The 144179-nt window shown below is 37.1% G+C and overlaps 1 protein-coding gene across 3 annotated transcripts; it reads right to left on the reverse strand.

Moving 5' to 3' along the window:
* Nucleotides 1-15812: 15812 nt before the first annotated feature.
* Nucleotides 15813-106662, reverse strand: MAP3K2 (mitogen-activated protein kinase kinase kinase 2). 3 transcript variants are annotated; one of them, XM_043997533.1, is made up of 17 exons: nucleotides 106520-106662; nucleotides 74891-74956; nucleotides 54659-54777; nucleotides 53432-53472; nucleotides 51880-51979; nucleotides 49079-49192; nucleotides 47217-47307; nucleotides 44602-44732; nucleotides 43975-44054; nucleotides 39950-40017; nucleotides 39360-39452; nucleotides 38487-38690; nucleotides 35496-35644; nucleotides 34937-35068; nucleotides 30773-30902; nucleotides 21351-21528; nucleotides 15813-20292 (listed from the first exon to the last, which is right to left on the reverse strand). In XM_043997533.1, exons 2-17 carry the CDS (start codon nucleotides 74892-74894, stop codon nucleotides 20067-20069), a joined length of 1860 nt encoding a protein of 619 aa, XP_043853468.1. In that variant the 5' UTR covers nucleotides 74895-74956; nucleotides 106520-106662; the 3' UTR covers nucleotides 15813-20066. The 3 variants fall into 3 exon arrangements, with proteins under 3 accessions (XP_043853468.1, XP_043853469.1, XP_043853470.1); XM_043997534.1 differs by lacking the exon at nucleotides 74891-74956; XM_043997535.1 differs by lacking the exons at nucleotides 53432-53472; nucleotides 74891-74956; nucleotides 106520-106662 and having other exon boundaries at nucleotides 54659-54770.
* Nucleotides 106663-144179: the final 37517 nt, after the last annotated feature.

Below are 144179 nucleotides of genomic sequence, written 5' to 3' on the forward strand. Positions count from 1 at the left end.
CTTTCAATTTTATTAATCTTTAATTTTTAGGGTTTCTACTTTATTGCTTACTTGGGGATTTTTGATATGTTGTTCAAGTTTTTTTTAGTTGTGTGACCAATTCAGTAATTTGTTCTTTCTTTCATCTGTTAATGAAAGATTTTAGAGATATACACTTTCTCCTAAGGACTGTTTTAGCTACCTCTCATAAATTTTATGGTGTTGCCTCATTATTGTTATTTTCTGTGGTGACATTTTCTATTGTTTCTGTAATTTGTTCTTTGCCCCACTATTATTCTAGATTTATATTATTTATTTTCTAATTATGTTTAAATTTTTCTTCAAAGACCCATTATTGGATATAATTTTATTGAATTATGATGAATGAATTATGTTAAGTATTTCTGCTTTCCTACATATTTGGTCTGGTCTTTATGTCCAAGTACATGGTAAATTTTTGTATACATGCTGTGTACAGCTTATAAATATATAAATTCCTTTCCATTCCCATTCTGTAATTTTGAGAGAGGTATCATTAAATTTTTGTAGAGTTCTGTTTAGGTCCTTCCTTTCTTGTTTGTCTAACCAAAAGGTTAGATTGAAAGGGGATACATTAAGGTCTCCTACTATCATAGTTTTACTGTGTTTTTCTCTTTCCAATGAATTAACTTTGCTTTACCCTCTATTTATTCAAGCAATCTCATTCTATCCTGTCTTCTCCAATGTCTTGTCTCCTCTGTCATTCATACGCCTTCACTTATTTTCACCCTTTCCTGGATACTGGATAATTTTCTACTGCCTACAAACATGCCAGTGTCTCTCCCATCCTGTAAAAACTCTCACTTGGTCCTTCTGTCCCCGCTATAATATTATATATCTTTTGCCCTTTTTAGCTAAATTCCTTAAAAGGCTGTCTACACTAGATGACTCCACTTTTTCTCCTCTCATTCTCTTTTTAACCCCTTACAATTCAGCTTTGACCTTAGCATTTCAAAAACTGCTCTCTTCAAAGTTGTTAATGGTCTCCAATGGTCATTTTCCTTAATCTCTCTGCAGTCTCTGACACTGTCAATCATTCTCTCTTCAATCCTTTCTTTTCTCTACATTTAAAATTTTTTTAATTTAATATTTTATTTTTCCCCCAATTACATGTAAAAACAATTTTTAACATTCATTTTTTAAAATTTTGTTTGTTGTTTTTTTGTTTGTTTTTGGTGAGGCAATTGGGGTTAAGTCACTTGCCCAGGGTCACACAGCTAGTAAGGGTCAAGTGTCTGAGGCTGGATTTGAACTCAGGTCCTCCGGAATCCAGGGTCGGTGTGTGTGCCACCTAGCTGCCCCCAACATTCATTTTTAAAAATTTTTTTGAGTTCTAAATTCTCTCCCTGTCTTCTCCTCCTCCCTTGTTGAGAAGGAAAGCAATTTGATATAGGTTATACATGTGTAGTCATACATAACATATTTCCATATTAGTCATGTTGTAAAAGAAAACAGACCAAAAAAAAAGAAAAGAAAAGAAAGAAAGTTTAAAAAAAAGTATGCTTCTTCCCCAATTGAGAAATGGTCAAAGGATATGAGAAGGCAGTTTTCAGATGAAGAAAACAAAGCTATCTATTGCCATATGAAAAAATGCTCTAAATCACTATTGATTAGAGAAATGCAAATTGAAACAACTCTGAGGTACCACCTCACACCTATCAGATTGGCTAATATACCAAAAAAGGAAAATTATAAATGTTGGAGAAGCTGTGGAAAAATGGGAATACTGATGCAACCATTCTGGAAAGCAGTTTGGAACTATGCCCAAAGGGCTATGGGACTGTGCATACCCTTTGACCCAGTAATACCACTAATAGGTTTGTATCCCAAAGAGATCATAGAAAAGGGAAAAGGACTCCCTTGTACAAAAATATTAATAGCAGCTCTCTTTGTGGTGACAAATAATTAGAAATTGAGGGAATGCCCATGAACTGGAGAATGGCTGAACAAGTTGTGGTATATGAATGTAATGGAATATTATTTTGCTGTAAGAAATGATGAACAGGCAGATTTCAGAAAAACCTGGAAAGACTTAAGTGGACTGATGCTAAGTGAAGTGAGCAGAACCAAGAGAACATTGTACACAGTAACAGCAACATTGTGTGACGATCAACTGTAATAGACTTGGCTCTTCTCAGTAGTGCAATGATCCAAGACAATTCCAAAGAACTTATTATGGAAAATGTTCTCCATATCCAGAAAAAAGAACTGTGGATTCTGGATTCAGATTGAACCATACTGTTTCTACTTTTTGGCTGTTTTTTTTTTCTTTTTTGAGATTTTTTTCCCTTGTGTTCTGATTCTTCTTTCACAATATGACTAATGCAGAAATATGTTTAATGTAATTGTACATATATAACCTATATCAGATTACTTTCTGTATTGGGGAGGGGGGAGGGAAGGAAGGAGGGAGAAAATTTTGGAACTAAAAACCTTATGAAAACAAATGTTGAAAACTATCTTTACATGTAACTGGAAAATAATAAAATACTTTTATGATAAAAAATTAAAAAGTATGCTTCAATCTGCATTCAGATTCCATTAGTTCTTTCTCTGGAGATGGATAGCATTTTTCATCACATGTCTTTCAGAGTTGTTTTTTGATCATTATATTACTAAGAATAGCTAAGTGATTCACAGTAGATTATCATATAGTATTGCTGTTATTGTGTACAGTGTTCTCTTGGTTCTGCTCATTTCACTTTGCATCAATTCATGTAAGTCTTACCAGGTTTTTCTAAGAGCATTTTATTCATCACTTCTTGTAGTACAACTGTATTCCATCACAATCATATACCATAATTTGTTCAGCCATTCCCCAATTGATAGTCATCCCCCTGATTTTCAATTCTTTGCCATCACAAAAAGAGCTGCTATGAATATCTTTGTATATATTGGTCCTTTTCCTTTTTGTTTCTTTGTCTTTATAGGATACAGACCTAGTAGTGGTATTTCTGGGTCAATTGGTATTTTTGGTTTTATAGGTCTTCTGTCCTGACTAGAAAAACTGAATGTCTTGCTGTCCTAGATTGATTCTTTTGGGAAGTCAAAGTAGGCCATCTTTTGCCTCAATTCTTACCTAGCCTTTAATCACTGAATGGGTGCTGCCTCAGATAAACTGAGATCTAGGAAAGACCTTAGTTTAAAAAGGCTAGGGTCTCCCACTGCATCTGGGGCCATTGCCAGTTTTCCTCACCTATGTCTTGCCACTGGACTCTGATGACTCTGGAGGAGAGAGTGAAGCTGATGACTACATAGTTCTGCCTCACTCTAATCCAATTCATTTGCAAGTCAAGACATCACCTTCCTGGTGTCATAGCTCTATGGAATGGTTGAATCAGTTCACAACTCCACCGATGGTGCATTAATCTCTCAATTTTCCCACATCCCTCCAACATTTATCATTTTCCTTTTCTGTCATATTAGCCAGTCTGACAGTGTGGGGTGTTACCAGTCTTCTCTCTAGGTTTTCAGGACATCACTCTTTCCTGCTTCTCCTCCTACCCATCAAACCACTCCTCTGTCTCCTTTGCTGGATCTTCATCCAGATTACATCATACGTGTCCCTCAGGGTTCTGTCCTGGGCCCTCTTCTCTTCTCCCTCTATGTTATTACACTTGGTGACCTCATCAGCTTCCATGGATTTAATGATCATCTCTATGCTGCAGTCTCAAATCTATCTTTCCTGCCCCACTCTTTCTGCTGACTTCCAATTTTGCATCTCCTACTGCCTTTCAGACATCTCTGACTAGATATCCAGTAGACATCTTATACTGTATGTCCCAAACAAAACTCATTATCTTTTCCCCTAAACACTAACCCACTTGAAACCTTCTCTGTTACTGTAGAGGGCACCTCAAGCACACAACATAGGAGTCATCCTGGATTTCTCACTACCTCTCCCCCCTTCCTTCCCCCCCATATCCAAGCTGTTGCCAAGGCCTGTTAATTTCACCTATAAGCTATCTCTCATTGTACTCTTTCTCTCTGACACTGCTTCCACGCTGGTGCAGGCCCTCGTGACTATATGCCATGATTATTGTGATAGGCTGCTGGTGAGTCAGCCTGCCTCAAGTGGCTTCCCACTCTAATCCATCCTCCATGCAGCCTCCTAAAGTACAGGTCTAATCCTGTCGATCAATAAACTCAATAATAATAATACTCAATAAACTTCAGTAGCTTCTTATTGCTTCCAGGATCAAATACAAAATGTTCTCTTTGGCATTCAAAGACCTTCACAACCTGGCCCCCTCCTAACTTTCCCAAACATCCTCTTCAATCAAGTGACAATGGCTTCCTGGAACTTTCATGAACAAGACATTCTTTCTTGGCTCTGGGAATTTTCTCTGGCTGTCCCCCATGCCTGGAATACATCCCTTTCTCTGTTCCGATGGTGACCTCCTTTCCAACCATTGACTTCCTTTGCTTTCTTTAAGCCCATCTAAAATCCCACCTTCTATTTTTTCTTTTTCTTTTTTCGGGGCAATGAGGGTTAAGTGACTTGCCCCAGGGTCACACAGCTGGTAAGTGTCAAGTGTCTGAGGTCAGATATGAACTCCTGAATCCAGGGCCGGTGCTTTATCCTCTGTGCCACCTAGCTGCCCCTAAAATTCCACCTTCTACAGGAAGCCTTTCCTCACCCCTCTTAATTTCAGTGCCTTCCCTCCATTAATTATTTCCTATTTAGCCTATATGTAGCTTGTTTTGTATATATGTGTTGGCATGTTATCTCCCCCATTAGATTATAAGTTGCTTAAGTATCCTCAAATGCTTACTGCAGTGCTTGGCACATAGTAGACTCTTTTTTTTTTTTTTTCTCGAGCAGTTTGACTTTATTAGCCAAAGGCAGGTCTAACCCCGTAAGTGCTCTTGGGTGGAAGGGTTTGCTTCTTTTTTTTTTTTTTTAAAGTGAGGCAATTGGGGTTAAGTGACTTGCCCAGGGTCACACAGCCAGTAAGTGTTAAGTGTCTGAGGCCGAATTTGAACTCAGGTACTCCTGACTCCAGGGCCGGTGCTCTATCCACTGCGCCATCTAGCTGCCCCAGGGTTTGCTTCTTCTTCACCACCACTGGCTTCTGGCTCCGCAGGATGGCACTGGCCCGGCGCAGAGCGGCCATTTGGAGATCTTTCTGGTATTTGTTCTTGCGGATGATGTGCCGGACACTGTTGAGCGTGGCCCGGGCATTTTTGTTGATGGTGGTCCTCACATAGGAAGTGGCAGGCTTCCTCTGACCTGCCCGGCGCTTCAGCACCACCACGATGCCCTTGTCGTCGGCGGCCGGCTTGATGCCCACCATCTTCCAGTGGATCAGCCCGTTGTAGCGGAAGGAGTTTCGGGCCTTGAGGTTGTTGGGCTCGGTGCTATACGTCTGCTTGTTGCGCTTGATGAGGAAGCTGGCACAGTTCCGGAGGACCATCCACTGCAGATGGGCCGGCATGGCAGCGGCGGGGGCTGCTCTTGTGGCGACTCCCGGAGACGGAAAGGGCCTGTAGACTCTTAATAAATATTGATTAATTTAAGTATTTAGATGGTAAGCTATTTGGAATATGTGTATATGTAGATATATATAGTACTGATATTGATTCATCGTTTGTGGTGCCTTTAGGCATAATGTAATTTCCCTGATTTTCTTTTTATCATATCTATATTTATTGTAGCTTTATTTGAAATCATGATTTTTTTCATATTTATCTAAAGCAGAAGAAATTTTGCTCTAGCGCCTCATTTGAACTCAGTTGAATTTTTGTGTTTTGAGTGTTGGTTCTGTTTTCTAATCAATTCTGCTATCCTCTTCAGTTTTATGAGTGAGTTTATCCTGTGAACATTTAGGATTTAAAAAAAATTTTCTTTCCTTTCCTTCCTTCCTTCCTTCCTTCCTTCCTTCCTTCCTTCCTTCCTTCCTTCCTTCCTTCCTTCCTTCCTTCCTTCCTTCCTTCCTTCCTTCCTTCCTTCCTTCCTTCCTTCCTTCCTTCCTTTCTTTGTTGTGAGGCAATGAGGGTTAAGTGACTTGCCCAGTTCACACAGCTAGTAAGTTTCAAGTGTCTAAGGCGGAATTTGAACTCAGGTTCTCCTGAATCCAGGGCTGACATTTTATCCACTGAGCCCCCTAGCAGCCCCCAAATTTTATTTTCAAACGAAGATCTTCCTCTCCCTCTTTTTCTTATCCCTGTATGATATGATTATGGATTTGAGTCAGATTAAACTCTGAGGATGGGGTCTGGAAGGTACCCAGACCTGCCCCAGTATAGTTTGTTAGAAGTTTATTGCTTGTCAAAATTCTCACTGTCTCCTTTAAGTTTTATTGCCAATTAACAGTATTTTTAATTCTGCTCAGTCTCCCCACTTGTCAGCTACATATTAATTTTGTTTGCAATCCATCATGTGTCAGAACCCCAGTCAGTGGGTCAGGGAGTTTGCCCACCAATTCAATACTCGGGACTCAAGAAGAAAGGACGGGACTAGGCACAGAATGCAGCCATTGAGTTGAGACCAGATGTTAAGTAACATTGTCTCTTTTTCTCAGAGCAGAATCCCCTTGGCCCTGGGGTCCCAACAATGGATTATTCTTTTCTTCCCAACATAGCCGAAGATAAATTTTAACCTTGTCATCCTTATCTTTAGAGACAGGGGCCTGGAGAGGGGAGTCAGTGGGAACTGTGAGATGTGAAACATCTGACTCTCACTCCCCTGTTTCCTTATCCTTTGGTTTGACCTTGTTCCCCCTCCCCTTTTCCCCCTTGCTCCTGGAACACGTATGCATGTCTCCATACGCACCCTGGGTGAGACAGGATTGGATGTTAGATTGTGAGCTCATCCACCCTAGGTGTACGTGGGGACAGTCCTTTTCAAGATTACTATAAAAACCTAGAGGATTGGGCATATCTTTGCAAGACTTCAATGTGTAATTGGGTTTTGCCCGTCCTCATGAGGATGTAATAAATCTGTCTCTGCTTGACTTTGTGGTCTCCTCGAGTTATTTGGGTAAACTGAGGCAGTTTGCTCCATACATCCCCTTTCCTCATAGAAAAAGAAAAATAGAACCATTATCACAAACATGTATTGTCATGCAAAACAAATTCCTGTATTGGGCCATGTCTAAATGGGAAAAAAGTCTGACTATACTCTGAGACTATCACCTCTCTCTCTCTCTCTCTCTCTCTCTCTTTTGTTTTTTGGATGAGGCAATTGGGGTTAAGTAACTTGCCCAGGGTCACATGGCTAGTGTCAAGTGTCTGAGGTCGGATTTGAACTCAGGTCCTCCTGACTCCAGGGCTGATGCTCCATCCACTGCACCACCTAGCTGCCCCCACCTCTCTTTTAAAAAAAAAAAATTGTATTTTTTTTTCAATCAGCAAAAATCCCCCCCCCCTTCTCTCTCATTCTCTCTCACTGCTTCCCTTGTCATTGAAAACAAAAGAAAAGCAAAACCCCTGTTACAAACATGTATATTCAGGCAAAAAAAGCTTCTGTATTAATCATGTCTGTATAACAACATGTCTCTGAGTAGGGGCAGCTAGATGGTGCAGTGGATAGAGCACCGGCCCTGGAGTCAGGAGTACCTGAGTTCAAATCCGGCCTCAGACACTTAACACTTAACTAGCTGTGTGACCCTAGGCAAGTCACTTAACCCCAATTGCCTCACTAAAAAAAAACAAACAAAAAACCCAATATGTCTCTGAGAGACCAAGAGACAGAGGCATTAAGACAGAGCTGATTGAGGGTGTGTACAGTTCCCAGGGGATGGGAAGAGATGGGATCAAGGATATGTTTAGGAGGGTTAGCCTTGGCCAAGAAAAGGGCTATCACTTTAGAAAATGGAGTAGCAATGCTCAAAGGACTATAAAACTGTGCATACCCTTTGACCCAGCAATACAACTACCAGGTCTGTATCCCAAAGACATCATAAAAAAGGGGAAAAGACCCACATGTACAAAAATATTTATAGTGATTCTTTTTGTGGTGACAAAGAATTGGAAACTGAGGAGATGCCCATCAATTGGAGAATGGCTGAACAAGTTGTGGTATATGAATGTAATGGAATACTATTGTACTATAAGAAATGATGAGCAGGCAAATTTCAGAAAAATCTGGACTTACATGAATTGATGCTGAGTGAAATGAACAGAACCAGAACATTGCACACAGTAACAACATTGTATGATGATCAACTGTGAAAGACTTAGCTCTTTTCAGCAATACAATGATCCAAGGCAATTCCAAAAGACTCATGATGGAAAATGCTCTCCACATCCAGAACAAGTATATTATTTTCACCTTATTTGTTGTTGGTTTTTCTTTCTTGTGGTTTTTCCCTTTTGTTCTGATTCTTCTTTCACAACATGACTAATATGGAAATATGTTTAACATGATTGCACATATATAGCCTAAATCAGATTGCTTTCCATCTTGGGGAGGGAAGAGGGGAGAAAAATCTGCAACTCAAAATCTTACAAAAATGAATGTTGAAAACTATCTTGCATGTAATTGGAAAAAAATACTATTATGGGAAAAAAGACTAAAGAAAAAATGGGAGATATCAATGGTTTAAAACAGGGCTTCTTAAACTTTTTGCACTCATGAGCCCTTTTTGCCAGAGTAATTTTTACATGACCCAGATATATAGGTACGTAAAATAGGTATACAAATATTTACTGCCAAATTATTCATGACTCCCCCCCCCCCCATTCAGTTACATGACCCCATATTGGGTGGCAAACCATAGCTTAAGAAGCTTTGGTTTGATAAAGTTTATTTTTTTCTACATTGCCTAGATTTCTCCCGTATACCTCCACCTTTTCTACTCTCAGAGAAGCATCCTTTTTGACAAAGCTTTTATTAAAAAAAAATTGTTAAATCAACATATACATTGAAAAACTTATATGAAGTTTCACATGGACCCCCACTTGCCTCTGCAACTCTCATCTCCCCTTGTCCTTGAAACTATTTTCTTAGTAGAGTATGAGGCAAGATCCTCAGAGGAGAAGAGTGAATGGGATTTGGTAGGATGTGGGATAAAAAATAAATTAGGAGGGAGCAAAAAGCATTGCCTTACCATACAAAGGGCCTGGTTGTTAGATAATGTAATTTTTTAAAGTGACCCAGTTGGCTTGATTGTGCAACTTCCTTCAGTTGCTTTCAGCAGCAGTTAAAAGAGTGGGAGTAATCCAGGGTTGGGGTTTGGCTAGGAATGAGTTATGCTTGGGACAAAGGGACAAAAGATTAAAGAGTATAGATAGAATAGTTGAACTGGTTAACCACATAGTTGAGATTTGGAAGGAAGGACAAACCAGAGGAAGGATGATTGATAATCTGAGAGAATATTGAGGATGAAAGGACTGGAACTCATAGTGAGGACAATAGGTTAGGAGGGGCAAGGCATAGGTCAAACAATACGATTTCAGTGTTCTTGATCATATAAGTGAAATACTTGTGATAGAAATCAAGGGTGTATACATCCCTTGTGTGGCTGAGATGGAACGAATTGGGAGAACTGAGAAGGAAAGAACTCAAGGGAATTAAGACTAAAGAACTGAGATTAGGGTGTGCGAAGGAATGTTAATATATATGTTGAAGTCCCCTTTAATGTGTTAAAGACCTGAATTGTGTCTGAGTATGTATGCAATAGGTTTTAAAAGTTTAATCAATTGAGTCAAACACAAATTGGAAATAAATATTTGTTTTTATTAAACACTCAAAGTGCCATTTATATTCATTCCATAGTCCAGAAGGTTACTTTTAGTAAGCCTTTGTACCATAACCTTTCAAGAAATGAATTACCTTGGAAGAAAAAGCAATTTTCATTGTGCTAATTCTTTCAGGTCCTCATGCATGATAAACCTAAACAAAGATGTGTACCAGCAATATACAAATTTTCATATAAACAAAGTCATTGGTCACTAACAAAATAAACATGGTTTCTTTTACAATAGATACAAAAAATAAAAAATAATAAAAGCCATTTACCAGCAAGAAAATAAAACAAATACATAGAAATTAAAAATCAAAAGTATTTTTATACATTTTTACAAGCACCATTTTGAATGTGTTAAAATCAAAATGTGCATGAAATGTGGAACAAACCACACTGTACCAGACCTTTGGTAGGTACTTCACCTATTAAGAGTATACCGGCTCCTTTTTAAAACTACAGATTTAGTGACATTCAACAGTGCACTTTTATACCTAGGCATGATAAATTTTACTTGGTACCGCATATTAAAAACATAGATTTTCTTTAATCACATAAATGTTATCAGATTGGAAATTCAATTTCCGATTCTTATTCTGCCAGTTTCTCAAAACACACAGTACAGAATAAAGCCACATCAAAGCATGATAGGACATTTCTAAACCAATTTGTAGTAATTCAAATACAAAGGACCACGATATATCAATATATCACTTCATAGACCCATTCTGACCTTGCCCAATGTGAAGAAAAACTTGAAATGGGGATGTCCATTTTTGGCAGAAAAAAAAGGAAACATTCAAAAGCAACAATGGACAGGCTAGCAGATACAAACATCTGAATATCTTTTCAGGATGGATTTCATTTTCTAAATTTTTCATAGCTCTGAGACTTCAAAGGCTGCTTTTAGCTTTTAGTGGAGACAGTGTATTTTCTTTATTGAAGCATTTTGTTAATTTAAACTTCACAAAATCCTTAGAAGAGAATTCACTGTTTTTCCTTGCAAGAGTGTTTTAACAGAGTTCTAAGTACAATTTGTGTCCAATTTTGGAAATACAAATACATTTTGAATGGTTAAAAACAAAATTAAAAAAATATTTTCTGAACATCAGCCAGCTGAAAATATATTTATCTAGTAAATTATCTCTCAGAAAGCTTTTATATATTTATTCTAACTAAACATAGTACCCTTAAAAAACAATTTCATAAAAATGTATAAATGAAACTGAAATAAGAAATTACTGGGATATATATATACACATATATTCATACACACATATACACACATCTCTGATGCATACAGAGTTACACATATACTCTTGGAAATGGTTTTTAGAATATATCATGGAATTAGAAAGTAATGCTGAACTCCTGAGTTCTTCAACCAAGATAGGACCATACACAAATTACACTTTTTTTAAAAGCAAAAAATCCCACTGAAATCAGCAAGAGCAGTGCAGTTACTGATAGCTACACCTCAAAAGAATTTTAAACATACAGACAGACAGTAGTACAATGCACTCATACATGGTTCTCATACACTCTTATACAATTATTGGTCAGAGTAGTAAATCAGTGTACAAATTAAACATTTCCAAAATGTGCAAAAAAGTCAACATTGATAGAAAAAAACATCTTTGTACATACATTACAAACTGTGCCCAGCATTCAACTGAGATTAGAAACATTTACAGAGCGAAACATAGATACATAGAAGCTAATGGTTACATTAAAAAATGTACATTAGATCAAAGCGTAAATTTACAAGCGTGTTCATATTTTTGTGACAATTATAAGTCTACTTTCAAACTTATCTGAGTTTACTTTTACTTTTATTTACAATGATATCTGAACAAAAATCATATGAAAAATAAGATGTCAGACATTAGAAGTGTTTTTTGGTATTAACTGTTTTATATGTAAGAATACAGGACATAAAATTTAAAAACCAAGGTGAATGGAAATGTAAACCTCTCACATACTTTTAAAACACTTTATTGAAGATAACTATATGAAAATGAACAATCCCTAACTTTTTAGTTGCTGTACTTGTATCTGAACAAGATATTGCAAGGCTTTGGACCACTCTGTCTTATCCTAATATCTTTCCCCTCAAAAGTTGACTTTTTTCCTTTTGCTTTCTTCTCGGGTTAGGGGAAGGGGTAGGAATCTTTAGAAAAATAAGAACATACCAAGAACTAGTCAAAATCATCTTATAGAGCCTAGTTTTCTAAGAGAGTTTGATATATAATTTTGCTAACATATGTTCCTCCTACCCTCCTATTATGAATAGCAGTACCATCAATTATTGTTTGTACTTTTTAAAAAGAGTATCTTATAATTATAAATAAAATAAAAATGTTTTTTGTTACACTTACTGGCTGGAGTTGTTGCTCTAGAATTCTAGTATGGGGATGAATTCTGTACATGGACTCAAGAGCAGAATCAGTTTTTAAGTTATGTAAAAAAGGGATTACTTCTCCATAAATTCCAAAATATACTTATTTATGGCACAAGGTCAGTCCATGAACTTTTTTTTCTTCACAGCTTGCCTGAAATGCCTCTCAAATGAAATGCAAGTTCACAAATTTTAAGACACTAGAGAGCATTCCATGAAGTTGAAGCATAATATATTTGAATCATATCAATGCAGTTTTACTTCAGGTGAGCTAATGTTCATCCAAGTATGTAAAGTTCCTTAAAACCTGGAGAGAATCTGCAACATCAGAAGTACAAAGACTGAACATGAAACATTATCCACTAAAAGGATGGACTGAGAAGTTCCACTAGTACATACTTGTTCTGTCCCACATACAAAAACTTATTGGTTGGCCTTACAGGTGTGCTAATCATTTATGAAACAACTTGTATGGCTCTGTCTACAGAGGTTATAAAAGCTTTGGTTTAAAGTGATTTTGACAATGCACATCATGAATATAAACCAAGTTACTAGCCATCAGGGACATTACTGGTTTTAATAACTGTTTTTCCTAACAAAAATACCATATGGATTTAGATTTAAATGCACAAATATGGAAAATGTGAACAAACTTGTAAGAAAATTTTAAAACATTAATAAATGAGATAAATTTTTGAGCTCTACTGAAGATAAAAGTTCCTTTAAATATTTTAAGTTAAAGCATGACAATTCAACTAGTTATGAACAGGGTTTCATTATGTCATTTCCCTAACTTGCTGAAAACAAGGAAATTTCCTTATGAACTCCAATGAATAAGCTATAATAAACTCGTTTTGGTTGCTTGTTGATGTTTCATTCCAAAGAATCCACTAATGATGTGTAACCTAATCTTTAATGAAAAGCAAAGACTATTATTAAAGCCATAGGGGAGCTTATCAATCATCTGGTCCAACCCCTTCATTTTTACAGATGAGCAAACTGAAGTCCAGAGAGATGAACTGACTTACAAAGTAAACAGTGAGTTAGTGTCAGAGTTGGAATAAAAAAACACTACTTACTTAATTCCCTACTTGGTGTGAGAATTCCATCATACCATGATGTCTTATAGTTTTTCTACCAGATGTGTTATTTTATTGGTGTAAGGTACTTTCAATGAAGATATTCCTTCTACCAACACTGATCAACATCTGCTCAGTAACTTAGTGAGAGAGTTGCCTTGGGACACTGAGAGGCTTAGTAACTTGCTCAGGGTCACACAATAGTACATGTCTAAGTAGCCCTGGCCCAAAATCATCCACTTTGGCAGTTTTCAATACCTTTAGGTCATGTTTTTTTTTTTTCCAACTAGTACTTTTACAATTATTTGTAGAAATAAATTGATTTCCCTACGTGAAGACAATTTTACTCATACACCATTAGTATGATATATTCTTTTATGTATTTTTCTAATAGTGAGAACGGGTGGTACTGAGTAATTCAGTCTAAAATGTTTTATCATGGAGCTTGACATTTAGATCTCTATCTCCTAATCCCAATTCCCCTTGCTCTATAGACATGTAAACTGTGTAATTAGTGGCACATGCACAATTATCAAAGAATATGGAATATAAGCTCTCCTTGAGAATAGGACATTTTTCATTCTTTGTACTTGTATCTCTGACACCTAGTACAGTAAGTGCCTGGCACATAAAAGGTACTTAATAAATACTTGGTGATTGATAGGGATCTACTATTCTGAATTTGTATCCCTTTTCTTAATTCTCTAAGTCATACAGTTAAAAAAATTAGCAGATACTTAATTTCTTAGGTAAAAGTATTACTTTAGCTCAGCTATGGAAATAAAGTGACCTACGATCTACCTAAGACCCACAAGGTTCAAACATAATTGAAAAGTAGGGCAGCTAGATGGCACAGTGGATAAAGCACTGGCCCTGGATTCAGGAGGGCCTGAGTTCAAATCCATCCTCAGACACTTGACACTTACTAGCTGTGTGACCTTGGGCAAGTCACTTAACCCTCACTGCCCCACCAAAAAAAAAAAAAAGCAATAGTCCTGAAACAATTTATATTTTATCTTATATCTTGATCTTTTTGGTATGCTTTTCTAAGTCTACTGAGGAATACAGATCATGTCTGTTACAAAGAATATTGTTCCCTGCTTAGCAATTCAGTAAAAAGGGAGGATATAGAAATGTGGGAAAGGAGGCATTAGGAAACATGAACAGGGGGCAGCCAGGTGGCGCAGTGGATAGAGCACCGGCCCTGGAGTCAGGAGGACCTGAGTTCAAATCCGGCCTCAGACACTTAACACTTACTAGCTGTGTGACCCTGGGCAAGTCGCTTAACCCCAATTGCCTCACTTTAAAAAAAAAAAAAAGGAAACACGAACAAAGGCCAGTTCATATTTTGTGGCCAAATAAACTGCTGTGGCCTTATAATTCTGGAAAACTATTTTCATGTCTGATTTATGATTTCAATGGTTAATGACATAAAAGAAAATTAGGACATACAAAAGTACTAACAAAAAGCTAACGATTAAATTTTTTTAATGTTTGCCTGAAATCAAAACTTTAAACTAAATGTGAATATTAGTTCTAGTAAGCTGTCCAAACTTTTAAATTTTATGGTGACGAAAATAGAACTTAAGCACAGGCTGGATGAACAATTGCCATTCGGGCATACTGTAGAAGAGTCTTTTCTATTTAACAAACATTTATTGTACCTATTAGGTGGAAGGCCTTCTGCTAGGTACTGAGGGGTGTAACGATTGGAATGACGCCACCTGCTGGAGACTTACTGTAGAAGAGTTCCGCCCATGAAGCGAAGGTCTTTGAGGGCAAGACCAGGAGTCTTTTCTTTGGCATCAGGAAGTGACATTGGGTAATGGGAGGAAGAAGGAAGAAACTAGTGCTCAGTCTCACTCTTTCCTTTGGACTCTGGTGGAGAGTGGAGCTAGAAAATGTGCTCTCCCTTTAATAGATAGGAATCTAGGCCTTTTTCTCTCTCTTTACCAAATTCTTATTCTCCTTAATAAATGCTTAAAAGTCTAACTCTTGCTAAAGCTTATAATTTATTGGCGATCACTCATTAGATATTTTAGATAGTTTAGCTAGAATTTTAGCCCTCAACAGGGGAAATACACAGATCAGAAAGATATGGTCCTTGCCCTAAAGGAAATTGTACTAACAGTAAATTTGGACTGGCTGATCTTTAGGATCAGTCTGTGCTTTGAAATTCTACCACTCTAGTTCCTGACACTTAATAATCTCATTTTCCAGCAACTGTGCCCAGACTAATTTTTAAGACTGGATAACTACTGTAACGATTGGAATAACGCCACCTGCTGGAGACTTACTGTAGAAGAGTTCCGCCCATAAAGCGAAGGTCTTTGAGGGCAAGACCAGGAGTCTTTTCTTTGGCGTCAGGAAGTGACTCGGGCTAGTGGGAGGAGGAAGGAAGAGACTGGCACTCAGTCTCACTCTCTTTCCTCTGGACTCTGGTGGAGAGCGGAGCTAGAAATGTGCTCTCCCTTTAATAGATAGGAATCTAGGCCTTTCTCTCTCTTTACCAAATTCTTATTCTCCTTAATAAATGCTTAAAAGTCTAACTCTTGCTAAAGCTTATAATTTATTGGCGACCACTCATTAGATAATTTAGACAGTTTAGCTAGAATTTTAGCCCTTAACACTACCCACAATTTAAATGTGTTTGGGGAAAAAAAGCAATCCTGCTAATTAATATATTAAAATTAAATGATCACAACACAGGATAGTTCCATGCTTTTAAAAATATGGCTAAAAGAATAAAAACTGAACCTTCCAAGACAAGAAGTGACAGTTAAATATCCTTAATGACAACTAATTTAATGAATTTACAGCAATAAGCTCCAAGGCCAAAATTAAGTCAATTAATTCTAGTAGAACACTAAGGAACAATGTCTACCATTTGTCTAATGAATCCTGATTTTATCTGTCTATAATTATGGTCTGGCTATTTGATTTGCATTGGCATTTATTATAGAAATTCCTTCAAACCCCATAACTATGATCCTATAAAAAGCATTTGATCACATCAGCATGATTGAGTAGTATGAATATTGAAGACTCATCTTCCTGAGTTCAAATTTGGCCTCAGACACTTACTAGGTATGTGACCCTAAGCAAGTCACTTAACCCTGTTTGCCTCAGTTCTCTCATCTGTAAAATGAGCTGGAGAAGGAAACTGAAAGCTACTCCAGTATCTTTGCCAAGAAAATCCCAAATGGGGTCACAAGGAGTTGGGCATGACTGAAAAATAACTCAACTAACCATGACTTAAGACATAATGTGTAAGATTTTGAGGGTATTTTCAAAGTACTGAGAGAGGATCTGGCTATATACTGTTTAGACTGTTCAAGAAAATTCCATTGACTACTTGCAAATTTGGTGGTGAAGAGCCAGTAGAGGAAAAAAAAAATTTTAATTATCTTCCTTTTTATAGGATTTGTCATGAAGATGTTAATGAGAGTATCTCAGTTGCCCAATTCAATTATGAAATGTCTTTTTTTCTAATTCTCCATTTGCATTAATATTTTATAATTTAACTTATAAATGAAAAGGTTTTAAAAATGCCTTATGTAGTAGTCTCTGTTTAAAACAAAAATTCAGTAATTGAAAGCTTTACTGAAATTTTGTGAGAGGTCATACTGAAATTGTGAGACCTAAATATGCTGCCTTTTAAATACGTTAAAAATATCAGGGTATTATATAGTAATTAATAGTAACTAATACAGCCCACATAATTTCCCCTTATTTTGCAATTCTTATTCAGCACATTATACCTGCAGTATAGTAGTCCTGAATTTAGCCCAGGGCAAAGTCATAACATCAGTATTCTCACAGCCTAATTTTATTTATATCATATGTGTGTGCGCATACACATGCATACACACAGATATATATATATATACACACACACATACACACACAAACATATATGTGATATAAATAGGAAGAGCTAGATATTCTGGAAAGCATATGAAAGACTGCAAGTGAACCTTCTCCAGCACCAAACATGTCTGCCATTGCCAAGACAGAATGCATTTTTTAAAGGCACAAAAGCAGCAGTCTAAGTAATTTTTGTTTTCCAGCTGCAGCAAAGAAATATTATAGTATAGAAAAAAGTTGTGCATTTAAAAATAGGATAAAATCAGAGACTAGTTTCTGAAAAAAATCCAACCTTCAGAGAGTGCAATTTAATTTGCCGCCCCACATCATAATCTAACGGGAAGAAATAATATTAAATTTTGGAGTGCTGTAGTTACACCTGATATAAGGTCTTCCTTTCAAATTCTTTTTTGGTTTTCTCTCTCTTTTAATATTACAGCTACCACTGGGCATTTTTTTTTTTAAAACCAATGGCTTCATATTTGCTCATTTTCATCTTGGTTTTTGGTTCCTACAAACCTATCTAAAAATCAATAAATTCAGATACATGTTTTATAGGATACCTATGTAAACTATGTCTATTTTTAAAACAATCTTTACATAAAGCATATTCCCTTCCCTCCCCCACCTATATCCAGCTCTAATAAAAAATTTTTTTTTGCTTATAAAGCAAAGGTCCTCTGCAGCAGTAGGAAAGAAGGGCTTTTTTTTTCCTCCCCAGATGCTTCATTTTTATAGCTTTTAGCCCAGGACAAGGAGACAGAGAACACAGGGATCACATTTTGCTTTTTTTTGTTGTTGTTACACAGTCTCCCAGGATTTCAATGTAAAAGCCATTTGTCCCATACTTTGCACTGCTGGTTACCCTGACAGACCAAAAATGAAACAAAGGGAAATCACAATAAAAGGAGACAAAAGAAAAGTTCACTGGTCCATATGCTAAGATAGTGCTTGAGTAGAAAAGATTGAACTACTCACCAAAGATAAATAGAATATAATAGATCCACGCACTTGGGGTTTATGTTTCTGGCACATAGTGTACTAAGCCAACGCTCTCTACTCCCTCCCCTCCCCTCCAATTATGAATTCTCAGAATAATTATCCACATCGTCTGAATATTTTTCATTTTCTTTAGCTTCTGCCGATTCTCTGAACGCTAAAGAAACTTTGGCAATTTATCTGTGCTTTTTTTTTTTTTCTGAGACTATCAACTTCAAATAATGCTGCTCAGTATGCTACATAGGAGTCTTGCATTCCTTGTACCTACACCTATTAAACTGGTTTCAGAAACACATTATTTTAAAAGAATCATTAAAAATACATACCTCATTAGCAGGAATACTACTACTACTACATGGGTCCCATGTGAATAATCAAATTCAAAACCTTGAGGTGGGAAATACTTTTTCCTTTTCATACACAGTAATGAAACATGAGTAGTGCCAAGTTACTGAAATCTTCCTTATTTTTCATTTCCAATGTAATATACCATGGAGCCTAAAAAAGTTCATTTCATTTCGTGTTCTTAGGGAGAAACTTCACATCTTCCATCATTACAAAGACACATATGGCCTGGAATTTCTTGGTCCTTCATGATAAATGGAAAACATTAAATTTTATTTTCTTCACATCTGAGGTTGGAAGACAGAATACAAGTTTCTACCAATTCCACTTAAGTTCTGTAACTGAATGATTCTGATGCAGTGTATAGCTGGAAAAAAGGAATTTCTATTTTCTTAGACAGTTATCCATTGTTCTGAAGTAGTGGTAATTGTTATTAAACAATCCTTGTGCTGAATTTGTGGCTATTTCTTGAAGTTCAGATATTCTCTTTTCGCAGGTAATCTTTTTCAGTTCTTTTTAGGTACATAACTGTAAATCTCTTGAGATTGTATGCTTTTTCCCCCCTCAAGTGCCTTATTTGCTCTTTATATGACTGTAAAGGCATGATTTTCATTTTCTGCCAAGATGAGCAACACCTTTAAAGCATGGGTCCCCCTAGATTCAATGGTATTTAATGCATATATAAGGACGTGGTAGCTAAAGAAAGGAAGAAGGTATGCATGTTTTTGATTGTTTTCAGTTTGTCTCTATTTTCAATTAAGTGGGAACCTTTTCCCCCTTCAGAGTACAATAGAAAATACTGAACAGTTTTTTCCTGTTACTATTCCTCTTTAACTATTCATTGGATGTCTCCTACAATTTGGTTTGTTTACTTCATTTAAGAAAAACATTTTCCTTTTACATTTCACTTTTTAACAGAATTTCTTACTGACTTTCCATATATGTTAAAAAATATAGCAGTGACTTCATTTTTCATTAGAGGGCTATCCCTGAAGCTTTGTCTTCTCCAGAAATATGGATCTATTATAGTGTATTTACCTATAATTCTGGCTCTCTGAGAGTTAAGTATGATAAGTAAACACACCTCTTAGAAATTTATATTTTACTTCAAGATGTCTTTTCAGCAAAAGGAGTGGCAGGCAGAAGCTAGGATATGGCAGGGCATACACACTCATGATGAAGTCTATATTATTTAAATCTATCAGTAATCTAATCTATTCTGGAGTTTAACCCCAGGCGTGCGGATCTATTTTAACTATTATCACTAAATGATGGAAATTAGAAGTAATTTTATTTATCATTTTTCCATCTCCCCCTCACCAAAAATGTGTCAGGAGTATGAGAAAAGGCTAGCTAATCCTTAAGATTTTTATAGTCTCTTTTTGTTGCTTTTTTTTTTTTTAAATAATGATGAATATGTACTAAAGTGCTTTATCTCTGAGAATCACATCAGTACATTATTAAAAAAAAAAGTTTCAAGTCCTGATAGGGGGAAAGTATTCTAAATATTAAAAAATGTGAGATTATTTTTAGACAAATTAATGAAACCAGGAATCAAGAGAAATACTTTCCCTCTATTTTTCTCTCTTTATAAAAAGAAAAAAGTGCAGTCAGAGAGAAGGTAAATGCAGTAGATCTGAGCTGGGGAGAGGCACTGACTAGCATTGAGTGCTAGTGGTAATGCGCAAACATGTGCCTTAAGAGTTCATCGGCTGATGGTCTCAATTTGGCCTCTACAAAAATCCGCTTGAGGAAATCTCGACTATGATCTGAAGCATGAGGTGGCAGCTTTGGATTGGTTGGCTGAGTAGCAATTTTAAATATGGCAGCCATTGCTTCAAACTCAGCCCATGGTGGTTTCTCAGTTAGCATTTCTACCACAGTACAGCCCACACTCCTAAAAATGAGAGCAAAAATTGATTATTTAGACAGATTGCATAGCCTGACAGAACTATAGTATGTTTAAAGTTAAAAACAATAACAACAATAAACCTGCATGTTAAAACCAATTACAACTTGATTTGCATTCGGAATATTTTCCCTAAGGCAGTAATGTGGGAATGCATGTGGGTATTAATATATATAAAATGATTAACTGTACTATTTAACCTAAATGCTATTCATGTTTAATTTAATAAACATATATTGAATGTCCACTATATACTATGCTAGGTGCTAAGAAAGATATAAAGCTAAATAAGACATACTCTCCTCTGTTAAGGAGCTGACAGATACATTAGTAAATTGGTATAATAAAAGGGTATAAATTGCATGCAAGAGATAAAGATGAGATCAAATAGGTAAGAGAGCTAGGAGAGAGCAGTCACAAAAAAACAAAGAGGAGAATATCAAGGAGAAGAGGGTGATTGATAGCATCAAAGACTAGTCAACAAGGATGAAGATGGAGAAAAAGTCCATTTGATTTGGAAATTAAGGGATCAGTAGTAACTTTGGAGAATCTATGACTAGAGAGAACAACAGTTAATATAGATTAGCTGATCTGGCATTTAAAAAATAAAACTTCTAAATGAGAACATAATTTTCTCCACCAGTTGAAATCCTGTCTATCCTTCTGGGCCCTGCTCACATCTTAACTCTTCCAGGTAGCCTTCCCAGATCCTCCCTCTACCAAAGGTTGTCCCTTCTTCTTATAGTACTTTGTATCCTACCAAGGACAAAATATTTTTTCTTTTTCTTTTTTTTTTTGTGGGGGGGGAATTGGTGGTAGTAATCAGAGTAAAGTGATTTGCCCAAAGTCACACAGATAGTAAGTGTCTACAGACACACTTGAACTCTTGTTTTCCTGACTCTAGGGCTGGTGTTCTATCCACTGCACCATCTAGCTCTGCTCTAGCACAAAAGAATTTAAACCTGGTTTTACTAATTTTGGTTTATTGGCAGAAAGATGGAAATGGAGGTAACAGCTCATTTCAAATTAAGCTTATAAAAACCTACCAGATATCTGCTTTTCGGCCATAACCTTCCCCGCTGATGACTTCAGGACTCATCCAGTATGGTGTGCCTGTGACAGACTTCATTCCTGTACCAGAAAGGCAGATTGTCTGAAGTCGTTTACTGGCACCGAAATCCCCCAGCTTCACGTTTCCTGCTGAATCTCGAAGAATATTTGCTCCTGTAAAGAATAAATCCTTTCAATTAATTAATTTTTACAGGTAGGCCTCTAGTAAACTTACAAGGAACAATATCAATGAGTCCTTTTATTTTCTGAAGTTTTACTGTTGCCTCAAAATTTTTCACTTTAATCATTTCTCCTTAATTACTGAACCCTTCTTTGTTAGCTATAAATATTAACTATTGCTATTTCTTATTTCCTTGTAATGACCCACAACCTCCATAATAACATTTAATCAAAGCCAATTTATACAGAAACTGTATCTTTTGGTATATACCTAATTCCATACTGGTGATCTCTACCTCTTTTTAGAGAAGAGGAAGTTGTGTTTCCTTATTATTTTTCTAGGTCCAACATTTCATGATGATGAGATTGGATCTTTCTGTCTTGCCCAGGATGGATGCGCACCATTCATGGACATGATCCACAACTGATCAGCATGGGAGCTCTCTGCTCTGTTTCTGACCTAGGCTAGTATGTTCCTCCTTAGGAAGCCTGGTAATCCCTGGCTCCCAGTGCCTCAATAAACCCAATTCTTCCACCGTCTTGAACTGAAACAGAATTATAACCCTTTGATAAACTTAGCCCAATGCATCAAGTATCACAGGCATGTGTTAACAAGCCTGGCCCAAGACTGTTCATTATAATACATTATGTTACAATAGAAATTGAAGTGCTTTTTAGTGTTATTGTTTATCTTGATATGGTCTTTGCAAATCCTTTTAATAGGATAAAGTCATATTTCAATTCTCTTGTTTAAAAACAATTCTACCAATAAACTCATAAAATCATAAGAATATCAGTGCTAAAAATGATTATCTAATCTAATTCATCCATTTTACAGATTAGGTCCAGAGTAAAGTATGCCCAAGGTCAAGTAAGCTAGTAAGAGGAAGAGTTAGTGTTCTTTTTATAAGAAGCAGCAGCTTTAATTTTTTTTGGAGGGGCAATGAGGGTTAAGTGACTTGCCCAGGGTCACACAGCTAGTAAGTGTCAAGTATCTGAGGCTGGATTTGAACTCAGGTACTCCTGACTCCAGGGCCAGTGCTCTATCTACTGCGCCACTTAGCTGCCCCCAGGAAGATTAGTTCTTCCAAGGTAGTAGGCTTATATATGTAGAAGGGTAAAGTGAGAAAAGAAGAAATAACAGAAATTCTACATTACTGATTCGGCATAACCACTATCTGATAGGCAGAGCAAGAATTGCCTTGAAATCATGTTCTGAAATTTCTTCTCAAATCATGAAGTCCAGATTGTAATCCTAATACTTTACAACATAATGAAATAAAGCAGACACGACAGACCACATTTTATGAATGAAGGAGGTGAAGTGACTTTCCCATGGGTCACAAAGAGAGTGCAGGGGCCAGACATAGTGCTAGGTTCAGGGGATACAAAACCAAAAAAGAAACAAACAACTCCTATTCTCAAGGAGTTTACATCCTTAATGGGGAGAAATAATGTGTACACTGTAAGGAAAGTACAAACAGCTGGTGTCAAGATAGGCCCTCAGTAGAAATCTGAGTTGAGCCTTGAAGGAAGCTAATTCTTCTAAGAAGCATAAGTGAGGAGGGAGTACATTTCTGATACAGAGAACTGCTAGCAAAGGCTGAAATGTAATGTATGGGAAACAACAAGAAATTAGTTTGGCTGTCCTGGAGGGGCATTTTATACGGGGGAGTAATACAAAAAGAGTCTGGCAAGATAGGCCAGGAGTCAGATTATGAAGGGCTCTAAATGCCAAAGGAGTTTTGTATTTTAACCCTGAGGTAAGAAGAGGGAACCATTAAAGTTTCTGGAGAAAGGGAAGTCACATGGTTAGATCTGTGCTTCAGGAAAATCAGTCTGGTACAAGGCTGAAAGGCTGTATGGTACAGTGCATTAGAAAAATGCTCTTGGGTTTAGGAAGAACTAAGTTAATTTCTGACTCATAGTGGCTATGTGAACCAAGGCAAGTAACTTAATCTCCCAGTGCCATAAGAAATTATTTGCAGAAGAGTTACTAATCAAGATTGGTAGAGGGCATTTACTTGCCAAAGGTTACCTATTCTAATAAGAGCCCTGGTCCAGACCAAAAAACAAACACAACAGCCCCTCCTCCCCTCCCTCAAAGAAAAATCGAGAGGCTAAGCAAGAAAGGATGAGGGTTCCCTTAACCACTAATAATCCTTGTACTACCTACCTCACAAAACCTTTATGAAGAAAACCTTAAAAAAAAAACCTTTGTAAACCTTAAAACACTATGTAAATGTTGTTACAATGGACAAATATGATAAACTGAGGCACTTAACAATTTGCACCCCCTATTCATCCCTCTAATTTTGCCCACTGCTTCTTAAAAATCCTCTTTTACTTTGCTTTTTGTTGCTGTTTGTTTTTTTTTTTGGAGGGTGGGACAGTGAGGGTTAAGTGACCTGCCCAAGGTCACACAGGTAGTACTTGTCAAGTGTCTGAGGCTGGATTTGAACTCAGGTCCTCCTGAGTTCAGGGCCTTTATCCACTGTGCCACATAGCTGCTCCTAGAACCCTCTTTTAAACCAGCCAGACTGAGTTCACTGGAATTTGTTAACATTGTTTTCAATGCTTGGAAGGTTTTGTCCCCTTCTCTTTACTAAGTTCTACTCAAAGCCCAGTTCAAATCCTACAGTCCTAACTCCTCTGGGAGTCTGACCTTCACTAATCAGAGTAACTCACTCTACTCTTTCTTCTTTTAACTCCGACAGCAATTACTGTCTGTGCCACTTATTTGTCACTTAGCCTAAGCTACCTTGTATTGTTATTTATCTCTTGATGTGTGTCTATGTCTTGCCTCAAAGGCAAGGAAAATATCTGACACCTCTTTATGTTCCCAGTGTTTAGCATAGTTTCCTGCAACCAATGAGTGCTCCATGAATGCTTCTTTTTAAAGATGATGCGGGGGGGGGGGGGGGGGGGGAGAGCGGCAGCTAGGTGGCACAGTGGATAAAGCACCGGCCCTGGATTCAGGAGGACCTGAGTTCAAATCTGGCCTCAGACACTTGACACTTACTAGCTGTGTGACCCTGGGCAAGTCACTTAACCCCCACTGGCCCACCCAAAAAACAAAAACAAAACCAAAAAACCCCCCAAAAGATGATGCTAGGGGCAGTTAGGTGGCCCTGGAGTCAGGAGGACCTGAGTTCAAATCTGGCCTCAGACACTTAATACTCACTACTGTGTGACCCTGGGCAAGTCACTTAACCCCCATTGCCTCACTAAAAATAAATAAAGATGATGCTACATGGTCTGAGACTGAGATAGATTTAGATGGAGAAGAAGAGATTATATCTTTGTATTTTACCTGGAAAGCTGTGGTTTTTCCATACATTGGAGATATAAGTTCAAAGAAAAGCAAGAAGCTTAGAAAAATTAATATAGAAATGTGTCCAATATTCTGATTGAATAACAACTAATTTTTAATGGGCTTACAGTTTCTAACCATTTTAGATGACCACTGACCACTGACCACAAACACTGGCTGCTTGATTATATTTACTGTGATGAGTAAATCCCATTATTTTCTTACATTACTCAAAATGCTCTCACTCCAAGATGACGAAAAGCCACAAAAAAACCAACCTGGGAAGTTAGCTATGTGAATGGAGAATGGGGAACATACATGAAAAATGTCACAGAGGTAGAAATAATTGTCAACTAACTGGATGTACAATATGGGTGACTGAAAAGATAGTGTTGCCAATTGACAATAATAGGAAAGTTCAGAAGAGTGATGAGTTGTGGGGAAAGATAATGAGTTCTATTTTGGACATGATGACAATTATTTCTAACCTCTATGACATTTTTCATATAATTATTTCTATCTCTATGACATTTTTCTTGTATGTTCCCCTTTTTCCCACTCACATAGCCAACTCCCCAGGTTAGGACCCCATTATCTCTCACTTGAACTATCCTAATAGTTCTAATTAGTCTCTGTTTCAAGTTTCTCTCCACTCCAATCCATCTTCCATTCAGTGGTCAAGGTGACTTTAAAAGTATAAGTCTGACTATGTCACATCCCTATCTCAATCAACTCTGGTAATTATTATTTCTAGGATTAAAAATAAACACTTTGGCATTTACAACTCTTTACAACTGGCCCCTTTCCTATCTCTCTCTCTCTTTTTTTCCCAGGGCTATGGAGGTTAAGTGACTTGCCCAGGGTCACACAGCTAGTAAGTGTCAAGTGTCTGAGGCCGGATTTGAACTCAGGTCCTCCTGACTCCAGGGCCGGTGCTCTATCCACTGCACCACCTAGCTGCCCCCTTTCCTATCTCTTAAATCTTATATATTACTCCCCTTCCTGAACTCTAAGGTCCACACTTTGTCCACACTTTGTCCATATAATAACCTTCAATTCCATGACCTCAAAGTTTTCTCCCAGGCTATCACCTCATGCACTAGCAACTCTCTCCTTTCTCCATCCTGACCTTTTGGTGAACAAGTTCAACTCTACACTATCTTCTTTACTTAAGTCTCTTGCCCCCTTATTATACTGCTGAACTGCGCTCTGCCAGGTTTTACCTCTAGATCGCTCTTACCATCTGCTGCCTTTGCTTCGATGCATGTGCTGTAGAATATACTCTGTACGAACTGAGTTCAGTACAAATTTATGTTATATAACCTCAAGCAGGCTCTCACTGCTGTTAGTCAATCATTTTATATCCCCCTAAGTAACTTACTCTCCCACTTGCCACAGTGGATCTTCCAAACCTCTTCATACCTCCTTAAACTTCCCTTTCCCACCTTCTCTCCACTGAGAACTTCATATTTTGCTGAAAAAATTAAGGCCATTTGCTGAGAGGTCCCTCTTCTCCCCTTCTCCTTAATTCCTATCACCTGGATGCCTTTTGCCACAATCTCCTCCTTTGCCTATCTCAAATGATGAGGTGGCCCTTCTCCTTGCCAAAGCAAACTCCTTTACATGCACAAGTGATCCTATTCCATCTCATCTCCTCTATTACACTGGATCTTATCATCCCCACTGTCTCACTTACCTTCCATCTCTTCCTCTCTACTTGCTGCTTCCCTATTGCCTACAAACATGCCCATGTCTCCCTATCCTCAAAAAACTCTCACTCCATCTATTCCTGCTATCATCCCTTATTTCTCCTGCCTATTTGGCTAAGCTATTTGAGAAAGTCATGTATAATAGATACTCCCACTTCCTCTCATCTTAATACCTTATTTTCATTTAAGTTTAATTTTTAAAAATCTGTCAGTGGGGCAGCTAGGTGGTGCAGTGGATAAAGCACTGGCCCTGGATTCAGGAGGACCTGAGTTCAAATCTGGCCTCAGACACTTGACACTTACTAGCTGTGTGACCCTGGGCAAGTCACTTAACCCCCATTGCCCTGCAAAAAAAATCTGTCCGTTCCAAATTCTTTTCCTCCCCCTTCCCCAATCATTGAAAAGGCAAGAAAAACAAAGCTTATTACAAATAAGTATAGTCTACAGGAAGCCTTTTCCAATTTCTCTTAATTCTAGCAAATTCCCATGTTAGCTATATTTTCCACCCTACCAACCCAAATGAAAGGAAATATATTTCAGTCTTCACTCTATCACTTCTGTATCTGGAGGTGGACAGAATGTTTCAACATGAGTTCTCTGAACTATGATGGGTCATTGTCTTGATCAATGTTCCTAAGTCTTTCAGAACTGATTGTCTTTACATTACTGTAACTGTGTTCTGATTTTGCTAATTTCACTTTGTATCAGCTCATATAAGTCTTCTCAGGTTTTTCTGAAACCATAACCTTCATCAATTCTTAGAGTACAACAGATTCCATCACATTCATATACCATACTTGCTTAGTCATTCCTCAAATGATGGTCATCCTTTCGAGCTTCTAATTCTATGCTACCACAAAAGAGCAGCTATAAATATTTTTGAACATATGGATCATTTTCTTCTTTCTTGGGCTCATTGGATTTATAACTCTAGTAGCAGTATTGCTGGGTCAAAAATATATAGTTTAATAACTTTTGGGGCATAGTTTCAAAACTGGTCAGACCAGTTCACAGATCCAACAATAGCACATTTAACTGCCTGTTTTCTCATAGCTCTTTCTTCATGTCATTTTCCTTTTTTTAATTTTGTCAATCTAATGGGTGTGAGGTTGTTTGATTCGCAGTTCTCTAATAATGATGTAAAGCATTCTCCCTTATAGCTATAGCTTTGATTTCTTCCCTGAAAAACTAGTTCATATCATTCCGACCATTTATCAACTGACAAATTGGCTTTTATCTTAGAAATTTAATGCAGTTCCCTATGTAGCTTAGAAATAAGACCTTTATTAGAAAAAATTACTGCAAAGATTTCCCTCATTTACTGATATTCTACTAATTTTAGTTGTTTGTGTAAAAACTTAAATTTTATGTAATTAAAACTGTCCATTTTACCTCCACTGAACGTCTCAATTTTTTGCTTGATCATGAACTTTTTATTAACACCTGACATGTCATTTCTTATATGCTCTTCAAATCTGCTTAAGATGTTGCCTTTTACATCTAAATCATAGACACATTTGGAGCTTATCTTGGTATATGGTGTATTCTTTTTTTTTTTTTGCAGGGCAATGAGGGTTAAGTGACTTGCCCAGGGTCACACAGCTAGTAAGTGTCAAGTGTCTGAGGCTGGATTTGAACTCAGGTTCTCTTCAATCCAGGGCCACTGCTTTATCCACTGTGCCACCTAGCTGCCTGGTATATGGTGTATTCTACCTAGTTTCTGCCACATTGTTTTCCAGTTTTCCCAACAGTTTTTATCGAACAGTGAATTCTTGCCCCAATATCTGGGATCTTTGAATTTATCAAATACTAGATTACTGTACTTATTTGTTTTTGTATTTGTGTACCTAACCGATTTCCCTGATCATTTTATTTCTTACCCAGTACTAAATTATGACAACTATAGTTTTTTAGTGTCATTTAAGATCCTCTCAATCTCTTCTTAACTCTACAATCTGGCTTCTGACCTCATCATTAAATGGAAGTGGCTTTCTCTCAAGTTGTCAATGATCTTTTAATTGCCAAATCCAGTGGACTTTCCTCAAGCTTCTTCACCTTTCTGCAGCCTCTGACACTGTCAATCACTCTTTTGGGATACTGAAGTCATAGAGTCAAGAAAAATTTATTAAGTGCTTACTATGTGGCAGGCACTGCTAAGTGCTAGGAATATAAAAAAATACATAAAATACTCCCTGCCCTCAAAGAACTTATCATCTAAAAGGAAGACAATATATAGACACCTGAAAAAGGTGGGGAGGAAGTTAAAAGCCCCTGGGGCATGATGAAATCCTGTAGCCAGGGTAGAATTCTCATCAGATCACAAGGATTCAATTATTATCTCTTTGCTGAGGATTCTCAAATCTAGTTATCCAGCCTTAGCCTCCTTGCTGACCTCCAGTCTTGTTTCTCTATCAGACATTTTGAACTGTCTGAATTCAAAATTTCCCTTCATGCCCTCTAAACTTCTCCCCTTTCAAACTTCCCTTACGACTGTCATGGGCATAACTATTCTCCCAGACTTTCATTGTAGATGTCATCCTCAACTCCTCACTCTTACATATTAAATTTGTTTCCAAAGCCCTTCGATTTTACTTTTTATTTTATTTTTTTGTTTTGCAGGGCAATGAGGGTTAAGTGACTTGCCCAGGGTCACACAGCTAGTAAGTGTCAAGTGTCTGAGGCCAGATTTGAACTCAGGTCCTCCTGAATCCAGGACTGGTGCTTTATCCACTGAGCCACCTAGCTGCCCCTCAATTTTACTTTTTAATATCTCTCCTCCAATACTGCCATTATCCTGGTGCAGGCTTATCTCCCCACACACGGATTACTGAGATAGCTTGCTGGTTGGTCTGCTCAATGTAAATCTTTCCCCACTATAGTCCATCCTCCACTCAGCTGCTAAAGTGATTTGATCATGCCAACCCTCTACTCAATAAACTCCAGTGGCTACCTAATCCCTCTAGTGTTAAATATAAAACCTTCTTTTTAGTGTTTAAAGTTCTTGCTCCCCACTCCCACCTTCTGAGTCCTCCTACAGTTTACACTCCCTTTCCCTCCACCTCCATGCCCCCCTAACAAGTCTTCTTTCCAATGACACTGGCTTCCTTGCTTTTCCTCGAATAAGATATTTAATCTTCTGACTCCAGGCATTTTCATTGGCTGTCCCTTATGAAAGCCTCTCATTCTTCATCCCTGCCTCCTGGCTTCTCTAACCTGCTTCAAGTCTCAGGTAAAATCTTACCTTTTGGGGAAGCTAGATGGTGCAGTGGATAGATTACCGACCCTGGATTCAGGAGGACCTGAGTTCAAATCCGACCTCGGACACCTGACACTAGCTGTGTGACCTCGGACAAGTCACTTAACCCCCCATTGCCCCACAAAAAATATAATAAAATAAAATAAAATCTCACCTTCTACAGGAAGCCTTTTCCAATTTCTCTTAATTCTAGTACCTTTCCTCTACTGATTATTTCCTATTTATCCTGTATATAGCTTATTTGTACAAGGCTGTTTGCATGTTATCTCTCCTAAAACTCAGCTTAAATGACACTTTCTATAGGAGGCCTTTCCCTTTCTCCCTAGCTACTATTGTCTTCCCCTCTAAGGTAACCTTCTATCTATTCTATATTTACTTATTTATATACATGCTGTGTCTTCCATTAGAAAAAGCTCCCTGAGGGCAGGAGCCATTTTGCTACTTCTCTGTATCTCCAGCACTTGGAAGAAAGAGTGCCTGGTACACAGCAAATGCTTAATAAATTGTTCTTGATTTATTTAACTGTTGATTTTCTAATTATGTTCCAATCATACTGAAAGGCTTATAGTCAGAAAACCTAACAAGTTACAATCATGCTTCTGACACTTCATACTTGTGATGTTGGGAGAATTATTTTGCTGATTTAAGTCTCAACTGTCTTGTCTGAAACTCTGTACAGAAAGCAAACTAAAAATGATAAAATGGCATGTAAATTAGAAAGCAATTATTATTCCCTGAAATACAGAATCGCTAATATTATATTTTTATGGGCAAGTCACTATTTTGGACTAATAAATTCTTTCTATTATACCTGACTATTTTATGATGAAGATTTTAATTCTGCTTCTGAAATTTGCTAGTAAAGCTTTTTTTAATCTTAAAAAATTCCCAAAATTTTTATGTATTTATTTAAATATAGGGTATAAATATGTTTTAAAATGAAAATGCTTTAATACTAACCTTTAATATCTCTATGTACAATCATATTACTGTGCAAGTAGTGAACTCCCTCGAGAATCTGCCGGGTATATTTTCTGGTCACATTCTCAGTAAGAGCTCCATATGCTTTTAACTGGTCCTTAATGGAACCCTATGTTGAAAAAGAAAAAAAAGAGAGAAAAAGAACATGATGCATCTTTAAGAAGTATTGTACTTAACAAAGTAGCAGGATATAAAATAAATCCACATAAATCATCAGCATTTCTATTGATTGCTGAACAAAACCATACAAGAAGAAATAGTAAGAGATACCCCATTTAAAATAACTGTAGACAGAATACAATACCTGGGAAAACAAAACAAACCCAAGAATTACATAAACAAATTATAAAACACCTTTATACAAATAAAGTCAGATGTAAATAATTGGAGAAATATTTGTTGTAGGCAGAGCCAATATAATAAAAACAACAATTTTACTGAAACTAATCTATTTATTCAATGCCATTCCAATTAAATTACCAAAAAGTTATTTTGTTGAGCTAGAAAAAAATAAAATTCATTTGGAAGAAAAGGTCAATAATATCAAGTACCATATGGTGTTATGCATGCATAATGCACATATACATACATATATGTATATATACGCATGAACACACATGCACACATATAAGTATATCTGTGTGGGCGTACAACAACATACCATACATATATGTATACACACATTTGTGCCTAATGGTAGCCTTCTCTGGGACGAGGGAGGGAAAAAAAAATATAATAAAAAGTGCACAGCAGAGAACAAAAGAAAACTTAGAAGGAAGCACAGAAAAGCAGGGTAGCTTTGAAAATGATGTGTAGTATTTATTACAGTTTTTCAAAAAAAGTAAACAGTGTGAAAGGGAAATTCATGGCTTTATATTGAATCTTCTTTTTATGTTGTGCTGTATACATGGAAATGGTTTTGGGGTTTTGTTTTTGGTCTTTGCATTCAAAATGAATAAAATTTTTTTAAAAAGAAAAAGAAAAAATCTTTTAAGACATCCTTTTAAAAATATTCTCATTCATATATCAGCCCAGGGAGGGCAAGAATGAATTCAAGAGGTAAGAGTCAGATAATATGAATACTACTCAACTTATACTGCAATTTAGCCTAATAAATCCATTTTTAAACTTCCTGATTAGAATTGTTAAACAGTAACAGCTGGGCATAAACAATGGAAAAATAAATTTTTTTCATTAATGCCTTTATTTCTCTCTTCATATTCCCCCTGCCACCTCGTTTTCTTTATACTCCTTTTTTTTTTTCTTCCTTATCCCTTTCCCTTCACGGGTTTTCTTACACCTGAACTGTATTTTGCTTGTGGTTTTTGCCTTCCTCCTCTATACAGTTCATTCCACAACCCCATAGGTAATTTCACTTTACCTTAGCTTGTTTCCACATCTATAAAAATGAGTGTGATAATACTTGTATTGCTGACCTCACAGATTGAAGCATACTTTTTTTCTTCCTTTTTTTTTTTTTAGTGAGGCAATTGAGGTTAAGTGACTTGTCCAGGGTCACACAGCTAGTAAGTGTTATGTGTCTGAGGCCGGATTTGAACTCAGGTACTCCTGACTCCAGGGCCAGTGCTCTATCCACTGCACTACCTAGCTGCCCCCAGAAGCATACTTTAAAAAAACTTTCTTTAGTTTTTTTGTTGTTTTTGTTTTGGTCTGTTTTTTCTTTCGCAATGAGGGTAAATATGTTATGCATGACTGCACATGTATAGTCTACATGAAATTGCTTGCCTTTTCAGGAAAGGTGAGGGAATTTGGAACTCAAAATTTTGTTTTATTATTATTATTATTATTATTATTATTATTATTTTTGGTTGCAGGGCAATGGGGGTTAAGTGACTTGCCCAGGGTCACACAGCTAGTAAGTGTCAAGTGTCTGAGGCCGGATTTGAACTCAGGTACTCCTGAATCCAGGGCCGGTGCTTTATCCACTGCGCCACCTAGCCGCCCCTTATTATTTTTTATATAACATATATTAGTCATGTTATAAAAGAAGAAAAAGGCTAAAAGAATCATGAAAAAGAAAGTAAAAATAGTATGCTTTGATCTGTGTTTAGACTCCATTAATTCTTTCTCTGGGGGAAGCTAGGTGGTGCAGTGGATAAAGCACCAGCCCTGGATTTAGGAGGCACTGAGATCAAAACCGGTCTCAGACACTTGACACTTACTAGCTGTGTGACCCTGGGCAAGTCACTTAACCCTCATTGAGCCACACCCCCCAGTCCCTCCAAAAATTCTTTCTCTGGTTGTAGATAGCATTTCCCATCGAGTCCTTTGGAATTATCTTAGATCATTGTATTGCTGAGAAGAGCTAAGTCTATCACACAGTTGATCATTACATAATGTTGCTGTTACTGTGTACAATGTTCTCCTGGTTCTGCTCACTTCACTCAGCATCAGTTCATGGATGCCTTTCCAAGTTTTTCTGAAATTTGTCTGCTCATCATATCTTACAGCACAAAATATTCCATTACATTCTTATACCATAACTTGGTCAGCCATTCCCCAATTGATGGGGATCCCCTCAATTTCCAATTCTTTGCCATCAAAAAAAGAACTGCTATAAACATTTTTGTACATGTAGGTCCTTTCCCCCATTTTGTTATCTCTTTGGGATACAGACCTAATAGTGATATTTGATTGTCCTTTTTCTTTTTTTGTGGTGAGGCAACTGGGGTTAAGTGACTTGCCCAGGGTCACACAGCTAGTAAGTGTTAAGTGTCTGAGGCCGGATTTGAACTCAGGTACTCCTGACTCCAGGGCCGGTGCTCTATCCCCTGCACCGCCTAGCTGCCCCTTGATTGTCCTTTGAACATAGTTCCAAATTGTTCTCCAAAATGAGTTATAATGAACTCAACTGAAAAAAATGAATGTTAAAAATTGTTTTTACATGTAATTATATAAAATGGGCAGAGCTTTAATTACTTTCTCTGTGATAGCCACTGGGACCGAATCTAGAGCTTTTAGGCATAATGTAACTTTATATATTTTATGATTTGTGGGGTTGATAATGGTTTTTTTCCTCTTCAAATTTTAATGTTTTCTTTGCTCATTGGTAGGTAAGTCTGAGTAATGCAGAACATACGATACAGTTAAGAATACAAGAAAGTCAAGCAACCAGTGTAGGGTGGAGAAAATGAAGACTGCTCTCTAGAACCACAGTTTCATTGGAAGGGATAAAGACCTTTATTTTATTTTTGAGTGGGACATAAGATCCATTAAAAAAAAATACTTTTGGGGCAGCTAGATGGCACAGTGGATAGAGCACCGGCCCTGGAGTCAGGAGTACCTGAGTTCAAATCCGGCCTCAGACACTTAATACTTACTAGCTGTGTGACCCTAGGCAAGTCACTTAACCCCAATTGCCTCACTAAAAACAAACAAACAAACAAAAAAACCCCTAAAAAAACAAAAAACAAAAAACACCACTTTTTTCAAACCTACCTTGTGCAGACTAAATACTTTCTTTTTTTTTTTTTTTTTGCAGGGCAATGAGGGTTAAGTGACTTGCCCAGGGTCACACAGCTAGTAAGTGTCATGTGTCTGAGGCCATATTTGAACTCAGGTCCTCCTGAATCCAGGGCTGGTGCTTTATCCACTACGCCACCTAGCTGCCCCCCAGACTAAATATTTTCAAATTAATTTTTAATCTAGGTTTCCATACTCCTTTATTGAATGTAATTTCTATGGCATTATGATCTGAAAAGGATGCATTTAATATATTTGCTTTTTTGCATTTGGCTGTGAGATTTTTCATGCCTTGATACATGGTCAATTTTTGTGTAGGTACCATATGCCTCTGAGAAAAAAAGTATATTCCTATCTATTCCTATTCAATTTTCTCCAAAGGTCTGGCTTATCTAACTTTTCTAAAAGTCTATTCATCTCCTTAACTTCTTAGATTTATCTAGTTCTGAGAGGGAAAGTTGAGGTATCGACTAAGATAGTTTTACTATTTCCTCCTGTAATTCATTTAACTTTTCCTTTATACTTATATATTCTCCTAGCCTTTGTGACTACCCATTTATTAATGAAAAGATTACTTTGGGTCTCAAACTTTTTTATGTTCTTTCTTCAAGGTCATACCTTGAAAAACAAATGGCTTTCTTAAAAGGTTGACTAACTTACCCCTGGCATATATTCCATAAATATGGAAAGCGTTCTTTCTTGGGGATCTCGTAAGCAGCCATAATACTGAACAATCCGCTCATGCAGAAGGTTTTTTAACAACTGAATTTCGCACTCAAGTGCATTTACTTCCTGAAACACAGAATTTATAATAAATTTTATAAAATTCCTAGAATAATTATAGCCACAAGGTGTGTCATAACAAATCCAGATGATCAAAATGATGCAGAATTTGCTTTAAAATAATTTTTAAATGTCCATTGGGAAATAACACACTATAAACATCCACAAACAGTATGCATTTAATAGAAACTTTATCCTTGATTAATGGTTAAAACTATACTGAATCTGATTTTTCATTTGTTTCACTGATATTCTAAAAAGGAAAATTCACATTATAAATATTTTAGAATGATCACCAAACATTATTTATACCAAAACCTTACAATGGAGAATTGAAATAATTTGTATTATGAGAAAGGAGAAAATACCACTACTTATTACATTTAATTCACTAAAAATGTGTCAATATAATTACAGTTTACATGATGGTTCTTACCTTGCTAGTCTCTGGACTATCAGGGTCAAACTGAACTTGTTTAACAGCCAGCTCTCTTCCTGTATCAACATCATAACATAAATATACTCTGCCAAAGGCTCCCTGACCAAGCAATTTGCCCAGTCTCCAGTTAGTTGGTGCTCTTGGTGCTGAAAAAAGATCTTTTACTTATTAGGGTATAGTTAACAACATAAACAAACAATTAGAAATCAATGAGTAAGGGCATTAAAGTTAAACTAATAAATTCAGTTATTCAAGAAAAGCTTTTAAAGGGCATATCTTGGTTACCAAACCTTTCAGAGAATTTATGAAGAACTCTAAAAACAAGAGACATGTACTCTTTTATTTCTCCTCTGGGAAACTTGCTGTTAGGTTAGCTATTTGTTGGTATGTCCAAAGTATGAAAAATAGTAGGAAAAGAAGTTGAAAATGTTAGAGCTGACTTTAAGAAATGCCACAAGATCACCAAACAAAGTATGTTCTATTCTCAGTAAGCTTTTGGCCACAGAATCCAAAGGCAACCAAAAATCAGTTGACTTTTTAAATTGCTAAATACTCTAACAATTAATTGCCATACAATTAATGACAAAATATTGAACTGGAAGATAAGTGGCAAAGCACTTCATCTTCTCTACTGTCAGTCTATTCCTGCACTGGATTTGGAAAAACTAGGACCTCAGTTTAAAACTGTGTCTCAGACACTTATTTGCTGTGTGGCCCTGGGAAAGTCACTGAATCTCTCTTAGTCTTAGTTTCTTCACCTGTAAAATGAAGAGACTGGACTTGATGGCCTCTGAGGTTCCTTCTAGTTTTGAATCTATGATCCTAAGATTCTAGTCTAAAACATGCTTTAAAGAATCTTTAATCCTATCTTCTTTATAAGCTTTATAACTTGAAAGAACTCACACCTTAGGGTTTTGAAGTACTAAGCTGTAAATATAAATGAAATAAAATAAACTATGATTTGGACTATTGATATTATCACCACTTTGAAATGGAGGCTAAGTGACTTCCATAACACATTTATGAAAGAGGCAAAAACTATTCTCTTTCTTACTGTAAGATACATTTAGCAGGAATGTCATCACAACTCAGGAGACTAGAAAGAGAGACCTAAATTGGTTAAGCCTTCACTATAAAATCCATCTATGAATTTCTATTTAGGTTCTTGGAAAAGAAATTCAAACCTGTAACAATGGCACCTGAAGCTTGGAAAATCTACATGAAGGTACTAATGAACCCTAAAGAAGGAGCTAGGTGGACAAGTAGATACAGCACTTGGCCTAGAAGAAGGAAATTTTCCCTCCCATAGTTAGTCAGTAGCTGAACTAAAATTGTATTTAAAAGAATAACAAGCGAGCTTCTGCACAAACAAAATTAATGTACCTAGAATAAGAGGAGAAGTGGTTGAATGGGAAAAAAAAAATCTTTGTATCAAATTTCTCCAAGAAGGTTGTGTTATCTAAGATATTTAAAAGCCAAAAAAGCTACTCCTCAATACATAAGCCATGAAAAGATATGAATGAGGGGCGGCTAGGTGGCGCAGTGGATAAAGCACGGGCGTTGGATTCAGGAGTACCTGAGTTCAAATCCGGCCTCAGACACTTGACTTACTAGCTGTGTGACCTTGGGCAAGTCACTTAACCCCCACTGCCCAGCCAAAAAAAAAAAAAAGATATGAATGGTTTGTGAAAGAAAAACTGCAAACTATTAACATCCATGTAAAAGAAGGCTTCAAATCACTAATAGTAAGAGAAATGCAAATAAAAACAACCTTGAGGCTTTACTTTATACTCTGTGAACTGGTGAAGATTAAAAAAGATTGGAATAGTCAATGCTGGAGAGGTTGTGGAAAGATACACACACATGCATTGTTGGTGGAACTTTGAATCAGTACAACTATTTTTGAAAGCAATTTGGAATTATGCAAATAAAGTGACTAAAATATCTGTATACTTTTTTTGACCCAAAGATCCCATTACTAAGCTTATACCCCAATGAGGCTACTGATAAAGAGGAAAGTCTCCACATACACCAAAATATTTAGAACATCAATTTTTGTGATAAGAAAGAATCAGAAATAAGATGTCCATTTACTGGGGAATGGCTAAACAAATTATGGTACATGAATGCAATGCAATATTATTCTGCTGTAAGAAATGATGCATTTGATGACTATAGAGCAGCAGAGAGAGATCTACATAAACTGATGCAGAACAAAGCCAAGAAAACAATCTACACAATAATGGCAACAATGTAAATGTTGAACAATCATAAAAAAGTCAAAAGTGAATGTTGCAAAAAAAAATTAAATTAAATTAAAATTTTTTTTAAAAAGTGAATGTTGCAAAATGATAAAGAACAAGTATGGCTCAAAAGAAAAGACAGGAAAAGATACTTCCTTCCCAACTCCACCCATTTGCAAAGGTGGGAGGTCTGTAAGTATGTTACATTGTATATTTTTCAGACTTGTTTTTAATGTACTGATCAGTTATGCTGATTTTCCCCCTCTTTTTCTTCTAAAAAATATTTTAAATATTATTTATTAGATGGGATGACTCTGGGAAGGGAGAGAAAAAAACAATGGGAGAAATTATGGTGATGTATAAAAACAAAAGATACCAATAAAAACTAACTAGAAAAACCAGAATTACAATTATATAGTTATACTAGGGAGAAAGAAAAGGCAACATATTTATAAATGATCAATGAAAGAAATCTTCTTAGCAAATTTTTTAAATCAATTTTTACACAACTGTCAGTGACAATTTTCTTGTTAAAATAAGAGCTGCAGAGTAGAATCTCCCAAAGTAATAGGGATTAACACTGTGCTGATTCTCTAATCTTCCACCAACTTGAGAGACTATTGTTTGACCTCGGTTTAGGAACATACAGTTTTGAGGGAAGTAGTTTTATGACAGTTATTAGTAAGGTATTCAGAGCTTTGAAGTATCTACTAAAAATTTTAGTGTACCAATCACTACTACTTACAGCGGCTGGGAGGGCTTATGTCCATTACAGTCAGAGTGGGATTCTCTATATCGCTTCCCCTTCTCATTCGGCTATCCTCATACTCTGGAGTAAAGATGCTGCTTCCACTACTGGTACTTAATGAACAATCGGTAGGACTGAAACTGACTGGTGAACGGAAGCTATTCCCTTGAGTCCTTCTGGCCCTTGGAAAAGTCTTGCGACCTACAGAATAATTTTTAAAATTATGTCATATTTTATTAATGGTGCTAAATTTTAAACCATTTAAAATTTGTAGTCCCGGAAATAATACAAGTTTTTTTGTGTCCGAACCAGGTAACGTTAATGTTAACAGTCATATAATTACATACTATTAGGTTTATTATAGTGTTTTTCTACAAAAAAATTAATTCAAGGTTATATATTTGTGACAGAACATTATAAAACAAAAATAAAGAAACTAGGGAAGAGAACAGGTGGAAGTAGAAATGGATGAGAGAAGTGATCAGGCAACAGAAACCAAAAGCCCTTGTGAGATAAGAATGGCTTTTATTATGAAGATATTATGTAGATTTCATTTTAAGCTATTAGCCAATTTCAGATGCTTTTTGGGAAAGTTACAAAACCAAACGCTTAGGGACCAATGTTAACTGGTAAAAATAAATTTTAATGAAAAACAGGAAACCAGCAAATTATCTTAAATATCTGGAAAAACACTATTTTATTTTAATAATTATTAACAATGAATCTGGATAAAAATCTTAATTTTAAAATGAAAGAAAAGCTTACTCAAAACTTCCTTAAGAATTTACCTTTCATTCTGGAAAAATAGTATTTCTAGCAGCATGAAAAATGAATATTACATATTCTGAATGAAAAATTCAAGAAACTTACCATCATTATAGTCTGGATGGTGATATGATATATGATATCTTCTTGGATAAGTACCTCCTTTTCCAAATTTCTCAAAGATAGGGTTATCATAGTCTGAGAGAAAAAGGAAAACACTGGTATGGGGCATAGTAATCTTAAAAAAAAAAACCCCAACTGAAAACCCCATACTTAACAAAGTATGTTATTTTTACCTTACAAAATAATACGATTTTTTGCATCTGCATTAATTTAGCTTAGACATTTTCTAGATAGTAATACACATACATATACATATATATATAACACAATTTAGGTATTTAAAAAAATAGTCCAAAACATACCTCAAGAATTCTTCTCTATAGATAAGGGTAGCAAAGCATCCTAATTTCTCTGCATATCTTTCAATAGTCCTTTCTCCCATTAAGTTTGGAAAAATTAATTTCATAGGTAGGGATGACTTAAAAACAGACTATACTCTATAAACTTTCCCATCAAGAAAAGGCATTTTGCAAATTAAAAAATTTTCCTTAATATTTTTTCATTTACATAAAAAAGGCAGTTTAAACATAAAGTAAATTCAATGTTAATATCTGGAATCTGTATAATCTAACCTGTAAATTCCTGATGATTATCTGGATAGCTCTGTGCTCTTGGCATTCGAGTTTTGGGATAGTTGTCACTATAAATGTAAAAAGTAATATACAAAAAAAATTAACAGAAAAATTAGTAATAGCAAACACAAAGTTTAATTAGCAACAATGGAATCCAAAATATTAAAATTATTGGAACTGCCCCTGAAATTCCACTCATAAACTTTCTGTGATTAGGCAAGACATTGGGTGTAGAGTAAAGGAGTATCCTAGTAAGTTTAGAGGCAAATTGTCTATCAAAACAACTAAAGGTGGAAAATAATCAGTTAATGCACTATTTCGTATTATATAGGAAAAAAAACTCGACAGTTTTGACTTCCATTTATCCAACCAGTTATATATGAAAACCACAGATTCCATATACTTGGGTACCTGAAAATTAAGCACGTATCATCATCTGACAGCTGTGACTTATCTTAACACATTAGTTTCACAAATTTACTGAAGGATCAAGGGGCTATAGATTTCCCCCCAAATTATTACTCTCCATTTTTGTGAGTAGTAGTAGAATGTTTACTGTAAGAAATACTTCTGGGAAACCAAGAGAGGGAGCACTTGTATCTAAGATCTCAGCAGACTTAAGGAAAGGCTTCTGGTGAGTTTAATGTCCTCTATAGAAGACTTATGCGAGGACATGGAAAAGAATAACAGGTTAAGAAAGTATGGATGGTTGCAATCTGTACCTATGAATGAAATCATAGTTCCATTGAAGTACTATACATTTGTACCTGTCACATTATCCATACTTGGTTGTAGATGCTATGATTATGGTTTAAAGATGTTTGTATCTCACCTCAATCCCTTGTGTTCTAGCATCCGTCCCCACCCACTGTATTAAATGCCTCAAAAGTCAACAATCATTTCCTAATCTGCTATATAAAATGGGAATTTTCAATAGGTGGCTTCTCTGACCTCTTTGTAACATCTGGCACTTAACACCCCATCTCTCCCTGGATATACTCTCTTTTCTAGGCTTCCTAGACATCATACTATTCTGGCTTTAGTCCTATTTCTCTAACTTCTTCTCTATAGCCTTAGATGGCTTTTCCTCTTCTCTTCTTTTTTTCTATATAATAAACAATTTCACTCACTGCCTGGGTTTCAATTATTATACTTAGGTGACAAAGACAAAAATGTTACTACCCTCAATGGACTTAGATTCAACTAAGGTAATATAACATACAATCTCACACACACACACACACACACACACACACACACACACACACACACACACACACACACCCGAGTAAGTAATAAATGCAAGGTAATTTGAGGAGAAACCTAGCACTAACTTCTGGTGAAGGAAGGAGGATTAGGATAGGCTTAATGTAGTAGGTGGTACTTAAGCTAAATTTTAGAGGTTAACAAAGATTCAGAAAGGCAGCAATGAAAACTTGAATTTCAAGCAAGTGGGATAGTGTCTGTGAATGCAGAGGTGAAAGATACAATGTTGAATTCCAGCACTATCTGACAGTAAATTTGGTTAGAATGTAAAGCATGTGAAAAAGTAATATGAAATAAGGATTAAAAGGTAGGTTGGAGTCAGATGGCTTTACATGCCAGGTTAGGAGTTTGTATTTTATACTGGAAGCAAACAGTGAGCAACTGAAGGTTTTTAAGAAGGGGAGATGGGCAGACTTGCACATTGGGAAGATTATTTTCAAAGTGTGTAGAATACTAACTGGAAAGGGAAGATACTGGAACAAGGGAGACCAATTAAGATATTATCATAATAGTCTAAGAGATGAGGGCCTAAACTAGAATGGTGGCAATGAGACAGTTTAAGAAATACTGTGAAGATAAAACTGACAGGACTTAGCAACTGATTGGATGGTGGAGGTGAAGGAGCAGGAAGTCTCAGACCACTCTGAGACTGCAAACCTGGGTGCCATTAAAATAAACTAAGGTAATATGGAGGAGGGGGAAATTTAGTTTTAGATTCTTATGTGACTTTTAAGTATAGAGGCAGCTGGTGACACGGAACTGGTATGTGGACAAGAGATTAGAGCTGGATATAAAAGTTTAAGAGTTATCTAAGGATGACATCATCATCAAGTTACTGTTCCTACTCTCTCTTCCCCTTCACTGCTAAGTAGTTTAAAATATTTTTCTACATTTGACGCTTCTACTTCCTCAAAACCTCCTTGTACTCACTCCTTACAATCTAGCTTTTGCTCCTCCTGCTTTGATAAAACTAATCTGACCTCCTAATTACTAATCTAATGGCCTGTGTTCAGTCTTCACCTCGCTAAGAGTTTGGCCATCATTCACCACTACCCCTTACTAGTAGATTCTTTCCTACCTTTGCTTCAGAAACATCATTCTCTCTATTTCTCCCCCTCACTCCCTTCTCTGCTCCTCTCTGCTTTCTCATCTTCTTCCTGATACCTTAATGTGGGTTTTCCCCAATATTCTGTCCTTGATCATGTTTACTTTATTTACCCTAGAAATCTATCCATCACCTGCCTGGATTACTATAATATTGTAATTCCCATCAGGTCTTCATGGCCTTATTCACTCCTACCACCAATTCACCTTTCTTATGCTTGGTGTGACCTTTTATTTCTAGTTCCTAAAGCCAGTTGGAACTTATATTGGTATATGGTATGAAATGTTCTAAACCTAATTTCTGCCAGATTGCTTTTACATTTTTCTAGAAGCTTGGGTTGATTAGTGAGTCCTTACTCCAGTAGCTTGGTCTCTGGGTTTACTAAACACTAGATTAAGGTTCACAAACTTCTCTATGTTGTATACCTCATCTGTTTCATTGGTTAACCTCTCTATTTTTGAACCAGTACTAAATAGTTTTGATGATACTGCCATGTAGTGTAGTTAAAGATCTGGTACTGCTAGGCCCCCTTCTTTCCTACTTTTTTCATTCTTTCCCTTGAAATTCTTGACCTTTTGTTCTTCCAGATGAATTTTGTTACTAATTTTTTTCTAGTTCCATAAAGTAATACTTTTTTTGTTTAACTGGGATGGCATTAAGAAAATTAATTTTGGTAGTATTGTCATTTTTATTACATTGGCTTGACCTATCCATGAAAATTGAATATTTCTCCAATTATTTTGGTTTGCTTTCTTATGCTTACGATTTGGTGAGACAGAATGAATTTGTAGTCAGAAAACCTGAATATGATTCCTACCACAGATACTTCCTAATTATGTGACAACTGGCAAGTCACCTCTCAATCTCGGTTTCCTCATCTGTAAAATTTTTCATCCCTCTCTGGGACCTAGTCTTGCACTCTAAACAAAGTAGATGCTTAAATGTTTGTGGATTTGCTTTTATTGATGAATTAAGATTTTAAATTATTCCTTTAATTTTTATAGTCAATTTAGGAAATAATCCTTTGAAAAACTTCTGTCCCTTGCAAAAGAAATCATAACTAAGGATGTCATATATTGTGCTGCTATCCAAAGTCCCTTACTTTTATAAAAACACCCTATAAATTCTTTCTTGAATTCAGTGCCAGTAAAAAGTCTATCTCTCTAGATTAACTTTTGGGTTTTCCTATTTGCCTCAGCTTCTAGGAAACTCAGAGCTAAATTCAGTGCTGGGTATTAGGATAATCTGCACACCCTTGTTGATTGGCAACACTGCTTCTCTGTTCCTTTTAACTAGTTTTTGTTCCTTTTATTATTTCATTTTAAAGTGTTAATTTTATATGCGATTTTAAAGAGTTTTTGGAAGTAAGAGTAAAAATCCTATATATTTTAAAAATAGCATATAAAAAGTCAAAACTGAAAAATAAATCTGCTTCAGTTCTCAGTTTAAGTTGTTTTAAACACAATATTTGGGCAAATAAAGGCTATCTAGGTATTTGATGACATAGAGGTCCAACAATTTTTAAAGATGAAGACCCCAAGAACATAAGTGACTTGCCAAAGTTTAGCTTAAGAATATAATACTCTTATTTACCTTCACTGCCACCCATATATCTCTCTGAATATCTATCACAGATAAGCACTGAGGGCCTTACCCATCCAGAGGGCTATCAAGTGATGGACAGCTTCCTGAGCCAGAATTTTCAGGACTGCTCAATGAGAGTGGATCCAACATCTAGAAATGGAATATCATGATAATGTTGAAGGAGAATTTTGTGGAGGTTAAGTTTAAAATTAGTTTCTCCAGGTGAATAAGTCACTACCTTTAAGCTTCCATAAAGAGTATTCCACTTTAATACCTCAAAACTGTAATATTTAAAAAATATTAATAAAAATTTTAAGCCCTCAAATTCGTTGCACAGAATTACAGCAGAAAATTTTAATCCCTTTATTAACCTTTCCCTTTTTCTCTTTGAAACATATAAAACCACTGATAATCTTTGAATTAACATAGATATAATTTTTTTAGATGAAAAACACTAGATTTTTCTATATAAAAATAAATACCTGCACATAATGTGAGTATAAACAAAACACTAGTCCCAACAGAGGAGTTTCTCTATATGTTTTTGCTATTTAACCTACTACAGAAGAAAGTTATTACAAATTATATGGTACATGTCAAAATACGATACACATCAGATACCTGGCAAACCTTTGTTAACAAAGGCTCAATGATCTATTAATAGCCCCCTCTCAAATTATACAATTAATTTACTTACTTGGTCCATGCTTTCTGGAATAAACTCTCCTTCACTGTTGATACTAGTAAATGACCCATTTCTGGCAACCTGATGTAGATCATCTGGAATGTAACCAGGGGGAGGTGAACTTCTATCTCTAGTAGTAGGACCTTTAAATTTGGGGAAAAAAAGTCATTAAAATACTAAACATATAAATATCAGTAAATAAATCTATTTATATTCTATTTTCTATCTGAACATAGATTTTTGAACACAGCTTGAAAACTTTAATTAAACTCTACTACCTAGATTCTTAAATATTTCAAAGTTATCCATCAATGGCAGACTATCAAACGTCTCCAACACTTGGTTTCTGAATGGGTGTGTGTGTGTGAACTTATTTTTTAAACAAAAAGGTAATAACTACATTTAAATAACTTTTCCTTTGCAATATTTTATTTTCTATTATACATTTAAAGAATCCACTAGCTTCACCAAACTGCCACAGGGATCTATGATACAAGAAAAGTTTAAGAAGTCCTGATTTAAGGAGTACATGGGAAGGGGAAAAGAGAAGGATAACATTAGGAAATGTAGGTAGTATAAGAAACAAGAGGTGCTGCTAGGTGGCGCAGTGGGTAAAGCACTGGCCCTGGATTCAGGAGGACCTGAGTTCAAATCTGGCCTCAGACACTTGACACTTACTAGCTATGTGACACTGGGCAAGTTACTTAAGCTTCACTGCCTTGCCCCCCTCCCAATATTCCTGAAGAACATAGTTCTTTTTGCAATAGTTACTTAGCAAAACAAACAAAACAAAAAACAACCTTTTCTGATCTGTAATATGATTTCTTGAGAGGCCCAGCTATGGGAAAGGATGGATGAACAGAATCCATCTTTATCCTAGACATATTTCCCATTATAAATGAATAAATTGGAATCCTGGTTTATAAATCAGTCTATTCTGAGTTTAGCTCCTATGAATCAATTTACCAAATTCCTACCACATCCTTTCTGAATTTGCAAATCTAAGGGCTGAAATATGGTGAACCTTAAAAGATATAATTACTTCTTCATATTATTATTATTTTTGCAGGGCAATGAGGGTTAAGTGACTTGCCCAGGGTCACACGGCTAGTAAGTGTCAAGTGTCTGAGGCCAAATTTGAACTCAGGTCCTCCTAAATCCAGGGATGGTGCTTTATCCACTGTGCCACCTAGATATAATTACTTTGGGGGATTTCTCTGAAAATAGTCAAGCTTGAATGAATTGAACCTACAAAACATTATTCAACACTGAGGATAGAAAACCAAAACCAAAACAGTACCTTAACTCAAGGAGATTTGGAAGATGTAACATATATACATATGTGTATAATACAAGGAAAATTGAGACAGGAGAGAATACTATTGAGTGGGGGTATCAGGGAAAGTTTCATGGAAGAGATAACATGGGAGATGAATCTTGAAGATAGACAAGAATTCTTTGAGGCAGCAATGAGGAAAAAGTGCAGTCTAGGAATGAGGAGTTACACGTAAATGCACAGGGGCAAGAAGGAGACACAATATTAAGCTCTGGGATTGTGTGTGTGTAGTCTAGTTTTCCTGAAACAGTTTGTGAAGGGGAGCAGTATAAAATAAGGCTGGGAAAGAAGGTTAGAACTAGACAGTTTTTGCTTTATTTTTAAACTTTTTTTGTTGTTGAATCATGTCTGATTCTTTGTGACCTCAATTTTTTAACTAGGAAAAATTTATTTTCTCCCATGGTCAAGCATTGTTCACATTCAAAACTATGTTAGTCAGCATCTGAAATCTCATTCAGGAGGTGGTGGCATAGATAATCATTAGTTGTTAGAATTAGATTGTACAAGTACTTAAGTCATGGCCTAAGGAATGTGTATTTTATCCTACAGACAAAGGTGAAGAAAGAATATATTCCAGTGACAAGAGATAGCCCCTACAAAGTCATGGTGTTAGGAAATGAAGTGCCCTGTGTAAGGGACCAGAAAGAAGGCCAATTTGGCTGAACTACAGAACTGCAGGAAGGGGAAGAATGTATAATAAGCCAAGAAATATAGGATGAGGCCAGGTTGTAAAAGGGAAAGAGGTAGGAGCATAAGGATGATGGACCGGGAAGGGGTAATTAGACAGGAAGGAGAACCAGGAGAGAGTGGTTTCATGAAAAGCCAGAGGAGATAGAGCAGTCAACAGTGTCAAATGCTGCAGAGAAGCAAAAAAGATGAGGTCTGAGAAAATGTCATCAGTTTTAACAATGGAAAGATTATTGATTAACTTAGGAGGAAGCAATTTTAGTTAGGTGATAAAGTCACAAGTCATATTGTAAAGATCTGAAGACAACATATGTGAGGAGAGTGAGTGGAAACAATGAATGTAGACAGCTTTTCCCAAAAGTTTGGCTTCTAAGACAATAGCCTGGGGAAACTGAGACAAATAGGGGTCAAGTGACTTTTGTTGTTGTCTGAAATATATTCCTGAAGAATTATTGCACACAAGAAAAGGGTTACTAAGGAAGGTGATAGAAACAACAAACATAACTATTTAGCAAAGATGGTTTTGGATGATACCTACCTAAAAGCCTAAAAATACCCCCAGAAACTGCCTCTAATTCTGTATTCAGTAAATGAAAATTCTTACCTATTACAGGAAGTCGTTTTTTAATCTCTGTTACTCTAAATACTGTATTATCCAAATCTTCCAGTGATGGCAAAGGTTCCAAGTTGGCAGCCTAATAATTAAAAAAAAGAAAAAGAAATGAAACTTTCCCGTAGTATTCATTTAAAAAGGATCGATTTATTTCCCTCCACGTATATAACACACTTTCTGTTATTCTGAGAAACTTTTAATTTTTTGCTCTAACAATGGCAATCTATTCATGGTAAATTATTTGCTTTCCTGTCCATGCAGATTTACAGAGTACAATAGCTTTATTCCATATGTTGCCACTGAAATTACACAATAAAATATCATACATGAGTATAAATTAAAGTTGTCCTTTGAAGATAAAAAAAAGGGGTTTTGTAGAGTCAACTCTGTTTACAGGTATTATATATTGTCTTTTTGTTTTTCTTTTTTATAACCCCATCATCTACAGGATCAAATATAAAATTCTCTGTCTGGATCTTAAAGCCCTTCATCTCTCCTCTACCAGTCTTTATACACTTTACAGCACTTCACATACTCTACAATCTAGTGACACTGGTCTCCTTGCTGTGCCTTGCAGAAGAAACTCTATTTCTCTACTCTAGGCATTTTCACTGGTTGTCTCCCATGTCTGGAATGCGCTCCCTCTGTATCTCTGGCTTCCCTCAAACTCCAGCTAAATAACCCCCCCTACAAGTCTTTCCAGATACCCCTTAATTCTAAGTGCCTTCCCTCTTTTGATTTTTTTCTGATTTATCTGGTCAATAGCTGGTTTGTACATAGTTGTTTACATATGTTCTCCCTAATTAGACAGGGATCTCCTTGAGAGCAGAGATTATTTTTTGATTTTATATCTAATGCACAGTGCCTGGTACACAGTAGGTACTTAGTACATATTTGCTGACTGAAGTAGATTTTCCATTTATTCCTAGATAATTATCTTCCTATGGTGTTGTTGTTGTTTTGTTTTTGCAGGGCAATGAGGATTAAGTGACTTGCCCAGGGTCACACAGCTAGTAAGTGTCAAGTGTCCAAGGCCAGATTTGAACTCAGGCAGTCCTGAATCCAGGGTCGGTGCTCTATCCACTGCGCCATCTAGCTGCCTCTTTCCTATGGTATTAATGGGACAATAATCATCACCAGAAGTTTTTTTTTTTTAATAAACCATTTTTTGATGTTTTTGGCCACAGAAATCCACGACTACAGATGTAATGAATGGTTGTATAAGTACCACCACTGGTTGATTCTTTAATTATTTAAGTAAAAATTTTTACATTAATAAAGCATTTTATAATTTACAAAGCACTTTAAATACCATATCTCATTTCAATGACACAATAAACCAGCGAGGCAATTAGTACAATTAGTACAATTAGTATTAGTCCCATTTCACAGGTAAGGGGAATTAGGTTCAGATAAGCTATTTGTTCAAGTTCCCAGAGGTAGCAAGTAGCAGAGTAGAAACTTAAACTCTGCTCTTCTGACTCCAAATCTAAAAATCTTTCCACTTCATCATATTTCCTTTTCAATGTACTCATGTAGCCTCAATGTGGAATGTCCTTCAACATCAACACAATACCTCACCAAATCTTTCAAATCTTACTTCATTTTATCTGTTTCTTAAATGCTGTTCAAAAAAAGAAGACAACGACTCTAGTTTTTAAATTTTGCTATGTTCTTTAAGAATTGGGACATATGTAATCATAAAGATTGCACTTAAAACAAATTTATATTCAATTATATTACAGATATGACCACTAATTATACTATATAATACTTGTGTTAGCTATATGTCATGGGCAGAACTTTACTGAAATTATTAATTCCTAGAATAAATAAAGAAAGCAAATACATACCTGTATATGACCATGTGTTACAAGTAATATCTTGAGACTCTTCATGTGAATGCTGCGATCTAATAGTTCCACAGCTTTGTCCAAGTCATCCTGGGTAGTTAATGGAATCACCAGCTAGATAAGTTTTTAAAAGAAGATGTTTCAATTAGGAATAGATAGAGGTCATCATAATGCATCTGATTGTTAGATTGCCGTACTGAGCCACAAGTTCAAATTCTTTTATGCCTTCAATCAATCAACAAGAATTTATTAAACATCTACTAAGGTGCTAGGCACTAAGAATACAAGTACAATGAGTGAAGCAATCCTTTAAAAGTGATTTTTGCCAACACAGTGTAGATACTTAAGATAACGATAGTAAAATAGTTACCATGATAATCTGACTTACTACTTACTTTCCATTCTAGCAAAAAAAAAAAAGTTAAAATTAATTATCCAGGGATTTAAAAAATATAATCATATTACATTTTTATAATTGACTACATTTGCAATTTTTCTCTACAATTTTCATTTTCATCTAAGACAGACTATAACTGTTTAGCTAGAAACAGAATGAATATGACCTTTTTAAATGGAATATTTTCATGATTTTCCTTCCAAATTGAAGTAATATTTTATACAGACGTTTACTAGTCCTGTTGTTTCTTTTGGTTTTTAATACTAATACTCTGATGACATTTTAAACATAGGAAAATACTTTAAAGAAATGGCAAATACTTTGTGCATCTTTTTTTTTTTTTTAGTGTTTTCATTCAAGAATCATAGAACTACAGATTTAGAGCTGAAAGGGAACTCAGAGGCCGTCTAGTCTAATCCTTTTATTTTACCAATGAGGAAACTGCCAAGGAGGTTAAACAACTTATTCAAGGTCTCATAAGTAGTAAGCTGGGTAAGATTTGAAATCAGGTCTTTTGACTCCAAAGTTAGTTCTCTTTCTATTGCATCATGCAGCCTCCAACAAGGAAGAAAGATGAATTATCGACTTCTTCCAAAAAATTTATTTCCTTATCTAAGATACTGTTGCTCTTAGGAAAAAAATAAAACAACACTAGCCTAAAGTATAGTAAATAAATACTAATTTAAATGACTCTAGTTTGCTGACTTGAATATCTATCTGACAGTTCTGGAGAAGTTCCTGGAGTAGTGGTTTGGATAAATGCCCATACATCTGATGTGGCAGGGTTAGGTTTAAAAAACACACTACCTCCTGTATTCTAAGGTCTCTCAGACCTTTGACTAAGAATAGAGAACAATTCCCAACTTGTGGAAATTATTCTAAATAATCACAGAATATTTTTCTTTCTTGCTTGTTGAGAACATTTCAATCTCATTCATGAAAACAGGCTTTCTGTTATATTAGTAGAGAACTGACTGATCAAAAATACATATTATTTTTGGACAGAAAGCCAAGTGTAAACATATAGTAAACGGAATCTAGTTTTAAAGGGCAGAGCCTTTTCCTGTCTTTACATAGTAAAAATGAAACAGTCCACAAAAAAATGGTTTCCTATTGTCCATGAAAAAGTTTCAATAAGGTCATCTACTAAAAGGGCATTATAATTTTTTTTTTAAGTGAGGCAATTGGGGTTAAGTGACTTGCCCAGGGTCACACAGCTAGTAAGTGTTAAGTGTCTGAGGCCGGATTTGAACTCAGGTCCTCATGACTCCAGGGCCGGTGCTCTATCCACTGCACCACCTAGCTGCCCCAGGGCATTATAATTTTAAAAATGCTAATATTTTCCCAATATATTTGCATGAATTTCTAATTCTAAAAGAATATAATGAAATACATTTAACAGTAAAACTACCCAATTTAGTAAATAGTTTAGTAATTAAAAATTTATTAGTTCAGAAGACATTTCTGGATTTTGCTATGCCTTATGGTTATTATTATGAATATCTATTAGTCTATACTATTTCATAATAACATTAAAATGACAATATCGGATAACCAGCTGTTTTAATTCGGGATGAATGGAAGTTTCCTTCCACTTACTTGATTTTAAAGTTCAAAATTTAAAAGTTTATTTTTAAGCCTGTTATTTAAAGTTACTTTATTTTAGCTAAAATAGACAACTCCAAATAGGAGAGTTAGGTTTTATTAACAAAAGAATCATATCCACAAAAATTTAGTCCTTCATACATGAGAATGCTACTAATCTATGACATCAGGGAAGGTGATTAAGTTACTTTTCTAGTAGGAATGATGATTTTTCAAGAACTATACATATTTTTACCCAGCTTTCCTCCTGATTAATGATCTGTTTTTGTGACAATCATTAAATGAGTACTTATTAAGAGCCTAAATGGCTAGGCACTGTGTTCTGTACTAGGCACACAAAGAAAAACAGTGGATCAATCCTCTCAAGTTTATAATATTATGAGAAACAATATGTGTGTATAAACACATATCTATATAAATTCTGCTAATATATTATTATTATTATTATTATTATTGAAGCTGAATGAAAACTTCACATGGAACATTTAGTTGGAGGCTTGTGTGACATGAAAAAGAAAGGGAAAATTTCTAACAAATATATAAAATTCATTATCTTCCTGTAACGGAATCAGAAACCTGTAAAGAAACTAAAACATAAGCAGAGAAAATGTACAAAATTTAATTTTCTTTACTTATACCTCTAGCATACACTATCTTCTTTGAATACTAAGAAGCAAAGCAGTCCTGCCTGAAACATTCTCTCATTCAGATTAAGAGAGTATAAAATGATTCAATTATTTATTCAACATTTATTAACTACCATGGGTATTAAATATAGAAAACAGAAGTTCTTTGTTACCTCATTATTGGTATAATGTAGATCCATAGACTGTCCAAAAGCAATTTTGGCTTTAGAACTCAGCTCTTCTAATCTAAGTGGTCTGGGAAATTGAAGGATTCTGTAAAAATATAAATTGATAAGGTTTTTTGTTGGTCTTATAAGACCAATATCTAGAGATTTACTCTTATAATAATACTTTTATACTTCTTGAAATCAGGAGGAAATGAAGTTCTGAGGTGAAGTTCTGCCTCTGATATGTGAATATGTGACCACAGGGAAGTCACTTAATTTATTAGTGCCTTAGGCTGAGTTGCAGATGGATTATCAATTGATATACATATATGAGAATACAAACTGATAGGTGGGCATTTAAAAATGTAAAAAATATAACTTTTGAAATATATTGACAGAATTTTCATCTTAGTAGGGGTAATGGTGATTTTCAGTTTAAACCAATTTTATGAGTTGAATTCCCTTTAAAAAAAGGCCCCAGAATGTTTTAATGGACTTCCCTATGCCAATTGTCTGTTTTGAAAGAGGATACTATTTAAATCAATAGGATTGAACATATGGTATTTTTTTCACTCACAAGTCTTGAATTATTCAACATATGAAACAAATTTAAATGATAAGCTCTACATGAGTATTTTGAATATATGTGTGAGAAAATTAACACTGTATTTTCTTACTTTAATTAGCAAACAGAGCAATAAAACAGATTTCCCCCTGTAAGAATAAAAGAAACTCTCAGCTTTAAAATTCTATTTAATATCCTATTAACTTTGGTACTTTCCTCACCTTTGAAATGTCAGATTTATGACCCAAAGAAAAACACTAGTAAAAGTTAACTGCCTTCTTTTCTTTAAAGAAAAAAAAAAAAGGCGAGTTTCATACAGATTGTTTTATAATTTAGTTTAAAGAACCTTTATGATCAAAGAGATTTTGAATCTGGTTCAATTCTCAGTTTATAAGCTGTTTGTATATGTACTTCCTAATACCTATTTAGTACTTAACTACCTCGTTATTGAATGACTAATAGTATTCATATATTATGCTGGAAAGGTTCATATAAAGATAGGATACTAAGTATTTTTTATTTTTATTTAGAACAACAAAAGAGGAATAGAACATGCAAAACATGGTTTTAAACTTTTTCTCTAACTCAGTGGAATCTACCTAAAAATTTTTAACTATTCTGAAAGAGAAATAATATGTTAATCAATTTAGACGACAATCAAAAAATGAACCTTTATACAGACACATCATTTGGAGATTAAATTTCAAGAGACTGGGTTTTAAATGTCTGTTCTACAGTTTATCTACAAGTTATCAAAGAGTATTACATTTTCAACTTCATGTCATAAGACTACATTAAAATCTGAATTGCACACCACTCCAGTATATTTGCCAAGAAAACTGTAAATGGGGTCAGAAGAATCATACACAACTGATAACTAAACAATAAAAACAAAAAATAATTAATGACTTCAGTGAGGCACCTAAGAGATGGTTTAAACCATTAAATAAGAAAAAGAACCACGTAAAAATGGTTCATCTTTTCCTACTTTACCTTTTTTCACCCCGATGTTCAAATTTGACTCGAACATCATTCTATAATGAAAAGACAAATTATAGACATAAATGAAAGCCATTAAGATAAATAGAAATCAGCTATGATTTCTGATTGGAATTCTAATTTTTCCTTAGATAAAAATGAACATCTATAAAATAATACATCATTAGTTTTAGAATCCTAAAATATTTTATATTATCTTTTTTCTTTTTGTATTAGATACTATAAAATTATATCACTCAAATTTGTAAGGCAAAAATTTCCAGAAATAAATTAGTTGAAGCAAAATCATTTTTTTTTCTTGAATGATTCAGAAAATTCATTATTAAAAAACAACAACACTGTCCTCAGAATACATTTAGGGCTTGTTTTTTGTGGGGGTGGGGGTTGGGGCAGGGCAATGAGGGTTAAGTGACTTGCCCAGGGTCACACAGCTAGTAAGTGTCAAGTGTCTGAGGCCAGATTTGGACTCAGGTCCTCCTGAATCCAGGGCCAGAGCTTTATTCACTGTGCCACCTAGCTACCCCTACATTTAGGTTTAATAGAAATTTTCATATTAAGTAAAACTCAAGATATTAAATAAAACATCAATTTTCTACCCTGCTCTCTATTAAGGAAGTAAGTATCATGGGGAAAGCTCATAAACATTAGCAACAGAAAAATTTTTATTTAAATGAGTGGATACTTAGGCCTAATTTAAATTAACTAGAATTAAATATTTGGACACTATTCTACATATGTCCTTTAAAACTACAAGGACCAAGTGTGGTGGTGTACATTTGGAGTCTCTGATGCTCAGCAAGCTGAGGCTATTGGATTGCTTGACTTCAAGAATTCTGAAGCAGTGGGGCTAAAGCTGATCTGGTGTCAGTACTAAGTCTGGTATCAATATGGTGAGTGGAGGGCCACCAAGCTGCCTAAGGAGGGGCAAACCAGCCCAGGTCAGAAAAATGGTGCTGATCAGTACTGGTGTCACTCCTTTGAGTGGCTGCCATACTTTCAAGTTATGCAAGAGAGGAAACCCAAACTCCAAAGAACAAACAAATAAACAAAAACATAAACTACACGCACTAAAACAATAAACAAAACATACCTCCCTACACCCCCCCCCAACAAAACAAAGCCAAAACAAAACAAAAAAACAAACAAAAAACTATTTAAAGGGCAATTAAGTGATTTTACATAGCAACCTTCTTTGTTTTATAATATCGTGAAAAAAAATACCTGTTTTTTGGGTGATGAAGATTTTGTTTTTCTTGTTTCCTGTAGGGATAATGCTGGTCGACTGGCCTTATGGAGGACAGCCAGATCTTGCATTATTGAATCCAAGGCTTGCTGATCATCTGTTTTTAAAAATATTACAAGCAGAAAATATCATTTCAACATACATTAAGACTAAACTATATCTTGAATATTCTACCCCCCTTCTAGCTCTTCTACCATTTACCCCTTACTATGCAAAGGCTACTTGGGTAATATTTGGATTCATGCCTTACATAAAAAACTCTGAGCCCTTCAACATGAAGGCCTGGCTACATGCAAAGAAGCAATAATATCTGTAATCATGTTCATTTGGGCTTCTGCCAGATGCAACATAATTTAATGTTATCCTATCACTTAAGTAATTTAGCTCAGATTTTTTAGCTGCTGCATACCAAAAGGATGCATGTAGAACATCAGCAGCTCACATTTTTAATAGAGTTTTTAAAAGTTTACAAAGCTGTGTTATCTCATTTGACCTTCACAAAATCCCTATGAAATAAATGCCATAGGTACTGTTATGCCCATTTTATAGATGTAGAATCTGAGTTTGAGATTAAATGATTTGCCACTTAATTTCACACAAAATGTTGACTATGTTTTTAATAACTTTTAAGTATCTGAAATAAGATTCAAACTCGGGTCTTCTGTACTGTAAGTTCATCACTTAATCTATTCTATTCTACCAGGCTATCTGTAGAAAAATAGGAAAGTAGAAAGCATCCATCAGTATTCCTTCTATGTGTTCTCCCCCATTCTCCAAGTAGTTCATAATTATTAAATACAAACTATAAAGAGATGAAGAGATTGGGATAGGCCCAAGGGACAGAAAAGAACTTTTTGTCAAAAAGCACTGTGGCTTAGGGGCAGCTAGGTGGCACAGTGGATAGAGTACCAGCCCTGGATTCAGGAGGACCTGAGTTCAAATCCAGCCTCAGACACTTGACATGTACTAGCTGTGTGACCCTGGGCAAGTCACTTAACCCTCATTGCCCCACTTAAAAAAAACCAAAAACCAAAAAACAAACCACTGTGGCTGCCCCTGTGGCAATATACATAGCATGCCACCTACTGGCATCAAAGGAGAACATTGAATCTTGGGTTTGTAGTTAGAGAACCTGGATTCGAATCCTAGCTCCACTGATATTTCTGTGAACTTGGGTATGTGGTAAAATAATGGGATTTGGCAGATGCCCAGGGGTCTGACTTGATTGATCTAGTAGTGTTTGAATTGGATGTGAATGAGAAACTACTAAGAACCCACTTAAGAGGATTAGATTTTGAGCCACACCTGGTCCGCCCTGTTAAACCTAGTCTAAACTTGGCCAACCCTGAGAAGGAGTGCCCTCAGAGGCTGTGGACTCTGTCATCAATAGGGAACCAGTCTCAGCCATATAACTTGAAGGACCTCCCCTTTGGGGGAGGGAGAAAAAGGTAGAAAAAGGGACCCCAACAGGAAGTAGCTTGCTCGCTTGCTCTCTCTCTGGCCTTGGAGGAGCTAGTGGAGCAGGCTGAACAGCTGAGTCCAATAGAAATTACGGACCCCTGGTGGTGAGTTAATAAAATCATGCTCTATAAATTAGCTGAGCTGAAAGTGAGTGGGTTTGAGACAGCCTTTGCTAGAGCCAGGGAGATTATCCATTTTCCTCTTTCTCTATTCCTTTGTCCTTGACTTTTAATAGAAACCTGATTTTTTTTGTGGAAAAGAGGTTGTTAAGTTCCTTTCTTATTGGCCTGGGAGAAATAACTAAAAAAGGCAATTCGGAGGGGAGGAAGCTTTGGACCTAGACATCCTTCATTATTTTCTGAACCCCAATATTATGGCGAGCCACCCAATTAACTCTCCCCATATTAAATTTGGTCCCTACATTTAAGTCACTTGTCTTCTGTGGGCTTCAGTTTCTTCATATGTAAAATGAAGGTGTTGGACTAAAAATAGAGGACATTTGAGATTTCTTCCAGTTCTAAACCTATGATCTTATTAACCAATAGGTAGCTGCTAGAAATCTACTACTAATAGCATTCGAAAACTTTTCAGTGTTCCTGATGGCCACATGCTTCCTCCTCTCAATTTCTGAGAGATTAAATGAGAATTGCTACTCTACGCCAAACTCTTAACAAAGGGGATCCTGGCTGATGATATACAAGTAATGGAAGTCTTGAGGAAAACTGTACTAAAGGTGATACCAGGAATGACTACAGGTTTGCTATAGATTTAAAAAGCATAATTTAAAGTTATGATCCCATAATCGGGGCTTCTAAAAGGAAATGCTGCTGAACAAAAATGGGAAGCTCTCCAAAATGAATACAACTACAAATAATTTACATGAAAAAGAAGAGATTAATGGTAGCTATAAAAGGACTCTGATAAACTCAAGTTTTATGTTTTTAAAAAACTGATGTCTGGGACAGCTAGGTGGCACAGTGGATAAAGCACCGGCCCTGGATCCAGGAGGACCTGAGTTCAAATCCTAGCTCAGACACTTGACACTTACTAGCTGTGTGACCCTGGGCAAGTCACTTAACCCTCATTGCCCCGCAAAAAAAAAATTAAAAAAAGGAGAAAAAACCCCGATGTATTTGTTGATGATATATTTTTTAAAATGTATCCTTTTTTTACATAGTATAATAAGATTTTATTTCTAAATACAACCCTCCCTACTCACCTACTCAGGTAGCCTTCCCTTGTTACAAAATTTTTTAAAAGAAATATAGTGAACACAGATGTTTGAAGGCTATATACAAATATATAAAATGTGGAAGGAGAATACAAAAGAGTGGTGCAGATCTCGAAGAATAATATCAACAAAGCTAAAATTCAGAATGAACTAAGGCTTTAGGGAAGATGTTTTAAAGGGTTTTTTGAAAGTTATGTCAGGGAAAGAAAAAAAGAATTAACAATAGGCCTGCTAATTGGTGATGGGGATAATGTTAATAGAAGCTAGAAGAAGCAGGACCAGTCAACTTTTTCGATTTGTTTGTTTATTTCTATCTTCTTTGTCAAGGAAATTCTCTTCAGACTAGAAAGGGTACAGCAAGCCTGACTAAAAGGAAACTAAAACCCAAGATAAATTAAGAGATAATAAAGCACAGTGTTGTTCTAAACAAATTGCAGTTCCCTGGTCAAGACAAATTACATCTCACCTAAGTGAAAGAATTTACAAGTATGTTGTGAAACTAGGTATCAGTAAGTAATCTGAAAAATCATGGCCAATTGCAGAATTAGGTAAGGCAAATGTCTCATTTTTCAAAAAAACCAAAAAACCAAAAAAACCATATATATATATTTCCCGCCCCCCAGGCAATGAGGATTAAGTGACTTGCCCAGGAGGTCACATTTGAACTCGGGTCCTCCTGAATCCAGGGTCAGTGCTTTATCCACTACGCCACCTAGCTTCCCCCCAAAATATTTTTAAAGGTAGGCTCTAGAAACCATAAACTTGTATAGTTGTCATGGTTCTGTGCAAAATTTTAGAATGAGTCATTAAAACCATTTTAAAATAGTTTGCGCAAATAAATAAATAAAAATAAAAGGGCAGCTAGTTGGCGCAGTGGATAAAGCATTAGCTCTGGATTCAGGAGGACCTGAGTTCAAATCCAACCTCAGACACTTGACCCTGTGTGACAGCTGTGTGACCCTGGGCAAGTCACTTCATCCTCATCCCCCGCCCCCCCAATAGAGTTTATTAAGCATTTACTGTGTGAGAAGCAACATGTTAAGTGCTATGACTACAAAGACAAAAGTGAATGTCTGCTCTCAAGGAGTTTACATTCTAACAGGGGAAACAATTTGCACACTTATTAATACATACAGAATATTTACAAAATGAATACAAGGTAGCTTAGGGAAGTGTAGGAAAGGTGGGTGGGGAAGCTATAATCATATGAAAAAATGCTCTAGATCACTACTGATCAGAGAAATGCTAATTAAAACAACTCTGAGGTACCACCTCACACTTATCAGAGTGGCTAATATAACAAAAAAGGAAAATGTTAGATGTTGGAGGGGTTGTGGGAAAACTGGGACGCAATTTGGAACTATGCTCAAAGGGCTATAGAACTGTGTATATACCCTTTGATCCAGCAATAACACTGCAAGGTTTATATCCCAAAGACATCACAAAAAAAAAGAAAAAAGGACCTATTTGTATACAAATATTTATAGCAACTCTTTTTTTGTGGTGGCTAAGAAGTGGAAATCAAAGGAATGCTCATCAATTGGGGAATGGCTAAACAAGCTATGGTACATGATGGTGATGGGATATTTTTTTTATAGGTATCCTTTCACTTTCTTTTTCTTTTTTTTTTTTTAGTGAGGAAATTGGAGTTAAGTGACTTGCCCAGGTTCACACAGCTAGTAAGTGTTAAGTGTCTGAGGCTGGATTTGAACTCCTGACTCCAGGGCCGGTGCTCTATCCACTTCACCACCTAGCTGCCCTGGTGATGGGATATTGTTGTGCTATAAGAAATGCCAAGTAGGATGATTTCAGAAAGGCCTGGGAAGACTTGAATGAACTGATGTATAGAAGTGAGCAGAACCAAGAGAATGCTGTGTACAGAGACAGCAATATTATTTGATGAATAACTGTGAATGACTTAACTATTCTCAGCAATACAATGATTCAAGACAATCCCAAAGGCCTAATGATGAAGCAACTATCCATCTCCAAAGAAAGAACTGATATTGATGGAACACAGACTGAAGCATGCTATTTTTCACTTTCTTTCATTTTTTTCTTTTGTTCAACTTTTCTTATACAAAATGACTAATGTGGTAACATAACTGCACAAGTATAACCCACATCTGATTGCTTGCCACCTCTGTTAGGGGAGAGGGAAGGGAGTGAAGGAGGGATAAAATTTGGAATTTAATAGAAATAAAAATGTTTATACACACACACACATATAAAAACAAAGGACACAAACATAGGCCAGTATGGCAGAGTGCAAGGGGGTGGGGGAGTTGGGGGGGGAAGAAGACAGTAAAGTCTTAAAAAGAAGTAAATGCTGTGAAAAGCTTTAAATATCAGAGGAGTTTATATTTTATCCTAAAGAGAGTTCACTGAGCAGGGGGATGCATATACTTCAGGAAAATCACTTTGATAGCTATACCGAAAACTGGTTAAAGTGGGAAAAATCTGAGAAAGAGAAGCCAATTAGGAGGCTATTACAGCAGTGGTGATGACCCAAACTTCAAAGGTGAGTGACTGGAAGAATGGTGGTACTCTCGACAATAACAGGAAAGAAGGGAGGCAAAGATTCTAACACTGCTCTGTATTATTAAAAAATATTAGCAATATTGTCTGGAGTTCTGGATACCATGTTCCAAGATTAACATTGACCAACAGAAGCACAGAAGGACAAAGAGGGATGCTTAGCTTAGACTTGAACTTAGGAGCTGTTTTTAAATATTTAAAAGTACATTTATTCTGAACTAAGAAACAACAGAAATTAAAAGGAGGCAGATATAAATTCAATTTAATTTTCTAACAATAACTAAAGAAAAATAGAATGGTCTGCTTCTTGAAAGCGGTTCTAGACTTGGAATTGTGTATCATGAGCAAGTCTTTGAGTTTCAGTTTCCTAATCCGTAAAACAGGAATAATAATACTTCTATATCAATTCAACTAAATGAATTACTTTGGTAGGCTTTAGGAAAGGAGACTAAATAGGAAAATACTAAAATAAATGGTTTTTTAAAAATAATAAACGTTTTAATTTAGTTTTGGGTTCCAATTTTTATCCCTCTCTCTCCCTCTTCTTCCCCCCTCCCTGAGGCTGTAAACAATCAGATATGGGTTATACATGTATGATTATGCCAAACATTACCATATTTGTCATTTTGTACATGGAAACTTGATTAAAAGAAAAAAAATCAAAGAAAGTGAAAAATAGCATGCTTCAGTCTGTTCCATCAATATCAGTTCTTTCTTTGGAGGTAGATAGTATGTTTCATCAATAGTCCTTTGGGATTGTCTTGGATCATTGTATTGTTGAGAATAGTCAAGTCATTCACAGTTCTTCATCAAACAATATTGTTGTCTCTGAGTACAATGCTCTCTTGGTTCTTCTCACTTCACGATACACTAATATAAATGTTAACTGCTGCTCAAAAGACAATCAAGGGAAAGATTCAAATTATATATCAGGAGACTTCAAACCTGGAAAATGTATGTATGTCAAGACTTTCTGTATAATGTTTGAATTTTTTTTTGATTAGCCAGAAATTTTCTGGAAATTTTCTAATTAAAGACATCCTATCCTTTATAAAGAAAGCTGTTAAAGGTCAAAGTCACTGATCTCAAGAGTACATTTCAAATATAAAAAATAGCTGTCTTCTCTAATAATTTAATAGAATCACTTTCTTTGTATTCAGTTCTGTAATGAAACACTAGTGTGCTATCAAAGTTAAATATTAACAGCTCTGCTGGTTTTATTCACACGTGGGGTTGCCAGATTCAAAGATATTTTATATCAACAAAAACAGATATGGTGAAATGAAGTTTTCTTATATTGGTAACTCAGCAAACTGGTCATTGTTATAGTTAACTACCACATACTATCATGCAAAAAGACCATTAAGTCAAAATAATATTCCTTGTTATTATCCATAATATTTCCATGATGGGTTAGCAAACTGGCACTGTTCTAATTAAACAAAAATTATTTAACATGATACTCTAAGAAAGCAAACTATCCACAGGAAAATAAAAGTGATGTTTAGGTATTTCTATGTTTGTATACTTATTTTTTGCAAGAGACAAACATATTTGATATAAAGGCATTTTTGATTGATGTTACTTTGTAGAGTTTATTCCTAGCCAATTTCTTTTTCCTAGCCAATTTTTTAACAACTGTATTTACTCTGAAATAAATTATTAGCTCTTAATAGTTTTAGAATTTAGAAAACCAACAACCACTTTTAGAAGTTTTGGCTTATATTCCTTACTTGTGTGTAGTTGTATGTGTGTGTGTCATATAACCTAAGAACAGAGGGAGGCTCCACCTTAAAAATACTTTTCTTTAAATATTCTTTGTTGTTACTTACTTGTTTCAATTATATCCAACTCTTTGTGATCCCATTTGGGATTTTCTTGGCAAAGATACTGGTGTGGTTTTCCATTTCCTTCTCTAGCTCATTTTACAGATGAGGAAACTGACACAAACAGGGTTAAGTGACTTGTTTAGGGTCACATACATAGTAAATGTCTAAGGCCAGATTTACATCCAGGAAGATGAGTTTTCCTGACTCCAGGGCCAGTGCTTTATCCACTGTACCACTTAGCTGCCCTTAAATATTTTAACAATTATTATTATTTTTTTAGTTTATCAGAAACACACCTAGCTTGAAGATTTGGTTCAGAATTCCTGGAATAGCAAATTTTGACAAAGGTCCAAGGTGAGAGGGGAAATTGTGATGGATAGGCCTAAGAAAGTAGAGCAGCAGAGGAACATTAGATATTTTCGGTGCACAGAAAAGGAGATAAGAATTCATTATCTTTGCCACTGTAACCCAACCCCCCCCCCACTCCCAAACCAACCATACTTCTAGCCACTCAAATACATGACTTCAGAGACATTTTCTATTTTTCATCTCCCAGAGACAAAAAGCTCCCACTAATCCATTTCTCTGCACTCACATGACCACTTTAGTTCAGGTCTTTATCACTTCTCCCTTGGATTACCACAACAGCCTAAATAGATTCCAAGCTTCCAGTCTTTCCCTTATGCAAAATATACTCAAGACATATATCAAAAAAATTCTTAAAACACAAGTGTGACTATGTCACTCTCCAGCTAAAGGAGATAAAGCTATATAGCCTCTAGAATATAATAGAAACTCCTTAACTTGTCATTTGAAGCCCTAAATAATCAAGCTCCTACCTTTTCAGGCTCATCACACTCTATACAAACTTCCCTACCGATTCTGGCATTCAATCTCCAATTTCTATGCATTTGTCCGGGCTGTTATACCCCTCCTCATTCCCTCTTCACATGTACCTTATAGAATTCTTAACTTCCTTCAAGTCTTTGATCATGTACCATCTCCTTTGGGAAAACTTTTCTGATCCTTCTCTTTGTTGGTGCTCTTTCTCCTCACATTTGCACGCATCTACTCATCTGTTTATATGCTATACTGCTCCAGTATAATGTAAGCTCCTTGTAAGCAGGGAATGTTTTTAAAAAAATTGTATCCTTAGTGCCTCCCACATTTCAGACACTTAATAAGTACCTGTTGGATGATATTGGAGATGAGATAAGGGCTATGAATAAGAGAATCTAAGTTAGAAAGTACCTCAGGTAATCTTTTTCAATTCCCACCTGAAACTTAAAGCCCCTCTACATAACCAACAAATTATCTTTCAGGTTATGCTTGAAGACCTCCAATGACAGGGAATTCATTACCTGATGAGGCAGTTCATTCCAATTTTGGACAGCTCCATCTATTAGGAAGTCTCCTCCCCACCAATTCATCCTGGACACTTCCATCAGAAGTCTCTTCTGCATAGATCTAGTGGAGTCACTAGCTCAAAAATCTTAAGTTCAAATTACTTTCTGGTATTCAAGGTCCCTTATAATCTAGTGCCATTCTACCATTCTAGCCATTTCAAATTCCTTCCCTCCTGGAACTCTATATCAAAACAAAACTTATGCATTTGATTTCTTCAATATGCACTCATATTGACTACCTACCAAAGGACTGACATCCTTTAAAGCACAACTTAAATGCATTTCCACCATGAAGCTTTCCTTCCCCTGCTCACCTTCATTTAATAAAATCTATTAATCCTCCCATTCACATATTACTGTAAAAAACAATTTCCTCACAACAATTTTAATACCTCTTTAACATATGGGGAAATTCAGAAAGTTTCAATGACTTAACCAAGATCACAGGAAGAATTTTAGCCAGAATTTGAATCCTTTTTTGGATTTGAGTCCCAAACTATTAACTTAATTCTCATTCTCTCTCTCTTTGCCTGTCATGATGTAGATAGCTTTGTTTTGTAACTGAACAACATTTGTCATGTATAAGAGCAACTTGTATTAATATCTTATAGCATCACAGGATTTCAGACATGAAAATCAATCAATAAGCATTTATTTAAGTGCCTACTAAGTGCCAGGCACTGCATTAAGCACTAGACACGAATAAAGTCAAAAGACAGTCCCTGACCTCAAGAAGCTGACAATCTAATAGGGAGACAACATACAAACAACCACATGCAAACAAGCTATACACAGGATAAATAGGAAATAGTCAACCAAAAGAGAACTGGGAAATGCTTCCTGCAAAAGAGATTTGGCTGGGACCTGAAGGAAACTAGTGGGATGAGGATTGAGGAAAAAATCATTGGATTTGGCAAATAAAAGTTACTGGTTTAATGCTGGAGATAGAAGTTTTGTTTGAATGATGAGGTTAAAAGCCAAATTGTAGACAGTTATGAAGAGACTGAGGAGAGGAAGTGGAAAGCACCCTTTGCAGACAGTCTTCTCAAGGAATTTAGCCACAGAATAAAGGTAGAAGAAATGGGAAAATAATTATCACAGATAGAAGACTCAGGTGAGGGGGTTTTGAGGATGGGAGAGACATAACAATGTCTGTAGGTAGTAGGAAGCAGTCAGTGGACAGGGAGAGATTGAAGATAAGTGTGAGAAAGGGTATTATAGGAAGTCAATCTGCTGGAGGAGAAAGAATGGAATGAGATAGAAGCATATATGCAGAACCTGAGAGATAACCCAGCCCAAATTCCTAATCGTACAGATGGGGAAACTTTTCAATAGGAAAAGTGATTTATCCAAGGCCATAGAGGCAGTAAGCTTTGATTTATCTGATCTTCTAAATTTAAATTCAATCCTCTTTCTTTTTTTGGCTGGGCAATGAGGGTTAAGTGACTTGCCCAGGGTCACACAGCTAGTATCAAGTGTCTGAGACCAGATATGAACCCAGGTCCTCCTAAATCCAGGACCAGTGCTTTATCCACTGTGCCACTTAGCTGCCCCTTCAATCCTCTTTCCATTGCCTTTACAAGGTTGTAAGATCCTTGAAGGCAGGGATCATGACATAACTGTCTCTGTACCCAGCAGAGTACTCTGCATAAACAGATGCTTAAGAAACTAAGTTGTATGACACAGAGTTAAAACTTACTTCTCTATAACTTGTACCCAACGCTCTACGTCCCATCACCTAGAACAGTATATCTGGAGCAGCTCACAAGAAAAAATATCCCTAGTCCCTGGGGAGTGTTAGTCTATACAACTCTGGAACAACTACTTTAGGCCCAGATATCTTGATTGGTGAGTGTAAACTCAGCTAGTCCATAAAATGTAGCCAGTTCCAGACCACCAAACCAGACCATGCTTCGGATTTCAGCTAGATGTTCATCTTGTCCTTCCAGTGCTCACACATGTACTCCTCTTCTTCCTCAGAGCTCAGGAATTAAATCAATGCTACCATAGTACCACTGTTCCTAGAAAGACCATGTCAACCAATTGCCCTATGGATCAACTCATCACCCCTGGACTTCCCTAGACACTCTCTTTTCTGACTCACATGTCTCTATATGTGCTGTCTTCTATAAGAATGCAAGCTCTTTGAGGATAATTTTTACCACAAGGGCAGGGGACATCACTTTTATATTTGTATTCTCAGTACCTGGAACATATATATATATTTTTTTTAGTGAGGCAATTGGGGTTAAGTGACTTGCCCAGGATCACACAGCTAGTAAGTGTTAAGTGTCTGAGGCCGGATTTGAACTCAGGTACTCCTGAATCCAGGGCCAGTGCTCTATCCACTGCACCACCTAGCTGCCCCTGCCTGGAACATATTAAGCAAGTAATTCTTACTCCAATGCCAAGTCTTTTCTAGAGTCCCTCTGAAGACTGAACTTGATATTTGTGAAAAAGTACTTAGCACAATGCCTGGTACATAGTAGGTGCCATATAAATGCTTATTTTCTTCCCCCTTCACCAAAATGGTCTCCTTACTAGGTGAGGCAATTGGGGATAAGTGACTTGCCCAGGGTCACACAGCTAGTAAGTGTCTGAGGCTGGATTTGAACTCAGGAGTCCTGACTCCAGGGCCGGTGCTCTTTCCACTGCACCACCTAGCTGCCTTGAGATAGTGTCTAATTATTCTTATATATATCATATCATTATATAGTTGTTTGCCTGTTGTCTCCCTCATTATATTGTGAATACCTTGAGAGCAGGGACTGTTTTGATATCACCAGCACTGGCACTTAATAGACACTTAATAAATGCTTGTTAACTTGATGACCTATCCATGGCATTTGATATTCCTGACCACCCTTCTCTTCCTGGATATTCTCTTTTCTAGGTTCTCATGACTAGACTATACCATTTCTCCTTTTACCTATCTGACCACTACTTCTCAGTTTCCTTTGCTGGTTCATCATCCAAATAATGTCCTATAGTTGTGTGTATTCTGTCCTGGGCTACTATCTTTTCTCTCCACTCTCTCTTACTTGGTGACCTCATCAGCTCCCATATAGTCAATTATCTTCTCTATGTAAATGACTCCCAGATGTATATATCTAGCTCTTAGTTTCTCACCTGAGCTCCAGTCCCACATCAGCAGAAGCCTATTGACCATTTCAAACTGATATCAACCAGCATCTCAAATGCAAAATGTCCAAAACAGAGAACTCTCTCTTTTCCTTTAAACCTACCCCTCTTCTGAACTTCCCTATTGCTAAGGAAGGCACTAAGATTTACAACCTTGGTGTCATCCTCAACTCCTCACTCTCCAATCAGTTGTCTAATCTTGCCATTTCTATTTCTATAATATCTCTTCTATCTGTCCCCTTCTCACTACTCATGCAGTCATCATTTGAGTTCAGCTCCTCAGCACTTCTCATATGGAATAATGCCAATAACTTCCTAATTGTTCTTCTTGTCTTAAGCCTCAGTGTTTCTCTACTGCCTCTAGGAAAAAAATATAAACTACTCTATTTGGTGCTTAAAGCTCTTTAAAATCTTTGCATATTGGGGCAGTTAGGTGGTACAGTAGATAAAACACTGGCCTTGGATTCAGGAGGACCTGACTTCAAATCCAGCCTCAGACACCTGACACTTACTAGCTGTGTGACCCTGGGCAAGTCACTTAACCCTCACTGCCCCACGAAACAAAACAAAACAAAACAAAAAATCTTTGCATATTACTACTCCCTGTTCCCTTCACTTCATGATCTAACAGATCTGGTCCTTTTTTCACTATCCTTACACAAGGCACACCATCTCCTATTTTTCTATTCCTTTTCACTGGCTGTTTGCCATGCCTCACCTCCTTCTTATTCCTATCTCATGGAATTCCTTATTATTTTTCAAGACAGATCAGATGCTGCCTTCTAGTTGAAGCTTTTCCTGATCCTCCCCAACTGCTAGTGTCATCTTGTATTTATTTTTATTTTGTATATATTTAAATATGTACATGTTGTCTTTCCCCTAACATAAAGTCCCTGGGAGCAGGGGCTATTTCATTTACTTCATATCCCCATGGCCTAGAATATAGTGCCTGAATACTGTAAAAATAAGAGTGCTTGCTGATTGAGATTGTACATGGAAAGTACTTTGAATATGCAGCTGGAAAATCTGTGTAACCTCTGGCAAATCATTTCACCCTCTCCTGGCCTCAATTTGATCAATTCTAAAATAAGAGGTGGACTTGATTGAGTTCCAAGATAGTTCTTAAGTTGTGGTGTCTAGAACCAAATACAATATTACAGATGTTGCTTGATCAGGGCAAAGTACAGTACAGTCTAAAAGTTCCTTGGTTCGGTACCCTGAATATCTCTTAATGTAGCCTAAGAAAACAAGACCTTTTGGAGCTACCATAGTTACACTACTGACTCATGCTGAGCTTACAGTCTAATAAAATCCCCAGACCTCTTTCAGAGGAACTGTTGTTGCCTGGTTACATCCTACCCTTTATTATTTGTGAAGCTGATTTTTTAAAAATCCAAGTATATAGGAAGGACTTAAAAATTTCTAGGGATAAATACATCATTGTTAGATTCAGCCAATATTCTAGCCCATCAAGATCTTTCTGCATCCTATTATCTACTATTTGTTATTTGTCCCAGTTTTATGATGTTTGCAAATTTGATAAGCACACTCTCCATGGCCTTAACCTAGCTGGTGATAATAATTTTATATAGTACAGGACCAAGCACAGATCCCTGGGGTACATTGCTAGAGACTCCCTCCCAAGATCATGTCTAACCATGAGGAGCTACACTTAGGTTTGGCTCTTCAACCAGTTCTGAATCTACCTAACTGTAGACAGATCTAGCTCACATCTTTCTATCTTGTCCATAAAAAAGCTGTCAAATATTTTGCTAAAATCCAGGTCAACTATATCTATATTGTTCCCTTGATCTACCTGTTTAATAATCTTGAGCATAAAAAGGATTAAGATTAGTCTTGATGAAGTCACAATAGGTTTTGTGAGAACTCTCTCCTTTTCCAGATGTTCACTAACCATCTCTTTAATAATACCTTCCAGAATTTTTCTAAGCATAAGAATTTAGTGTCCTTCAGCCTATAGGTTCCATTCTCTTTTTTATTTTTTAAAACTGGAACACCACTTACCTTTATCTAGTCTTGCAATACCTCTCCCTTCTCTGTAATCTTTAAAATATCATTGTCAATAATTCAGTCACATTCACCAATTATTTCAGTACTTGTGGATTCAGCTCATCTTGGCTGATTTGAACTCATTAAGAGAACCTAGGAGGTTCCCCTACTATATAATTCTCTCTCTCTCTCTTTTTTTTTTTGCAAGGCAATGAGGGTTAAGTGACTTGCCCAGGGTCACACAGTTAAGTGTCAAGTGTCTGAGGCCGGATTTGAACTCAGGTCCTCCTGACTCCAAGGCTAGTGCTTTATCCACTGTGCCACCTAGCTGCCCCCATAACTCTCTTAAAAAAAAAACAACCACAACATAGGGGGCAGCTAGGTGGCACAGTGGATAAAGCACTAGCCTTGGAGTCAGGAGGACCTGAGTTCAAATCCGGCCTCAGACACTTGACACTTAACTGTGTGACCCTGGGCAAGTCACTTAACCCTCATTGCCTTGCAAAAAAAAAAACAAAACCAAAATTGACGATCAATTCCCTATTTTGGCCACTTTTCTTCTGTTCTTTCTAGTTTAAGGCCCATACTTTTTAGAAGAGACAAAAGAAATAGAATATGAATTAAGTAGTTTTACCTTCTATTGTTAGTTATAATTGCCTCCTCTACCCCAGGCTATGGTCCTGTGTTTTTTCTGATCTCTTTCTTGTCCTCAACATAGCTAACCCCATTACATTTTTTTGTTTTGTTTCTAGCTTTCATTTTCAACTATAGCTCCTTCTGGGCACTCATGATACTAATCCTACAGAATCATGACCTGCTTTAAAAAAATTCAGCCTCTGTTACTTGCCCTTGCTTTCCTCTTCAGTACATCTTCTTAAAATCTAAGCTAGGTAATGAATTTCCTGTGTATCCAAAATGATCTCTTCAGATAACTCCTTTGTATCCTTATCATTAGAAGTGTTTCTATTTGTTTCTTCAGAATTTAATTCTTAAGATCTTCCCATACTTCTTGAGGTGACTTTCCCTATAGAATTTTAGTGTTATCTTACCTACCTATCCTTCTTTTGGAACACTTGAAATTTGTTCTTCAAAAATCTAGGATACATATCAGATTATGCCTTCCTCTCTTCCTCTATTATAAACTCTAAAAGGCAGTGGACATTTACTTCTAAGGTACCTATCATTTCCATCAGAGTAACCAGTTACCCCCTATTGGTGAAAATCAACTCCAGAATGGATATTCTCTGATAGGTTCCTCTACCTTTAGAAAAATGAAATTAACATTTTTTTTTTTTAGTGAGGCAATTGGAGTTAAGTGACTTGCCCAGGGTCACACAGCTAGTAAGTATTAAGTGTCTGAGGCCGGATTTGAACTCAGGTACTCCTGACTCCAGGGCCGGTGCTCTATCCACTGCGCCATCTAGCTGCCCCTAAATGAAATTAACATTAAAACTGGGGACAGTTAGGTGTTGCAGTGGATAGACTTTGGGGGCTTGGAATCAGGAAGATCTGAGCTCAAATCTGACCTTAGACACTTTAGCTATGTGACCTTGGGCAAATCATTTAATCCTGTTGGCCTCAGTTTCATCATCTGAAAAATAAGACGGAGAAGGAAATGGCAAACCACTGCAGTATCTTTGACAAGAAAACTTCAAAGGGGCCATAAAGAGACACAACTGAAATGATCGAACAATTATGAGTTGCTCTGCTTTTTGGCAGATATTCATGCAAATACTGACATCTCCTATCAAAGATCTGCTTGTTATCTATTTCCTCTTTTTGTCCAGGTGGCATCTGCAATTTATTACCATTACAAAATTCTTACTTATTTTCACCCAAAAGCTCTTTACTATTTCCCAACTCTGGTTCCTAGATTTCCTGAGTACATAAATAAATCTTCTTAATATGGAATAAAAAAACAGTGTAATATCATGGATAGAATGTTGGACTTTGAGACAGGAAGCTCTGGGTTCAAATCTCTTGCTTGAATTTTTTCTGTCTACATCTAGGTGTCTCAATGCTGTTTTTCCTATTGTGACGACGCCACCTGCTGGAGACACTGTAGGAAAGCTCCGCCATGAGGAGGCCTCTGAGGGCAAGGCCATGCGGCTTTTCTTTGGCGTCAGGAAGTGATGTTTGCTTGTGAGAGGAAGAGGGGGTGAGGCTGGTGCTCTCCCTCTCTTTCGTCAGAACTCTGGTTGAGAGTGGAGCTAAAGATGCGCTCTCCCTTTGATAGACAGATGAATCTAGGCCTTTCTCTCTCTCTTCACCAAATTCTTATTCTCCTTAATAAATGCTTAAAAGTCTAAACTCTTGCTAAAGCTTACAATTTATTGGTGACCACTCATTAGATATTTTAGAAAGACTAGCTAGAATTTTAGCCCCTTACAGATGGCTGACCCCTAAGAAAAAAGCTGAATCTCCGTCTTCTGATCTTCCTGTTGGGTGAGAAATTTCCCCTACCCTGTCCCTTTAAATCCAAAGTACTGCTCAAGTACCGGCTCTTTTCTATTTAGATTTTCAAATGGGTTTTTTCAACTTCCTAAGTACCCTATTTCTGATTTTAGTCTATTTAACCAGACAAATAGGGGATAAGATCATGTTAATGCTTTGTTTTTGTGGATTTTCTATTTTTATTTTTATTAGAAGAGCCAGCAAGGTGCTCACACAAGGGAATATAGATATACCCCGCTCTCCCAACCATGCCTTTTCAGAGAAACCTCTGACTCCTGCAGCTTTTCCAAATTCTAACACTAATTGTTGCTCTAATTTTGCATGCCTGGAGGCAACGACAGAGCCTCTAGAAGGGGAAATCAGGCCTGAGTTTGACCCCCCTCCCCTACCTTCTCCCCCTCCTCTGATGCCACCTCCTACTCCTCCCATGGCCAAGCCCCTTGATCCCCCTGCCTGGGAGGTAGGTCACAAGATCTAATCCACCAGCTTCTACTTAGTTGCTGAAGCAGTCAGCCTCAGCCCGTCCCCAGCCTGGCTGTGATTCTGACTTGACCTGCTGTGGTTCTCCCAAACCAACCTTGGAAAACCCTTTAAATCCCAAATATGCTCATTTTGTTCATAATTTTGTTAATCAGCTTTTAATTGTTAATCGGTCTTTAATTAGTAACCTTATAAAGCATTTGTATTATGAAAGGACTGACAGACAATATAGAGGGGTTAAAGAAGACAACCTTAAGCTGAACAAAAATGACAATCATATTTCAAGAAGACATATTTTACAGAAATGTAGAAGTAAGCAGCAAGGTATTAATATTAGTATTGGGGATTTTAGATATCGGAATCAAAAGTGTTCTAAATTCACTCAGAGAAATAATGTCAGTTCAGAGGTTACATATGATTTCTATGCTATTACATCTACCTTTTGAAATTAATGGTATGGGTTCGTTTATTTATTTATTTATTTTGGTGAGGCAATTGGGGTTAAGTGACTTGCCCAGGGTCACACAGCTAGTAAGTGTCAAGTGTCTGAGGCCGGATTTGAACTCAGGTCCTCCTGAATCCAGGGCTGGTGCTCTATCCACTGCACCACCTAGCTGTCCCCAGTATGGGTTTATTTTTATAGAGATTTTCATGCTTTTGAGATTGTATTTTATACTTAGCTTTAAAAAAATAAAAAGAAAATATTTGTAAAAGCTTTTTATAGTCATGTGATCAAGTTTATATTTTGTAATACTCTTATTAATATTAAGTTCATATTCATTTAGATTTCCTTAGTTTGAATTTCATTGTCTTTTATTCTTCCATATGTATTTTCTTCTATTCATTCATCTATCTAATTTTGAAACAATGCAAGATGGTTTTGATTTCATAATACAATATTAATTCTGGGAGTATTGTGCTCCCATATTCTGAGTTGTTTGTTTTTTATTTTTTTCTCTCAACTGATTATTTGATCAAACTCTATTTCCCTAGCAAATTGGTTGCTGTGGCAAGTGTAAATTGATTCTAGAAGCATTATTTTTGATAAGCATATTTCAAAAAAAAAAGGGGGGAGAACATTTGTTTTTTTTTTTTTTTGGTGAGGCAATTGGGGTTAAGTGACTTGCCCAGGGTCACACAGCTAGTAAGTGTTAAGTATCTGAAGCCAGATCTGAACTCAGGTCCTCCTGAATCCAGGGCTGGTGCTTTATCCACTGCGCCATCTAGCTGCCCGGGGGAGAACATTTGTAAAAGTTTTTTCTTTTTTTCAAAAAAAAAGTTTTAAGATTGTGTTGTGTTTTAACTTGTATTTAAATATGTTCTGATTTTTCACAAAAGTAATTCTATACTTAGTAAAAAAAAAGGTATTATTTGAAATTATTGTATATTGTATTTTGAGTTAAGGTACATTCACATTTTTTGCGATCATTTATCATCCTCAATTTTAAATGCATATGAGACTTAGATTATGGGAATTTATCATTTAAGACATTAATTGCCTTCATTCTGAGTTATCAGATGCCAGTTGGCCAAGATGCCATCCAATCATAAGAGGAATACCATGCAAGAGCAGACATTGAACTGTCATATGAGGGGAGACATGCATGAAGTCAAGGTATGGCTGAGGGAATGGCTTTTGACAAATGTTGAGGTTGGTTTCTCTTGGTTTAATTTTCCCCCCACAATATTGTACAGATGGCTAGAAGTTTTCATCCCACCCATCTCATTCTACACCTGGCTTCTATGCCCCCATCTCTATGCCTGATGCCATGGACATCTCAATCTCATGCATCTGATTAAGTCTGACTCAGTTTCCTTCCAATATGTTTGGTGGCATGGACGTATATCCCATCCACCTATTTTAAGCCTGGCATACTGCATGAGCAGTATATATTGCTCAATGTGGGAATGCTCATATCCCATCATTTCTCTGTTCTTTTATGGTAACCCCCATAATTATCTCAGGTGTCATGATAAATACAGTGTTGGATTTGGCCTTGACATCTGTTACCAATTATATTAGATTCTTTAATTTCTCATAATGGCATGGGGATAATTAGGCAGATGATGCAAAAAGTGATGAAACAAAGATAAAAATTATTTTAAAAAATTAATATTGCAGCAATTGTCTTCTCAATTTACCCTCCACAAGGGGGGGACTATCATAATATTAAATTTTACAGAATATTTCCATTTTTGTTTTATTATACGTTTCATGTATAACAACTAAGATTCTGGATTTCCTTAGACATGTTTTTAAGAACTCTCATTGTTTGATTTGATTATTGACAAAGCTATTTTAAAGTTGTGTTAAACTGAATTTTGTAGGAAATTTTCCTGGTTGATGACCAGCATCAAGCCCTGAAAAGACTTCCATTCCATGACTACACCCAGAGGACATCCCAAGAACCATCTGAGAAAAGACTTTCAAAGACTTTGAATGAACAGTTTTGTTTTGTTGATTTTTATTCCATTTTGTTGTTATGTATACCATTTGTAATACGTATTCTCTCTCTCTCTTTTTTTTTTTTGGTGAGGCAATTGGGATTAAGTGACTTGCCCAGGGTCACACAACTAGTAAATGTCAAGTGTCATTGGCCGGATTTGAACTCAGGTTCTCCTGAATCCAGGGCCAGTGCTCTATCCACTGCACTACCTAGCTGTCCCTGTAATATATATTCTCTGCAGAGGCCCTCCCTCTGCAGGCCAGTGTCAAAGCGGCAGTTCATGAGCGATCGCCATATTGCTTACTGGCATAGGGTATTATATTCTGTTATTTTTGACTGTTTCATCAAGGAAACACCCCATGTTTCTTGAAAAAAAAAACAAAAACAAAGGGGGGACTGTAACAATTGGAATGACACCAACTGCTGGAGACTTACTGTAGGAAAGCTCCGCCATGAGGAGAAGGCCTCTGAGGGCAAGGCCATGTGGCTTTTCTTTGGCATCAGGAAGTGATGTTTGCTTGTGGGAGGAAGAGGGGGAAAGGCTGGTGTTCTCGCTCTCTTTCATCAGGACTCTGGTTGAGAGTAGAGCTAAAGATGCGCTCTCCCTTTGATACTATGTTATAGCTATTCCCTATGGTATCTGGGTTGATGGATATATATAGGCAGTTTTCTTTCTCCTCTTCACACCTTTCTGATTAGATTTACAAAACTCCAGGAAAATATATTCTTACTCATTCTACACTTGTTAAGTATATTCTATTTTCTGGCTGGGAGACTGCTGTTTCTATATTTTAAGCTGTACAGTTCCTTTTTCATATGTTTTTCCAGTGTCTAAGTAATTAAATTACTCCTTGACTCAAGTATTTCCTCACAGTACTTAGGAATATGGTCTTCATAGCTGCACTGTTTATGCCTGTTTGTGGGGGTTTTTTTGGGTGGGGGGGCTTTTCCAAATTAGGTCACAAGGGACATTTCTTTCACTTTTAAAAAAATCTCCCTTTAGTACTAATATAAGAAGCATTCAACAGTGACTGACATCAGGAATATTCAGTAAATATCTGTTGAGTAATTACAATACAATTTAATATATTATTCTAATACTTGATAAAATTCTGTACAACAAATTTTCAAAATCACTTAATAGCAACCCCCCCCTCGAATTTTATTCCTTTAATTTAAAATTAATCATGCAATGGTTTTGGTATAAACTCACCCATAGTGGCAAATTGACAAATTGTTCTTTAGGAAAATGGGTCTCCCATCAGCATTCTTTAAATCCCTTAAAAAAGGAGGAAAAACATTTTAATAATTATATATTTTAAAAAATAATAGAGGGGGAGAAAATGGAGGGACAGAATTTGAAACTCAAAACTATAAATAAAAATGTTTATTTAAAATAATAGGTAATATTTATATAGTATTTTAAGATTTACAATATACTTTAAGTATATTATCTCATTGATCCTCATAATCCTATAAGATAGGGACTATCATATATTATCCCCATTTCACAGATGAAGAAACTGAAGCTTAAAATGTTTAAGTGATTTGTCGTTATAGAGTCAGTGTCTGAATCAAAATCTCAACACATGCCTTCCTGATTTCAAGCCCAACACTTCATTTACTGTCACCTAAATCACCTAGAGAAACTTGAGTTCAAATCTAGCCTCAGACACTGGTTGAGTGGCTCTGGGCAAGTCATTTCACTCTTGACTGCCTTATTTTCCTCAACTATAAAATGGAGGTCATAATAGCACTTATCTCGCCAGGTAGTAACCTGGCGGGGGATTAAATGAGACAAAATCTGTAAAGTGCTTATTAGCACAGTGCCTGGCGCATAGTAGGAACTTAATAAATACTTGTTGATTTCCCTTTCTTTTCATTCAGTGGAACAAACACCAGACACTGTCAAGTGGAAAAATATCTTTGCATCAAATACCATTTTATCTTTCCTAAATCTGTTCTTCCTCAACATAATTTACAACTTCTTGTCCATTCAATAATTTTCTACTAAATTGCCTCTCCACTGTCTTTACTTTCTCTATTCCCAATCTTGACCCTTAAAAAAACCAAAACTCTACAATGTCCTTTACTACTGAATCCCTTTCCCTCTTATCACCATCCCTGTCTTGTCAAATACCAACCCTGAATTACTTCCATCTTATGTCTGACTTGCCCTATCCTAATCACTTGCTGCTGAATAGAGCCAGAAAGCCAAACAACTCAGCAAATTGGATCCTTTACAAATTTATGTAACATAAACTAAAATGGTCCCTAATTACAGTTTGATTCATCCATAATTGATGCTCTACCATGCTCTCTCCACAATGGCTATTTCAAACCTTCCATTCTCACCTCACATTCTCAATACCACCATTCCCCACCACCCACCCTCTCAGATAAGCATCTAGCCTCATGCTTTTAATAGAAAATAGAGGGGGCAGCTAGGTGGCACAGTGGATAGAGCACCAGCCCTGGAGTCAGGAGGATCTGAGTTCAAATCCAGCCTCAGACACTTGACACTTACTAGTTGTGTGACTCTGGGCAAGTCACTTAACCCCAACTGCCTCGCAAAAAACCCCCCCAAAAACAAGCAAAAAAAGAAAATAGAAACCATTTGTTATAAAACCCTCTTCTCTCTCACTCTGTATTTCAAAACTTTATTCTTTTCTGCCTTTCCTATTGTGATTTATGATGATGAGGTAGCCCATATCTTCACCATAATCAACCTGTCTATATATGCATTGCTCCCATTTCTTTTGTAAAAAGTTTTTAATGATATTTTGTTTCTTACATTACTATAGCATACCATGTATCCTCTCCCACCCTCCCCTCAAGTCATGACATATGAAAAATAACATTGTTTTTGGAGAGGAAAAAAAAGTCAGCACAACTGACACAATGAAAAAGTCTGAAAACATGTGCAATATGTAACATCCATGAACTTCCCAGCTCCACTAAGGAGTATGTTGGGGGTGTCCTTATATCTCTTCATTCAAGTCTCACATGTACTTCATAATTTTGTTATATTTAGGTTTGATTTTTTTGGTGTACCGCTCTTTGGTGTAGTTATTTTGTATATTGTTTTCTTCATTCTGCATCAGGTTATATAGATTTTTTTATGCTTCTCTGTATTCATCACAAATAATTTATCATAGTACAATAATATTCCATTACACTCATGTACTACAATTTGTTTAGCCATTCCCCAGTTGATGGGCATATAATTTGTTTCCAATTATTAACTATCACAAAAAGTGTTGCTACAAATATTCAGGCATATATGGGGACTTTTTTTTTTTTTAAATCATTGTCTTCCTTGTGGTATAAGCCCAATAACAGAGTCTCTGGTTCAAAGAGTATGGACATTTTAGTCACTTTATTTACATAATTCTAAATTACTTCCCAAAATGCTTCACCAAAAATGTATTAGTATGCATATCTTCCCATAGCCCCTCCAATGTTGAATGCTGACTTTTTTTTTTTTTTTTTGCCAATTTGTAGGATGTGAGGTGAAATCCTAGGGTTGTTTTGATTTGAATTTTTTAAATTAAAAATCTGGAACATTTATTCATTTGGGTGTGAATACTTTGCAGTTCTTTTGAGAACTGTTCATATCCTTTGACCATTTATCTTTTGGGGAATGGCTATGTGTGTGCACACGCGTGTTATGTGTTTTATATAACTTGAATACCAAACCCTTTTCAGAGAAATCTGATACAAAGCTGTTTTTCCCCTTCAACCACTTCCCTTCTTATCCTAGATACATTAATGCTGTTTATACAAAATCTTTTCAGTTTCAAGTAATCAAAGTTATACGTTTTCTTTTGTAATTGCTTTTATTATCTTTTGTTTGGTTCAGAATACATCTCTTACCATGGCTGTGAGAGGTATAGGATGTTTTTCTTCTCATTTTAAGAAACAGTATAACCTTTAATATTAAGGTCACATATTCATTTAGAATATATTGTGGTGTGTGGTGTAAGGTATTGGTCTAAGCCTACTTTTTGCTAGATTGCCTTCTTGTTTTAATCAAATAAGAAATTTCCCTAGATAACTTTTTTCTGCTTTATCAAACACTGTATTATTGAGTTATATTGTTTCTGAATCTCCCTTGTTTAGTCTGTTCCATTTATTTCTCATTCTTTTTTTTGTTTTTAAAAATTTTATTCATTTTGAACTTCAATACAAAAAGACAAAAAAGGGAAACATTTCCATGTACAAAGCACAATTTAAAACTGGGGCAATGAGGGTTAAGTGACTTGCCCAAGGTCACACAACTAGTAAGTGTCAAGGGTCTGAGGCCAGATTTGAACTCAGGTCCTCCTGAATCCAGGGCTGGTACTCTATCCACTGTGCCACCTAGCTGCTCCCTCAGTTTACTTTTTTTTTTTTTAAGTATGTAATAAATACAGCACATCATTTTCAAAGCAAGCCTGATTTTCTGTGCTTCCTTAAAAATTTTTTTTGTTCTCTGCTGTACTCTTTTTAATCCTTTTCCCCACCCCCAAATGACTTTTGGATGGTCAGAAATGACCACAGCTGAATGCTGTGCTCTTTCCCTTAGGCTCTGTGGAATGCTGCACAGCTCCCCACACACAAGTGTGTCCAGTCCCAGTGACTTGTTTCACTCCCTGTTTCTTAGTTCTTCCGCCTTGCACTGGCAGTTCAGAACTTTGCAGAGCCCCTGGGAGGCATCTGCTCCTTAAGAGCTGTGGCCAAGATGGCTGTCAAGGCCTGAGGAAACTTCCACGACCTGGATCCAGGGTTTTTGTGGCACTGGAAAGAGGGAGGGGATAATGAGGTAAAGCCTTTGTTGTGTTCTTGGATCTACTCTTGTAACCCTGCTCCTATTAGTGAGGGAGGCAGGGGAGAGGTGCTGAGAGAAGTCAGGGTCAGTGAGCATCAGTTCTTGGGTTTTGTTTTGCTTTAACCTTCTTTTGGATCCTGACGGTCCTAGATCATGGAAACACCTGAAATTAATTTATCTTTGGCTCAAAACTTCTTTTTTGGAGAGGTTTGAGAGGTTGGGGAGATTGGAGAAAATGTCTAGTCTGACATCTTGTTGCTCACTTCAAATGGAAGTCCCCTGATCCCATTTCTTCCTGTCTTCACCTACAGACTGTGCCCACAATCACCTCCCCTTCCCATCTTGAATCTATATCTATCACCAATACCTTCCTTGCCATTTAGAAACATGTAAGAGTCTCCCAACCTTAAAAAGTTTTGATTATATCCCACCAATCCCTCTAGTCATTATCCAATAAAGTCCAGTGCCTCCCTATTGCCTCTAGGAAAAAAAAAAACTCCTCTATTTGGTATTTAAGGCCCCTTAAAACCTGGTCCAAAATTTTTTTTTCCAACTTATTACATACCCCCTTTTTTATCATGCTCCCTCTGGTCCAATCAAACTGGTGCTCTTATTATTCCTCATACATGGAAAACCAATTATTTATTTTGTTCAAAGGGATGGATAAAATAGGGGTTGGGGGTGAGGAACAATATTGCTGTTGTTATTTGTCCTTCATTTTCACAGAGGACCATGACATCAGGGTGATGTCAAGACTTGCAATGAAATGGATTTCAATGAAGGAAGGCTGTGCAACAAAGTCACCAGCCTCACTTTTTCTTCCACAGCCATCTGGGTTCAGTGGCAAGATTTACATCAGGACACCTGGAGATGGCCATGGATGTTTAAAGGCAATTGGGGTTAAGTGACTTGCCCAGGGTCACACAACTGGTATGTGTCTGAGGTGAGATTTGAACTCAGGTCCTCCTGACTCCAGGGCCAATGCTTTATCCACTGCACCACCTATTAGTAAGATAGAGTCCAGAGCAGGAATTATTCATTTCTGTGTCATGGACCCCATTGTCAGTCTGGTAAGGCCTTTGGACAAAAATAATGTTTTTAAATGCATAAAATAAAATACATAGGATTACAACAGAACATAATTGTATTGAAATGTTACCGCAATATTAAAAAAATTCATGAATCTCACAATAAGAATCCAAACAACAGCACTAGGTTATAGGGCTTCAAGTTTCTGCCATGTTATAGTCAAATGGAAGAAATGACGCCTCAAAGGGGTCATAACAGCTATCTTTAAGTATTTAAAGGGCTGGCTATCATGTGGAAATATGATTGGGTTTGTTCTCTTTGCCCTAGAAGGCAGAAATAGGAACAAGAAACACATGGTGCAATGAAAAGCATGCCAGATTTGCAACCAGAGGAAATCTGAGCTCCTTGGTTAGAATCTTTGCTCTACCACCTATGTGACCTTTGGGAAATTACTTACCCTCTTTGGGAATGAGTTCCTTATCTCTAAAATAAAGAGATGACAGTAGACTCTCTCTCTCTCTCCCTTCCTTCCTTTTATTTATTTATTTATTTATTTTTTAATTTTTAGTGAGGCAATTGGGGTTAAGTGACTTGCCCAGGGTCACACAGCTAGTAAGTGTTAAGTATCTGAGGCCGGATTTGAACTCAGGTACTCCTGACTCCAGGGTCGGTGCTCTTCCTTTCTTTTAAAAGACATAATTTCTAAGGTCTCTTCCAGTACTGAATCTAAGAACCTATGATCCTAAGTTTCAAAAAGGCAAATCTTTGTTTCATGTAAAAAGAAAGACATCCTAACAATCAGTGCTATCTATAAATGACATAATTTGTCTTAGGATGTAGTTATTTCTGCCTCACTGCAGGTCAAAGCAAAGGATGACACTCATCTGCTTATGATGTAAAAGTTGGTTTCCCCCCTCTACCTACCCTAGTCAGTGTTTTGTTTTTTTACATTCTGGGTGTCCCAGACCATGGAAACAATTGAAATTGCTTTATCTTTGGCACACAGTTTCTGTTTTGTAGAAATCTGAGAGATTGGAGAAAATGTTTAGTCTGCCATCTTGTTGCTCATGTGACCCAGAACTTCCCTGGATCCCATTTCTTAGATGACCTCTGAAGTCCTAAATTACTGAGATTCTATGATTCCCTATTCACTCTGCAAGACAAGTGTCAAAGAGGGAAAGTAGAAGGAATTGTTAAAGAAACGAGTTTCAGAGGACATTAACTAACCACCTCACTTGTGATAGCCACAATCTAAGGTTACATCTCACTTTGCAAAGGACAGATTACTGATACAGCTATCTAGGCTATCAGTTGCTCCCTTGTGTTTAGCTAACTCAGAATGCCTTGTTTCCCAGAAGATAGATCAATGTCAAGAGTTAAGACCTATTTTGTTTTTTAATTTTTGATGCAAGGGAAGGATAGATGGGTAGGGGCTGAGGAACAGATCTATTTGGAAATCAATGTAATGTAAAAGAAAAAGGTAGCAGAAAGTTTTTATAAAATGTTAAGGTATTATTATATCTATAATATTCAACCATCTATTCCAAATTTAGTGTTATGCTCCCTTCTTTCAATGCCTTTGCTCACTGTTTTCTATCCCTTTTTTCCCTCATTTCCCCTTTTGGCCTGCTGAGTTCCACCCTGTCCTTTGATCTCAAATGAAATGTTACCTCCTCTATGAAGCCTTACTTGAAGTCCTCCTTCAACTTCATACAGTACTTTACATTTCTTATTATGGTTTTTTGTTCATGATTATACCTCTAACCATGTTAAAAGTTCCATGGAGGAAGGGACCATATCTTACATAAATTTTGTATCATCTTTAGTATTTCTCAGGTACACAGAAGTAACTGATAAATGTTACTTGAATTGATTTACAACCTTCATCATCTTACTAAAGAGAAAATACTAAAAAGCTAAAGGATGGGGCAGCTAGATGGTGCAGTGAATAAAGCACTGGCCTTGGATTCAGGAGGACCTGAGTTCAAATCCAGCCTCAGACACTTGACACTTAACTAACTGTGTGACCCTGGGCAAGTCACTTAACCCTCATTGCCCTGCTCCCCCCCCAAAAAGCTAAAGGATGCTGACACGCTTAAAATACTTTAAGTCAAGGTTTATTTAGACCTTTTAAAAAATATATTTTTTAAACTGCTCTTAGCCATTTTCAATAAATATATAGTTAAAGGTCACCTTGGTTCATGGAAACCAAAGTATTCTTAAACTTCTAAGCAGCACTAAACATTTCCACTCACCAGTCTCTTTGCCTAAAAATTAAAGAACGATCAACAGGGCATCCTGCACTTTTGCCTTTCTTTGTATTCCCAACACTTAGCATAGTGCCTGGCACACAGTAGGTTCTTAATTAATGTTTACTGATTTACTATCGACAATTCTCTGAGGCTGTGAAAGGATGAGCCACCACTGCTAGTTTAGGCTTCTATGTGTTGGCTCAGAAGCTTAAGGAAGAACAATCTTTAACAATTGGCTAAGGAAAAAACTTTAGGCCAATGGTTCCTGAACCCCTAAGAACTTGGTGTTAACAATTATTTAATGGTGACTTAAGCAGCAAATGATCGCTCAGTTATGTTACAAATATATTTTTTCCTCTCTGACAACACACATATGAATGTTTAAAGCATTATAGGTTATTTTTTTAACAGTGATTTAAAACCATCATGATCCTGAGTACAATGATCTTGGTATTTGCAGTGATTACATTAAACTGCTGCTTCTAAGCACAATGTGTTCTTGAAGTTTCTCACCTATCAACAAATTGTTTCCAAACTACCACAAGGGTTCGACATTTGAGCACAAACTGATTCCCAACAGAGAGACACATGCATGCACATACCCTCATTTATATTCTGTACACTGCATCAGAGTAGCTGCCTCATTCTCCTGTTATCCTGTAATAGTACTTCATCAGCTGCGTAACCATGTGATCAAGATATTATAAACATCTGTGTCCTTACAGTGCAAATGTCAGGCTATTTAAAAAACATATTAACAGGACATGTACACTACAAGCCACCCTAAAACCATCATGGAACATCACAAATGTTCTGCAGAAATAAACCTTATATTATCTCTCACTGAACTATTAAGGCTGTTTTCTGATTTAAACTCATCCTTCAGTTATGTTGCTATTCTTCTATATGGCATATTTTCAAACAAACTGGTTAGCAATACTGGTCAGTTGTTCAGTAGAGTTTTTGTGAGAGTGTAGCCAGTGTGCCTGTGGTAGAAGAGAAAGTATCTGAAAGCTACATTGATAAGCCTGTTGATTTTTTAAGTGGAAAGAATAAGATATGAAAATACATAATATTGACTCACTTATTTTTGTGAATAAACAAGACAGAAAAGTGACTAAATCTATTTATTGTTATCGAATTGTAAAAAATTGGAAAGTTCATATTATTGCAGAAAAATTAATTCTGCCATGTGCCAATGCAATTGTCACATCTAAGTTTGAAGATGATTTTGTTAAGGTAGAGATGATAATCATTTCTAACAATACATTGTTTCATGGGATACATGTGTTCAATGATGAATAATTCCAAAAAGTGATATTTATGCTTTGCAATTAGATGAGACAGCTGATATAACCTACCCATTTTAATTGTATATATAAGATATCTTCATGAAGGTAATGGGAGAGAATGTGCTATTGTGTCATCAGTTAACAGAACATATCAATTGGGGAAGATATTTTTAATCTAATTAATACTTTGAAAGAAAACAAATAAATTGGTTTCACTATAGTGCAACTATAGTTTACTATTTTATGCAGAGAAACAGGCAGTAAGGATGTTAGATTTCTAATGTTAGGTAGCTTTTCCATGGGAGTTATTACTCATTTATTTGCATTGAGAGAAGAGTCAGTTTTCTTCACTGAATGTATAGGTTATATCATAAGTCTACAAAGATTGGCATATTTAACAGATATCTTTTCAAAAATTAACAAACTCAACACACCACTATAGGGTGCAAATACAAACATATTCAACATTGAAGACAAGGTAAAAAACTTACATTTTGGAACCACACAATTGAGAACAGTACCGAGTGCTTTGTGATATTACATTATTTCTTATCAGAGAATGAAGTATCTTTGGATCAGGTTGTCAAGAAAGAAAATGGTGACTTTCAATGACTACTGTCTCGGAGCTTCCAATAAATTAAAATTAAATTAGATTTACAATTCATTTGATATGCCATATCTCCAATGAACTGACAATAGATGAAAAAGAAAATTTAACTTATTTATGAACAGATTCTGGACTACAAATATTTTTAAAAACTAGAGCCGTATACATTTTTGACTAAAAAATTTTAAAAGTATTTCCATTTCACCATACTATTTCTTTTGTTTCTGGTGCTGCTGTTTTTCTTTTTTGAGGTTTTTCCTTTTTGCTCTGACTCTTCTCGTATAACATGACAAATGCAGAAATATGTTTAATGTTTTATATATATATATATACACACCTATATCAGATTACCTGCTGTCTAGGGGAGGGGGGGGGAGGGAGGGAGAAAAATTTGAAATTTGAAATCTTATCTAAACAAATGTTGAAAACTAAAAAAAAAAAAAAAACGGGAAAAAAGTATTTCCATTTCTCAGCAAAAGAGCTTGTAAAATCCTTTCATTTTCTACCATGTATTTGTGTTGACATTTCCACTTTGTAATTTTAAATCAAAATATAGGAAAAATTCAATGCAGAATCAAATTTAAGACTATTTTAAATGTATTAAAAATTTTTTTTGGCTATAAAAATTAGAAATGAGATAAGTTACATGGTATCAAGAAAATAATGTAAACTTCTGTTCAAATAAAATCCAAAATAAAAATTTAGTTTTTATATTTATTATATTAAACATCTTCCAAGTTTATTTTATTAAATGTTATAGTAAAAAATATACAAAATCAACCAATCAACATTAAGCACCTACTATGTGCCAGGCACAATGCTAAGCACAGAATTTACAGAAAGAAGCAAAAGAAGGAATTTATAATCTAATGGAGACAATATGCAAACAAATATAAACAATGCACAATAGATAAATAGATAGATATGATAAAGAGGAGATAATTAACAGATGGAAAGCACTGGAATTAAGAGAGGTTGGGGAAGGTTTTCTATAGAAGGTGGGGTTTTAGTTGGGACTAAAAGCTGGAGAATGAAATGGCAAACCACTTCAGTATCTTTGCCAAGAAAACCCCAAATGGGGTCACCAAGAGTCAGACATGACTAAAAAATGACTCAACACCAACAACAAAAAAGAAAGTCACAGAGGTCAATAGTCAGAGTGGAGTGTTCCAGGAATGAGGACAGCCAGAGAAAGTGCCTGTATCTGAGAGACTGAGTATCTTGTTAACAGAATAGTCAGAAGGCCAATGTTACAGGATAAAAGAGTACCTGTCAGGGAGTAGGGTGTAAGGTGTAAGAGGAATGGAAAGGTAGGAGATGGCTAGGATATGGGGAGCTTTGAATGCCAATGAGAGGGGGGGAGATAGAATCAGACCTGCACTTTAGAAAAATCACTTAATATAGTGGCTGAATAGAGGATGGACTGGAGTGGGCAAAGAACCCACTACAGGAAGACCCACAAGTAGGCTACTGCAGTAATGGAGGCAAGGACTCAGTGAAGAGTGAGGCTTTTTTTTGGGAAACGCCCAAAGCAGAAATGTTTTGATTGACTATACACATTTCTAACAGGGGTCTTGTTTTTCATTCTCAATGGAGAGGGCAGGGTTGGGCTGATATACTCAAGTATACTATAGAAATTATCAAACATAATCCAAGTAAGTCACAATCTTTTTTCTTTTTACGTTTTAAATGTGAAATGAAATAGGAAATATTTTCAAGTGCATAGTTTCTTTTAAGTAATGGAAAGTATAAGATGTTTAGTTAACTATGATCTATGTGAACAGGAGGTAAAAGTAGTACAGAAAATCCCAAAGAGTGGGTGAGCCAAGATGTACCAGTATATATGATAATATTTTAGTTAAATGACAATTGAGTAAGGTCTTTTTGAAAATTAAAAGGATTCTAAAATTTCCAAGCTAGGAAGAACTGAAGCTTATACAGTCTAAAAAGAAGTCTGTCTAAGGTACTGAGAGAAAAAAGAGAATGCTTCTGAAGTCGCCTATAAAGACTTTCTTTCTTTATACACACACACACACACACACACACACACACACACACACACACACACACACACACACACATAAATAAAAATCTGCAGGGGTCTTAAGAAAATTGCATGCCTCTCAGATAAAGGATGGAGGCAGGCTGTATAGTGGGAAAAGCACAGGGTTAGAAGAGAACCTAGATTCAAATCTGCTGACCTCCCAGCAATAGGGAGGTGATCGTTTCAATGTATACTCTCCTCATCAAACTCTATCTAGAGCAGAGGGTCAACAATCTCTAGCCAGGGGCCAAGTCCTTCTCCTCAACCTTTTTTTTTTTTTTTTAAATATGGTCAGTGAGCTAAGAATGGCTGTTATATTTTTAAGTATAATAAACTTTATTTATAAATATAAAAACCATTCTCGGCTGGAGGGCCATAGAAAAACAGGTGGTTTGCCAACCCTTGAAAGCCCCTTATTTGGTTCTAAATGACACAATTTAAGAAGCATACTGATATGCTGGAATGTCCAAAAGACAGTGACCGGAATGGTCAAGGGTTTTTAGTATATGATAATGAGTTGAAGGAATTGGGGATATTTAGTTTGGGTAAGAGAAGACCTAAGGGAATTATGACAACTGTCTTCAACTATAAGAAGGTCTGTCTTTGGAAGAGGGATTAAAGAGTTTTTCTGTTTGGCTCCAGAAAGCAGATCTAGGAGGAATAAATAGAAGTTGGAGAGACAAATTTAGGTTTAATGTCTTGAAAAACTTCATAACAATTAAAACTGTCTAAAAATGGAACTAGCTGCTTTGAAATAATAGTAGGATTTCTGCTCTTTGGAAGTCGCTTCAAGTAGACATTAGAAAATCACTTATTGGGTTTATTGCAATACAACAAGAAAACCACTTGTTGGGTCTGTCATAGGAAGGGTTTCTTCTGTGTATTGATTAGTTGAGATTAGTTTTTCTATATAGGAATTCCTTTTTTACTTTTTCCAACAAAATTAGATTTTTCTGAATCCTGAATGCTAAGAAAAATCAGTTGAGAAATCAAGAAAAAGTATTATGATTCTCCTATAAGAATTAAAGCTTATGGGGCAGCTAGGTGGCGCAGTGGATAGGGCACCAGCCCTGGAGTCAGGAGGACCTGAGTTCAAGTCTGGCCTCAGACACTTGACAATTACTAGCTGTGTGACCCTGGACATAAACCCCCATTGCCTCACTAAAAAAAAAAAAAAAAAAAAAAAAAAGAATTAAAGGTTAGGGGCAGCTAGGTGGCGCAATGAATAAAGCACTGGCCGTGGATTGAGGAGGACCTGAGTTCAAATGTGGCCTCAGACACTTGACACTTACTAGCTGTGTGACTCTAGGCAAGTCACTTAACCCTCACTGACCTGCCAAAAAAATAAAATGTGACAAGAATTAAAGCTTAGCAGTCAACACAGATATGTTACGTTTGAAGGAAAACTCTGACATAAAGTCAAAATCAAAAGCAGAAAACAGTGACCTGCAGAGTTGAAAGCTGAGGTCAATATTTCCAGGAACCAAGACAAGAATACATAGGAGAGAAGTGGTCACAATCTAATCAGTCAGTGTTGCTTGTAACTGTTGCCACATTATAAGTGTATGTTCGTGGCCCTGTCTGCTGCTAATGGTGAGTCACTCCTGTACATAAAATAAATATTAGTAAGTTTATGTGCATAGTATACTTTATACAAATCCCGTGAGTAGTATTTGAAGAAATAAGTTTTGGAAGCAAAATTAAATTTCAAAATCTTGTGCTATTAATGTAGTGCTATCTGTACTACAATTAACATTATTGGGAGATCTGAATATTATGTTATATGAATATTACTCAATACTGTTTGATGGAATTTTCCAGTATTTGAATATTCACTATCAGTTATTTCTAATTTGTTAAAATAAAAATTTGGGGGGCAGCTAGGTGGCAAAGTGGATAAAATATCGGCCCTGGATTCGGGAGTACCTGAGTTCAAATCTGGCCTCAGACACTTGACACTTGCTAGCTGTGTGACCCTGGGCAAGTCACTTGACCCTCATTGCCCCACCCCACCCCAAATTTTAAGATGTCCATAATAATGAGTAAAATAAAAAATATTTGAAGTATTTTAATAAAAAGGAAATTAGCTTATTGCCAAAGGTTTTATATTACTTTCATAATATATTTCATGAAGAAACTGCACTTATTTTATTTTTAATAGGAAACCTTTGAAATTTTTAGGATAATAATCATTAAAAAATTACTTGTTTTTAAATTATAGACACAATATTATTTAAAATGCATACATAAAATGTTTTGAAAAATACAGAATAACATAATTTCAGGAATTCCTAAGAATTCTAATTTCTTATTCCAATTTCCCAAAGATTAATATCTGTAAACAATTGGAAAACACTATTCTAGGTGGCCACTGAGACCCCTTTCAAACTTCAAGTTATGATTCTGTGTGATTTCTGACAAGTCACTTAACTTCTCTGGACCTCAGTTTCCTCTAATTTCTACTTTATCAAACATTAAAAAAGTAAGAAATTAAATTACCTCAAACCAACTTAAGGCCTAAGCCCTTTAAAGGCACCTAAGTGGAAAAGTAGAAAGAGTGCTGTATATAGAGTCACAGGAAGACCTGAATTCAATTCCAGCATCAGACATTTATTAACTGTGTGACCCTGGTCAAGTCATTTCAATTCTGTCTGCCTCAGTTTTCTTAACTATAAAATATAACAGCACATGGCCCCTAAAGTTCCTCTCAGGATAAAAAGACATAATATTTGTTAAGTGCTTATCACAGTATCAGCTACATATAGGTGCTTAATAAATGCTTATTTCCTTCCTTTACCACAGGGTAGTCTGCAAAGTACCCCAATTGATAAAAAATACTATCATCCAACTAACTGCAAAAGAAATAAACCACTCCGAAAAGCTGTTTGCAAAATCCTTATGAAGTATAACTGTAATGGATTTATTGATCCTACTGTTTTTTCCTTAAAGTACAGCTCCCTGGAATAAAAAAAGGATAATCAATGACAGAATGTCATGTTTCTTCCTAGATCCTCTACATAGGATCTAAATCATACCATTTTGGGATCCTCTATAAACATTAACATAACTGTTGGCACTCAATGTGAGATCCTTTCTAATAAGTAACAACTGGAAACACAACTAGAGAAAGTAAATCATTGATCTTGACATTCTTGCTATAAATGAAAACGCTATAAACAAATCAAAGTTGCAACTAGATGGAAAGATGGCTATCAGGTTCTCTCCTGAGAGACAAATAAAGGAGTTGGCAGAGTTGGTTTTATAATGTTCCCAAAGGCAATAAAAATTATTTCATGGACACTTGGCAAATTTCATAGCATGAACACAAGTAAAAAGACCACTTAGAAGATATTTGAAACTTTTCCACCAACATCAGTTTCAAAGAATAAGGGAGTGAAATTTTATGTAATGATGAAACTAGAACAAATTGATGAAAAATGCAAAAATGTTAAGATGTCTTTTTTTTTTCTTTAAAAATCTTAATTGATATGGGGCAGCTAGGTGGCACAGTGGATAAAGCACTGGCCCTGGATTCAGGGCCAGTTCAAATCCAGCCTCAGACTCTTCACACTTACTAGCTGTGTGACCCTGGGCAAGACACTTAACCCCTATTGCCCTGCAAAAAAAAATAATAATTGATATATTTTGTTTTTTATCACCATCATTTTCTTTTTCTTTTTGGGGGGGCAGGGCAATGAGGGTTAAGGGACTTGTCTAGGGTCACACAGCTATTAAGTGTCAAGTGTCTGAGGCCATACTTGAACTCAGGTCCTCCTGAATCCAGGGCCAATGCTTTATCCACTGCACCACCTAGCTGCCCCCTATCACCTTCATTTTCAAACAAAATCCTGCCCCATAACCCACAGAATCATACTTTGTAACAAAGTGACCCTGGGCAAGTCACTTAACCCTCATTGCCCTGCCAAAAAAAGAAAAAAGAAATAAAGCTACAGGCTACCGAAATGACAATGGAGACCTGTGGGCTAACTTGCAATCCACTGCCAACATAGAATTGTGCAGGAGGGATGGTATAATGGATATTATATAATTAACTTATAGCTACAGCAAGGTAAGGACAGTCCAAGGTTCTCCACTGGTATTCATGTAATGTCAAAACAATAAGTTCAATTTTGGACATGTTAAGTTTGAAATGCTTGTAAAATATCCAGCTTGAAATTACCGATATGCATTCTTTCTCTACAACATCAATCAAATATTCATACAACATCCTACTTCAGGTCCTCTCCATCTCTCATATGATCTATTACAATAGCCTTTTAATTGGTGTCAAGTCAATTGAACAAGCATTTAAGTGTTTACTATGTGCCAGGCACTGCGTTACACACTGGGGATACAAAGAAAGGCAAGAACAGTCCATGGCCTCGAGGAGCTCACGATCTAATGAGGGAGACAACATGCAAACAACTATGGATAGGTAGATAGACAGACAGACAGGATAAAAAGAAAATAATCTCATAGGGAAAGGCACTAGCATTAATTTCCTTCTGTCTCTATTAAAAGAAAAAACTATATTAAGGATAAGTATCCTAGAATAATTGTTAGCTTTAAATTACACTAACCCAAAGTTTCAAAGGCACAAAATCATTAAATGCCATTGACATGCCCTTTCCCATCATACACTTTTTGCACCTGCGTCCCGCTGAGATTTAATTCCATCCTGCCAATTATAACAGAATTCTGAAGCTTGTTTACTTTCTATACGGTCCAATAGTACTTAAACCTAGAGAAAAACAGTAAATCCAGTGCCCCTGCCTCAAGCCTCTCCCCACACCAATAAAATTCCATACACCTGCTAAAGTGATTTGTCTAAAATGCAGGTCTGATCATGCCATTCTGCCTACTCAATAAATTACAATGGATCCCTATTACTCCTAGTATCAAATGCTGAGTCCATTTAAAGCTGATCTCTTCCTACCTTCCCAGACTTCTTATACATAACTTCCCTCATGCTCACTATGGTTCAGCTATACTGGCCTTCTTGCAGTGTCTCACAGAGTACACATATGTCTCAGTGCCCTTGGAATTCTAGGTTTCCTTCACCATTCAGCTCAAACACCACCTTCTACATGAAGCCATTGCTGATTTTCTCTAAGTGCTGGTGCCCTCTCTCCTCTATACTTCTATATGTGCATGCTGAATCCCCTGTTGGGGGGATTCCTTAATGGAAGAGATTTTCATTTTTGACTTTGACTTTTCATGCCCAGGTCTTAGCATGGTACCTGGAATCTAGAAGTCACTTAAACCAGTTTGCTGCTTGGTTGATTTTGTGTTAACTAATTTCTTTCTAGTCTTCTTATTTTGAAGGCTGGTCTCCTTATTTAAGAGGGAAAAAAAGAAAACAGGAGCTGAGAACTCCTATTTGTTTTCTTGTCATCATTCTGTCTAGACTCACTTAATACCATTCAACAAGCATTTATTTAGCACCTACTCAGTGCAGGATATGCCAGATGCTTACAATATAAAGACAAAAATGAAATAGTCCCATGAAAACAATTACAATCCTATTCTAACTGTTCTATTATGATAAACTGACATTTTTACTTCCCAACACCTGTAAAATTCATTCCCTTCTTTCCTCCAAATTAGTGCCTTAGAGCCAAGCTTCTTAAACTGCGGTTGAGATCCCATATGGGTTTGCGGAACTGAATGTGGGGATTGTGAAAAATTTGGCAACATTAAAAGGTTATGTATACCTATTTTATATGCTTATATACCCAGGGTCATGCAAAAATTTCTTGGGCGAAAAGGGGTAGAAAAAGTTTAAGAAGTCCTGTCTTAGAGCTCTACATACATGGTATACTATAATAGCCTTCTAGTTGGTTATCTTGCTCCCACTATTATATACAGATCTCAGAAGGACCTTCTTCAAATATAATTTCCATAGCATCATTTGCCCCCAAATTACAATGGCTCCCTGTATCTTACCATATTAAACCCTAATTCCAAGATTCAGTACCATCTACCCAAACTTTTCCAACTTTCTCATTCGTTATTCCTTCTGTAACAGTCAAGTTAATCTGCTTTCCTTACACTTTCTAGTTCCTACTCCTCCCAAATGCTGCTTATGCCATTCCTGCTAAACCCATCAAGTTAGAGCAAAGTAATGGTCACCTTACTAATAATTTTACTGATGAGGAAACTAAGCCCCAAACATATTAGGTCCCTTGTTCAGGGTCACACAGCTAATATCATAGTTTCCTGATTCCTAGTTCTGTTTTCTTTCTACCACAAAAACTCCTCCAAGATATGTTCTCCAATTAACCTCACTCCCACTCTAAACACTACTTTATTAAGCATCCTTTAAGTACTTATATGTTTTCATTTAATTTCATTGCCCTTACTGAGATGTTGTTTTGTGCTGGCTCAATGGTCACTTCTTTTGTGTTTTGTCACTGAACTAAATTATAAACTACTGAGTGTCTTTTTTTGGTTTCTTCCAATAGCATTTTGTAACAGTGCTCTCAATACAGTGGATACTCAATAAATCACTAGCTAATTTAAAAATCAAATAGGATATAACACATACAGCTTTATCCACAAGACTTTTACATTTCATCAATACAAACTAAATAATAACATGTTAACATCCACAAAAGCAGCTATGTTCCAGTAAACTCCAAAATAAAACGTCTCTCTAGGCAGAACAGTGAGTTACTCAAATTGAAGGATACAACAGATTTAGAAACTAGAAGAAAGAAAGGCATATAAATATAATAATGAGTCAATCTATACTATTCTTCTCTGAATTTATAATTGCATTGAAGGACTAAAGTAATAGGACCCCCAAACAATAAAAACTTGACAATGTAAGAACTCCATTCTGATTTTAAAACAGCCTTAAAAACGTATTTCCCCCTAAGACAACATTCACCATAAAACTTGTTACTGTCATAGTAATAATTCATGATACCAACAAAATACAATTTACTTATACAAATACAAAATATATACAATACAAAAATACAACATACAATACAAATAAAAATATAGGGGCAGCTAAGTGGCACAGTGGATAAAGCACCGGCCCTAGATTCAGAAGGACCTGAGTTCAAATCTGGCCTCAGACACTTGACACTCACTAGCTGTGTGACCCTGGGCAAGTCACTTAATCCTCATTACCCCTCAAAAAAATTATATATATTACACTACAAAATGCTTCCAATTACATTTAACTTTCATGACAGATCTAGAACTATATTTCTAAAACCATTTATATTTTAGCAAATCATCATCTTTAGAGCAAGAGGAGATTTTTTCTATTTCTGGATATTCTCCGATCCCTGAGTTTTTATAACACCGCTCTATCTCTTGCTTCTCTTTCTTTCTATTCAACCATTTGGCTTTTTTTGTTGGATTATCTCTATGTGTTGCCCTCTAAACATGTGTGTCATCTAAGGTTCTATCATACAGCTGCTTCTTTTTTCTCTCTACACCCTCTCCTTTAATGATTTCACCATCTCTTATGGTTTCAATTTCAGTTTCTATGAAGATGATTCTCAGATGTATACATAGAGCCCTACTTATTCTTCTGAGCTCCAATCCCACAACACAAACTGCTTGAAGAATATCTCCACCTAGATGTCTCCAAGGCATCTCAACACATCTTCTACTTTACTGAACTGACTGATTTCTCTCCAGGCATCACCATCCTAGTCATCCAGGTTCACATTCTCAGCACTATCTTGAACTTCTTCTCCCTTCCCCCAGATATCCATTCAGTTGCTAAACCCTGTCATTTTTTTTCTTCACAACACTGCTAGCATCTGACTTTACGCACACATGGCCATGACCCTAGTTTAGGCCTTTATCACTTCTAGCTTATATTGCGATAATTGGTCTGCCTGCCTTGAGACTATTCCAATCCTCTCATGTTGCTGTTAAAGTGACTTTCTTAAAAAGAAGGAATGATCATGTCACTCCTCTCTTCATGAAAATCCAGGGAAGAGAGAACATACTGAAATAGAAACTTACTTTGTATCCCCAATGCCTAGCACATAAGTGATAATTGTTTGATAGATTCCAAACTTTCTATTTCTGTTAAACATATAGCCATCTTTTCAATCCATCCAGGCTTACGAACCTCAGTCATTCTTAAGTCCTCTCTCTCCCACACTCCCAATAATCCATTTTACCTCCATGACATCTCTCACATATCTTAGTCTATCCAGTTCCATGTCAGTCAATAAATATTTGTTAAGTATCTACTATGTGCCAAATTCTAGGTATACAAAGAAAGGCAAAAATTGTCCCTGCCCTCAAGGGGGTCACAATCTAAGGGATGGAGACAACATGCAAACAACTATGTACAAAACAAGATATATGTAGAATAGGAAACAATTAACAGAGGGAAGGCAGTAGAATTAAGAGGGACTGGGAAAAGCTTCCAGTAGAAGGTAGGATTTTAGTTGGAACTTGAAGTCAAGGAAGCTAGTAGACAGAGATAAGGATAAAGGACATTCCAGCTATGGGGGACAAATAGAGAAAACGCCTGTGCCAAGAGATAGAGTGTTTTGCTGGTAGAACATCCGGAAGGCCAGTATCCCTGAATCAAAGAATATGTTTTGTTTTGTTTTTTAGTGAGGCAATTGGGGTTAAGTGACTTGCCCAGGGTCACACAGCTAGTAAGTGTTAAGTGTCTGAGGCTGGATTTGAACTCAGGTACTCCTGACTCCAGAGCCGGTGCTCTATCCATTGCGCCACCTAGCTGCCCCTCAAAAGAATATGTTAATAATAGTGGCCAGATTCTTTATCACATCTCACCTGAATTATTTCAACAACTTTCTAAATAAACAATTTGCTTCAAATATCTCCTCTCATGTCCTCCAAACAACTACCAAAAGAAACTTTCTAAAGCACAAGGCTTGCTGTGTCATTCCACTGGTAAAGAACTTTCGGTGCATCCTTATTGCCCATAAGATAAAAGACAAACTCCTCAGTTTGGCATTGAAATCATTTCAGTCTGGCTCCTGTATACCTTTCCAAGCTTACGGTATAGAACTATTATTAAAATACTCTCTTTTTCAGTCAAACTGGTCTACCTGCTATTCCTGAACTCAGCATTCTATGCCTTTCCTGATTCCCCTAGTGGTGAGTGCTCTCCCCTTTCTTCAAATTATCGGGTATACAGTTTTAGAAGATGGCTGCTTGAAAGGAGGCAGGCAATTCAGCTCCTCCACACCCATTCCAGCAAAAATCATATCAAATCAAATAATGATCAAGAAATCCAATAAGCAGTGACAAAAAGTGTAGCTTTTAATTACTCCCACCCCAGAACTGCAGAGTCAGATGGAAGCCTATAAACAATAGGAAAGGAGGCTTCCAGAAAAACCAGTTCCCTGCACAGGCCAACAAGTAAGCAGCCTCCCTAGCATGAGCCTGCAGGGGCTCTGTGTACAGAGGCAGCAAGGGCAGAGGGCTTTCAGAGAAAGCCCCGGGGTGCTTGGAAACCTATTGCGGGGACCTCAGAAGTGATCTGGAATATACTGAAATGAACACTATACTGGCAGAATGGAATATCCCAAGCCCCTGGGCTCCAAAGTGTCTAGTACTCTGTCCTGAAAAGTCAAGAGGGAGGGCCCTGCAGATACAACACTCCGATCCTTAAAGATCTAAGAGACCCCTAACCCCTGGAAGTGAAGGTCAACACAGAAACCCAGGGCAAATACAGCAAGACCAAGCAATGCAAACAACCGCAACCCAAAAGGGAAAAGAAATGGAATAAGCATTTACATAGTGCCTTCTATGTGCCAGGCACTGTGCTTCCTTTTACAAATAGTATTTCAACTGATCCTCACAACAACCCGGTGAGGCAGGTGCTATCATTATTTCCACTTTACAGCTGAAGAAACGGAGGCACACAGATGTTAAGTGACTTGACCATGGTCACACTAAGTATATGAGGCCAGATATTTAAACTCAGGTCTTCCTGATTCCAGACCCAGCATTCTATCCATTATGCCACCAGAGCAGGAGGCAGAAGATTCAGTTCAGGAACTGACTGGATAAAAACAAAGAAAACATCAATCACTGTAACACTAAATCTAAAGTCAGAGGACCTGGATTCCAATTCCAGTTCTGCCACTTACAATCTGGCTAACTTTGGACAAAGCACTTAGCCTCTCTGAGGCTAAGTTCCTTCATCTGTAAAATGAGGAGACTAGACTAAAAAACTGCTCTAGTCTAAATTCTCTGATTCAATAGGAGTCTAATACATGTTTTTTATATCTCGTTTCCTCTACAATGCCCTTCAGTACAATATGAGCCCTTATTTAATATTGGTTGACTTAAATACTTCTAATGACCTTAGCCTGGCATATTATTGAATTATATATTCATTCTATTTTCCCTTATAAAGAAATATCCTTGATTAGAGTTAAGATGGTTCAGGTTTAATAAATGAAAAAGGGAGTAGTTATTAGAATCAGATACTAAGACAGTGGCTACAATCGAAGATGAGGAGAAGGTAACTGGGAATTAGGTATTGCATGTAGCCCTCTGAAATCAAGAAACAAAGCAAACCCAAAGACCACAAAGGTCAAGTGGTCTCCATGCCTTTAGCTAAAGGTAGAGTTTTGGAAATAATTAAACGCAAAAATTCTGGGGTCAAAGGCCAAGCTCCCCTGTACTAGTTGTGAGAGAGGCTCTTGCCTTTGGAAGCTGATGGTATATCAAAAGGCATATGGCTCAGGGATGACTTTTTCAGTCACTGATCCCTTAACTCTGGGATATGAACTGGTACAGATGCTGTGGTCACAATATCCAACTAGCCAGTAATTTCCCAAGGCATTTCACAATCTGATATATGCCAGGTTATTTGGAAGTAAGGAAAAAGGATGAGCTACAATATTATATCATTTATAATCTATAACAAAACATAATAATACCTTATTGATTACAATGGCATAGTTCATAGAATCTTGGCGTTGAAAGGAACATACTACTGTATAATGGGTGGGAATGTGAATTGATTCAAATGGAGTTATATTAAAAAGTCATTTAACTGTACATACACTTTCACCCAGAAATACCATTACTAGGCATATACTTCAAGGAAGTCAAAACATAGAGTAAAAATATTTTACCTATATATACAGAATTTGTATATTTTAGAATACTTTTTGTAGTAACAAAGAACTAGAAGGTAAGTGAAGGTCCATTAACTGCAGAATGGCTGAAATAACTGTGGTATATGAATGTGATGGATACTTACTATACAGCAAGAAATGACAAAGGATTCTGAGAAATCAGGAAGATTTCCATGAACTGATGAAAGTAAGCCAGGTGAACAATTTATACAATAATTTAAAGGAAAACAACACTGAGATTTTGGAACTTTAATGAATGCTGCAATTAATCATGACTTCAGAGGGACAATTAGTACACAGGTATTCACGTAGCAGACCATAAGTGTAAAATGAGAAGATTTTCAGACATGTCTAAAGTGTTGATTTGTTTTGCTTAACTGTACTTGTTGAAAGAGGAAGAGTTCTCTGGGGAAGGAGAGAATGACTGGAAAGTGACAATGATATGAATCTGTCCCACCTCTTTTTTTTTGGAAGAGTTGGAAAGGATAACTCCTATGACCATGTAGGAATTCTCTCTCTATGACATCCCTAACAAATGTTTTTTTCAACCTTTGGTTAAATACTTCCTGTGACAGGAAACTCAATACCTCATAAGGTTTGCCCTTTCCATCAGGGAGCAGCCTTATTTGTTATAAAGCTATATATATTCAAACAAAGCCAATTTTAAACTTTGACACATTGGACCTAGTTCTTCTCTATAAGTCCAATCTACCTTCCACATTATAGTTCTTCAAACATTATAAGAAAACTAACCTATCCTTCCTGAGTTTCTCTTTTCCCATGTTCCTTTATAGTTTTTCTTGTAACATGGTTTCAAATTTCCTTAAATCCTATTGTCTCACCTCTAAATAAACTAGAATTTATCAATGTCCCTCTTAAAGGTAGCATCTAAAATTGAACACAATTCTCCATATATGGTCTGACGAGTAGTAAATAGAGTGAGATTATGAACTCCCTTGTTAATGTCATACTTCTTTTGTTTCCCATATGCCAGTCTAAACCTGAAGGTTACTTGTGTATATATCAAGCATTTACTAACTTAAAAAAACATTATAACCATGATGAAAACCATTATCATTAAGCCATCTCAAATTCTATGGACCAACTAGTAGTATTCTTACTTCCATACAATACTTTTAACATGCTATTAGAAGAGAAAAATTCTCAATATCTCATTAGATCAGTAATAGAGGCAGCTATGTGGCATCTGGATAGAGAGCCAAATTTGGAGCCAGGAAGAACTGAGTTTAAATACTGCTTCAGGCACTTGCTAGCTGTGTGACCCTGGGCAAGTTACTTAACTTCTCTTAGTACCAGTTTCCTCATCTGTAAAATGGAGATAATAATAGTATCTACCTCATAGGGATATTGTGAGGATGAAGCTAGATAGGATATGTAAAGAACTTTGCAAACTTTAAAGCAGTATATAAATGGTAGATTATCAATTAGCTAATCAGTTAATTACTAAATACATGTTTAGTAATTACTTACTATGTGTGCTAATAAAAAGTCCAAAACAGTCCCTGTCTTCAAGGGGCTTGCATTTTAGTGGGGAGATAATATGTAAGTAACTAGGCACCTGCAAGATATATACAAAGTATATAGGAGATGATCTTAAAGAGACCCAGGAAAGGCCTACTACATAAAGTGAGATGAGTTGAGTCATGAAGGAAGTTAGGGAAACTAAGAAATAAGGAGGTAGAGCATTCTGCTGAAGGGGGTGGGGGGAACAGTAAGCACAAAAGCATGGAGTCAGAGATGGGAGTGTCATGTTAGGGAAACTAAGAAATAAGGAGGTAGAGCATTCTGCTGAAGGGGGTGGGGGGAACAGTAAGCACAAAAGCATGGAGTCAGAGATGGGAGTGTCATGTTCAAGGACTACAAGTAAGACAACGTATGTGGATCAGAAAGTGTTTGGAGGAGAATAAAAAAGGGCCTACTCCAAGAAGATTGAAAAGATAAGAAGGGGCCAGGTTATGAAGAAGTTTAAATGCCAAAGAGAGCAATTTATATTTGACCCTGAAGTTACTAGGGAGCCACCGGAGCTCACTCAGTCAGGGGCTGATGTGGCCATACTTAGATTTTAGAAAAATCACTTAGGTAGCTGAATGGAGACTAGATTAAAATAGGGATATAGATCAGTCAGTCAGATAAATATTGCAATAATCCAGGTGAGAAATGATGAGGGTCTGAACTAGGTTGTGGCTGTAGGAGTGAAAAGAAGGGAATACATATAAGTAATGTCATGAAGGTAGAAACAAGATGATTTAACAAGACACTGTAGATGTGGTGTGAATGCAAATGAGTCTTTAAGGATGACATTCATGTTGCAAACCTTGGTGACTGGTAGGATATTGGTACACAGGACAGGAACAGAAAAACTGGCAAGAGAAGGGTTTGGTGGGAAAGAGAATGAGTTCTATTTTGAACACGCTGAGTTTAAGATACCTATTGGACATGCAGTTCAAGATGTCCAGGAGGCAGCTGGTGGTGCATAACTGTAGCTGATGGGTGAGAATTAAGGCTGTTTATAAAGCTCTAGAAATCATATGCATCAAGATAATAATTGAACGTCTTAGAGTTGATCAGGCTGCAAGTAACATAAGGAGAAAAGATAAGAGCCCTGGAGGTGGACTGACATGGATGAAGAACAAAGGAATCGAGAAGGAGAAGCTGGACAGGTAGAAGAACCAAATTAAAACAATATCATGAAAACCTAGAGAAGAAAGAGTATGAAGGAGAAAAAAGTGTTTGAAAGTCAAAAGCTGCAGAGATGTCAAGAAGGATGAGGACCTGGAAAAGGACATTCAATTTGGAAATTAAGAGATCACTGGTAACTTTGCATTGTGCTGGGGAAGTGGTGATGTGATCGGGTACATTTAGAGGGGCTGATTTTGGCAAGAAGGATCATCTCTTTATCCAAGATAGGAATGAAGGAAGAGATAATGGAGTGAAACGTCAGGATGATATGAGATGAGGAAGAGAGGAGAAGGAAGAGTTCTCAGCCAGTAGCCTTTATTTTTTAGCAAGGTATGAGATAAGGTCCTCAGCTGAGAGGGTTAGGGGAGGCCAGACCAGAAGATATGGAACAATTGCTGTAAAGAGTGGGCTATTGAAATGATTAGAGAGGAATAGGATGTTTGCCTTGCTGCAATAAGAGCCCAGTTGAGATCAAATGACACAAATTTATAGTGTGCACAATGGCTTTATGATTTCTTCCAGCTGTCTTCAACATCACATAAATAAAAAGGAAGGAGGTAGATGTTGGGAGTAATTATAAAAAGACACTAAAGTATACTAAAACACACTTAATTGTAGAAACACAAATCAAATTCAATAAAAATAGTCACAAAGTATTTCAAGTTCTAAGATGAATTTTTCAGTCACAAACATAATACAAGAAAATAATGCACCCTGTAGCATTTATGATATTACAAAATCATTAACCAAGTAGACCATTACAAGTTAACCTCTCTCTATGCATTATGTGTAACAGCCTGTGTAAAATGATTACTGGCATACTGAATCATATTTTCCCATTCATTTATATGAATAAATCTTAAAGTTATTTCCACAAAAACATTTTGGGCCCCAATACATAATGAAAACTACACAAAAGCCCTCAGGTCATTACAGAATAACTTTAGATTCCTAATATCCATATGTAGGAGCATTTGTCAATAGACTATATACAGTTAGTTCTCACAGATTTACTATATAAAACATAAATGAACCCACCTCTCCTAAAAGTACACATACATAAAATATTGGTCATTTCCATTTAATTAGAAAAACTTACTGACTATAGAATTTGAATATTCAACAACAAACAGTATTTTAAAGTGTTCAGTATGGTTCTGGCCCCATGGGAAGGGGATAATCTAGTAAATCTAATACTTATATAGAGCTATTTGCAAAGGTTTCTATGTGCAGTATCTCATGTAAGCTTTACAAAAACCTGGGCAAGTTTGGTCCTATTGCTATGGTCATTCCCATTCTATAGGATCCATTTGATATAAGAAACTATAGAGAGATAAAACACTTAAAGAGAGAACTTTAATATAAAAAACAATATGAAATATGTTTCTTGATGCTTACATACATGCCTAGATATCCCCTACCATTAAAAAAAAATCCCCTTCACTTGACCATGCCATACCTTTAAAGTTATGGTCTTACATCTTTTTTTCTCACAATCAAGCTCCTGGGGGGAAAGCTATCTAGATTTATTGCTACTAATAATAAATAATCACTAGCATTTAGTGCTTTACAAATATTATCTCATTTGATTCTCACAATAATTCTGGGAGGTAATTGCTATTATTATCCCCATTTTACAGATGAGAAACCAGGGTAAACTGAGGTTAAGTGACTTGCCCAAAGTCACCTAGCTAGATTAAAGTGTCTGAAGGCAGTATTTAAACTGAGCTTTTCATGACCCCAGGCCCAGCTCTCTACCTACTGTGCCACCAGCTGCCTCACATCCCACTCTTTTCAACTACCTGAAAACTAGCTTCTGATTCTATCACTCTATTCAAACTGCTTTCTCCAAGATTACTAATGATATCTTAACTGCTAAATAAAATGTCCTTTTCTCAGTCCTAATTCATCTTGCCCTTACTGTAGCTCTTGGCACTGCTGACTATTCCTTCTTGCATACTGTCTAATTTCTGACCTTTCATAAACAAAACTCTCAGCTGGTTTTCCTACTACTTGTCTGACCAACCCATCCCAGTCCCCATTTGCTAGAACATCATCAACTATGTTCCTCTTTCACCCTTACCATGGGTATTGCTCAAGACTCTTGTCCAGCGATCTTATCATCTCTCATGGATTCAGTTTGTCTCTATGAAATAAGATCTATAAATCCATCCTTAGTCTCTCCTGGCCTCCAATCCTCTATCATCAAACGAGTGCTAAACACATTCACCTAGCTCTCAAAGGCATCTCCAACTCATCAAGTCCAAAACAGAATTCATTATCTTTCCTCTAAAACCAAACCTTTTCTGAACTTCCCTGTTTCTGTTGAGGACACCATCATCCAGTTTTCCAATGTTAGAGTTATCCTCAACTCTTCCCTCCTCATATCCAACAAGTTGCCATGCTGTATGCTTCTATTTCCACATCTCTCAGGTCCATCCAGTTTTCTCTACTCAGAAGGCCATCACCATGATTCAGGTCCTTATCAATTCTAGCCAACTGCCTCCATCTTCTCCCCTCTCCAATTTATAGTTGCCAAACTGGTATTCTTAAAGCATAGGTCTGACCATGTCATTCCTCTGCTCAAGAAGTTTCAGTGTCTCTAAGCTAAAATACAAAGTTTTTATTTGGCACTTAAAACCCTTCACAATCTGCTTCCAACCTTTCTTTCCAGAATGATTTCATATTACTCCAGTTTATAAACTCTATACTATATTCCAGGAAACTAGCCTACTTACTATTTCCCAAGACTATATTTTACTTTCCACCTCTGTCTTTGTACAAGCTGTCTTCCCATGTGTAGATTACTTCTCTCTTCACCTCCCTTTTAAAACCTCTCCTTTCTTCAAAGGACAGCTGAGGTGTCCCCTCCTACATAAGGTCTCTCCTGACCCTTCTATTTATTAGTGTACACCAATATTACTTTATATATTTGGTATTTACTTATCTATGAACAGGTTTTCCCCCAATAAATGTTTCTTGAGGGCAGGGACTATTTTGTTTTTCAAAGAAGGTTCTTAATAAATTAAGATGAACTGAATGGGGGTGGGGGTGGAATTGTGTCAAGCAGGACTTCTTGGAGAAAATGGTAGAATCTTAAAAGTTAAATAGGATTCCAAGAGAAAGAAAGAGAAGGACAGTTTTGTTGTTCTTTTGGGGGAAGAGAAAGCATTCTTGGCAATATTGCTTATATCATTACCCCAGGTATTTAAAAAGTCTTATAAATTTCCCCCCCAGACATTTAATTCTTTAATTTGCATTTCAGTAGAGACAGTCCATTTATTTAACAATATTTGTTGCTTTTAATACTATGGTTAGATAACTGACAAAGAAGTCCTAATATTCCTTACCCAAGAAGAGATGCAGAGTTCATTAATAAAATAGGAAATATTTCAGCAGTTTTCTAAGATCACTATATAATACCCTGTTAAAATCATTAGCTAATTTTACGCCTAAGGGCAATATAATGTTCCCTAAAGTCCACTTGTTTCCCTTCTTTTTCAGCTCTAGGGAGTTTGTTTTATTTTATTATTTGGGGGGGGGGGAAGCAATTGGGGTTAAGTGACTTGCCCAGGGTCACTCAGCTAGTAAATGTCTTAGGTTGGATTTCAAGTCAGGTACTTATGAATTTTAGAGTTTATTTTAGATGAAAAGTTCTGCTCCAAGTACCCAATTGGGAAAATTACTAAACACCTAGCAAAGCTCTCTGTCTAACCTTATATTTATATCTATCTCTAGTTAATCACTGTCTTTATAGTGGATGCAAAATTCAGTTTTCAGGAAACATTTGGGTAACAAAACAACAGATTATATTATAGTATCTGTGGACAGGCATCTGGATGGGAGGTTGGTGAAAAAGTTTGTCTTTTGTTAGGACTTCCTTCAGACTAGGTCCTCCTCTCTGGGATGCCCAAAGAGCCAAAGACTCTCCTGGATACCTCATTTCTCTGACACAGCTCAGTCTTCCCTTTGCTACATGTTTGCTCCAACCTCTCAAACCCAGAGTTTGGTAACTCTTTTGTTCCCCTTATTGTGAGATAGTTTCTCACTTTCATACAAACTGTTTATGGCATGCTCCAGTCTCTCACACAGTAGCTTTGAATGATTAAAGCTGGTGTACAGGTCCTGTTCACTCAGTTTTGATTATGTAATTTAACCAAAAAGTATTCTCATCCAATCAAGGCAACAGAGCTAAATATGGTGGTTTCTACATCATCCTTACACTTCCTTCAAGGAACACATACAACCATATTGCGGATCATTATACTGGTAAATTTTTCTAACACGTCTCAAATTGTATAATTATAACAAAAGAAGATTTGTTTCATTGAAAACTATTAACAAGATCTGAGTACTTAGTAGATGCTGTGTGGGACATAAAAAAAGGATAAGATTTTCTCCCTGCTCTTTCTAGCTGAGGAGGTAAGTTATATACACAAGTATTAAACAACTTAAGAGTTAAGTAACAAGAGATGTCAAAAAGCAATACCTGATTAATTACTATGAGTAAGAGGCAATATATGTCCCAAATGAGTTCAGAGGACACCCAAGATCAAATGATACATTTTGTAGTAAATATTTAACATCTTCTTAGACAATAAAAGAACTATTTGCGTTTTTTTGTAAATTCAACTCATACACAACTATATTAGTGTATATTAGAGATGTAACTAATGTGTATATTAGAGATGTATTCTTTAAAAAAATTTGTATGTAAAGTGTTTTCCCCCTAAATCAGATATTTCAAATACATTAAGAGAACCTGTCTTATTAATCCTTATTGTAAAGTAAATAATGACATTTGTGGATTAATTGAACTTTGTGTAAATTTAGATTTTAAAAAATATATATTAGTCTTGCATAAAGCAAGTCAAGCCTGTATCTAACATATTATAGCTACCTCTCCTTGAAAAAACAAGGCAGGAAAAAAAAAAGGCACAAATGATGAGACAGTATAATGAGTAAATACAAAGACTTCCTTAAGATGTTTTCTTAAAAGTTTATAAAGTTTCTCAAAAAACTAAGTTAGACCTATTAGTAGATGCTTATTTCAGGACAAACCTCTCTATATGCCATAACTATATAATCACTCCACCAATGTCTACATGATTCAAACAAATGAATTCACACTTTTACAAAGAATAAATCAATTGGGGGTAGCTAGGTGGCACAGTGGATAGAGCACTGGCCCTGGATTCAGGAGGAACTGAGTTCAAATCCGGCCTCAGACACTTAACATTTACTAGCTGTGTGACCCTGGGCAAGTCATTTAACCCCCATTGCCCCGACCCCCCCCCCCAAAAAAGAGTCAATGGGGGAAGAATAAATCAATTTATGAATCGTTTCAAAATCCCTTTAACTCTATAATCTTTGCCCTCAATCTGTCAGATACACTAAACCTCCTAGAATAGTTGTAAGCTAATGTTAAAGAATATTACAAACATAAAAAACTAATTTCACAAATACTGTAACTTTGTTTTTTTTTTTTTAGTGAGGCAATCGGGGTTAAGTGACTTGCCTAGGGTCACACAGCTAGTAAGTGTTAAGTGTCTGAGGCCGGACTTGAACTCAGGTACTCCTGAATCCAGGGCCGGTGCTCTATCCACTGCGCCATCTAGCTTCCCCCTTTGTATTTTTCTTAAGCAAGTAGATATAAATAAATGTGTACACCAAATTTGTTATGAGTTTAAAAAAATCTTTTATTTTGTTAAGTATCTCTGGTTCCTTGCTTTAATAACTTTCTGAAAAAAGTAATGAAATGGATCCTTTAAGTTAGCATATACAGTATACATTCATCCCTCACTGCAGAGAAATGAAAATTCAATTACACAAAAGTGATGAGGTAACTTTCTATGATTTCCTAAATTAAGTGTTCAAATAATTCAGAAACATTACATGAGACAAGTTAACAAAAAATTTGAAAATTCTTTGTATGTGGCTACTGCCACATATCTAACAACAAATTTATCAAGCAGGAAATCTCAAGTAAAACACCCAACTCTTTATGTCCCTTGCATGCATCAAAAGCCAATTGCAGAATGACTGCAATAGCATTTTACATCTCTTCATATTATAAAAGAGTAAACAGGCATTTCCCCCTAAACCCCAACAGCAACAAGGCAACTGGAAAAAAATACCTTCAAAAATTATGAAAATAAAAAAAAAATCCTTCGCTAAGCTGAAAAACTCATGGAAAAACCTGGAATTCAGGAGAATACAGTAATTGTTTGTATTTAGTACCCAGTCCAAAGAGGGAACTGTTTAGCTCACATCTTCTTCAACACACACATCCCTAGCAAAATCTGGATGTAGCTGCAAGATATCTGTAAATATTTCCTTAAAAATATAATGGAAATAAACTTTAAATAGGAGGATACTAAAGAAACGTGATACTTTTTAGACAAGAACTTTGGGGGGCTGTGAAATGCTTCTGATTCTCCCAGGCACTGTTCCCAACCACAATCTTCTAAAACTGTTGCAGATTCCTCGTTTCCACAATTTCCCCACCCCATCAATCCACTTTTTAAAAAAGTGGGCCCTGGATACAAAATTAATAAGCTCGAGAGGCCCACCCTGCATTCTTAAAGCCTGTCTTCCTAAAAGGACCGAATCAGTGTAAAACCTGGTTAGTGATCCACAGGCCCATTAGTGCTACCAACAGGCTCTTTCCTTATCCCAGCCAGTGACAGCCCCCAGAGTTGACAAGGCCCTCGTCTACACACACCAGCGCGTTTGCGGGCAACAGCCCCGACACCCGACGGGTCTAAATGATGCCGAGGCCTTCCTGGAGCTCCATCTCAGCTCTCCAGTGACCCCCAAACACCCCGTACCTCCATCTTCCTTCAGGCAGCGGCCCAGCTGCCACATGTATGCGCCCCCCCTCCAAGCCCAGCCCTTTACCCTTGCACAGGAATCACCACCACCACCACACGCGCGCGCGCGCGCACACACACACACACACACACACACTCTCTCTCACACTCACACACACGCACGTACGTACCTGGCTCCGAGGGCTGCAGGGGGGCGGGGGGCCGTCACCAGCTAGACCAGGACGTCCGTGCCTGGTTAGGTCGATCCCGGGATGGCGTTTCCTGGTGTTCCACGCGCCCAGCGGGGGCCTCCGCGATCCTCCGAGGGGGCTGGGCTGGGGGGCGCCCCCCCTTTCGGCCCAACCCACCCCCCTTTCGGCCCAACCCACCCCCCCCTCCCCCTTCACGGCCTGTCACCGCTCCCCCCCGGGGGCTGGGGGGGAGGGAAGGGAGCGCGGACCCGGGCGCGGGAGACAGTGGAAAAACCCCCGAGAGAGGAGGGGAGGAGATGAGGAGACCGATCAGGGGTCGGAGAAGCGAGTCAGTCACGCAGCTGGCGGCCGGCGAGGGCCAGGCCCGTCTCTCACATGGAACCCCCGCCGGCGGGCGGCGAGGAAAGGGCTGCCCGCCGTCCCCCTCCCGAGGAGGCCGGCTACGGTCGGCGGGGGCCTGGCTGGCTGCTGCGGAGGGAAAAAAGGGGAAGCTCGGAGATGGCGCTCACCGAGGCCCCAGCAGTGACCGAGGGGCCGGGGCTGCTGGCGGCGGCCAAAGCTCCTCACCGGTCGGGATTGAGGGAGGAGGCGAGGGGAGAGGAGGAGTCAGAGTCTTCTCCGTCGTCGTCTACTCCCGCCGCTGCCAAGCCAAGTCACCCCACCCCCGCCTGCCGGAGCAGCCAAGCCGCTTGCCTAAGCCGCCGTCACCGACGGCAGCCCTGCCGCCACTACACACGCACCCGTGACGTACAGCACCGCGCGCGGGAGGCGTCACCAGCCCCGGCTCCATCGTCCCTTCCCCGCGTACACGCCGCGCCGCGCCGCCGTGGGCTCGCGCGCGTGCACGCGCTTCAACTTCGAGCTGGGGGAACGCGGGCGAGAAGGAATGGAGTGGGGGTGGGGGGAAAGGAAGGGAGGAGAAGAAAACGCCGTGCGCGCGCTCGTTTGCTCTGGAGCGCCCCCGTGGCCGCACAGGCCTCGTACTGTTACGGGAAGGAGGCTTTCGCGCCTGCGTAGTGTGAAAACAAGCTGGGGGAACTCCTGCGTGCCTTGGCTCCCCTAGTCTTTACGCACCCTGGCCCCCGGGCGCTGGATCTGAGCTCGGCCCCCGGCTTCGGCGAGTGTCACGATTCTCGAATTCCAGCTCCGCCCAGCTTGGCCTTCCTAACTTGGAGAGGCTGAAACCTTTCAGTGAATAATTATCCCCACCCCTTCCCTTCCCTCCCCACCTCTCCCCTAGGAGAGACTGGAATAATTGACCGCTAAGAAGAACGTCAAACCAGAAGTGTTTTTGTTTTGTTTTGTTTTGTTTTGTTTTAAAGGATGAGGCCCCTCACAACGTCTGGGTGAAGTGAGGGAATCAAAAGCACAGTTTGTGAATTCTGTGAGGGACTTTAAAAGAGCAAAGCCAATCCTCCTGTTTTACAGATGAGAAAACTGAGGTCAGGAGAAGCGACTCAAAAGCGGGTCGTACATAAAGTGAGCGGCAGATGCTAGGGCAAAAGAAATGTTCATTTAGCCCCCGGTCTTTGAGCCTTCATTAACACTTTTTGAAGGTATTTTGTAAATGAAAGGAATTACATAGTGGAATATTAACAAACTACATTTGTATAGGCACTTTCTCCAGACCTTATTAACTTAGGCTCTTTCCTGCATAGAATGTAAGGTCCTCGAGAGCAAGGACTGTTTCGTTTTTATCTTTGTGTCCCCAGCACCTAGTTCAGTGTCTGACAAATGTGCGGGAGTAGGGGAAGAGGCTCAATCTGAGGTTTCATGGATATAGGAAATTCCCGCTATCGTTGCAGACCTATACCTAACTCTGAAACCATATAGTCTTAGAGAGTTGTCTGGGTACTGAAAGCTTAAGTGACTTGCTCAGGGTCATTCAGCAAGTATTGTCAAAGGCAGAACTGGAACCCAGATTTTCCTGTACCCAAGGCCAGCCTTCTAACCATTAAAGAACACTGCCTCTCAATCTCCTAAGAACACATTCCTTAAGCACTGTTGTGGGCAGCTAGGTGGCACAATGGATAGAATGTGGGGGCTGGAATCAGGAGGATCTGAATTCAAATTCAGACCGTAGACATTTACTAGCTGTGTTATCTTGGGCAAGTCACTTAACCATGTTGCCTCAATTGCTCATCTGTAAAATTAGCTGGAGAAGGAAATGGCAAACTACTCTAATATTTTTGCCAAGAAAACCCTAAATGGGGACATGAAAAGTCACAACACTGAAACATTCAATAACAAATTCATGCGTAGTAGAGATATAGCAGCTTGTGAGCCACAGTATTAGAAAAACTACCAACCCTTATACACCCAAGAACTCTTGTGGAAGCAGTAAACTGACCTGCTAGTCTTAGTGGGAGTTGAGGAGTCTTTCCATCTTGTTTTAGCACACTCAGTTTCTCAGAATTCGAAGATTTGTGATCATACAATATTATTGGGGAAATGCTTGTCCTTAAATGCTTTTGTTGCAGGAAAGAGTTTAGGATGGCCAAAAGTACCAGACAATTTCCCAAATGCAATCCTGCTCAGGGTCTTCCTCTTCAATTCTAGGCCCAACTAATTTTTCCACTGTCATCCCAGACACAAGTATGGATCTGCTACAGCCAGATCCTGATTAGTGCAAATAGTGAATCTGTGAAATGATCACATATTTGAATTTGAATTGAGGTAAAGTAGAAATGCAGATTTCTATTTGCCTGGAACGAATTAAGATATTTTACATAATTATAACATAGAGTAATATGAATTAGAATACATACAACCATTTCACAGGTAGGTTTCATTCTTTGCACTAATCTGGACCTAGCTGTAATTCAGAAAGGCAAGATGGGGGCCAGTCTTGGAGTCAGGAAAATCTGAGTTAAAGTCCTTCCTTTGACACATTCTAGCTATGTAACATTGTAACCTCTTAATACCTCTAGGTAACTTATTAGTGGAAAAAATTTCTGCACACAGATGAAAAACATAGTAACTCATGAACTGGCCGTTCAACTGCATGCAATAGTCTGGACAATAGGGACTATTAAATAATTTGGGTTTTCCTATATGGATTTATTAGACCAGTCTCTTCTCTAATCCCACCAGGTGTTAGTGCCCTACTCCAGTGGTAGCAAACTCAAATAGAGGCTGATATCTGATGGCCTGCACATATAGATTTAGGAAACCACAAAGTAATATTACATATATTGTATTGTTGGAGAAGGAAATGGCAAAACACTCTAGTATTTTTGCCAAGAAAACCTCAAATGGGGTGACAAGAGTGAGACAAGATCAAAATGATTGAACGACAAAAAATGTTTTGTTGTATTTTTATTCATTTTTTAAAAAACCTTTTCCAATTATCTTTGAATCTTGTTTGGACTACACTCAGGAGTTTTATGGACTGTGAGCTTGACACCTTTGTTCTACTCAACTCTTCCTCTTATCCTCCATCACTTTGTATTTTATACACAGAGACACACACTTCTCTCTGTGTAAATATCTATATATCTATATATCTGTGTCTGTTGTTTCCCTTGTTTAGAACATAAGCTCTTTCAGGTCAGGGACATTTATTTCATCTTCATATTCTCATTACCTTATGTGTCTGACATATAGTAGGTATTTAATATGTACTTTGTCTTTCTGCTTTCTTTTTTTTTTCAGGGCAGTGAGGGTTAAGTGACTTGCCCAGAGTCACAAAGCTAGTAAGTTAATATGTACTTTGAATTGAATTGAGTTAATAGTGGATTGAATTGAAGATGCCCTGTAAGGTTATGGGGCTTGTGTAGAGACACAAGATCCTGCCAACTACTCCAATTTTAAAAGTGTAGTATATGTATAGTATATAATCTGCGTTGATTATGCCAATTATAGAGTGGCAAATCCTCTGAGAGAATACCAAGGTACCAAAGAAAGAAGGGAAGTCCAAGCCAGTAGGGGGATATGAGTGTAGATTTATTCTGATTTATTGGGTTAATTGGGGGAGTTTAGGGTTTAGGACTCACTAGACTGGTCCTTGGCAGCAGAAGAACTGAATAGTGTATCTCTGTACCCACTTTTCATTAGGCCAGGTCAGATATTATATAGAAACAGAACAAAGAAGGCATAGTGCCAGGGATGACCCAGGGTCACATGCAACTTTTCCCATGGGATAGTTGGAGCTTCTTTTGCTATTTACATTTACTCAGGGTAGCTTACATTAACATTCTCACACTCTGGCTCTCACCAGACAGCTCAGTATAGTCAGTACAATGTCTTCTGCAAACAGGAACATCTATGTCTTGGACCCCATCATGTAGAAGGAGGTCCTCTTCCATTTGGATGCTTCCCATGACACCTTCCATGTGTAAGCAGAGTTCCAAAGCCCATTGGTATGGAACTGTCTCCTCATTGGTGGAGATCAATGCCCTGTACCATGTCAGGTGTGGGGGGAAAATTGGGAAGAACAAGAAAGAGGAGAACTCTGGGGACTCTTAGAGTTTCTTACAGTCACTTCCATCTCTTCTAGATTTTTCAGTCTCTTTGGGAGCTTCTGGCTACCAGCTTTGAGAGAGAAGATGAAAGATGCTAGTCTCACTTCAGGTTACTGAAGGAAAAAGACTCCAGGAGAAGCTGACATGAGAGGAACTGGCAGTCCCCATCATGCCCCTATAGCCAGCTTGCTACACTAGAGACTTCGGGAAACTTCCCTTTGGATCAGAATTAGGATTCTCTATCTCCTCTCTCTCTCTCTGTTACTTTACTCCCAAAGAGAGAGCTCCTTCACCCTGTATTTGTCTGATGTATATTCATTTTCTTATGTATACTTTCTTTTATTCTATTTTGCTCTTGACTTGGATAAATGAATTTCTTTGTTACTTGCTATTTGTGTTCATTGTGGAACTGGTATTTGGTGAGAAAGGGGTCAAGTCTTGGATATAAGGGCAACTAGGTGGCATGATGGATAAAGAGTGGGGCCTAAAGTCAGGAAGACTCATCTTCCCAAGTTCAAATTGGGCCTCAGACACTTAACTAGCTGGGGGATCATGGGCAAGTCACTTAACTGTGTTTGCCTCAGTTTCCTTAGCTGTAAAATGAGCTGGAGAAGGAAATGGTGAACCACTCCAGTCTCTTTGCCAAGAAAACCCCAAATGGGGTCATGAAGAGTCAGTGAAATGAATGAACAACAACTTGAACATAAAGCTTTGGAACCTGCTTCCCACATTAATGAAACAGCCATCAGAAGTTAGATTGAATCTAAAAACCAGATCCCCATGACAGATAATATTTAAGGGAGCAGATAGATATAATTCTACCCCAGTTTCTGTGAATGCCAGAAGAAGTATGAGAGTAAGAAGCCCAGCATTAAGGGAATTTTGTTTATTATGGAACTGGAGAGCAGAGGGGAAAATGGAAGGACCTAACACATCTGGAGGCAGAGTTGAAGAGGATTAAAGTTGTTATTGTTCATCTTTTGTTCTCAAAGACGACCAATGACATTCGGAGGATGATAGCTTGGCTTGCTTGTGAATTGGATTTAAGTGAGGCAGAACTTGGCAAAGTAGTTAGCCTCTGTTTTGCATGACTGCTCATGTATAGCTTATATCGAATTGCTTGAGGGTTTTTTTGGGGGGGGTAGAGAATTTGGAACACAAAATTTTTAAAATTTGATGTCGAAATTTGTATTTTACATGTAATATGGGAAAACAAAATTCTAAATGTTGAAAATATTTTTAAAAAGTAGTTAGCCTCACTCTTTCCTCCAGAGTGATCAAAATCTAGCAGCAGAGATAAAAGTCGAGAAGACTGGTGATGGCCTCAGATGCAGTGGATGACTTTGGCCTTTCAAAATTAGGGTCTTTCCCAGGCCTCAGAGGCAACAGAGAATGGAGGAAAGGATAGGAGAAAGATTGTGAGCTGTGACTGTAGAGGCTATTGGGCTGCAACTTGTGAGATGGGGTTGTTACTGGAGAAGCAATGTGGTATAGTGGAAAGGATGCTAAACATATCATTAGAAAACCAGAAGTGGAAGGTCCAGGCTTTGGACAGAATCAGTAGATTATATGGTTTGGAGATTATATGATTTGGAGATCATTTGGGATAATTTAAAAAATTCTAGTTGTGCTCATCCTAGCTACTCAGCACAAACTCAAGCACACTTTCACTTAGCTCATTTGTGTTTACTGAGATTTAATATTAGCCTAAACAAGATATAATTAGAGAGGTAAATGTATTGCTTTAAAAATGTTCAATACACATTTATTGATCACTGTCTACATGAAAAATATCATGGAGAATACAAAGAATAAGACATTATCTTTACCCACATAGATTCTAGAGTCTAATGGGGAAGAGTGGGGAGTGGGAACAGCTAAATGACTTCTTCATTGGCCACTTATATAGACAGTGGCACAAATTTTCCTACAATGGGAAGTGGAACTATACCCCTAACAAAAGGTTATTTATAAACTTCAGTTATCTATGTTGATGACTTCTGTATTGGTATGAACATTATTGAACTGACAACATGCACTTTTTTGTTTTTTAAAAATATTGTTTTCATTATCTAAATATGACTGCTTACCTCTTCTCCCAATCCACCTCCCATTTCAATTGTGCAATTGAAAGCATAAGAAAAGCAAAACCCACTGTAAATATGTATTGTGAATCAAAACAACTTTCCACACTGGTTGTGTCCAAAAAAAATTGTCTCATTATGCACTCTGAGTCCTTCATCTTTTTATCAGAAGATAGGCAGCATGTTTCATCATCAATCCTCTGGAATCCTGGTTGGTCATTACACTAATGAGAGTTTGGCACAATACTATGCTGTTACATTTATAACTTGTTCATGAATCCCCCAATTTATAAGCATCCTTCAGATTCCCATTCTTTGATACCTCACAAAGAGCTATAAATATTTTTATTATTTAAGTGATTTTTATAAAAATATAATTATTTTTGTACATACTTAGAGTTTGTTTTGCTTAGGATTAGTCTCTCCTTGAATCTACTCTCTCCCTAATTCTCCTTCCTTCCTTTTCCCCCTTTCCTCCTATTTCCCTGTTGAGTGAAATATACTTCTCTACCCACCTCTGTGTGTGTGTGTGTGTGTGTGTGTGTGTGTATTCTCTCTTTTGAGCAGTTCTGATGAGAGTGAGGTTCAAGTGTCAGCTGCTCCCTCCCATCCCCTGGGTTCTTCCTTGTTTGTATAGATGTCTACTTGCATACCCTGGTCATATGAGATAATTTTCCTCTAACTTTCCTTTCCCTTCAATACCAGTGTATTCTTTTTCCCCTTTCTTTTCTTAAAATCATCAAACAACAGAACCACTCCCGGGTCTTGTCTAATTTTATTCCCTCTATGACTCCTGTTGATGTTTGGATTCAGAAAAGACATTATCATTTCTTCTTAATTCAGTGTTAACACTTTATCCTCATTTATTCCTTTATCAATGTTCATTCATTTTTACCTTTTTATGTTTCTCTTTACTTCTGTGTTTGAACTTTGACATTTCTATCCAGTTCTGGTCTTTTTATAAAGAATGCTTGGAAGTCCTCTATTTCATTAAAGATCAATTTTTTTCCTCTAGGAGCGTCACACTCAGTTTTGCTGGGTAATTTATTCTTGGCTGTAAGCCCAATCCTTTTTTGCCTTCTGGAACATGGTATTTCGAATTCTCCAGTCCTTCCTAGGGGTGGTTGTTAAATTATGTATGATCCTGACTATGGCTCCTCAAGACTTGAATTCTTTCTTTTTGGTTGCTTGCAGTATTTCTCCTTTGACCTGGAAACTTTGGATTTTGGCTATGCTGTTCCTAGGAGTTTTCATTTAGGAGTTCTTTTTAGGAGGTGATCAGTGAATTCTTTCTATTTCTACTTTATCCTGTGATTCTAAGAGATCTGAGCAGTTTTAAGATTTCTTGAAATAGGATGACTACAGTCTTTTTCTTCTTTCTTTCTTTCAATCATAGTGTTCAGGTAGTTCAACGATTCTTAAATTTTTTTCTCCTCAATTTGGTTTTCAGGTCAGTTGCTTTTGCTATGAGTGCAAAATTGCAGTGGTGCCCCAAAATCTGGACTTCCTTATGCCTTGCTGGCAAGAGCTCTTCCTGGGGTCTGGAGTGTTTGCACATGGCCTGTCTCCAGTGTCTCCAGACTTCCCTGTCTGCCTCCTTATGCTGAGTTGGACTGGACAAATGACTTACTTTGACTTTTTCTGGATTTTCCCCTTAGGATTTGGTTCAATGTCTTCTCTAGATTTTTAAAGATGAATTTTGTGGCCACCATTTCTATACAGCCTGCATTTTCTTACTTTCAGGGTATAAAACGAAACCAGTCCTTTGGTCTTGCCTATCTCTACTTTTAATACTAACGGTGACATTTTAGAGAGGTTGTGGTTCTGTTTACCCTAGTTGGGGCTAAGGGTGTCTTGTTTTTAAGCTACCTATATTTGAAATTACATTGAATTATTTGTCAATTTAAAAATGTTGTACACTTTAATATCTTGTTGAAAATATATTTTTTCATTGATTTCATTTTTGCTAAAAATCATTTTTGTGTACTTTTGTATCATTTTGTGACTTTGTATCTTTCATCTCATTTAGATGTAAATGGCTCAAATTTAGGACATTGGCTGGAAATTTACCTGCATGTTTGTTTCAATTATTGGTTAACTGGTATTTGTTTTAAATACAACTTTACATTTCAATACTCCAGTGGATATGGGATCTCAGTGATATAGGTCCATCAATGCAAACCCCAACCAATCATTACTTTCTCACCTGGTGCAATTCCTTTTCCTGTTCTCCATTAAATCCTTCCAACATGCTGGAAACATTCCTATGGGGCTTTTTATATTCTATAGGTGTCTGTAGGGTATTCAGGCTGTCCATCTGTTATCATGATAATAATAACAATACTTATAAATATTTTAAGACATCTATCAATATATTTATCTATCTACATATATGTATTTATTTTGCCAAATAATTTTCACTAAACCATTATCTCAAAATTTGGTGTCTGGACTAACTTTCCTGAACTATATCAGGATCACTGGAGATGGCCCTGATGTTAGAGGCAATTAGGGGTAAGTGACTTGCCTAGGGTCACACAGCTAGTAAGTGTCCGAAGTGAAATTTGAACTCAGGTCCTCCCGACTTCAGGGCCAGCAGCTAGGTGGCTTGGTGGATAAAACACTGGCCCTGGAGTCAGGAGGATCTGAGTTCAAATTTCACTTCGGACACTTACTAGCTGTGTGACCCTAGGCAAGTCACTTAACCCCAATTGCCTTAAACATCCAGGTTCATCTCCAGTCACCTAATGCATATCTTGCCACCCAACCCAGATGGCTCTGGAGGAGAGAGTGAGGTTGGTGACCTTGCACAGCTTAAATCCAATTCACTGTAAGTCACAATATCACCCTGATGTTATGATCCTCCTTTGAGAATGAAGGACAAACAACTGTATCATTTAAACTTTCACTTCCAGCAGTTGTTTCCTATTTGTCTAGGTCTTTTCTCTTACATTTGTGTCCAAATGACCAAATACCAATGACCTGCTTCATTTCTTTCTCCTACAGTATTATCCTTTCTTTGTCCTTTTCCTCACTGGACCATTAAGAATCCTGAATTCTAATCCTTGGCTTTCTGCCAATAACTTGCTGTGTCTGACTCCAGAAATTCATCTTTCTTCAACTCAGTTTCAGGTGACCTCTGAAGTCCTTTCCAACTTTCTTCTTCCTTTTCTTTCTAGACTTATAGGCTTACAGAATGTAGCTTTGGAAAGGACTATAGCAGTCCTCCTTTATCTTCTTATATTTATCAACCATTCACCAGTCCTTCCTCATAAAAGTCCGGAAAAGCAGGCCAGCTTAATTATTCCCATTTTACATAACAGGAAACAAAATTACTAAAAGGTTAAGTAGCTGTTTTAAGACCTCACAATAACCAGTGGTAGGACCGGCTTTGGAACTCAGAACCCAATAATTTCTCTCTTCATTGCTGCCATTTCCACCCCTACTTTCAATTGCACTGGTCCAGATGCCGCTCCTTAATTGTCCTACTCCTCTGGCTACTCCCTATTTTACAAATACCAGCTGTTGCTACCAACTAGGAAGTGCCCAGGTTATACCTGTGTTTCTTGACACTTAGCTCCAGCCATTTGCCTTCTCAAAGCCATGATTCTCCATTGCAGACGTCGGTACCAAGCATTTCAATGCTACTTTGGAGGACTTTAAAATCCACTTAGGAACACTTTGGATTAGTTCAGCTACTTAGTGAACACAGTTCATGCTTGCCTGCCCCGCCCCCCAACCCCAAACCCTACAAGTTAATCATGTTTATTTGCATACATAGCCTTGCCCTCTTTTAATCTAATGTAATATGATTCTACAAGTCACATTTACAAATAAAATGGAAAGAATTGAAGCCACTCAGCAGCCTCACTATCTATTTTCTTTGTCCAGGTTCTTCCGGTTAGTTTTTTTCCAAGTCCAATTTCCTAAGTAGAATTTGGAACAGCAGCTAGTGAAGGTTCTGTGGGGAAATTTGTGGCTATTGCTGGCTATCACAATCTCTATAATATTAACTAATATTTATATAGTGCTTTATGGTTTACATGTATTCATCTCATTCTAACCTCTCAACAACTCTGTGATGTAGGTGTTACTGCTATACCCATTTTATAGCTTGGGAAACTGAAGCTGACTGGGGTTAAATGACTTGCCTAGGGCCTGAGGTTGAATCTGAACCAAGGTCTTCCTGACTGCAAATCCAGTGCTCTAGCCACTGTACCAGCTAGTCATCTACTTGTAATTGTAGGAACAGTGAGTGTAGCTATCCATTTACTGTGCCTACTCCTGGTGGCTATCCTGCTGAGGTCTCTAAGAGCTCTTGTACTTTATTGGAAGTCTGGGGGGGGGGGTGGTATTTGAGGTAGTGAGACCTTGGATCTCTTGCCATTTTTCCAGAAGAGAATCTATTAGGAGTTTGGAGATCTAGGAGGGGTCCACTTCCTATGCCCCTGAACTGGTTGTGCCCCAGTGTCCATGTACTCTAGTCTTTGTCAACAGCAGAAAAGTGTGGGGGGGAAAATGCAACAGAGACCTGGCCCAGGTTCAACAGATAATTTGCTGCAAAATTCTTTATATTGTTTAAGTCTAGAAACATTACTGTGAAGAATATGCTGTAGTATTATCTCCCCTTTACAAAGGAGGAAACTGAGGATCAGACAGGTTGAAAAACTTGTTTATAGTCACACAGCCAGGAAGTGTCAGAGGCGGGATAAGAACCCAGATATTTCTGTTGCAAGTCTAGACTTCTGTCTACCAGGCCACACTCCCCCCCCCCCCCAAGCTTGTGATATGGGCATAGTGCTCACAAGAAGCTTACAAACAAACCGAGGAGACATGACTAACCCAAATAAAATAAAATGGAGAATAATACAAGGTAATAAAATAATAAAAAATCAAGTGCCAGCACATGTCCTTTGGTGCTTTGTTAGAGTTCCTTGCAAAGAATTAATTCCCTTCTGTTGTTAATCGACCAAGCAATCTTTCATATTCAGTTCCAGAAGAAAGAAATCCCAAGTTAGCTTTAAAAATTGTCTGCAATCTCAGCTTTATTTACAAGTTGTTATACATTACTTATCTAATTAGAATAATAAGGATTTAGTTTGCCTGCTACCACCCACTCCTTTGTCTTACCACTTCCTCCTGTCATAGGCCTGCCTCCTCTGCAGTCTTCTTTCATTCATTTTTTTTACCACAAATCTCTTAGTTAAACTATCTAGGAGTCTATAAATAGTTCTCGATCCCCACATTTTCACCGAAGTCCTAATGTTCTTTCGTTCATTTGTGTTGGAGCTTCACCAGGAGAAATATGTAGCATACAAATTCAGATAAATGAAAAAAATGACAAAAGAAGCAAAAGGAATGCAGAGGAGACCAAGAAATGCATTCAGGTTTCGCAGCAAGGAATTGTATTTTATTTATATATGTTATGTCCTATTACTTGGCAACCAGTTCCCAGCTTCATGTGTTGGAGAAGGGATGAGGAAATTTAATAGCCAGGGTGGGTTTGGATGACTCATCCCTATATACTCTTGCCCTGGAACTAGGTTAACAGGGCATACATTGTTAAAAGTTACAGGCAGACCATTTTTTTCTCTGAATTTTGATTCTGTTGTGATTTCACATGAAAATCTTTGAAGTCTCTCTCTCTCTCTCTCTCTCTCTCTCTCTCTCTCTCTCTCTCTCTCTGTCTCTCTCTCTCTCATGTTTATTTTTTAAAGGCAGTATGGAACAGTTTAAAATACTTTAATTCACATGGGGCTAGATATGACAACTTTTTAAAGGTGTCTTCCCTGAAGGTAGTAGTAGGAACTAAAAAGACCTCTTTGGCAGTCCCTTAAAGTCTTGGGAAGTCTAGCATGCTAGCTGCTATAAAGGTCATTTCCTTGGGCTCTTAGTCTACTTATGATTTTTTCATTAGTAAAAGCACTGGACTGGTCCCTGGAAAGGATGCAACTCCACTTTGTGCCTCAGCCTGTCTGTTCATGTTGTGAGCCATTATAATTAAACCTTTTAATAGATCTGAGTCAGCTGAGGTTATAGGGGAATTGTTTCCTACTGTTTATGGAATACTAGAATATGATCATTCTACTCTGTTCCTTGCACACTGTGGGCATCTCTCATTTTAAGCAACATAATTTCTAATTTAGGCTAAGAAACCAAGTTGTAAGAGCATAGATCTAGAGTTGAAAGGGACTGCAGAATCCACTTGGACCAATGTCCTCATTTTACAGAGATGGGCTCCCCTGCCATGCCAAGTCCAAATTAACTCACTTAGCTTAGCTCACAGATCTAATAAGTGGCAGATTTTGTTGTTGTTCAGTTGTGTCTGACTTTTCATGACCCCATTTGAGGTTTTCTTAGAAAAGATAGATACTGGGCCGATTTGCCAATTCCTTCTCCAGTTCATTTTACAGATAAGGAACTGAGGCAAACAGGATTAAGTGACTTGTCCAGGGTCATACAGCTAAGTGTATATGGTCAGATTTGAACTAAGGAAGGTGAGTCTTCCTTTCTTTAGGGCTGGCACTTTATCCACTGCACCACCTGACTGCCCTACAAGTAAGTGGTAGAGGCTGAATTCAAACCCAGGTTCCCAGACTCCATATCCAGTATTCTTCCCACAAGAATAGAGTCTTTTTTCATAAATCATTTAAAGGAGCCTAAAGCCTTAAACTTAAGATATTTTCAGAACGTAGAATAGGGGTAAGGAACTCAGCCTAAAGACCTTTTAGCTCAGGGCAAGTTTTCTAAACCAATTCTGAGTACATCAAACCTCAATTTTAAAATCCATTTCCTCTAGTTTTTGTAAAAATACAACATGGATTTAAATATCATTAGTGGAAAAACCCTGGAAGTCTTCAAGATGAAGATGTTGCTCCATGTAAAAACAATCTTTAGCCTTTGCTCATGAGCAAATCTCTTGTGATCACAGTATAGATATATTCAGCATCATTTCTCAGGGGAGAAAACCTTTCAAATTTATCTCTGGGGAGCAGTTAGGTGGTGCAGTGGATAAAGCACCAGCCCTGGATTCAGGAGGACCTGAGTTCAAATCCAGCCTCAGACACTTGACTAGCTGTGTGACCCTGGGCAAGTCACTTAACCCTCATTGCCCCACCAAAATTAATTAATTAATTAAAAACAAAAAACAAATTTATCTGATACTTAACTGCCCATATGACTTTGAACAAGTCATTTCAACCTTCATAGGTCTCAATTTCTTCATTTGTAAAACGAAGGGAATAACCTAGGTAGTCTCTAGTTAGGTCCCGATGGCTATTCAGTTTGAAAGTAGAAAATTAGGGTCAAATCTAGCTGTTATTTAGGAGAAAAATAAAATTTGAAAAGCAAATCACTTCCAGGAATTTCAAGAATCCATTTTATAAATTGTTGTGTCTGGAGGGAAAAATTATCACCTGGTTGCCAATGCTCTAGAGATGAGATTATACACTTAACTTGGCTATTGTATAATACTGTACAGTCTATTGCCCAGCTTATCCTCAAAGACCTATCCTATGAGAGTTTACATCACCCTGGCATACCCTTAGAGAACCAAGGGTCACATCTACATTATGCGAGAGTCACATGATGCCTGGGATCTATTTTAAAATACCTTATTGGAAACCCAAGATAGATGTGAGTTGAGAATCAAAAAGACAAGGTCCTGTGAAAAATACCTCTGCATAACTTACTGCCACAGCAAAAGAAACTTATGGAGCAAAAGGGATATCTTTCAAAGAATGTGATAATAGAACAAAGAAAGAACCCCCAAGAATGCTGCAAGGAAGAATTAGGGCTAAAGCTATGGAGCAGAAGCCTGGGTAAAATGGGAGTGTGGAGATCAGGCTAGGAGATAAGGGGGTGAGAGTTTTTGTCTTTCTCTATATCTCAGTATTTTTTTTCTCTTTTTCTCCATGAGGTTCTCCCCATTCTGCCTTTCTTTCATGAACATTTCTCATTATCCCATAAATTGTCGTGAATTTTCTGCCTTGCCTTTTGTCTCACTTACCCATCTAGTTTCTCTTTGCCTTCAATATCTCTTTTCTCTGAATGTGTCTCTTTTCCTCTTTTCCCATAATTTTAATTTTTCCACCTTCTGTTTTTGTCCTCCTCTAATTTTTAAAATTTCAATTTTATTTTCAGTTCCAAATTTTTTCCTTCTCTCCTCCCATTGCCCTACCCATTGAGAAGGCATGAAAAATAAAACTTGTTACACATATGTACAATACAGTACAAATTTCCACATTGGCTATGTTAAAAAAGAGGGGGGCAAAAGGAACAAAGAAAATAACATATGCCTCAATCTACCCTCTAATTCCATCAGCTCTTTATTTGGAGGTAGATGGTATGTTTCATTCTGAGCTGGTTGGAATTATAACTTGTTGTTGTGCTGATCACAGTTCCCAAGTCTTTCAAAGTTTTTTGTCTTACAGTAGTAAATGACTTTAGTAATGTACTGTTTGATAAACCCAGACTCCAGCTTCTGGGATAGGAACTTAGTATTTGACAAAAACTGCTGGGAAAACTAGAAGATAGTATGGCAGAAACTAGGCATAGGCCAACATCTTATACCTTACACTAAAATAAGGTCAAAATGGGTACATGATTTAGATATAAAAGGTAATACCATAGGTAAATTAGGAGAGAAAGGAGTAGTTTACTTCTCAGATTTATGGAAAGGAGAACAGTTTATGACCAAACAAGAGATAGAGAATATTATGAAATGCAAAATGGATGACTTTGATTACATTAAATTAAAAGTTTTTCTACAAACAGAAGCAATGCATCCAAAATTAGAAGGGAGGCAGAAAGCTGGAAAATAATTTTTATAGCCAGTATTTCTGATAAAGGCCTCATTTCTAAAATATATCAGGAACTAAATCAAATTTATAAGAATCCAAGTCATTCCCCAAATGAGAAATGGTCAAATGATATGAACAGGCAATTTTCTGATAAAGAAATCAAAGCTACCTATTGCGATATGAAAAATGCTCTAAACCACTATTGATTAGAGAAATACAAATTAAAACAACTCTGAGGTACCTCCTGACACCTATCAGATTGGCTAATATTATGAAAAAGGGAAATAATAACTGTTGGAGAAGCTGTGGAAAAATTAGAACAGTAATGCATTGTTGGTGGAGCTGTGAACTGATCCAACCATTCTGGAGAGCAATTTGGAATTATACCCAAAGGGCTATAAAGCTGTGCATACCCTTTGACCCAGTAATACCACTATTGGGTCTTTTCCCCAAAGAGATCATAAAAAAGGGAAAAGAACCCACATGTACAAAAATATTTATAGCTGCTCTTTTTGTGGTGGCAAAGAATTTGAAATTATGGGGATGCCAATCAATTGGGGAATGGCTGAACAAGTTGAGGTATATGAATGTAATGGAATACTACTGTGCTGAAAGAAATGATGAGCAGGAGGATTTCAGAGAAACCTGGAAGGACTTACATGAACTGATGCTAAGAGAGATGAGCAGAACCAGGAGAACATTGTACATAGTATCAACAAAATTGTGTGTTGATCAACTGTGATAGACTTGAGAGAAATGGATAAACAGGGAAATAGGATGGAGGGAAATACACAATAATCATAATTGTGAAAAAAATTGCAGCAATGTCTCTGATAAAGACCTCTTTTCCCAAATATATAGAGAACTGAGTCAAATTTATATTAATACAAGTTATTCCCCAGTTGCTTTTTAAGGAGATCTTCTCTTCATTGCATTTTTGTGCCTCTTTCACCATAATATTTTCTTCAGTATTTTTGGTGCCTCCTTTACCAAGTTGTTGACTCTTTTTTTCATGATATTCTTGCATCATTCATTTATTTTCCCAATTTTTCCTCTACTTCTATTATTTGATTTTTAAAATATTTTTGAGGTCTTCCATGAATTCTTTTGGGGCATAAGACTAATTCACATTTTTCTTTGAGGCTTTGGATGTAGCTGTTTTGACATTGTTGTCTTCTTCTGAGTTTGTATTTTTATCTTCCTTCACAATAGAAACTTTCTATGGTCAAGCTTTTTTGCTGTTATTTGCTCATTTTCCCTGCCTACTTCTTGATTTTTAAATTTTTTTTTTTTTTTTTTGGTGGGGCAATGAGGGTGAAGTGACTTGCCCAGGGTTACACAGCTAGTAAGTGTCAAGTGTCTGAGGCCAGATTTTGAACTCAGGTCTTCCTGAATCCAGGGCCAGTGCTTTATTCACTGTGCCACCTAGCTGCCCCCTACTTCTTGACTTTTAACTTGATATTAAAGTTAGGCTCTGTTTCTGGGGTGGAAGGGGCTTATGGGCTTTTATGCTGTTGTTCTCAGTGATGGTTCTTGTTCTTTAGTGATGGTGTATAAGTTTTCAGTTCTTCCAAGGTGGTGTGATCTAAGAAGAGGTGTGATCATTGCTCTCCTGGCCTGTGCTCTGGTTTGTGAATGACCACAAGTACTCTTTTCCTGGAACTATGAATAGGGTCTTTGCTCCGACTAGTGTTCCTTGTTGCTCTGGGACATTGACCTGGAAATGAGTATAGGCAATGCAAGAAGTCTGCTCCCAGTGCCAGCAAAGGGTTTCCTGTAATCTCTTCCTGACCAGTTATCAAATCCCCTTATCCTGTGGACTGAGAGCCCTGGAAGCTGCCACAACTGATTCAGTTACCTCCAAAGTCTGCTGCTGGCATGCCCACCATGGCCTGTGTTAGACTGCATTCTTTTCTCTCCCCAGTGAGACAGACCTTTCCTGCTAACTGTCTAAGTTGTCTTGGGCTACAAATTTTTTTCACCCTGTCCTTTTATTTTTTCTGATACTCCAGAAATCATTTTGAGGCATTTAAAAAAACATTATTTGGAGGGAAATTTGGGAAATCTCAGGCAAGTCCTTCTTGGCTCCATCCCGCCCTCATCATTTCTTATAGCACAATAATATTCCACCACTTTCATATACCATAACCTAGTTAGCCATTCTCCAAAACTGATGGTCACCCCCTCCCCCAGTTTCCAATTCTTTGCCAACATGAAATGAAATAAATATTTTAGTATATATGGGACCTTTTCCTCTTTTAAAAAAATCTTTGTGGTATGGATCCAGTAGAAAATCCTTTCCTTTTTCTATGAAATGTTTCTCTTCCTTTTTGGGTGTGTGGGTGTGTGGCAGGGGAATCCTGTATCTATTGTTTTATTGATGTAGGGATCTTCTGGTAGGTACATTCCCTCCAAAAACTCATATGGGTAATTCTGTAGGTAAATTCTTATAGACTTAGATAGTTGTCTAGGATACTGAGAGAGTAAATGACTTTCCCATGATTGCAAAAACCATAAACTAGCCCTCTATCCAGTAAACCATGTTGTTCCCCTCTCCTTTTAGCCATAATATGAAACTGAAAAATTATTTTTTTATTATTTAATAACACTATTTGTTCTTTGATTCTTATTTTAAAAATAAATTAGATTTCTTTTTGCTTGTGTGTAATCTTGGACTCATATTTTTTCTTTGTGAACAAGTGATTCTCCCATAGACCACAGTTTTCTCAACCCACCTAATGATGAAGTATAACAGAGCAATCCAGCTCTATTAAACATTTAATAAACTTAGAAAAAATAGAAATGAGAGGAGCAACATTCTGGAAGTTGTAGAAGCTAGATATTTCAGATAAAATTAAGTTACCAGAATTCTCTCTTAATCTATCTAGTCAAAAGTATTGGAGAGTTTTCTATCACCTGGAAAGTACAATTTTTTCCATTTTACTATATTACTGTATGATCAGAATGTACTGTTAAGTCTCAAATTCAATCCTCTCTTGGCTTCAGAGATAGTGTATTCTCTTGTCTGTCCTCCTACCTCTCCAACTACTCTGTCTGTTTTACCAGCTTCCTGACTCCCTAAGAAGGATGGTTTCAAAAGGGTTCTTTTCTTTCCTCTTCTCTTTTTATGTCTACTTTCTCTTTCTTGAAAAATCTCATTCACTTTCATGGCTTCAAATGTCACCTTTATTTAGGTGACTTCTAAATAATTATTTCTAACCCTAATATTTAAAGTCCTTTACAACCTGACTCCAACTTGCCTTTCTCACCTACATTACTCCCCTTTCTATATTCTATGTTCCAGATAAATTGGCCTTTTTGCTGTTTTTCACACACACACACACACACACTTCTCTATCTCTGATTCTTAAGCCTTTGTACTAGCTATCTCACATTCCTAGAATGTACTTCTTCCTCACCTATGTTACTTAGATTCCCTTGTTTCCTTCAAGATTCAACTCAAGCACTACTTTCTACAGGAAGCCTTTCCTGATTCTCCCAGATCTTAGTGTCTTCTTTCCAAAAATTACCTTGTATATATATATATATATTTGGTATTTATTCCATATGTATCATATTTACTCATTAAGATACAAGAAAATATGCAAATCCTTGGTCTACCTTATCAACATGAAAAAATCCCACCCCTCAAATGTAGAGTATTTTCATAACCTCATTGCTATCTGCTGGATCTCCATTCTTGTCTAACACATATACATGAGGCTGTTCCCAGAAAGCCTACCCTAGCCAGACAATAACTCCACCCCCACATGGCCTACAGATTCAGAGGTGGGGGGAGGAGCTTGGTTTTATACTGAACCAGACCATGAGAACTAGGGCCTCTTATAGATGCATTAATCTCAAGTCTGTCAGATAAGGTTGAACACAGGTTGGGAGAATTCCTTTGGAATCAGAGGCAGAACTCATGGCTATTTTGTTTCCATCTGGTAAAAATGGGTCTTGTCTAATAAGCTTGCATCACGCAATCTCCCATCTTCCTAACTTTGGTTTGATCTTTGATTCTTTTCTTTCTCTCATCTCTTTATTCAACTAATTTCCTAGACCTATTTATTCTATCTTTACATCAATTCTCACATCCACCTTCATGTCTGCTGACACTGTCCTAGTACTGATCCCTGTTACCAATCACCTAGACTATCACAATGGCCTTTAAACCATAACGATTCCACTCTCTTCCCCTTCCAATCTATCCTTCCCTACCACAACCATATATTTTTCCTCCCCAAACTCTATTGCTTATTTCTTTTTTTTCTTTTAATTATTTTTCTAATTACATGTAAAGGTATTTTTTGAGTTCCAGATTTTTCTCTCATTCTCCCTTTCCTTCCCCCTCCAGAGGACAGAGAGCAATTGGATATAGGTTATACATTACAATCATGTTAAACATATTTCCACATTAGTCATGTTGTAAGAGAAGAATCAGAACAAAAGGAAAAAAACACAAGAAAGAATAAACAAGAACAACAGCAAAAAAGTAACAACAAAAGTGAAAATAGTATGCTTCAATCTGCATTCAGACTCCAAAGTTGTTTTTTTTTTCTGAATGTGGAGAGCATTTTCCACCACGAATCTTTTGGCATTGTCTTTGATTATTGTATTGCTGAAAAAAGTTAAATCTATCACAGTTGATCATCACACAATGTTGTTGATACCGTGTGCAATATTCTCTTGATTCTGCTCATTTCACTCAGCATCAATTCATGCAAGTCTTTCCAGATTTTTCTGAAATCCACCTGCTTATTGTTTCTTACAGCACAATAGTATTCCATTACATTTATATACCACAACTTGTTCAGCCATTACAATTGATGGGCATCCCCTCAATTTCCAATTCTTTGCCACCACAAATAGAGCAGCTATAAATATTTTTATACATGTAGGTCCTTTTCCCTTTTTTATTATCTCTTTGGGATATAGACCTATGTGGTAAAAAAATATGAAAGTTTTTTAACAGTCAGTTAGGATAACTGAAAGATGCCAGTTTTTTTTTAAGGACCACTCTTTCAGGGAGGAGACCAACGGCATGAGCTACGCACGCCAGTCCACCTGCTTCGCACGTCAGACTGCCTGCTACGCACTCGACTTCCAGGGTACGAGCTTAAAAGGCAAGGAGAGAACAGAAGTGGGAACTTTTTCCTGCTCTGCTGGTCTCCTGACTGCGCTGCACAGGCTGATGCTGACGAGAGTTTGACTGGGCCCGGCTCGCGGTTAGCAGCAGCACGCGCTTGACACGGTCTCTCTCTCTCTCTCCCCAAAGGTGGCCTTTGGCTTTTGGTGAGTTTTATACGGAATATAGACTAAGCTTAGACTTAAGACGATTTGTATTGTATTTCTACTTTCCTATCCTTCTAATCAACATCACCTTGTGACTACCATACAATAAAAGCTCTAACTAGAAAACCAGAAGCTTCTTCCATTTACTAGTCTGGGAGATAAATTAAGGGAAAGGTTAAAGAGGGGAGATTTATGATCTAATATCCAATTTTAAATCTCACACCTAGTAGTAGTATTGCTGAGTCAAAGGGTATGCACAATTTTATAGCCTTTTGGGCATGGTTCCAAATTGCTCTCCAGAATGGTTGGATCAGTTCACAGCTCCACCAGCAGTGCATTAATGTTCCAAACGTGTTCCCAAACATGTACTGTGCTCTCTCATCCCTACAATATTGCTCTTATTTTGTTTATGTTAGACTGTCCTACCTTTCTTTCTTCACATATTGTATTCCTACACATTTTTAAAAGTACAACTCAAATATAACGTCTTCCATGAAACATTCTCTGACAATTCTTCAGCAATTGGTGTTAAGTGACTTGCCTAGGGTTACACAAGCTAGAAAGTTTCCAAGATCTGGTTTGAACTCAGGTCCTTCTGACTCCAGGGCTGGAAGGCTATCCAGTGCATCACCTAGCTTCCCCTTAGCACCTTTTAAATGCATATAACATAACATATATAACATCATATATAATATAATATCTACTATGCTATGACATAGTATGATATAACATAAAATAACAGGACATAAAATTATAATATAACTAATATAACAGTGTATAGCCATCAATGTTGGATCACATTGGATATTATCATTGTCTCTGTTTCTGTGTCTGCTTTACCATTATTATTACTATGAGCTCCATGAAGGCAGGAACTGTGAATTACCTAAATTTTGTACCTCTCACAGCACCAGTATTATTTTTTACATACAGTAGGTATTTAATAAATATTTGTTGTTGATCTCTGAACCAATTTCCTACAGGTGTGACCTACTTTCTGTTGACCCAGATTTGCTGGATTCCTAACATGGAGGGAAACACAATTGTCATGATATTCCCTTTCTGGCCCCACTCAAGAACCTTCCTTTTGGCACCTCCCATTCCCATTCATGTTCTTTGTAAAGTTCTTTGAGCTTTTCCTACTCATAAGAAGATCTGGGATCCATGTAACAAGTTCTATATTTAAACTAGCTCAAATGCACAAGGATATATTTAGTTTCTAAAGTGGAGATGCTATAACATCCTCTGGTCACCCATTGAGAAACAGTGTGATATAATGGAAGGAGTGCTAAGTCTGGCATCAGAGGTCTTAAGCACAGATCCTGGTGCTGTTACTTATTATCTGTGGGATTTTGGGGAAGGCAATTCATATCACTAGGCCTCAGGTCCTCAATCTATAATATGAGGAAGTTGGACCAGATGGACTCTGAGGCCCTTTCCAGCTTTGAAACTGTGAAAATAGCATCACACTAAGGTAATCACAGCCCTAAATCTATAATCCTAATTCCAACACTTAATAACTTTTCTTACAATGATGAAAATTTGCCCCTTCATACATCTTCCATGAAGAGATGGTGACCATCCATTGGTATAGTACTACATAGACTATCATATAGGATGGAAGAAATTCTTGCAATATTGATAACACATGAGGACTATTTAATAAATGTAAAATGAGAATTGCCTCCATTATCATCATATTATATATTAAATAAAATTATACACAATTAACAATTATTTTATATTATTCTGTACTGTTTTATAATTCTCTAATGTATTAACATTGTCTCCTTAATAGATTTCTAGATGTTCTAGAGCAGGAATATTTTCATGTACAGGCATATTTTCTTCAAGAAAAGAATTGTGGGGCACTGGTCATGGCAAGCACCAAATGACATCATAAAAATGAAAGTGATTATATTTTAATAGATAGGAAGCAATTTGTTACTGGTGGGAGTCTGCTATCTGTATGCAATCAGACCACTGATTTATTAGAGCAAAAATAACACAATTAATACAAAACTAGAGGAAATAATAAAAAGAAAAAAGAAATAATTTAAACAACTCCAACATGACCTATCTATACAAATTATTAACGCTGGAAAATGTGAAATAGATGGAGGAAATCATACCAAGACTGAATATAACATTTTCATATAGAAGTTTAACTGATGTAAGTCAACTGTCATAAAAAGGATACCAAAGTAACTAGGAATGATCTCCGTTAGCTAACACTTGATATCCTTGCCAAGCAGAAAAATTTAACAGCTAAGGGTAACACAAATTTATAACATACATTTGTATAAAATCTTATGGAGAAAGATGCTAGAAGAGTATGAATATTTTCTCAGAAAATAGTGAAAAACAGAAGAGGGAAAAATCAGTTTAGTTTAAATACAGCTTGATAAAAGATTCAGTGAGTTGTCCTGAGGGCTTTTAAACAGTGAAATTTTAAGGAGAACAACATACTAAAAATGGAAAAGATTTATAAAGATTTTTATAACAAACTGTTTTTAACATCATAACAGTAAATTCACCACATTTGGACTTTATCTAACATTGTAATCTTTTTTTAAACATTCATTTTTAAAATTTTGATTTCCAAATTCTCTCTCTCTAGCACCCCTCCACCCATTGAAAAAGCAAGCAAAATTATCTCCATTATACATGTGAAGTCATGCAAAACATATTTCTATATTAGCCATATTACCAAAAAATGGCAAGAAAAATAAAGAAAGCAAAAAGAAATGTTTCAATCTGTATTCAGAATTCAGCAATTCTTTCTTTGGAGGTGGATAACATTTTTCATCATGAATCAAAACTGTTGTGGATCATTGTACTGAACGGAATAATTAAGTCTTTTACAGTTTATCACCCTTACAATGTTGCTATTATGTACAATATTTTTCCTGGTTCTACTTACTTCACTTTGTATCAGTTCATATAAGTTTTCTCTAAATCTGTCACCCTAATTATTTCTGTTTTTTTTTTGTTTACCCTAATTATTTCTTATAGCATAATAGTTTCCCATCACAATCACATGCCACAGTTTGTTCAGTCAACTTCCAACTAATGGACACCCCCTCAATTTCCAATGCTTTGTCACCACAAAAAAGATCTGCTATAGGTATTTTTATACATAAAAGTCCTTTCCCCTTTTCCTTGAGCTCTTTGGGATACAGACCTAATAGTGCTATTGTTTAGGCATAGTTCCAAATAATTTTCCAGAATGATGGGACCAGTGCACAACCTCACCAACAATGCAATAGTGCATCTATTTTTCATGTCCCTTCCAGCATTCAACACTTTCCTTTTCTGTCAGGTTAGCCAGTATAATAGATGTGAGGTGGTACCTCAGAATTGTTTTAGTTTGCATACCTATAATTATCAGTAATTTAGAATATTTTTACAAGACCATTGATGACTTTGATTTCTTCTGAAAACTGCCTGTTCATATCCTTTAACATTTATCAGGTGGGGAATAGCTTTTATTTATATAAATTTCTTTTTTTTTTTTTTTTTTTTTTTTTAATGAGGCAATTGGGGTTAAGTGACTTGCCCAGGGTCACACAGCTAGTAAGTGTTAAGTGTCTGAGGCCGGATTTGAACCCAGGTACTCCTGACTCCAGGGCCAGTGCTCTATCCACTGCGCCACCTAGCTGCCCCTATTTATATAAATTTGACATAGCACTCTATATATTTGAGAAATGAGGCCTTTATCAGAGAAACTTGCTGTAAATTCCCACCCACCCCCTGCCTAGCTTTCTGCTTTCTTTCTAATTTTGGTTGCATTGGTTTTATTTGTGCAAAGTCTTTTTAATTTCATATATCCAAAATTGTCCATTTTATTTCCTGTAATCCTATCTATCACTTATTTGGTAATAAAATCTTCCCTTATCTGAAAGAATTTTTTCCCATGCTCCTCTAATTTGCTTGCAATAGCACCATTTATGATTAAATCATGTACCAAATTTGACCTTTTTTTGGTATATGGTATGAGATGTTGGTCTATGCCTAGTTTTGGCTGGACTTTTTTCTAGTTTTTTCAGCAGTTTTGGTCAAATAGTGAGTTTCTGCACCAAAAGGTTGGGTCTTTAGGTTTACCAAACATTAGATTACTATGGTCATTTACTACTGTGTATTGTGTACCTATTTCACTGATATATCACTCCCTTTCTTGGCCAGTACCAAATTGTTGCAATAATTACCACTTTGTAGTACAGTTTGAGATGAGTTGATTCTCTAGGTTTCTCTAAATCAACATATCATTTGCAAAGAGAGATAGTTTTGTTTCCTTGTTGCCTATTCTCATACTTTCAATTTCTTTTTTATTGTCTAATTGCTATAATGAGGATTTCTAGTAAATATGGAAAAATAATGGTAAACTGGATATCTTTGCTTCACCTCTGATCTTATTGAGATGGCTTCTAACTTATCCCCATTGCAGATAATCCTTGTTCTTGATTTCAGATTGGTACTATTTATTATTTTTAAAAGCTCCGCTTATTCTTATGCTTTCTGGTGTTTAAATGGGGATGGGTGTTGCATTTTGTCAAAAGTTTTTTCTGCATCTATCGATAAAATCATATAATTTTTATGTTTTTGTTATTGATATGGCCAATTATGTTGGTAGTTTCCCTAATGTTGAAACAGCCTTGTATTCCTGATATAAATCCCACCTGGTCATAGTGTATGATCTTTGTGCTATATTGCTGTAATCTTCCTGTTAGTATTTTATCTCAAATGTTTGCATCAATATTTATTAGGGAAATTACTCTGTAGTTTTCTTGCTCTGTTTTTGTTCTCCCTAGTTTAGGTATTAAGACCACATTTATGTCATAGAAGGAATTTGGTAGGACTCCTTTACCTATTTTTTCTGATTATATAGTATTGGAATTAATTGTTCTTTAAATTTTTTGGTAGAATTCACTTGTGAATCTATCTGGTCCTGGGGACTTTTTCTTAGGAAGCTCATTTATGGCTTGTTTAATTTCTTTTTCTAAAATAGGGTTATTCAAACAGTCTATTTCCTCCTTTGTTAATCTGGGAAATTCACAATTTGACAAATATGCCTACATTTCACTTAGATTTTTGTTTTATTGGCATATAATTGAGCCAAATATGACCTAATAATTGCTTAAATTTCATCTTCATTGGTGGTAAATTCACCCTTTTCAATTTTTAATCTTGATAATTTGTTTTCTCCTTCCTTCCTTTGTTCTTCCCTCCCTCCCTCCCTCCCTCCCTCCCTCCCTTTCTTTCTTCCTTCCTTCCTTCCCAGTTAACTAATGGTCTATTTTATTGGCTTTTTTATAAACTACCTCCTGGTTTCATTTATTAGTTTAATGTTTTTTATTTAAATTTTATTAATCTCTCCTTTGATTTTCAGAATGTCTATTTTGGTATTTAACTGGGAATTTTAAATTTATTCTTTTTTAAAAATTGAATGTCCACATAATTGTTCTATCCTTTCTCTCTTTTATTGATGGGTTTAGGGATAAAAAAAAATCCCCAAGTACTACTTTGGCTACATCTCTCTTACAAATTTTAGTATGTTGTCTTGTTGTTATTCTCTTTAATGAAATTATTCATTGTTTCTATGACTTGGTTGTTTTTTTTTTACCTACTCATTCTTTAAGATAAGATCATTTCGTTTCCAAATATTTTTTATCTATGCTTCCAAGGCCCTTTATTAACTATGGTCATTATGGTTCAAAATGGCTGTATTTAATATTTCTGCTTTTCTGCATTTGTTTGTGAATTTCTTATGCCATAATAAGTAGTCAATTTTTATGAAGGGGTGATGTACAGCTGAGGAAAAGGTATACTCCTTTCCATTCCCATTCTTTTCTTCCAGAGACCTATCATATCTAACTTTTCTGAAGTTCTATTCATCTCCTTAATTGCTTTCTTATTTATTTTATAGTTAGATTTATCTGGTTCTGGGAGAGATAAATTAAGGTACCCCACTAGAACAATTTTACTGTTTATTTTCTCCTGCAACTAATTTAACTTTTCCTTTAAGATTTTGGATGCCATGCCATTTGGTACAAATCAGTTTATTTATATTACTTCATTGCCTATGGTATCTTTGAACCAAATATAGTTTTACTGATTATCTCTTTTAATTAGTCTACTTTTTTCTTTATTTGAAGTTATGATTGCTATTCTTCCCTTTTTTATTTCAGCTAAAGTATAATAGATTCTACTCCAGTCCCTTATTTTAACTCTGTGTATGGCTTTCTGTTTCAAGTGTGTCATTTGTAAATTATACACTTGAGTTCTGGTTTCTTTTTCTTTTTCTTTTTAGTGAGGCAATTGGGGTTCAGTGACTTGCCCAGGGTCACACGGCTAGTAAGTGTTAAGTGGTCTGAGGCTGGAATTGAACTCAGGTACTCCTGACTCCAGGGTCAGTGCTCTATCCATTGGGCCACCTAGCTGCCCTGAGTTCTGGTTTCTAATCCATTCTGCTATCTGCTTCTGTTTTATGAGTGAGTTCATCATATTCATATTCACCAGTATGATTACTAACTGTGTACTTCCTGCTATCCTATTTTCTTCTGTTGGTCCTCTTTCCTTTCTCCTCAAAAATCTGTTTTGCTTCTGACCACTGCTTCCCTTAATCTATCCTCCCTCTTATCACCTCCCTCCTTCCCTTTCTCTTAGCCTCTTCCACTCCTAGTTCCCTGTGGGGAAGATAGATTTCTATGCCCAACTGAATGTGTATATATATTTTTTATTCTTTGTGCCAATAAAGATGAGAATTAGTTCAAGTATTGCCTGTCCCTCTCTCCATTTTCCCCTCCACTGAAAAGAATCTCCTCTGTGTGTCTCTTTTATGTGAGGTAATTTTCCCCATTCTTCCTCTCCCTTCCTCCTTCTCCCAGTGCTTCCCTCTTTCTCACTCTTACATTCTTTTTTTGAGATCATCTCAACAAAATCAGGTCATGCCTGTCCCCTCTAGCTATATAGACTCCTTTTAACTTCTTGAATAATGGTAAGTCCTTAGGAGTTTCACATATCATCTTTTCATATAGGAATGTATACAGTTTAACTTTCTTATACCCCTTATTACTTCTCTTTCATGTTTATCTTTTTAAGCTTTTCTTTGAGTCTTCTGTTTCTATGTTAAATTTCTATTCAGCTCTGGTCTTTTTCAAGAATGCTTGAAAATCCTCTATTTTGTTAAATGTCCATCCCCCTCTCCCCCCAAGGATTATACTCAGTTTTGCTTGGTACGTGATTCTTGGTTGTAATCCTAGCTCCTTTGATTTCTGAAATATCATATTCTAAGACCTCCACTCCTTTATCATGGCAATTACTAAATCTTTTGTGATCCTGACTGTGACTCTCTGGTATTTGAATGTTGTTTTGTTTTTGTTTTTGTTTTTTTGGCAGGGCAATGAGGGTTAAGTGACTTGCCCAGGGTCACACAGCTAGTTAAGTGTTAAGTGTCAAGTGTCTGAGGCTGGATTTGAACTCAGGGTCCTCCCAAATCCAAGGCCAGTGCTTTATCCACTGCGCCACCTAGCTGCCCCTGAATGTTGTTTTTGTTTGTTTGTTTGTTTCTGGCTGCTTTCAGTATTTCCTCATTGACCTGGGAGCTCTGGAATTTGGTTATAATATTCCATGGAGTTTTCATTTTGAAATCTCTTCTTGGAGATGACTCATAGATTCTTTTGATTTCCATGTTGCTCTCTGGTTCTAAGATATCTGGGCACTTTTCCTTTATAACTTCTTGAAATATGATGTCTTTGATTATGGCTTTAAGGTAGTCCAATAATTCTTAAATCATCTCTCCTCGATCTTTTGTGCAGATCAGTTGTTTTTATTGTTTCCTACTTTCTTTTGGTTTTGTTTTTCATTTTTGACTTTGGGTTTTTTTTTCCCATTTTTTTTTTTTGGTGGGGCAATGAGGATTAAGTGACTTGCCCAGGGTCATGCAGCTAGTAAGTGTCAAGTGTCTGAGGCTGGATTTGAACTCAGGTCCTCCTGAATCCAGGGCCGGTGCTTTGTCCACTGTGCCACCTAGCTGCCCCTTGACTTTGTTTGTATTGTTTCTTGGTGTCTCAAGGAGTTATTAGCTTCTATTTGACTAATTCTAATTTTTAAGGAATTATTTTCTTCAGTGAGGTTTTGTAACTCTTGTTCCACTCGGCCAGTTCTGCTTTTTAAGAGGTTATTTTCTTTAGTAATTTTTGTGCCTCTTTTACCAAGCTATGAATTCTCTTTTCATAATTTTCTTGCATTGATCTCATTTCTTTTCCTGATTTTTCATCTACAGTTCTTTTTTGATTTTTAATTTTTTGGGGGGGCAATGAGGGTTAAGTGACTTGCCCAGGGTCACACAGCTAGTAAGTGTCAAGTGTCTGAAGCTGGATTTGAACTCAGATCCTCCTGAATCCAGGGCCAGTGTTTTATCCACTGCGCCACCTAGCTGTCCCTTATTTGATTTTTTTTTTTTTGCAGGGCAGTGGGGGTTAAGTGACTTGTCCAGGGTCACATAGCTAGTGTCAAGTGTCTGGAGCTGGATTTGAACTCAGGTACTCCTGAATTCAGGGCCAGTGCTTTATCCACTGCACTACCTAGTTGCCCCCCTTATTTGATTTTAAAATAATATTTTGCTCTATTTTTTTTTGTGGGGCAATTGGTGTTAAGTGACTTGCCCAGGGTCACACAGCTAGTAAGTGTCAAGTGTCTGAGGCCGGATTTGAACTCAGATCCTCCTGAATTCAGGGCCGGTGCTTTATCCACTGTGCTACCTAGCTGCCCCTAATAGTTTGCTCTTTTTTTAAAAAAAACTTTTCTTTTGCTCTTCTAGGAATTCTTGTGGGGCATTTTTTGAAGCTTTACTTGTAGCTATTTTCATATCTTCTAAATTTGTGTCTTGGTCTTCCTTGTCATCATAGTAGATTTTTATACTCAAATTCTTTTATTTGTGGTTTTTGTTTACTCATTTTCCAGGCCTATTTTTTAACTTTGAACTTAATGTTAGAATTGGGTTCTGCTCACCTCTGATGAGGTGGGGTGGGCAGACTTCCTGTCCCAACCTCTAGGTTTTCCCCCTGCTCTTTTCACAATTAGTTCTAGAGGATCTATAAGCTTTTAGTACTCCCAAGGTAGTATGATCTAGGAAGAGGTGTGGTCCTTGCTCAGCTTGTCTGTGTTCTAGTCTTGATCCAGGAAGGGCCCCTGCTTCCTTGTGTGATGTTTAAAATCTAAATGTGTGGTTGCCTTAAATTAGAAGCTTTAGCAGCAGTCTTTGGGCATTAAGCATTTATTAAAGCATACCAGGTATTAGCAAAAAGAGAACACCTGGAGTTCAGAAAACTAAGAAAAGGCCTGTCTAGACTAGAGTTCCAGCCTGTCCTCTGCCATGAGCCTTCTTCAACCATGAACTGCTTCCACAAACTGAGTGTGGAAGCTTTTTATAGGTCTGGGGCAGAGGCGGTCCTTACACACTGTTTCAAGCTGATTGGTTAGCATCATCTAAATCCATTGCTTTAGTGGACTTGAAGGTGATCTTGAGTGGAGTTCAAAGTCCTTAACTTCTGAGAACAATACCTTCTTAAGGGCTGGCCAGGTGTGGTTACAATCTAATTAACTTGAAGGAGGCTAATCAGCAAAGTCAATCACTCTCAATTAATTCAATCAGTTTAGATTAATCTCCAGGTGAGGCCTTTGAGTATCTGCAAAATCCCATTATTTTCTCACACTTGTGACCACAAGTACTAGTTCACCTCTCTCCACCTTGGAACTGCAACCTGGAACTGGGTAATGGGCAATGGAGTGGTGCCTGGTCCTGCACCCAGTCCCCACACATCGGTCTCCTCTAATATCTTCCTGACCAACTGTCCAATCCCTTTACTATCTCTGTGTGGTGAGAAATCCCAGAACTGTCACTGCCTCTCCTGCTGTTGCTGTAGCCTCTGTTGACCATGCCACTCCAGAATTTGATTTGATGCATTATTTTAAAGTTGTTTGGAGGAGAACATTGGGAGAGTTTGGTTGGAGTGCTCCCTCTACTCTACCACCTTTGCTCTGCCTCCCATGGAATTCCTCTAATATTGCAATGTTAGATATATTGCTGGAGAAAGGAGAAATGGCATTGAAGAAAAAAAGAATTGTAAGCACAAATGGACTAGAACACATACAGACAAAGTCTGTTTTACATTAAACAGGAGAAGGAGGAGGAGAGTGGGCTAGATTTCCTCTGGGAAATTGCACTCCAAGCTATTTTTTGAAATGAAGGCCCATTTTTTAAGAAACAACAATATTTCTCTGATGACCTTGTATAGATGCAAGTCATGAAATACTATATTCTCCAAAGAAATGAAACTGAGGACAATGGAGATGTGCAAGACAGGTTTGAGCAGCTTTAACAAATGACACATTAAGAATTATGAAGGCAATAACATAACAGACATTAGCAAGGAAATTTATAAAAAGAAGAAAATGGGCTGGTAACAAAATGAGATTAAAAGATTTTCTATGGATAGCCTTTTTGCTGTATCCATGTAATATCAAAAGAGGTCAGGAAGGTCTCTAGCAGGTTGGATGGATGCTATTTAATGAATTAATGTCAGTATGTGGACAAGATGTATGCACAGGAATGGATGGGTTGTGATCCAAATTGCTGCAGGGAACACCCAAATTAGTGAAATCACATAACCAGTGGAGTATATTTCTTCCATATTTTCAATAGTGCACAGTGAATTTGGGCTGTAGAGTAGAAATAACACTGGCTGTGGAGCCAGATGACTTGAATTCAAATCCTGTCTCTGAAGCTTACTATTTGATCTTAGGCAAGTCACATAACCTCCTTGGCCTCAGTTTCCCCATTTGTAAAATGAAGGGGCTGGACTTGATGATGTTTGTGAGTCAGTACTAAGTACACAACAGGTGCTGATAAGTGCTTACTGATTGATATATTGAGTGGTATTGATTTTTTTTGGCCTTCATAAATGCCCACTCTAAAAGAGAGGAGACAGATATAGTCAGTTTTCACTGCTATGACCCAAAGCTATTCCTAAAAAAAATAGTTTAAAATGTTAACATCAGAAGTCCTAATACAGTTTGTCCCAGGACTGAGGTGATGAAGTGTGTAATCATTCCTGGAAGTTGGCGATAAACTCAAAAGTTTAATTTCCTTGAAACATTCTTTGAAGAACAGGTGGTTAATGGATAACAACATCCATGAACATCCACTAACCAAAATTAAAGTCACCCTAGATATCAGCAACAACCACATCACTCAGAACTCTTAGCTCAAAGGAGAAAAAATGCTCACTTTTTGGAAATAAAGGCAGATTCCCAGGAGTTCTAGCAATATTGGGCCTTTGGTCATACAACAGTTGAAAGGCCTGAGTCTATATAGCAGAGACTGATTATTCCATGAGCTGCTGCAGCTCAGTAAATTAGAACTCTATTTCAAAGGCAAGTTAATATTCTCTTTATGTAAAATATTATTGGTTCCAGTCACCCAGGCCTTGGACAGTGGCCCAATGCATTGTTTAGGTACTACAGTATTCTTGCTTGTATCTAAAATGTATAACTGGTGGGGGAAAAAAAAAAACCCTTCCCTTCTCCCTCCCCCTGTACCCAGAAGCCACAGGTAACTTGCACCCAAGTAACATGACTTCTGAGGGGTAAGAAGTTTTTGCTTTTTCCTAGGGAAGTCATTGTACTAGATAGCACATATAATTTACTCATTCAGTGGGAAGCTCTGTCCTATTTCTATACTTCTTTGAAAATACATGGCTTAGGGGGCAGCTAGGTGGTGCAGTGGATAGAGCACCAGCCCTGGATTCAGGAGGACCTGAGTTCAAATCCAACCTCAGACTCTTGACACTCACTAGCTGTGTGACCTCAGGCAAGTCACTTAACCCCCATTGCCCTGCAAAAAAAAAAAGAAAAAAGAAAAAAAGAAAATACCACTTGGTATTGGTATTTGGGTCTATATCCCAAAGAGATCATAAAAATGGGAAAAGGACCCACATGTATAAAAATATTTATAGCTACTCTATTTGTGGTGGCAATGAATTTGAAATTGAGGGGATACCAATCAATTGGGGAATGGCTGAACAAGTTGAGGTATATGAATGTAATGTAATATTATTGTGCTGTAAGAAATGAAGAGCAGGTAGATTTCAGAGAAACCTGGAAGGACTTGCATGAACTGACGCTGAGTGAGATGAGCAGAACCAGGAAAACATTGTACACAGTATCAATAACATTGTGTGATGATCAACTGTGATAGACTTAGCTTTTCTCAGCAATACAACAATCCAAGATAATTCCAAAGGACTCATGATGGAAAATGCTCTCCACGTCCAGAAAAAGGAACTGTGGAATCTAGAAGCAGATTGAACCATACTGTTTCTCCTTTTTTTGTTTTTCTTCTTTGAGGTGTTTCCCTTTTGTTCTGATTCTACTTTCACAACATGACTAATGCAGAAATGTGTTTAATGTGATTGTACATGTATAACCTATATCAGATTGCTTGCTGCCTTGGGGAGGGGAGAGGGAAAGGAGGGAGGGAGAAAACTTTGGAACTAGAAATCTTAAGAAAATGTTGAAAAGTATCTCTACATGTAACTGGAAAATAATAAAATACTTTTATGATCTAAAAATAAAATAAAAGAAAATACATGGCTTAAGTATATACGAGTACAACAGGACAGCTTTGTAGTCCCATACATACATTTCTCTCCCCACCTGTATAGTAGTCCATGGTATGCCATTGCCTATATGTAATTTAAGAGAGATGGATCATAGTTTCTTCATCTCCAAAATGAGCAAGCTGATTAGAGAAATGCAAATTAAAAAAACTCTGAGGTACCATCTCACACCTATCATATTAGCTAATATGACAAAAAAAGGAAAATAATAAATGTTGAAGAAGCTGTGGAAAAATTGGAACACTAATACATCATTGGTGGAGCTGTGAACTGATCCAACCATTCTGGAGAACAATTTGGAACTATGCCCAAAGGGCTATAAATCTGTGCATACTCTTTGACCCAGCAATGCCACTATCAGGTCTTTTCCCTAACGAGATCATAAAAAATGGAAAAGGACCCACATGTACAAAAATATTTATAGCTATTCTTTTTTGTGGTGGCAAGGAATTGGAAATTGAGGGGATGCCCTTGTCCAGCTGGACAAGATATGAAGATGAAACCCTGCTCAGGGTCTAGGTTCACCAGTAGATATTTTGAGTTGTGGGCTAATTTGCATGAATTCATTCACCTGTTAATTGCTGGGTCCTAGAGCTCCAAATGTGAGTGGATTCACCCTTCTAGAGATTCAGGGCACGGATGCTGGAGGTCTAGTGTATAGATACCAGGAAGACTTACTTTGATAACTGCAAACTTCTCTAACTCCACAGTTTTGTCTGGACCAGTTCTGATAGTAGCCCATTTCTTACTCATCTGGGGGAAACATTAGACTGAGCCAAGCATTCTTAGGAAGATTATGGAATTATTCTACTTTTAGTGTTTTGGTCCCCAAGGAAAAGAAGAAAAAAATGAAATAGGACTCAGAAAACTGAGTGGAATACACTACTTCCATAGGACTATGATATGTACTACGAGCTTCTCATTCTTCTTTGAGATTCAATGCAAGTAAAGAAAGCATAAGCCTACAATTGTTCTTATATATAATAGTCTAACAAGTCAAACTGGTATTGCTAGCCCCATCTATGACACAGGAGGAGGTTGCCAATATTGTAACTTGACCAAAATCACACTGAATACTAAAGGTCAAAACAGTTAGGATTAGACCTTAGACCCACAGAATTTCCAGCAAGTTGCCTAAGTGCTGTACCATGCTCCTTCTTTGGTAGAACCATGATTTTTTTTTTTTTTTTGGGTGAGGCAATGAGGGTTGAGTGACTTGCCCAGGGTTGCGCAGCTAGTAAGTAAGTGTCAAGTGTTTGAGGACAGATTTGAATTCAGGCCCTCCTGAATCTAGGCTCAGTGCTTTATCCACTGTACCACCTAGCTGCCCCCAGGACCATGATTTTTAAAGGTAATTGATTCTGGGATATGTGTGTGTGTGTGTGTGTGTGTGTGTGTGTGTGTGTGTATTGTTGTTTGTCCTTTGTTCTCAAAGAGGACCATGACATTGGAGTGTTGTCATGACTTGCACTGAATTGGATTTAAGTGATGGAGGGCTGTGCAAGGTCACTAACCTCTCTCCTCCAGAGCCATCTGGGTCTAGGAACAAAAAACATATCAGGACAACTGGAGATGGCCATGGATGTTTAAGGTAATTGGGGTTAATCCACTGCACCATCTAGCTGCCCTTGTATGTGCATAGGTATAGATGTATAGATATGGATATTGCTTTCTCACCAGTCCTTTAGCCCAGGAAGCCAAGCATGTAATCTCAAAAAATAAAAGTGTCAGATAATGAGGTATCAAATTAATTGTAAAAAATGTGTCCATAAAATTTTTTTAAATTAAAAAATGTGTCCATAACTCATATCCCTTTATGAAATGTAAAAACACAAAAGCCTTGAAAGACTTACATGAACTGATGCATGGTGAAGTGAGCAGAACCAGGAGAACACTGTACACAGTAACAGTACTGTTCAATGAAGAACTGTGAATTATTTAGCTATTCTTTTTGTTTGCTTATTTGGTTTTTTTTTTGCAGGGCAATGAAGGTTAAGTGAAAAACTTGCCCAAGGTCACACAGCTAGTAAGTGTCAAGTGTCTGAGGATGGATTTGAATTCAGGGCCGGTGCTTTATCCACTGTGCCACCTAGCTGCCCTCTGATTTAGCTATTCTTAACAATACAATGATTCAAGACAACCCCAAAGGACTAATGATGAAGCATACTATCCACCTCCAGAAAAATAACTAATATTGATTGAATACAAACTGAAGCATTCAAGTTTTTCACTTTCTTTTTCCCCCTTTTATTTGTGTCTTCTTGTACAAAATGACTAATATGGAAATGTGTCACACAATTTCATATGCATAACATATATCTGATTGCTTACCATCTGGGATGGGAAAGGGAGGGATAGAATTTGGAACCCCAAACTTTACATATAAAAATGTTTAAAAATTAAAAAAAAAGAAATGGGAAAATTGTATTTGATTTAATTGGATGAGGCAATGTCATTAGCCAGATAAAAATTGGCAATGGTTTCTTAAAAGGCTAAACATCATCTATGGAGTTCCAGGTAGGAACCACTAGGAAGAACTTGGCCCCTGAAAGGATTCACATTTCACCTCTTTTCACCCTCCCACCATTGGCTGTAGCATCTAGCATTGGAGACCAGTAGGCAATACCTCATTCAGCAATTCAAAAACTCTTTAGTATGAGGAATTTAGGCAGGAGACAGATGCTGACCAAGTGACCTAACCTTTCCCGACAGACACAGACACAAAGAGGTGATGACTCGAGAGGAAGCAGTTTTAAGCAATGGGATTCTTGGATTCAAAGGAGGACCAGTCCTGGCAACTAAGAGTCAATCTGTAGAGAGGATTTCGGGAGAAGCAAAAGACTCCTGGGGCCCAGTAGTAGCAGAGGTGTGAATTATCTTGGCCACATATGCTCACCACCATTGTGCTCTAAGTTTCTACCTACTCTTTCCATGGATGCCATGTGTATTTGTGGGAGGGTGCACTCCAGGTTTATGAAGGATTTTTTTGGAGCTGATGTTCTTCCTAGGAAGTCTTAGTAAATGCTCTAGGTTACCCTGGAACCTGGGAGTAGTAGTCATGCCTCTAAGGATCTACTCTGCAAACCCAAGTATGCCAAGTCCTGCTTGGCCACATCCTGTCTGTTTAAGTCACTTAACCTCTCAGTGCTTCATGAAATGATGGTTAAGTTGCAGAGAAGGAGCCAATCTGTTCTGAAAGAGGGAGTTCCTCACTGGGACCTCCCAACACTCATAAAATCCATGTTAAAAAATTAGGCACGGATTCAGGAGGACCTGAGTTCAAATCTGGCCTCAGATACTTACTAGCTGTGTGACCCTGGGCAAGTCACTTAACCCCAATTACCTCACAAAACAAACAAAAAAAATTAGGCATGGGGCAGCTAGGTGGTGCAGAGGATAGAGCACTGGCCCTGGAGTCAGGAGGACCTGAGTTCAAATATGGCCTCAGACACTTAACACTTACTGGCTAGTCAACCCTGGACAAGTCACTTAACCCTAATTGCCTCTCCAAAAAACAAACCAAAAAAAAAATTAGGCACTAGATAGAAAGAAAAAAGAAGAAAGGAAGGAAAGAAGGGAGAGAGAAAGAGAGAGATTACTGTGGAGGAATGAGAACACCATTTTAATCTGAAAATTTTCTGAGAACAGAATGTATAATCATCAACTAAATATTTATTAGGATCCTAGTTCTGAAGTTGGAAGGGACTGCAGAGGTCATCTAATTCAACCCCCTCATCTTAGAGATGAGGAATCTGAAGTCTTCAGAAATTAAGTGACTTGCCCAAGGTCACAAATGTAGTAAGCATCAAAACCAGGATTTGAACCCAGGCCCATTAATTCTAAAGTTAATGCTCTATTTCCTGTACCATAATGCTTCCTTAGTGATACAACCTGCAGAAGAGCAGATTTCTTTCCTGGGTAGACAGTTGCAGGAATTGCTGTTTCCAATAAAAAAATAATCACCTAGTGACTAACATTCTGGTCATTACGTGGATGATGGGCTGAACATGGGCTCTACCCTCTCCCAGTTGGCCACATGCTCAGACCCCTTGTTGAAGTACAGGTAAGGCCTGATTTATCCCCATGTGACTCCATGACTGTCAAAGATTATTGATTACTAAACCAGGAGTAGCCTTCTCAGTAAGATGTATACAAGACCAAAGAGAAATTCCCTTCCTCATTTGAGGGTGTAACTTGGGACTGAGGCAGCCTCCCTTTGGACTTTCAGCAAGGAGGGGAGGAGCTGGTTACCCAGCATGAGGTGATTTCTGAAACAGCTTCTCTGAGGAGAAGTGCAACACTGCTAGGATATGTCT

This window comes from Dromiciops gliroides, chromosome 3 (genome assembly GCF_019393635.1).
Source record: "Dromiciops gliroides isolate mDroGli1 chromosome 3, mDroGli1.pri, whole genome shotgun sequence".
Classification (NCBI taxonomy): Eukaryota; Metazoa; Chordata; class Mammalia; order Microbiotheria; family Microbiotheriidae; genus Dromiciops; species Dromiciops gliroides.

Coding starts and splice junctions, on each gene's coding strand:
- MAP3K2 (XM_043997533.1), bottom strand. Junction 38,691..39,359: donor CCATCCAGACTATAATGATG/GTAAGTTTCTTG, acceptor ATTATTCTGTAG/GTCGCAAGACTTTTCCAAGG. Junction 30,903..34,936: donor TTATGGAATATATGCCAGGG/GTAAGTTAGTCA, acceptor TTTTCAACATAG/GGTTCCATTAAGGACCAGTT.